The following is a 144,179-nucleotide window of genomic DNA, read 5'->3' on the forward strand; positions in this document are numbered from 1 at the left end:
GGGAACTAATTCAAAAGGGGAACTTTCCACTAATGTTTTCTATTGCTTGCTGAATGAGTATGTTGATACAATGGATGCAAGAAATTGTTATGTGTGCACAAAGATTCCTTCATCAGTACAAGAAGGGGTTACTTATCATAGTTTGCCTTTAACCTACAGGATAAGCTGTAGTTTGCTACTAACAAGATTCCATGACCAAGAACATGTGCAATATTTTTATTCAAATCTAGACGTAGTATTTTCTTTTGTGCCTGTGATTGAGTTTCTGAACAAGTTAGCTAAGGAGCATAGTATAAAATTAGTTAGAGGTTTCTTTGAGCCGACACTAACCTTTGGCACAGCTTATGCGCATCGCAATAATTTGACCTGCCTACTAACACCTGTAGAGAAGAGCTTCTTAGACCACACTGATGATAGACGCAAAGCACTGAAAGAAAGACTAGAAAAGAGGTTAGAAAAACACACATATTCAAATGATTATGCTTACACCGCAATAAAGACCCAAGGCAAATTAGCTATAGATGCATCCATGTAGGAGGTTTTGTATATATATGCTGAAATCTGATCATGACACTTTGTTTGTGGGAACGAGTGAATGCAGGCATGTGTTTTTGTTTCGGAGTAGGTGGACATTCATGTTAAATGGACAGGATCCAGCGATCCCTGGGATCTATTACATATGTGGACTTAATGCTTATTACCGTCTCCCAAAAGGATGGTATGGGACATGTTATTTAGGAATAGTTTTTCCAAAGATTTACCAGATTGATGACTTAAAACAAATACCTAAAATGTCTGAATTACAACATGCTAGACAAAAGAGAGAGACAGCGGCTGCTGTAGTTGGTGACATATTTGGAGCCATATTTCCTTCAGTAGGGGTTATCTTAAACGCCATAAAGATTCGGAAGTTGTCTACTATTGTGGATAACATGCTGACAAATTTTACAGGGGCTATACTCCTGATGGATACTAAACTTGCTGCGGAAAGAGCTATGACTCTTCAAAATCGGCTTGCTTTAGACATTCTTTTAGCAAAGAGCGTCGGAGTCTGTAAGATGCTTAACGAGCATCATTGCTGCTCATTCATTCCTGATAATAGTAAAAAGATTAGAGGTATGCTTACTAACCTAACTAGAGATAGTGCAGATTTGAAGGAGCTGAAGGAACCTGGAGTTTGGGAGAAAGTTGGAAAGGGAATTGCCAGAGTAGGGAGCTGGTTTAGTAATATTTGGAATGGGGTACTTGCAAAAATATTAGGGGGTCTATTAATTGTCCTGATTTGTTTATTGGGTTAATGGGGAGCATGCAAAATTAATGAAAGAATCAGAAGAAATTGGACAAAACGAAGCAAAAGAAATGAAGAAAATGATAGGGAGAAAATGTTTAATGAAATTTGGGAGAGCTCACACAAAGGGCAAGATGTTGAAATGCGCATTATGCGCAAAGTGAACAAATTGAAAGTGAAAGGTCAAAGGGAAAGATTTGTGTGATGACTAGGGTCATCAGAGGAGGGACTGAGAGAGCGTGGTTATATTACCATGAAATGTTTATGAACTAATGTAAAATGATGCTGCATAGAAACTGTATTAACATGTTTTTCTAAACGTGCACTTGAAATGTGACCACGGGGAGTGGCCGCCAATGTATACGGGGACTAATGAAACTGACTTATAATGGTGAAATGTTTCAATTGTGATTTTACATTAATGTTGAAAGGCTAAATTTATTAGATACTTGCTAATAAAATAGTAGGCCTTAGTTAGCATGAGTCAAGACCTAGCTGCCTGACTCTCATATTAAATGTATTTTTCCACCGTGCAGTGTGCTGACTTGCTAAAGGACATGAACTCTTATTTTTCCAAAAGCTAGAAGCTGAATGTAACTGTAGTGGATCTGTTCTCATGAAATTCACCCTGCCTATAGTAACAGTTTTAGCTAAATGCAACAGTGTAGATTAACAAGGTCGCCTAAACCGGTACGGACAATGGAGCCACTGACCGAAGATGTGCAAAGGACCACAAGATGATTAAATCATACTGGACACACCACCCGCTAAAGACGTCAATCATAAGCACCAATAAAATACGTGGGAAATGTTGTGGGGTGACAAATTTGATAACTTAATGTGATTTTAATTGGTTATAGATAGTGGGGGTGCAACCCATTGACCAATTAGATTTTAGGGGAATGTGCAAGGAAAAAGGGATAAAACCCCTTGACACACGGAAATGAGTTAGTTAGTTAGGGAGATGCTGCTGTGATTTGATATGACCCAGAGACTTTGTCACTTTGCCTAGTGACTTTGCCGATTTTACTTAGAACCATCCTTGTCCTTAGATTACCCATTTACACTTTACCTCCTTATGAGGGAAGGTCCACTTTTCCTGTGAGCTGAGTTCCTGACTGATGGCGAATCAACTGATGTCCTGAAGACGAAGACAGAACCTGAGTGCTGACCCAAACTTGGAGGGTAACTTTATGACAATGAAATTGTAATTGTCTGTTTGCTTTCCTTTCTAGGTATCAACTGCTTCCTTTTGACAGGAGCCATAGTTAGATGTTTTCCAAATTGGTGTTACGAAATTGTTTTGCATGAAGCCCAACATGCCAATGCTAATTAGAGGTTAGGTGAGGGGTTCACTAAAACTGACACACACGAACAAATGACTGAATCTATGCTTTGTTGAACAATATGCTGATGTACTCTGCTAAGGATAGCTTATGTTCACGCCATGCTATATTCTAATGTTTGTGATTCTTGCCTCGATTAAATCTTATCAGAGTTGCCATATTGTGACTATGCTATAATGTTTCTTGGTTTTGAGACTAATAAATTTGCTAGTAGTATTGTAACCAATAGGGAATAAATATCACTAAATTCATACTAAACTGGTGTGGTTATTCATGACTGCAAGGTCATGGTGGTGTCTTGAGTTTGATTAATGTTTATGACAAAAGTTAAATGCATTATTGTGATAAACATTGATTACATTATTGACGTATAAATTGACATGTTGATTAGCTATCTCGTCCTAAGGTGTCTCTCAACAGGGTCAAAAGATTAATTGGCCTAAAACGAGTCCCAGTGTGTAATAATTTGTCATAAAGGGACGCGTTAGCACCACCATAGAGTGTCCGGAGTGTCTGTGACCCAAACCCATTTGCCTGACACCCCTCCTTTCATATATAAACTGCTGTGTTGGCAGAACGCTCAAAGCTATGTTTTCATGACCAGCAATTGTCAATGTGACCACTATGGAGGGCATAACATCTCTGTTGTACACTTCTCACCTTTGAACTTTATTGATCATTGGGCTGCAGTATGGGTTAACTAATGGTATTTCTCATGAGAAAATGTCTGCAGACTGTCCGCTCCTATTTGTGACACTCTTAATTTGCGCGCCCTAGCCATCTGTAATCAAAACGTCTCCCTTTCAGTCCGATAGTGTTTTGAGATCGTATATCTCTTTAACGGGCGCCACTATATTGGGCGCTGACAACAGCCTATCCATTAGTGCGTGACATGCGCATTCGTGCATTGGCAGCTCGCCTGCCCCCTCACAGTGACAAGACACCACAGCACCCTGCGCCTGGATAGAGATGCTCTACCCCATGCTGCCGTCTTCCCTTGCTCGAGCATGTCATAGTTGTAGCCAATGAGAGCAAGCTTTATGTGAACCAATGAGAAACGCGCCTGCCTCGACGGCACAACTGAAGGCAAAAAAAGGGTAACTCTTCGGCACTCTGTGGCCATTTTGTATCCCCTTTTTATTTTACTATTCATAGAAATAAGAATGCATCTGGAACTTAAAATGTAGGCCACCTTTTTACGTGTGCTAATGAACGCCTTTAACACCCATTTTTATTGGATACATTTTTTTAATTTTTATTGGTAATAGAAAATCTGTGTGTGTTTATAAAATTCTAAAAACAAGTACCTTTACAATTAAAAAAGAAACCTAGTAGCACATTAGTTGGAAATGTGTTTTTTTCATCTTCTTCAAGAATAAGGAAAAGTGTACTCTTTAAAGATGGCAGCTCCTTGCAGTGTGTTCAGCGACGCTGTTCCGTGCGAGCGCCACTAGCCGGGGGTTGTGAATACAACTAGAAGCTCTGGTCATGGCGGACCGGTTGACACAGCTGCAGGATGCAGTCAACTCGGTGAGTGGCTTCCTGTGTGAGTTGATGGTAGTCCGTATGGCGTATTAGTTATCTGGGTTATCCGTGTTGTGGAGTGCCTCGGTTTCATGCAAAGGGGAGCGTAGAACGAGATTACTTGTGTCTCTTACCTAAAGTGGAAAGGACAATGTTTCTCAGATCCTAGAAAGCAGCAGCTCGCCCCTCGTCTTACGAGAACACACGACTGACCACTCTTCATCACAGCACACAATTATATGATGTATATTTATATTAAACACATCGTTGATTAAATGTGTAGGTTGTAACGTGTTGAGCTGTGTGTTACGTTATCAAGCACTGGGCGTGTATTACTGAGACTAAAACAATTTGTTTCGTTTTTATTATCCCAGTGCAGACCTGCTCCTTAGGTGTCAGCGTTCAACTCGACCTTCCTTGCAGACTTAAAGCCTGCCTGTATGTTGTAATGAGATACTTTGGCATAAGCTTCGGTGGGGGGTTTGGGTCTTGTATCATAACAGCAAGGCACACCACTGTTATTGCTGCTCTTTCAGGACCTCCCCCCCCCCACGCAAGCATTTTAGCCTTTTATTTATCTTCTTACCCTTTTTTTAGTAGGTGCTGCATATTTAGTCTTGTAATGCTTGATGTGGTCTCGGATTTGTCTCCTGCGTACTTTTGAATCCAGTTTCTTGTCAAAGAGTTTTCGGTGACTTGTCCATCGGCAAAAAGTCCTACTTCCGTTGGGGCACCCCCTTGCCTCGTAGGGTCGGCCGTCTTTCATCTTACTGTTGTGAGGCACTGCAGGTTGTAGTATTGGGGCTCTGCTTAATTCACTGTAGAACGTTATGGTAGAATGTAGGAATGCAGATGGTTGGCTTTAAAAAACGGGCGATCATTGGTCGCTGGAGTAGAGAATTCAGATTTTCCTAGCTTTAGTGAAGGAAAGTCTAGATTTTATTAAAGACACGGAGGCGAGTATTATGCTTCCTTTTCTTGCTTTAATATCAACAGCAGCCAAGAAAAAAAGAACACTACAATACGAACTACATATCCCATGAATCAACAAAATAATATGTCACACGTGAAGTCACAAAGGAATGACCAATGGCATGCTCACAACCTCAATACTGTCTTAACTGCAAGCAACAAGCCCTCTTTTCTTGTGAGAACATGTCAAGGGAAGCGAAACAATGGAATAATAATCAATATAATGGAAAAAGCCATCAATAAAGTAAAAAAGTATTTCGCAAAGTCCAGAGCTGAAGTGGAAACCAAATTCTGCCAGGCCACAAAACGACAGGAAGAGAGAGGCCGATCTTCATGAAGAGTGACAGAAGCAGGGACTTCTTGGGGATCAAACTTGATGGAAGGACGAACATCTTTATGAAGTAGCGAGTGGAGCAGGGGACGCCGGCACTGAAATAGAAATGGGAGGGCTAAGAAAAAGCGGTGGGATAATACTCACCTCCGTGTCTTTAATAAAATCTAGACTTTCCTTCACTAAAGCTAGGAAAATCTGAATTTTAATACAAGACCGGAGGCTCCTATTATTATGCTTGTTTTAAAGCATGTTAATAACAGAATCGGCAACAGTAGAAATTGGTTTACAATAAAATGTTCTAAAAGTGGAAACATTAGACCAGTCTGCCGATCTAAGAATGTCCTCCAAACGAGCCATGGGCCTTAGAAGCCATAGCACCTCTGGCGGAATGAGCCTCAAAGGAAGCCTCAACACCCGTGAGGGTCACAACCCACTTAACCCAACGAGCAAGGGTAGGAGAAGAGACAGGTTTGTAAGGTTTTAAAAAGGAAATCAGCAACTGGGGAGAGGAGGACGTTCTTAAATCTTCAGTTTTTGCTATATAAACGTTTAAACAGTTACCAACACAAAGTTTAGGATGTGAAGGAAAGTTCGGATAATGAACCAAATTTGTTTTTGTTCTCCTATGAATTCTGAAAGACACACTAGAGGGAGAGAATTGGACCGAGGACACATCTTAAGCTCTGACATTGGAAACATGTTTCAAAGAAACCAAACATAGCAACATAGTCAGTTTTGCAGAAAGGCATTTCAGAGAAAGACATTTGTTATTGTGCCAGGAATTAAACAAATTCAAAACCAAATTTACATCCCATAAATGATTATATCTAGAAACGGGAGGATTGGAAAATCTTACTCCCTTCAAGAGACGACACACCAAAGGATGTTCACCGACCGGTTTTCCATCTACTTGATCATGTTGCAGAAATAGCAGATCTATAGGTATTCACTGTTCTATACGCTCTACCCTGGGAGGCTAGAGAGGCCAAAAAATGAATGACTAAAGTCACATCGGCTGAAAAGGGATTTTAATTCCTGTCCAAGCACCAGCCACTCCAGACCAACCAGGCGGACTTGTAGGTTTTAGCCATTCCTGGAGCCCAAGAGTGGCGGATAAACTGAACAGCCTTTTCCGAAATTCCGGGGGTTCTCCAGGCTGTCCCTAAATGTTCCATGCCACCAGAGTTAACGTATGATCGAGAATCATATAGTGAGGACGACCCTCCGGAACTAGGAGGAGTTAGGGAAAGGTTGAAATTAGAACCGGAAATTCAATTGACAACTCTAGAACCAAAGGGAACCAGGGTTGGGTTTGCCAAAAGGGAGTTACTAGCACCAGAGAAGCCTGTTGAAGGCGAACCTGGGCCAAGACCCTGGCTATCATCATGAAAGGAGGAAAGGCGTAATTGAGATGGGGAGACCAATCCTGGAGAAAAGCGTCTGTACCAAGAGCTTGAGGATCCGGTCTCCAACTGTAAAACTTGGGAAGGTGAGAATTTAAGCGAGGAGCGAACAGATCCACTGTCATGACGCCGAATTTCGAAGAAAGTTTGTTGAATACGAAAGGGTGAAGACGCCAATCACTGTAATCTTTTAGATGCCGAGAACACCATTACGCAATGGTGTTTAGTTTGCCTGGCAGATATTGCGCTCTGACCGACAATTTCCGAAGAAGGCAAAACTCTCAAAAACTCTTGGCTAGATCCGCAAGGGGTTTTGATTTTGTTCCTCCAAGATGATTGATGTATTTTACTGCGGAAATATTGTCCATCTTTAAAAGAATAGAGCAACTTACCTTTTTCCTTTGCGAAGGTCTTCAATGCAAAGGAGCCTGCAAGCATCTCTAAACAATTGATGTGCAGTGCCGACTCCTTCTCTGACCATACGCCTCCAGTCGAGATGTTGCCACACCTTGCGCCCCAACCTGTCCGACTTGCATCAAATTCTAATACTAGATCTGGGGCTGAAGATAAAATTGCTCTTCTGTTCCATGCTTCCAAATGATCGAGCCACTACTGTAACTCTGCTCGAGAGTCCAGGTCCAGCTGAATCATATCTGAATAACGAAGCCCTTTGCAGAGATGTTGAATCTTCAACCTCTGAAGGGCTCTGTAGTGTAATGGACTTGGAAATATGGCTTGAATAGAAGAGGCCAAGAGGCCTACGATTCTTGCCAGAGAACGGAAAGATTGAGGACTTGCCGAAGCTCGTGTTTTATACGATTCACCTTTTGTTGGGGAAGAGACAGGGATGTTGTTTTGGAATCTATAAGAAACCCTAGGAACATTACTTGAGTTGAGGAAACGAGAGAAGACTTTTCCATATTGACCAGAAAACCCAGGGATTGCAGAAGGCGAAGGCAAATGTTCAAATGACTTAATAGAATGTCCTTGTTCTGAGCCATAATGAGAAAATCCGTCTAGATCATGGATACTCACAAACAATTTCCCAGAGGCTAAAAAGTTTGGTCTTTGATGTGCCTGGGGGCCGCATTGATGCCAGGGCAGTGGCGCTTGGGTGGGGGTGACTAGGGGGATTGGTGGCAAGGAAGGTGTAGGGAAAGTAAAGGATATACATCTAGTGGCTGAAATAAACAATGGGAAACCAGAAGACCTGGAATTAATCCCGGCTTACCCACTTTTCAAATTTGGTGATCATAGGCAATTTTTTTAATGTCACTTTCCCTCCTTTTTCTGCATTATCACATTTAAGATAACCTTGAAATACATGATTCATGGTGTGCTCTGCACAAAACCTGCCTCTGTTTGATTTAATAAACTATAATGCTGTTTATGTATGATAGGAGCCCAGGCCACCCACAAAGTGCACATACCAAGTTACTTGCCTCTTTAATTTACTATTGGTGGTGTTCTCAGGGTAAGGGAAATAATTAATGCTTCCAAATTTATGTTTGAAAATGCACTGATAAAATAAATAGTACTAAGGCGAAAAGGTTCTGTATGTTAACTAAATAGACTTAATTAATTTTGAAGAGTCTGTCTTAGTTTTACACTTATGCTGCAAGATGTCTTTAAAAATGAAGGTGTTTCTTAAGTGCAGGAGTCCCTAGTTACTTGCTTTCTTTAACACCAATTTAGTTTGAAATAAATGATTGTGTGTGTATTTAATATTTTTGTTAGTGCGGAGTCGAGCAAACAGCTGCCCAGTGCTCCTGTTGCCCCAGGGGCCGCATGTAAAGGTCAGAAGGGCCGCATGAGGCCACCGGGCCGTACTTTGAGTATCCCTGGTCTAGATAAATGATCAGTCTTATTCCCTGAGCTCTTAGATGAGCTACCACAGTTTTCATCACTTTTGTGAAACACCAAGGAGCGGAAGCGAGCCTGAAAGGAAGAGCCGTGAACTGGAAGATTGAGCCTTCCCACTGGAATTGCAGGAAGTTTCTGTAAAATGGATGGACACAGGTATTGCAAAGTAAGCGTCCTGGAGATCTCGGCGAACACACCAATCGCCTTCCATCAAAATGTCTCTGAGATGGAGAGTAGTCTCCATTTTGAAATGATTGAAATTGTTCAACAATTATGTAGTTTACAGATTTATTACCGGACAGAACTTTTTGTTTTTCTTCTGGACCAGAAAAATGGTACTGAGAAACCCTGAGGGGTGAAAACGTGTTTCCTCTATAACGTTTTTTGAAATCAAAGAAAGAATCTCCAGATTGATCAAACAGGTTTGTTCCTGGGAAAACCTTAGAGGAGTAGGTGGACAAAACTGGCGAGGAACTTGATAAAGGTCTATACAATACCCTTGAATGGTTTGAAGATGCCATGGATCCGCAGTAATTTGATACCAGTTTGAAAGAAAATGTGCTAACCGACCTCCCACTGGAAGAGGGCCAAAATTTAAATTCCTTACCTGAGAGCTGTCCTCCTCTTTGACGATAACCTCTGCTCCTGAACCCTCTCCGAGGGTAGAACTGAGGTCTGTATTCAGAGGAGTAGAAAGAGGAGCCTCTGAGGGAACTGCCACCACGCGAGGCGAAGCGGGCGGTAAAGCGGCTCCTCCCTTTACCGGCCCTGCCAAAAACCCTGGAGTTGAAGATTTTCTTCAAGGAGAACTGAGCTTTATTCAACGTTGCGAAGGTAGAAACATATTTACTCAGTTCTTTAATAAAAGAATCCCCAAAAAGAAGGCCATTAGCTTGCTGGGCCCAATTAGATAAGATAGTTGGATCAATTTGTGAGCCTTCCAACCTGGCCTCCTCTGCTAAATCAAGAACTCTGGTCAAAGGACCCACCAGATCTAGAAGCCGGTCCTGGCAAACGGACCAAGCTCTATCGACCCTTTTTTTTAGGGTCCTTACCATATTTGGAGAAAAACAAAACCATATTAGGATCAATATTAGGAGTAGAAGTAATATTATGAGGCAGGGAGGAACGGGGACACTCAGAACGAAGTTTATTTCTTGTGGATTTGTCCAAAGAATGTCTTAATGCAGAGAAATGTAATCTGCCACATGTACAGAGTGGAACCATTCAGTAGAATTCGGATGGTGTATTAAAGAGGGATCAAACATTGGTTCCCCCAATCCATCCAGAACAATATAATCGTTTGTATCCGCTGAAAGGTCTGAGTCAGAAAGATACATTTTCCGCCTTTTCACTGAAGGCCCTTGCCAGAGGTCATAAAGAGCCTGGGAATCATCAACATCCTCGTCCTCATATTCCATGTCATCATCTGTGTCCCTCAGGCGTGTAATATGAAATTGAGAGGGACCCTTTTCCACTGTATGAACTTCCTTACGGAGGAAGGACCAGCAAATTGGGAAGAATCTTCAGTGCCAGCAACCAACTGTACTCTGGAAAGAGTACGCGTCTTCCCTTTATTTGCCCCAGAAACGTTAGGATTTTGAAAGGCCACTTTTTAAAAAGATGTTTCTAATTTTTTTTTACATCTGCAGCATAGACGCTGACACAGCCTGTTGTACCGAATCTTGAATAGAAGTATTCAGATTGGCGCAAAAATCCTGGAAATCATCATTATTAGAAATTTCAGTATTATTTTTGGACATCCTTAAATGTTCAAACTTAATTACCAGAGAGAAAAGCTCACAAATTGAAAGAAAAAAGCTTCTATGAAAAGATAAATGATATATTAAATTCAACCCAGAAAAGAATGGGTTAAATTATGTACTGGGCAATGGGCGTGAGCAAGGGGAGTGGAAAAGAGGATGGAAGACACACCCCGACTGCTAAGGCGGCCAACCAAGGAGGGACACACCCACAGGCTCCGCCCGAAGAAAATATTGTGTCCAGAGCCGATCGTGAAGGACGCGGTGAAACTGCTCCAAACCGAACTAAAACCAACAACAAGGAAGAAGAAAGGCAACGAGGAGGCGCGCTGCCAAGCGTGATGCGAAGCTGTTAACGGTAGGCATTTTTCTGAGGCACGCACCTCAGAACTGACAGAAAAAATGAGAGACAAACGTTCTGGAAGAACATTCGGCTCTCAGAAATGATGAGTGAACAAGACGCTCGTAAGGGGCAAAACATGAGGAATGTAGCAAGAAACATCAAGCATGCACAACACCAATTAGAAAGCAATAGTAATAATAAAATTCAGTTAATATAATAAAACGAAGGAATAAATGAATAACTTATCTTGACTGCGAGCAGCAAGAAAAGAGGGCTTGTTGCTCGCAGTTAAGACACTTATTGAGGTTGTGAGCATGCCACTGGTCATTCCTTTGTGACTTCACGTGTGACATATTATTTTGTTGATTCATGTGATATATTTAGTTCGTATTGTAGAGTTCTTTTTTTCTTGGCTGCTGTTGATATTAAAGCAAGAAAAGGAAGCATAATAGGAGCATCCGGTCTTGTAATAAAATCAGTTAGGTGGATGGCAAGCTGCTGTTCAAGGGAACCAGATACATTTTATTTAATCCAGCATTGTGTGTCTGTCTCCACAAAATCTGGTGAGTAGCAGGAGTGAAGCGCAGCGCTCATCTGTTTTCCCTGTGGTCCACTTGTGATGGACTAAACTCCGAGTGCAGAAAACAAGTTAATAAGCACCTGGATCTCTGACAAATCTAATTTGTCTTTTACGTCTGTGATGTTGCTTGCGCATTTTTCGTCCTTCCTAGGAAACTAATAGCAATGATGTCGGCAGACCTTTGGACCCAGAAAGATGTGTGGTGAGCCATCAAGAAAAATGCCAACACCTCCCCAATAATTTACACCATGACCAATGTGGCCACGGAATGAAAACTCCGATCAGGAATAATGTTAAAAGACATATTACAAACACAAGCTCAGAGTATTACAGACAATGCACAAAACCAAATTATAAAGATACACAATCACCAAGCATTACCCAAGGCAACAAAATAGATTCAGGCATACTAACATCCATAAAAATAACCATTCAAGAAGAATAATACATAAAGTCAATAGAAATATCTATGACACGGAAATTACGCAATGCTCAGGTATTACAATCACTAGTCAGTTCAAATTTACCAGAGTCAGTAATCTTTGGCTGGGCACAGGCCAACCCTACAGCAAATCAAATTTGGGAAATGTGTGGGGAGGAACACATTCGGGCAAAATGTAAATTGGACAAAAATAATTTGGAACAAGAAGAACTTGATACATAGGTCACTAACAATAAAATAAGTGTAAGCATAATGGACTTTCTAAACTAAAAGGGCATTGGCAAATGGCAGAGAGGAAGATATCCCTACTAGGGATACAGCATTCCTGGAATCTTCATCAGCAAAGCATCTGGTCAGCAAGGCATATGCACGTATCAGGAACGCGATACCTGCACAAACAGAAATCTCTGGAATGCGCTTCTTAGTCCGAAGAAGACATTTATTATTTCACGTCGAAAGGTTTGTAAAAGAAGATTAGCTTGCTCAAAGTACACGTTTAAAAATGGTCACAGCAAAGAAATGAAAACGTGTACAAATGATTTTCCACTTCAATATACACAGCAAATATATGTACCTATATTATAATACAAATCAAAAAATGAATTAAAAAAATATGCGTCACCATGAGGATAGGGCACAACTGCTTAATCTCCTTCCTATTCAGCATCAGATCGCCAGATCCCAGACTCGACAGAGGAGAGCGAGATCAATTATCCTCATGGGAAGGATGACACACCCCAGTGTCCTGGGTATGCCTGATATCTGAAAACACTCACAGTCCCCGGTCCATCTGGTCTTGGCCTCTTATACTTTGAACAAATTAGAGGAAAATTCTAGAACCTCCCTCTCACTGCAGAAGTTGATTTACAAAAAAAAAAAAAAAATGCTGATTGCTTTAGGCCAGCTTTGAAAATAACACGTCAGGACTTGGCCACAATCCCAAGGTGCCACTTCAAAACAAGACCGTTCCCTGCCGTCTTAGTACATTCTTATCAGCCTAAGCTTTTGGTAGGAAAGAACATGAAAAATAAAAACATAAGCACAGTGTACAATGTGGAAAACTACTTGCAGCTTTTAACATGGCGGTGGCTAATACTAAAATAAAGTCATTAGACAAAAAGAAGTTGGTGGTCGCTATTGTGACGGTGTGCTGCTAGGCTAAGTGCAACATGAAGTCAGTGATCAAAACTCACATATCATTACATGGGCAGATTTGGAATTTGAGGGTAGAAGAACAAAAGGCAAAGTACATATTCCTGCCAAAGGCGAAGCCATCTTAGACTGCCCTCATCAACAGTAAATGGGGATGAAATTGGATCCCACTGCCTCCCCACCTGTGTATGTGGTTACATCTGATGAAGACATGATGGAGTATGTGTCAGGCATATGTACTGCATTTCCCAGTTTGTTCCAAGAAAGGTTGGGAAAATATGTGGATTTCAAGCATAAGATTATTATTGACTGAGAGGACAATACCGATGAGGTTCAAGATAAAAAAAAATGTGTCCTTAGCTTACTGGGACAAACTCAAAGACATACTGAATGATTGTTCAAGAAGAACATTATTGAACCCATAGAGTCTTTAGAATCTTACCCTTGGGTGTCCCCTGTGGTTCTGTCTCTTAAGGGGTATTTCATCTGTGTGTAGACCTGCGTAACCTTATAGGGAAATCTAGGTTTATATACTCCCTCTTCCAAACATCCGTGGAAAAAGTCTCAATGCTATCTGGTGCAAATGTTTTTTCCACTGTGGATTTAGCAAGTGCATATCACCAGGTGGAATTGCATGACAACTTCAGACATCTTACAGCATTTGTAACCAATAAAGGGATGTTTCGGTGCTTGCGTATACCATTTGGCTTAGCAAGCGCAGCGACTGTGTTTCAGCTTAAGATGAAAAACATGTTGGAAGGTGTCGTGGGGGTTGTTGCCGTCCAGGATGAAATATTAGTGTTTGGAAAAACCTCTGAGGAGCATGACACAGTTTTGCATAATGTGTTGGAATGGTGGCAAGAAAAAGGACTAACACTTGCATTTTCAAAATGCAAGTTCAGACAGGACAGGATGGAGTACTTGAGGCATGAGATTAAAAAAAAATGGTATTAAAATTGGAAAGAATTTTAGATGCCCCTGCACTTATAACCGAAGTCCAGCTACTAACTTTTATAGGGTTAGTTCAGGATTCTGCTACCAAAGAACACACCCCTAAGGCTATTGTTAAAGGAAAATGCCAAGTATGAACGGAACAGTAGACAACAGGAGGCTTTCAATTTACTTAAGAAATAAATTGTTTCTTGAAATTGTATGTAGTGAGAGAGTGCATACTGGCTGTTGCTACTAATAGTGTGGGATTGGGTGCGGTGTTGATGTAAAGGGACAAACATGAAGAATGGGTGGTATCATAAGCCTTTTAGTTCATTGAGGGATTCTGAGTATAACAACGCTACTATTGTAAAGGAGCTTTTAGCATGCACAGGGCTGTTCAGCATTTTCATCACTTTTTGTGGGGGACTAAGTTTGTGCTAAGAATTGACTGTAAACCTTTGGTCAATATGTTATCTGCTGGAGGTAGAAGACTATTAACCGCTTGCTTAGCAAGTTTGACGGCCAAGCTATAGGACTACCAATATGTGGTGGAGTATGTTTCAGGTGACGTAAATGTGCATGCAGATCGTATGTCATGGTTTCCTGCAATGATTGAGGGGTTGTTTGAGAAATAAGTGTAATGTGATGTGATATATATACTCTTGATGCTGCTAAGATGTGGTGCACAGACGATAGAGTGGTAAAGACCATTTCAGAGGAAAATTGGAGTGAGTCAATGCTCATTGACAGTTTGTTATGTGGCGTTAAAGACTATTTGAATAAAGGTTGGCCAGAGGAAAGGAAGTTGAGAGGTGAGAGAGCATTGTTTTTCAAGGTAGGGCAGGATCCCATGGTTAATGATGATATAGTTGAGAGAGATGATAAGACTGTTCCTCCGCAGAACTTGAGTAAAACTGTCTTCATGTTAGCTCACAAAGGTCACATGGGAATGTCCAATACTAAAAGGAGAATACGTGAATCTTATTGGTGGTCTGGAATTGATTGGTGTGGTTGATAATTAATTGGGTGAGAGAATTCAAAGCATGTGCAAAGTCAGCTTAAGCGTTTGTGGTGGATGTGAGTTCTATTGAGCACGCTTAAATACCCAGGCGGAAGTTAGGAATTGATGTATTGGGTTCATTTGGGATGTTATCCAAGAAGGAAATATATGCTATTGTGGTAATTGATTATTTTACAAAATGGGCAGAATTGAAGATGGCGGAGAAGGTCACGGCCAATCATGTTATCAAATTATTTGATGGAATCTTTTTTTGACACGGGATACCAGAGGATCTGGTACCTGATAATGAACTCCAGTTTGTGAGTAATGAATTGGACAGTTTTTTTGTTAAGGTGTGGTGTACATAAAAGTATTGAATTATCATTCTCAGGTTAATAGTCAAGTGGACCAAATCAATAGGGTTGTAAAAGAATCTCTGAAGTTGACTTTGAAATGTGGATTGCTTGGAGGATGGAGCATGCTACTTTATTGACATACAGAACATCACCTAATTCGGTCACTAATTTATCCCTGTTTGAATTGTTAATGGGAAGGAAACCAAGTTTGAGGTTGTTGCCGTGGTGGTTGAGCGGGAAGTGTGTTGATGATGTGGAAATTGATTTTTACAGGTTTAGGGAAAGAGTGGAAACTTATTAGAGGGAAAGGAGAGACAGGAATTGTATATCTATAGTTTTAAATTCCAGATTGAAGATTGGTGTCCTTTTAAGGGTGAAAATGGGTGGTGTGTCTAATAGGAACTTGACCAAATGGTCAAATCCTGTGATGCTTGTGTAAGTGTTCAGTAAGGCTGTGAGAGTGGAAGGAGGTAAGATATGGAATCTTTGTTTTAGATGCGATTGTGCTTCCATGCCTACGCATACGTTGATGGATGAATGTGTCGGGGTATGCATTTTGATGTTAGACAGGAAAAAGAGATACATTTGGTGGGTGTGGAGATTTTGGATGGTGCTAAAACGACCAATGATGATGATAGTGAGTCAAGTACAGCATGCAAAGGGTCCACGGAGCCTGATGTAGGAAGGGAAGGTTACTTTTCACTCAAGTGGTATGTTGGCGGACACAGAAATGTCCAATAATGTTCGTAAGAATGTAAGATTAAAGAAATATCCAGTGAATTACAGACATTTTGGACAGTATTAATGGATATTTTGTTTGTTTTTTTATTTTCTGTCTTTTTAGGGTGTGCTTTCTAGTTATTTCTTAATTATACATTTATGGAAAATGTTATTCTTGAATGTTATGCCGATTTCATCTTCATGTTTAGTGTTGTTAGGTTATGATATCTTTTTCTTGCAGAGTAATTTTTTGTTTGTTTTGTGTTAAGAAGGAAGTTTGTAGTATTGGGGTTCTGCCCTTTTAATTCAGTGTAGAACTGTAGGGTGGGCCGTGGACAAAATATCAGCCGTGTCTTAATGAGTTCCAGGCTAGCCCATCTATCATCCTCATTTAACCTTCCTCATCCAGCCGCCGTTTCCTACTAGTTGCTCCTTAGGCTGCCTGCTTGACAGGAGGACGCCACCCGACACACTGTCCGACGTGCACTGTTCCCATTTTGGTGACGTTGGGAGCGAGAGCTGCTGCCCAGCACAGAAGGCCTTGCATTGGGCATTTGACAGTGTGGTGCCACTGCTGCATGAGGACTGCCTCACTGTGGTGTGAGCAACGGAATAGGTATAGGTGAGGACGTCCGGTCCTCAACAGCCCATTGGGCATTCCTGGGAGTGTGGCACCTTTCCTCTGTGCATGAGATCCCCATACCTTGCCTGAACCTATGCCTACACGAGTATTTGATGTGATGTGTGGTTGCCCCCTCCTACTTGGATTGACTGCTGACGCTGGGGTCTCGGGGGGCATCCCGTTTTGTGAATGACTTAGAGGAGCTGGATATCTAGGAGTGGTGGGGGTGTTGGATCCTTATTAACCTGCCAGTTTTCACCCTTTGTATGTGGGCTTCCCGTTTGCCTGACTCTGAGCTCTGTGAAGGCCCGGTGTGTGACGTGGCACAGCAGACTTTACCAGGGGCTGAGAAGTAAAGGGCTTGTGTACTGATCACTGACGGCAAGGACGGGCTTCCTGTTTTTTGCTGCGGGAGTCTGTGGATGCCACTGTGTGCAGTGGGGTGCTGCGGAGCCTGCTGCCTACATTTTTCTCAGTGAAGAGAGCTCATTGGATACCTGACAGACGGACCCCTCTGGGAATTCCACCGCAACCCATTATAGCTCTCCTTTATTTGCGGGACCATGATTTGGTGTGCAAGCAGTTTTGGGGGAAGGGCCTCAAAGTATGAGAATGCTATGATCACAGCGTATCATAACACCACAGCAGGAGTGTAAGGTCTGAGAGAATCTTATGTCAAGGTAAAGCAACGTCTCTGGGAATTGAACTTTAAATATGCTCTTTTGTTTCCAGTGAAACTGCAAGTGGTTGATGGCAAGACAACGCACATCTTCCCACTCCGGAGTAAATGTGGACCTGGCTACGCGCCAAGGGTCTAGCTCATACTCCTTTCAGGGACTCAACTGCCAGTGAATGGTTGACGTACCGATCCCTTTGATGGAAGAGTAAATCCATCAGGGCCGACCCGCTCGGGGTCAAGTGGTGGAGGAGCAGGCAAGAGCGGTGAGAGAGGCATTGCAGCACTGCGCAAACACCTTTGCTCTGTTACAGGTGGAGCAGCTCTTGGAGTCTGGCTCTGACATGGGTGGGTCTGGATCCCTGACAAGTGATGTCCACCGGGTCCCAAGAGTCACTTTGCGATATGCAGATGACTTGTAGTACTCGGTACCAGGGGTGCACATTTGCAGACTTGTGTTGCAGGCGCTGCTGATCATTGTTAAGGTAAGCTACTGTGATTTGCACAAGGTGGATGATGAGATCTCCAAATCAGGCTCATGCCACAGACACAATAAGTTTTTGCTTTTTCCATGGGCACGGTTCATAGAGACTCCAAGTGGACATGTTTTGGAGGCTGAAAATTTTTCTGAGTTCCTACTTCTTTTTTGAAGGCATATGGCCAGGGGCTCAAATGTCACCTGATCTTTGGGTGGAGGTACTAATGTTTTTCTGTTTATTTTTTGTTTGTTTTCATGGAGCCTTTGCATGCAGTTGTGTATATTAGGGGTGCACATAGAGGGTGGAGTGAGTTCCACTGCGATGGGGTGTAGAGTCTAGGACATGAGGCATACACTACAGTTGGGCACTGATCCTTTGCTTTGGATACTCATTACAGTTGCATGACATTGCCACTCGTACAGTCTCATACCACAGTATAATGTGATAACATGGACCATGTGTAGTATGGCTACTCCTGCTAAATGGTACCACGTTTATGCCTACCTCAAACGCCGCCTCATGCACATCATCATATTGCAAGAAAAGCGCCTTACTGCTGCAGAACTCCACAAGGTCAGCACAAAGTGATTGGGTCATGTTTATGGCACATCCTCGTCTGCATATTCTCAGGGAGTACTTACATGGATTGCTCCTGGGGTTACCCATGTGGTGGATAACCACAGCGCTGACAATGGGGATCGATACGTTAAAACAGAGGGAAGCTTAGACGGGGCCCAGCTCCTAACTCCAACCAGTCTGATTTCTTTGACACACTTGCTCCTGTTTTTTTTCAAGGATCCCCATGCACCCAGCCTATGGGGTGGAGGGACTTCAATTGTATGTCGAATGTGGACTTGGATCATTCTCTACCTCCTCAGTGCAATGTGAAATGTCTTAGAACAACCCAGTACTTCTGCAGTTGGCTGACCCAAGGCGATCACATGATGTGTGATGCATGGGTCATCCGGTAGACCAAGTATATTCGTTTTACTTCCCACTTCACAAAATCCACACCAGATTAGATTTGATCCTCCTCACTGACTGACTATGGTTGCAAATTCTCCAATCAGAATATTTGGCCTGCACTTTATCCAATTACTTCCCACTGCAAGTAGTGCTTCAATGGGGCAGACCACGCCAGAGAATTCCCGCCTGGCACTTACAGGTTAAAGCACTGCTTGAGCCCCCATTTCAGGTTGATCTATTGAAATACGTCATTCCAGGTCCACCACATCCAGGGCTCTGGAATGGGATGCCCACAAAGTAGTTGTCCAGAGTCACTGTATGGCTGCCACATGGGGAGTCTACTGCAGAATGAATTGATGGCATTTTAGTGGCAGCTGCACCCTCTGGAGAGGAAGGTGGCTTGCCGCACAATGGAGGTTGAGGATCTTCGGTAACTCTGTCAATAATATAGGGAGGCTGAAACATGCTTGGGTCGGACCGATTATAAGAGTTGTCTGACCATGTTACATGTGAAGGATGATCGGCCGGACAGACTGTTGGTGTGGCTGGTCAGGGAGGACCAGAATTGTGCTCCCATTGGGGCCATTTGCTGCAACAATGGCTCATTGATAACTATGCAGGCTGGTAACAATGATGTATTCTGGGACTTTTTTCACCACCTGTATGTGTCTGAGGGGTACCCCTGCTCCTGCACTGGCATACAGGTTTATTTCCTGCTTCAGGGGGCCGATCTGGATGAACAACTCCAAATGGACGAGATCAGAACAGCTATAGACCAAATTTCCTGTAACAAAAACTCCGGGCACAAATGGCTTACCCATCGAGTACTATGCCACTTTTTTTAGCTCTGATCTACCAGCACCGACTGGATGTGTTGAATGAAGCTAAGTCCACCGGGCCAACTCCCCGATTCACTGCGCAAAGCGCTGATTGTAGTCCTCCCCAAACCTGGACGTGACCCCCTTAGACATGTTAGTACCACCCGCTATCTCTCCTCAATCTTGACTGTAAAGTACTAGGAAAGGTGCTTGCAAATAGGCTGCTCCATGTGGTCAATACCTTAGTGCATGCTGGTCAATCGGGTTCCTTAATTTCTGGCACCAGATGTGACTCGTTCACAGTACACCAACAGAGGCACATGGCACAGTTGCGGTGACCCTAGATATAAAAAAAGCTTTCGATACCCTGAGCTGGGAATTCTTATTGGCAACTTTAAGGATCATGGGCTTTGGGCCACAGTTTGTGGACTGGATCCACATGCTGTATTCGAACCCAATGGCTAGAGTCAGGACTGGCCAGTTGATTTTAGGTAGCTTCCCCATCCAATGAGGCACTAGACAGGGTTGCCCATTGTCAGCATTGCTTATTGCGATGGCCATGGAGCCACTAGCCTGCCGCCTGTGTATGTGAGCGCAGTATTGGGGGATCCTAGAATTAGATATCCACCACATTGTTATTATATGCAGACGATACCCTGATATTCTTACTTGAGGCAGGAACTTCCCATCTTAGTTTGATGCAATTATTGGACGACATTGGCATTGTATCTGGTATTAAGGTCACTTAGTCCAAATCCTGCCTGTTCCCTCTTACTAATTCTTCTCTGTGCTCTACAGGGGTGACTCCTCAGTGCACTGACTTAAGTGGTCCATTATACCTTTAAATATCCAGGCATCCAAATACAGGCCTCGAAAATCATAATGTTACTAGACCTGCAGGTCAAGTAACTTAAATAATCTACTCAACCTAATGTCAAATTGTGTGATACTAGGCAAATAGTTTACAGTCGCCTTTTTCTTCACTCACATATGATAAAAAAATTATTTTATTAGTTAATAAAAACATTAAAAAAACACATCTGAAGGATACAGGTACGTATATATATTGACCTAAAACGTACAAACAATAAAACATAAACAGGAAATAAAAAATGGAACATACCCCTTTTAAATAAAACCCAGAGAGCCCAGTTGCAATATTAGAACCTAAAAACCTATTGTTTTAAAAAGGCGGACGAGATGAACAAAAACTAACACTAGGCAAGGCGTCCTGTTATCTAAAGGATGCATTTGTGGTAGACAAGGCCCCTATGTCACCGATAACTGATGTCTGTGGGGTGAATTCTGGTATTATGGGACTGGACAGTTATCTTCTTTATTTAAGGGGTTCTAAATGAATTTGCAGGGGCCACCAGGGCTGTGAAGGTTCTCAGGCACTGAATTTATCTGGTGTTCAACTTTGCATTACTTGAGTCAGGGCTGTTATGACAGCCAACCTACAGGACCAGACTCCTAGGATGTTAAATTCATTTCTCAGTAGTTTCCTTCTCTGGCGTCCCAAAACTAGGCAAATGCAAAGCACATGGATTAGGGTCTCCCTAGTCTGATGACATAATCTACAAACCTGTGGTTGCCATCCTGCCTCTCTTTTCCATTTCGGGAGGAAATCCAGAGTTGGTAAGTCTCCCAACCTCATCTGTAGGAGGGCTAACTTAGTTTTTCATGCTAGTGGGGCGGATATTATACGAGGTTCCTTATCCCGCACATGTGAATTTAAGACTAGCCATCCATGAGATCGGTTCGATAGAACCTCCATGTCTTCTAGCCGGTTTAAAATCTTAGCCACTTTGTTGACTCCTTTTTTGAACACTGGTAATGTGCTGCCCCACATATCACCCAATTTAAGCCGGGCTATGCTTTTTTCCCCAGTAATCCTTGAAATTGTTGTTACCCCTCTCAAGATTAATTTCATGCCAGACTAGGTTTGCTAAGGTCCCCATGGGAGCTGAATAAAGTTTGTAGCAGTCATTAACAAAAGCTGCTGACCTTGCCAATGATTGCTTTGTTAGGGAAAACTCTAGTCTGGCTTGGGCCGGGGACGCTGATCTAGGTAGCTGGAAAACTCGTTTATAGGATATATCTAATAGCTTACCAGGCATAGCTACCTCTGCCCCCCTCATTATTACTGTCCCATATGCAAGGGTTGGCAGTAATTTCGCTCTTGTGATCATGGTCATTGGGTTTAGGGGCCGCCCAAGAATGGATTTTGCCAAGTACCGAATGCCCGGTTTAAAGCTTGTGCCTTCTCCCTTATTGCTTCTTTGTGAGCTGCAAATGTGCCCTTACAGTCAATCCTGGCCCCTAGATATGTGTCGATAAGAACCACTTGCGGCGTAAGGTCGGTTTACGATTAAAGGGGATTATTTTAGATTTCCCATAGTTAATTTCTAAATCGTTGGCTAGCGCATGTTCTCCTAGGTAGTTCAAAAGTTTCTGTAAATCTACCCTGGAGTTGCTGAGCAGTAGCAGGTCATCTGCATAAAGTAGGCTGGATACTTGGCGACCCCCTAAACTGGTGGAGGGGCTGACTGCTCATCCAGTGCTGTGGATGGGTCTGATATATACAGATTGAAGAGAAGTGGGTTTGATAGGCCTGGATAGAAAAGAGCTGTCTTCCAGTTTGATTTTAACCCATGTATTAGAGTAGAGCATAATAGCATTTAATAAATTCACCGGCAACCCCCACTGCTGTAGTTTTGTCTATAATTTATCTCTAGGGACATAATAAAATGCAGCCTTAAAATCCACAAAGCACATGTAAAGGGGTGTCCCTGTGGCCTTTGCTCTATTCATTACCAGGCTTAATGCCATGAGGTTTGTTAGCGTACCCTGTTTTTGTAAAACCTGTTTGGTTGATAGGGAGCCTCCCTTTGTCCATGGCCCACCGTTCTAAATGCTGCAAGATTCCTGTTGAAAAATATTTAACTCTGCATCTAAAAGGGTGATTAGTCGGTAGTTGGAAGGTAAAGAGGCCTTCCCTCCCTTGTAAATGGGGTGAATTATCGAGCCCTTCCAACTGTCTGGAGCAGAACCTGTTATTAGAATATGATTGAACATTGTCAGCCCCCTCTACTTTGGTTTTTACCTCTGCGGGGGTGGGCCTTAACTTAACCTGGATGGGTGCTTGGGGCCACAATGCGATGGTTGCTTCTAGGTCCTGGAGGCCAGGCCTTACCCAACAGCTCTGGCCCTTCCACTACCAGGTCCTGGGGCAAAGGCCCTCTTGGTCTGATGTACGAGGCTGCGCTGTCGGCAGAGGGTTTATCGTCCCCATATCCTCCTCCTGCACTAAGTGAGGTACGGGTTCCGTGTCAGCTCCGGACACCATCTGAATGTTCTTTCTGCCCTTCCTTGCCCACTTCCTCTCTCTTTTAGTCTGTCAGTGGCCGGACTGCCTTTCCGTAGCTCTAGTCTCTGTTATTTGGAGAGAATGGTCCAGAGCACTTCCTTGAGTGTCTGCAACTATTTTCCTAGTTGCATTCCTCTCCGGGTTGAATGGCCTTGAAGCTAGGCGGTCTTGCAGGCTATTCTGATTGTCCTCTGAGGGTGTTGAGGGGTTGGGGCCAATCCAAGTGGCAGAATGGACGCCATGTCTTTGCTCTCTTCTTTACTTGAGCGGTGAATCTCCTTCAAGATGTCTTTGAAGATTACTGCCAGTTGACCCATCCCATCTACTACCTCCTTACAAGAGCAAATGGTGAAGTCCTTAAGTTGTTTTTTTTGTATTCTTGTTATTAATGAGTTTAGTTCTTGTAGTTTGTCATCGAGTCCTGTGATGAAAACTGCTAGAGTGTTTAACAGATCTACCTGAATGTCCATTTTGTGAAACTGGAACTGTAGGGATGTTACTGTTGTCTGCATCGAATTCAAGATTGCCGGCTCATATGTCTGTTACGGGCGCCAGGGGGCGTGTTTGAGTCACTTCTTTGGGATGCACTAGAGGCTTGGGTAATCTGGGTGTATCGCCATATATCCCCAACTTCTTCCGATGTCCTTAACGCTGTAGCCTCTTGATCTGCGTTTTTTGGGCTGATAACGGGGAAATGAAAATATTTGGGTCTAGAGCTCATTGGGGGTGACTGTCGCCCCTCTCTCTTCTCCCCACCGGGCATTGTCCTCCTCATCTGTAAAATTATTTGGTGAGGCAGGATGCTGTTTGTTCAGGTTTCCCCCCCACCAGCAGATGTAGTACTGATTCCTGGCCACTTGTGATGGTCCGTGACCCTCCTGGTGTAGGAGAACTGCCTTTAAGAGTTTTAATGTCTTTTGGGTTCATGGAGCTAGCCCTTATAGCTCTACCCTCCAGGATGCTGATAATCGGGTAAAGTGGTGCGAGCGGGGTTGTTACTTTTATCCTTTGGGACCCTTTTCTGATTGAAGGCCTAATCCTGGGCCAGTGAGGTGGAGAGGAATGGTTGATGCTTAGTAGTCCTGCTTGTTACCCCAAAGTAGTCTGTTATCTTGCGTGTTTTAGCTGGTGCCAATGCTGGGGAGGCTATACCCCCTGGCCTGAAGGTTAATAACCTCATTATGTAAATTGGCTATAGCCTCTTCGATTGCAAGGTCCTGAAATGATGAGGGCTCCATAGGTGAAGTGGAGGGGCTCTGAGGGCTTGTACAGGGGCAATGGGTGATCTCGCAAGATAGACTCTGCTGTCTACTCCTGCTCTTCTTTTTGTTTGAGTTCCTGCGGGCAATGATTCCTCCTTTCTTTCTCTTTCTCTTGCTTGTAAGTGAAGACCTGCCTCGTATTTTGTCTGATCTCATCTCTGCTGTCCGCGGTTAGGGCAGATATGGGCAGTATGGCAGAGTTGCTAGATGGCTAGGCAGCTGGTATGACCTATCAGGACCTAGACTGGGCTTGGCTATACTTATATACTTATGCTTGCTTGCGTACTTGCTTGCTCTATAATGTCAGTCCAACTGAGGGGGTGGGATGGGGATGAACAGGGGCGAGCGGGACCCTCCAACCAACCCCACGAACCGCACCCAACCTCGCCGGGCCGCTTCCACAGGGAGGCGGGGCCTACACTCTGCAGTAGTGCTAGACCCACTGCGCTCGCTACAGTCTCACAGCTCCCTACTCCCTCACCGTACACTCCTGAGCTCCAGGTCCGATTGTTGTCTGTAGTCCTTATCGGGGTCCTGGGCCAGGGGGCCAGGGTCCAGGTTCCAGCGTCCGGCAGCTCCTTCCCTCCTATGAGTCTCAGCTGCGTGCTCTGTACCCCTCAAGCTGGTCCAGGCAACAGGTTTTAGGCAGGTAGGTCAGGATGGGGGTCGGTGTGGGAGACCACACCAAGCCCTCTGCCCCTCACTGTACACGCTGTCTTGTCGTTGTCTTCTGGCATCTCGCACCACACTGGGGCTCGCGGGGGCAAGGTTGGTGGCAGAGCACCCGGCAGATGGCGGATGATGGCAGATGCGGGCCTCATAGAAACTATGCCGGTCGGATGGGCCGACCTTCAGCAGCTGTGGCCGGAGACGCCGGGTCAATGGCTGGATTGGAGCTGAGGAGAAGCTTTGTTCGGGGCTCGGTTCAGGGGGCTCCGAACTCTAGGAACGGGGGGAGAGAAGCTGGCAGCTCTCCACCCCTCCCTCCCCCAGTAGCACCAAATGCCCGCAGCTCCCAACGAGCGGCAACCAGCAACACAGCTCGGCAAGGCCTGGCTCCCGCTGCTCCTCTACGCTTGGCTACGCCTCTCCGCGCCTCTCACTCTCACATATGATTGCATCTTCAAATATGTGACCTCAGCATTTCTGCTGTACAAAAAAAACCTCTTTTGTTTAATTAAGTAGACTAAAGTTTGCTGCATGTATCACAAGAATCTAGCCCACATATAGGAGACACAGAACCCATGACTTGCTTTTAGTTTACTAACAGCATTGCCATCAGGGCAAAAGTGTTTCTCAGTTTATGTTTAAACACTCATTTTAATAAATATATTACTAAACCATGATGTCATCTACACACAGTAAAGTTCCAAGAAATGTCCAAAAACCTTTCCACTAACTTGCAGCTTCGCTGATGAAACTATATAGTGTATTAACAATCTGTGAAAAATGGGTTTCAGGAAACATATCCTTTGCACATCAACACATGATTTGTTTTCATCCTAATAAAATATAATTTTGCCATCACACAGAAATACAAAAAATTGGCTTTCACAACTACTGAAATATATTTTGAAACCGTTGACTTTGTCATTTCAATGTTGTGTTAGGAGAAACCGGACACCCTATATCCTTTTATTTTACACTCTAAACAGCAGGTCATACAGTTTACCTTAAAAAGTCTTGGAACTCTACATTCAGAAGGAAAATTAATTGTAAGACAAACTGACTTTTGACTGCTGTCTGTGAACAGAGCAAATATGACATAAGAACAAGATTTAAAGTCGTCTTTTATTGCCCCTCCACTTTCTGACTGAACAGAACACATGTTCTTTGACAACTTGCTAGAAGGGGCCAGTAAGTCTTAAAAATAGCTCGACCTGATCAATTATGACTCGCCATAGCAGGTTGAGTACATTTTTCGAACCCTGAAATATATTAGGAGAGCAATGTAGCTAGAGCACAATGATCGATTTTTGGGGATCCCTCCCCATCTGGTGTTCGCTGCCCCTCTTCCTATTGGGGCGAGTGGTGATTACTAAAATGCTAGTGCTGCTGTATTTTTTGCGGCACTCGTAGTGGTGTTCCCCACATGTTTTTTACTTTTATGGGGGGGATTAAATTGCCTGCTACTGGACCTGATCTGGGGAGTCGGTTGTCGTCTGGTGACCCTTGCTGTTGCACTAAGACCCTTACTAGAGGGAGGACTTGGCGCACCAAACTTTGAATTGTATTACGTGGCAGCACAGCTGCAGTGGCTAGACACAACTCCCTCCATTACTTAGCTCTCAATCGTGACTTTCTTTTGGCTACGCCTTGGGGCACCAGCTCTACTGCCCTCTTTTGTAAATTTTAAGGTATCACAGTGCGTCGTCCTTCCAGGAGAAACCATCCATCTGTGATGCACACCCCTACACCCCCTCACTCTCCACAGTTGCATGAGCATTCGTTTTTTTATCAGGATTCCATGATTGAGACTCCTGCAGGAAGCCCTTCCAGTTGTGTATTGCGTTGCCTTCATGCTTTTCTGTATACAGACATCTTTCTAAGGAGCAGCAGTGCATTCTTCTAGAGTTATGGCTTTGGGGCACGCTCCCTGTGCGAACATAGTTTACAGTGTCATTGCTTAGTGAGGCCGTCTCAGGTCTAGATGATTGGAGGGTGTCTTGATAAGTAGTTCTTGGGGTGCTAAGCCCTGGCCTGTAGAGAGTTGTGAAGGTCTATGACCACAGCTGAACCCCTGACCACTAAATTCTCACTGGGGAGTGCTGAGATGTGTTTGCAAACAGATGTACAAGTGGATTGTGGTCTCTTATGACACAGAACCCGTGCAAATAATGGTACAGGTCAAAATGATGACACTCCTTGTTAGCCAGACCTTCTCGCTCAGTTTGGGCTACTTTTGTTTTTGGTTTTCTTTTTTTTTGTTCGGGTGCTTCATTCCCAAGTGGGGTGACCTTTTATTGGCTCTCTCAGGGGATCTGACAAGGTGGCCAAGTTGGGCACAAGCCTGCAGCAGTAATTGGTCATACCTAGGAAGCTCCAAACTTCCTTTGTGCTCTGTGGGGCAGGAGTGTTTTAAATTGCTTCTGACTTGTGGGGTTCTACCTTGAGGCCTTCTTTTGAAAAGACATATCCAAAGAACTCAGTTTGTTTTTCAAAGAAGGAGAACATGTCTTTGTTTAGGTCAGAACCAGGCCAATCCGGCAATGATGATCTTAGAGAATCATGGACTAAATAAGGATATCCTGACTAATGTTGGTAAGGCCTCCAGGCCTGACTGCATCTCATGGATAGCGTTTTTGAAAACCTCAGCTGCCGAGGATATTGTGAAGTAGAGATGCTTGTACCTCCTTAGCCCCAGATGTGCTAAAAAAGTTTTTTTGTTCATGCTGTACGGGTCTGGTGAAAACCGACATTAAGGTCAGTCTTTGAAAACCATTGCGTCCCAGTGAGGTCTGCAAAATAATCATCCATTTTGGGCATGATGTCTCTCGCGTTGTATGGCTTTGTTGGATAGTTGCATTTGAATTACTAGGCGAATAGTCCCCGGCGGCTTTGACTCAGTGAAGATGACCATGAGAGACACCCATGGCATGGTGCCTTACTCCTTCTCAATTTATGATTTTCTATCTGCTCCAGTTCTTTTTCTATCAGTGGGTGTAGATAAAATGGTATTTGAGTCTTAGGGCTGTCCATCTTATGGTCTTATCAAAATGCACTTCTACAACGTTGTCTTTAAGGCACCCTCCCCTTGAAAGAGGCTCAGTAAGTTCTTGATGATGATGCTTACATTTGTGTACTTGTCAGGGGAAAAATAGGAGGCGTAGATCTTCCACCGTTTGACAGCCCAACAGTGTTTCCCCTGGGTGGTGTCATGAAAGTGAGCTCGGTTCTTGATGACTCGGTTACCGACTACTTCGATGGTACATGCCAGCACCAGAGGCAGCTGTCCACCATAGATGTAGATCCCAGTATGTGTTTGGGTTAGTGGGTGGTCAGGGTTCAGAACTTGGTATTGCTTTATGTTCATGAATTTGACTGGCCTGCCTGTGCCAATCAGCGACTTTGCTGGCGTGCTTGTGATGGTCACCTCATAACTTAGTTGGGGCCGTCGTCTGTTCTGCCCTTGTCTGGTGTAAGCTTTCAAAAAGTTGGTTGGGATTTATCCTCCAGCCTGAGTGGTGCAGACATCTTGGTTTGTTTTTCCTCTCTCTTCGCCTCTGTACTATTGATTAAAAATGCATTTTCCATGTCCCCTTATTTAGAGCACGTCTTCCTCTGGGCAGGGTACTTGGTTTATGCTTGTGCTTCCTCCCCGAAGTTTCTGTACTGTGTCATGTCACGTTGTGCCCCTGCCGGTCATCAGGGTGCTGTTCTTCCCCCTTATTACTTCTTTCCCGGTGCGTACTATGCTGGTGTGGTTTGGGTGCCCTAGTTCCCTCGCTCAAAGAGCTTGTGTGAGCTCGCCAGTATTAGTATGCCTTTCAGCCTTACCCCGGGCTGGCGCAGTATTAAGTGCCATAGCACTGAGGGTCTGCCTCTCTGGATGATCTGTTCCCTGATTTAGTCATTGGTACAGGTACTCTCAAGCATGCGTAGAACAGTCTGTTATTTTCTCTTCCATCTGTCTGGCCTGTTGCATTTTGAAGCACACTCTCAGTGCTGAGCTGCAGGTCAATTTCCACCAATGGTTTTCATGTGGAAGGGCACTATTCGATGTCTTGGGGCTTCCTGTTTGATAGTTGGTTCAGCTTTATGATTTAAGACAGCGAATCCTTTAGATACGTGTGAAGTTTCTTGTGAATTGTTGTCAGTGCTACATTCATTATCAGTGTGGACACCAAAGATTATCTCTTTCTTCGGCCACAGTACAGTATAAAAGGTGCAAGACTTTTTCTCTGTAATGGAGATCATCAAATCAAATCAAACCATTAACATTTATAAAGCGCGCTACTCACCCGTGCGGGTCTCAAGGCGCTAGGGGAAAGGGGGTGTTACTGCTGCTCGAAAAGCCAGGTTTTTAGGAGTCTCCGGAATGCGGAGTGGTCCTGGGTGGTCCTGAGGCTGGTGGGGAGGGAGTTCCAGGTCTTGGCTGCCAGGAAGGAGAAAGACCTCCCACCCGCCGTGGAGCGGCAGATGCGAGGGACGGCAGCGAGCGCGAGGCCAGAGGTTGTTGCTTCAGTCTTGCAGTGCAGGCGCTTGATGCTTGTCAAGAATATTCTGGCTAAAGACAATAGGACTTCTCTTCCATAGATGAAGATTCACATTGTATTAAGGGTAAGTTTTGGTCTGGGTTTCATCTGTGCGAATTTATCTTGTACTTGATGTTTACAGATGCACTAGATAAGGACCACCACTGAAAGAACTTTGATTTGGATACATTATTTGGGTTGTGGTCTCCTCCCATTTGCTGGTCTGTTTACAAAGGAGATGAGGAACACCTCTCCATCTTCCGCTAGGTCATAGTGTGTTGTAGACGTGGCTAATGCACCTTGCTAGGCATCTTGGTGTTGAAATTTGGTATGGAAGGTAATGGTAGTTGATTGTCATCACATGTGGCCATTCTCTTGGCGACCTCCTGGTTTCCCACAGTCTTCTCATGCATAGAACACATAAGTAGCAGGTGCGGGTCAGTGCCATAGTACCTGCACTGGGACTTTCCTTGCTCAATTTGATTATTCTGTTGCTTCTTTGCAGTTGCTACATACTCCTTACCACATTGACCAAACCTGTCTTGATGTGGCTTTGCACAGTCTGTTCTAAATCTGGTTTTATTGGATAATGCCATCACCATTTGTTCATACAGTTATTTGCATGGGGTCTTGCCAGAATAAGCATTGTATTCAGACTCATCCCTGGTTGATGGATTATTAGTCTTCAGAGGACCATCCATGGATTATCTGGGCCCTAACTTAATTGGCAGACTCTTCATTGGTGCACATGTTGGCTAGTCCATGAGCGGAAGCATTCAGTCATTTCACCATCCCTTTTTGTGGCCTGATGTAAGTTAAAGGGCCTTTATGGACTGAGATGTGGGTTGAAGTGCACACCAAGAGCAGCTTTCGCCCGGTTGTAATCTTTTTCATTTCCTTGGTTGGGAAGGTTCAGAAATGGCTTAAACAGTTCTCCGCCTGCAAAGTACAAGAATAGTGAGAAGGACTGGCGCCACTTCACAGCCTGTTCCTCTGAGGCCGCCGGCATGCAACACTTTACTTCTCTTCAAGAAGCAGATGCCGGAGAGAGACCAGGCTGACTGTTGAAGAGTGGCCTGCTTGGCAGTGCTGGACAAGTGCAGAAGATTGGTCATAAGTGTGCTGCCAAGTTGGCAGGCCTTGTCAACAGTGTTGCACTTGCAGTACACTGACAATGTGTTGGACGGGCAGCACAGGTAGAAGGTGGCCAGTATGTGCAGGGACAGGTCCAACGTTCAATTGTTGCCATTGTGATGAGGTGCCTCAGGGTAAGGATCCTCTTGCAGCCTGACAATAAGGAACACTACTCATTCTGGTTACATCAGGACTGCTCCCAAGTTGGCATGCCATTTTTTATTAATCTCCTTGGGCATGCTCGATCTAGGGATGGGGGGGGTGTAGGTTGCCATAGTGACAGTCCATGTAAATGCTTGGACACGCAATACGCACATGTCTGGGAAAGGGCAGGCCTCAAGAAATCTGCCCGCTATGGCGAGTCTGATTTTATCAGGGTGAGCTATTTTTCGGACCTACTGGCCCAGTTTGTCAAGAAAGCTCAGGCTGGCAAAGATAATAAGTGAATGAGCAATGCCGATGCCATTAATTTATTTTTATCTTGTCACGTGTGCTGCTCGTTTAAAGACGGAGGTCAGATGTCCAAGTTATGTAATCTTATCAATTGCTGCTTATTTTATACTGAGGATTGGTGTTTAAGGTTCTTTCTCTGACTAAAAGTTTAAAGGATTTTGTAAAGTGAACTGTCTGGCAATGATGCAGGGCACACAACATTTAACTAGCTTGTATATGAACTGTACAAATATTTCAAAATGTTTTTCAGTAGTTAGGAAAGCACCTTTTTGTAATTCTTAAGTGAGATGGAAACAAAGATTCTAATAGGTTATAAACAACTCAGAATACTTTACCTAGTGATAAATATTTGTTGATTGTACGCTATATATGGTATATAGTTTTATCAGTAAAACTGCATATCAGTGGGAATGTTTGTGGCCATTTAAATAAAAAATGTCTGTCTGTAAATGACAGTGCACTATCACATCCTGCTTCAGTAATATATTTATTAAAAGTGAAATTTTTTAAAGTGAGAACTGAGAAACATTCTTGTCCCCGTCCTCCTGACAATGTTATTAGTGAAGTAAAAGGCAAGTCAGGAATCATGTGTACCCTATATGTGGGATAGATCTTTATTATACACTGAACAAACGTTTTGTCTATAAAAATCAAACAGAGTATTTTTGTACAGCAGACATGTTGACTTGCATATTTAAGGGTGTTCTCATATGTCATAATGAAGTAAAAGGGAACTTTGTGAAATAAAAGATTTCCCTTAGATCACATAGTTCAAGAGAGGTTTATGGGTCTATTGCATAACAGTTAGGTCAAGTAGACTATTCAGGTCACTGAGCCTGCAGATCAGGTAACATTTTTCAGATTTTTCAAGACCTGACAGGACAACTTTGGTTGACCAAATGGTTGCACAGTGTAGTCTAGCTGCACACAACCAGACCACTGTATAATGTACTTCCAGGGCATTTGCCCAGAAGGATTGTGGGATGGAAATAAAGTGCTGTGGTTAGACAGAGTGCAAATAGTGGCCAAGCCAGATGGATGCATCTCAGACAGTCTGTAAATAGTTAATAAGCATCCTATAATGCATCTTGTATGAGTGTCTCTTTTTGACCAAGACAATACCCAGACGTGCAACGTGTGTGGCTTTTTTCAGATCTGTGGTGTAAGACTGTCTCTCACATGCTTCATCATGTCCGCCCTTGATGATTTAGTGGTTGTGGCTGATTCCAGAGTGGAACCTGTACTAAGCCATTAAAGTGAGACCTTGTGATACTGTGGTCCTCATTCTGTGAAAACGATGGTGATGAGCGCCGGGGCCCCTGCAGTTTGACTTGCATAAATCTTGGAAAATGGCTCCACTATAGAGGATTCGAATTTTTTGCTTTTGTCTGCTAACCTCAGTGTCTGTAATGATGACAAGTGCTTTCCTTCTGCACTGTGCGTGTCTTGATTTGCAAAATGTAGTATTTGACCTTTGCAAATCTGACTGTGACACCTATGAGGGAATTGAAGATAATGCTTTAACTGCTGATGCTGTTTTTGATGTTGATGCTCATGCTTAAGTCTTCCTAGTTTATAATCCACAAAATATAAGAAAACCACATTTCCCTCCTTTTTCCACATATTAAAGCTTCTAAAGCTACCCAGGATTTGTGAATTCTCTTGAAGGGAACCAAGAAAACAGCCAAAATGTAGCAATTTATTTTGTCTGCAAGAACGTGTATGCTTTTTTATAAAAACAAAATAGAAGGTTTATTGCACGAAGATCGCCCTCTTTTTTTTTAGTTTTCAAGAACTGAGAACGTTGTAAAAGCAATACATTTTTCTACCAGTTTTTCCAATGTTCTAAGTGGTAGTCTACTTTCCTGTTTTGTGGTTTCTTGCTATTCGCAGTGTGGGGTGGAAACAGTTGAGAATCCCATTGGTGAACCAAGAAAGCTATACATTTCTGAGAAGTAGATAAAATCTGGAATTCAGCAATTTTTTTGTTTGTTTTGATCACTGGATGCCCCTGCCCACCTCCCCAAGAAACTAAGGGTTGAAATAATTAAATGAAAATAGGAACAAATAGAAGAGAATGATTTCCTCTGTAGTTTTTTACCTTGATGCCGATTTACGAAACTGTATATGGGTAGGCGCAACTGATCACAGAGATATGGTGTGTTTGTACTTGTCTAAAACAAAAAATAGCCAAAGCCATCAACTGAGCTACAGCTTATAATCTTTCATTGTGTACTGACCTTGCATAAATTCATATGGTAAAACTGAAGGATGTTGGTCGTCTTGTTGGGAAATTTCAGATTTGCCTGTACTGAGTTCATTATGAAACCCAGGAACGTTGTCTGTTGAGACTGTTCAGTTGAGATTTGTCCCAGTTGATTAGGAAGCCTGTATAAGGGAAATAATCATCCCCACTGCCTCCTCTGAGTTGTCCATGACCAGGATTTTGTCCCTTTGCCCTGACTGTTTCATTACAGGCTGCAGGAACTTCAGAAGGCACCAGCATGCTGATGGTAGCCCAAAGGCTAGAGCATCAAATCCAAACACCTGGTGCCTCCAAATAAACTGGAGGAATTTGTGATGGGGCAAACTTAGGGACAGCAAATGGAGGTGTACATGAGGTCTAGCCTTGTCATCCATTGCTGAGGGAGAAGCACGTTGCTGAGGAAGTGGATCCCATTCCTTTTGAAGTGACAGTAGATCAACCATTCATTGAACTCCTTGGGGTTGATAGTCAGTGGCCTTTTCTTTGTCACATGAAAAATGTTGCTGAGGAACGTTTGTGGGTGCAGTTGAGACAGACCAATAACCCCTTTGGTGAGTAAGGCACTTATCTCTTGAAATGAAAATGAAATAAAAAATAATTTGTAAAGTGCACTAAACCCAAAGGTTTCAAAGGCTAAGCCATTCTGAAAATATACATCCGTAGAAGGAAGGAGGGAGGACCTCTTGAACTTAGAGTTTGCAGTCTCTGGCTGAAAAGTGCTTTGGTTTCTGCCATTGCCGGGGCAATCCGTAAACTTCTATGTGGAAAACTGCAATTGCCTGGAGGGTCCAGGTGTTGTTGGATATCTCCCTCCATTTATGACTGAACTTGGCAAAATAACACCCTGACCCCCATCTGTACTTCTGTTAGATATTATGCTCATCTGAGAAATCTGTTGCTGCAGTGTTGTTGGATTTCCTGAAAGATCTCAGTTTAGTACATCCCTTGTTGGGAGGTGAAGAGGCCTAAAAAATGACTGTGGATTTGGCACTGACCTTGTCAGTAGCCCTGGCTTGTATAGGACCTTGGTTGTAGAAGCTGACAGAAGAGCGTCCTGTGCCTCTCCTGCTCCACCAAAACCGCTTTCCTGAATATCTTCTTAATCGAAGCTCACGCTTTGTCCATGTAGCCAAAACCTGATGCGTATTTTCTCAGTTCATTCAAGAATGGATCCCCAATCTTCCCCCCTGTGTCTCTGATTCTGCCTTGGGGAGGCTAGGTCGCCTAGCTTAGGGTCCAATTTCATGAGGTGGGAACGCCTTCATTCTGTGAAAATCACATATTTTACATTTCCAAGAAAATACATAGCCCATTGGGCTCAGCCCATCAAGCATTGGGGTAAAAGAGGAAACCTGACTTCCTGGGATTTTCAGCCATGTTGAGAATCCTTGTAAGGGGAACTGCGGTATTGAGTATCTTATCCTAACTGACTGACCAGGATCTGTGTGTCCCATTTTTGAGTCCTTGACTAACTTTCCTAGGAAAGTGGCCTTCTATCAATTTTCGGCATTGCCGCCACCTTACCCTCCAAGGATGGTTGTTCTCTTTACCCACCTGCATTTGTTTTGCAGTTTCACTTGTGTGCTACTCCCTGCCTCAGCCTCCATGTTGCTCTTTTGTCCATGTGTCCCTTTGCCCCGTGTTCTCTTCATGTTTCTTCTTCACCCACCCATTGTATTACTCTACACTCACTCTCTCCCCGCAAAACTGTTTTAATTTTGTTTAAAAGCATATTGGCGTATCATTTAAAAAAAGTGTTTTCGCACTACTTTAAGAAAAAAAATATTCATCAATTAGTCATGATGGTGTAGCATGACTATAAGTAAGATCTATTGATTATGCCAAAGCTTGTTCTCTCTTGCTGTGGGTCCATATCTGATGATGATAAAATAAGTATTGGTCTCCAAAAAGGAGTACTGGTGAAGATCACATGTGACTGCGTGCACAAATGAAGTACTGCCGACAGTGATTGAATTCCGAGTTTCCAGTGAATCTCCCAGGTGGAACCTCCATACAGCAATGTAACATTTATTAAGCATTAGCAACACCAAACAGGTCTCACCTTTGTTCTGACATGTTGACTTTGCCACTGCTAGTTTTCATTGCTCATGCTGGTGCATCACAGTTCGTGTCATTCCAAGATGGCAGCTGTGTGCACACATGCATGGGCCATTTAAAGCACTGGTCAGAAGGATGGAAAAGAAGTTATGCGCCAGGCGAGAGACAAACACAAGAGGAAGGAAATCAAATAAGAAGCAAGCAAATGAATGATGAGAAAGCAAACCAGTGATCATCAAAGGTCTGACCGAAAGCCCACTGTTAGTATTGGTATTGTACACAGCAGGTCTTTCAACAACGGACAGCTAAAACTGTTTGTAGTCACAGCGCAGCCTGTTAAGACTTCTCATTTGGCACTCAGAAATAAAGGACGTTGAAAACTAAGACTGCATGGAACAGTGACAGATGGGAGACGGCTGATAGAAAACAGATGAGGAAGAGGTGGTATAGGGAGTAGGGATTGAAACACAAACAGGCCGCGGGGACCCTCCCGATAAAAAGCCAAAAAATAAAACCAAGGCATTAATGCCAAGGTATATGTGACTACCTTTTAAGTAGTTCATTTCTACTAAATGCTGTGGACTAAAAGTATTGCTGACGGACAAATATTTCAGCCTATGCCTAAAGCTATCCAACCCATAGTTGCCAATAATTATAAGGGGCTGTTCAAAAGCCCCTTTCTCTCTCTCTCTATGGATGTTTTTATATTCTGTGCTTCTATAAACTCTCACTAGGCAGCTAAAGCTGCCTGTCGCAAGACATGAGACACACCAAATAATTTGCTAATGTTTATTTTGTATTCTACTCTGTTGCCCCAAGTGACACTTCTTTTAGAACTTACAGGTATTTAAAGCACAATTTTAATGAAAGTCTCCACTTCTGCACGTTTTTGTTCTGTCAATTAATCTAGATCTGAAATGCTATTTTATAGTGAAAATGTCTCATTGACTTAACAAAGCACCTGTCTAATGCATGTTTTCTTTTGCTGTTTTCATATTTCTGTAGCTTGCAGATCAGTTTTGTAATGCAATTGGAGTGCTGCAGCAATGCGCCCCACCTGCTTCATTCACCAACATCCAGACAGCGATTAATAAAGACCAACCCCCTAATCCAACAGAAGGTAAGCAGGCCAGTTTGATATTCTGTAGAACTGTGTGGCCGAGGTAATTCTACTTCAGAGAGCAGTTAACTTAGTTAATGTCACCGACTGGTTGCTGGTATCAAGATGTCATCTCCTAACATAAAGATTTGCAGTGTTATTGTTAATTTGTAGCTCTAAGACCAAAGGATGGAATATGGATTGCAAAGTATTGAGAGCAAATGTGTGTAAAGGAGAAATATTTCTCTTTTGTGAATTTATTTCTGTACTTGAATATTTAACGTGTGAAATTTAGTATGGTACACAAAGTCTTAGAATTTGGTGAAGATAAGGTGGCTTATGTTGTCCAATCCTTACCACGGATATCTTGTTTGGGTCTTTTCCAACAGATTTCCAGTATTTGAGTCCCGCTGTGTGATAACCTCTTTCAGTTAACTTACTTTTTCCTTTTTACAATTTGAAATGAAAATCTTCATTGCAGTGGTGAAGAGGGTATTTTGGGATAGGTTATAGATATTTGTTGATGACGTATCAACCTTTATCTTTTACTAAATTTTGATAACAAAATTATTTCTGAAATCTTTGCGACTTGGCTGGCACTCTTACTGAAAACCATTATTTCACCCCTTGAATCAGATTTTTTCCTTCACTGCTCCACCTCCCTCAACTTATGCACATTGTTTTCGGTTCTGCAGAGTTTCCCTGAGGTCTCCGCTGTAGCAGCATTACTAGATGCAGAAAAGGCCTTTGAGTCGCTGGAGTGGCTTTTTTTGCTTGCCATCTCCAAAACTGAGGCCTGCCAAAGCGATTCACCTATCTTATTAAGTTACTATACCCCCACCTAGTGGCACGGATACGCGCTAACAGCTTCCTCACTACTCCTTTCAATATTGGCAGAGGGACAAGGCAGGGTTGCCCACTGTCACTGCTACTCTTGTGACCCTCTGGTCCGCCATCTACAAGAGAAACATCTCCACTGTGGCTTTCAATTGAGGCCAGGTCCCCTGCTAATTTCCCTGACATTCTACTATTCGTACATCACCCTGCTGACAATTTGGCCCCAGTAGTGCGCAAGATTGTGCGCTTCGGTCAATACTCAGACATACATAGTGAGAAGGAACAAATCATCTGATTGAATTACGGGCTTGCCATTGTAACCCTGTCGGCACAGATCAAGCGGTGGATCCGGTTACCACTTTCCACTGCTGGCCTGGTCACCCTTGTTAAGATGGTAGTTCACACCCCACCCTCTCACACTTTTTATGTTTTTTTAAACATATCCATTCCCCTCCCTAACTAATTTTTTGCAAGGTTAGGCCCGCCCAGATCTCTGCTACTCCACTTGATCTGGGCGGGCCATAGACCCTGAGTCGGCTGGGATACATCAGTCCTGCCAACAGAAGAAGAGGTTTTGGTGTACCGCATATTCAACTGTACTTTTTTTTGGTGGCGCAATACCAATTTGTATAAAACCGGTATCGCAAAGCTGTGGGCTACCATATGACAAACCCGAGTGGGATCAGGCAGAAAAAGTGCTGCTACATACCATTGTGATGCAGGGACTGCCCTTACAACCTACCAATATCCAGACTCTCTTCACAACTAGCTGAGCCTGGCGCAAACGCCATCTGCTTCTCGGCAGAGAAGTGCTATACTTCCCATCTCCACCCCCCACCGACCCTCCCATCCCCCCTGCCCATTACGGATAAGCCATGGTTACCACCTGCTAGCAAAACACTGATCAAGCAAATGCTATCCCGCCACGCATTGCACACATGCAAAGACATTTTCCCTGATGAACGCATGATGGTGCATGCGGGTGACACTTGGTTTGCCGTTGCCACCCTGCTGGACCACTTTGTGTTGCGCCGTCTGCAGAGATCTTTGCGTGTCCAGGTTCCCATGTGTCCCCTTCCTCCTGAGGAATTCCCACCACTAATGGCATTGATAACTGACCCAGATGTAGGCATCTGGTATCGAAGCTTTATCACGTGTTTCTGACACTACTACCGACACGGGATGGGAAACTCGAAGACATGGGAACGAAACTACAGCGCTTGCTTAGGGACAAAACTTGGTATTATTGTTGCAAGCAAACCAAGATCATCTCACTGAATCACAGACATAAACGTATACACTTCAAATTTTTATGGCATGCATACATGACACCAAATGCATTGGCTAGAATTGACCCCTCCAGAGCCTCGCAATGCACTAAATTCCGCATTGAGGACGCTGATTTTACACATCTGACTTCGTCATGCACCCATGTTGGGGAAGAATGTTTTTATTCTTTGCTCTCTCTCCCATGATAGATATCCAGCTTTAGTCTGAGCATCTCACCGCCCTCTTGGGGTATGTGCGGGATGCACGTCAGGGGTCCGTAGATTAACTGCAACGGCGCCATTGCTGGCAAAGCAAGAGATTGCCCTCCACTAGGGCAGCCGTTTTGCTCCTTCCACCCCAGAATGGCTTAAAAGCATGACCCTCTGTGACACCAATAGCAAAATATTTACCAAAATGTTACCGCCCACGTCCAGACCCAAAGATATCTAGGAGTCACTCTGAGACTGCCTGATGGGCTGGAATCCCAGTATGGTGACTAAATTACAAATGCTATGCCACACACTCACCTCATCCCTCTGCCCCTCCCCTGCTAGATGAAAAGATACGTGGTAGTGTACCTGTTTTTTGCACTGTCTAATTTCCAGGTGTTTTCTGTGGTCTAGTGTACAGTGGTAACATACCTTCTTAAACTAAAAAGTAACGTTTAAAAAAAAGATATTTGTTGAAGACATATAGCTGCTTCTTCATTAGGCTTGCCCCCTTTGTTATGGGTCTCAGCTTTTGTGAATGATGTCTGTTCCTGGATAAGCAGTAACGGGCTGAAACGAAATCCTTTTATGGCTGTTGTCTTAATGAGATCCTGGATGTGAATAGGGCAGAGGGTGCATTTAGAGTAAACACTGTCTCACTTCAGAGACGGGAATTGTTCATTACCTGTCAAGCAAGGCTCCAAGGTCATTGAACTATTTTTCTGTGCATCCGGCAGTTCATAAAGAAGAGGTCCAGTGAAACTATTCTATTTTACTTGAAAATGAGCAAAAGAAACCAGCTGTTCCCATGTACCTCTAATCTCCAACTGTGGCACAGTACAGAAGGATTGAACAAATGAGAAGAAAAATAATATGCTGTTTCAAACAACTGCAACCATATTAAACCTCATGAGACTACAAAACTGGCTGGATGAGGTGTGACACGAATTCTGGCTGTACTTTCACTGGACACAGAAAAAGTGTTTGATTTTTGTTTGACTTGACTGGGTTTATCTCTGCTAGACACTTAGGCCCTCATTACTACCCAGGCGGTAAATTCTGCTTACCGCCGTGCCGACAGCCGCCAACATACCGTGACCGTGGCGGTATTCTGCTACGGGTATTATGAACCACACTGAGAAATCCACCACAATACAGACACCCACACAAGTCCGCCACACCAAAGGTCAGTGATAAACTGGCGATAGCAAAACCCACACCGTCACGCCAACAGGAATACGTCCACAGTATCACGACCCACGAATCACCGCAGCGGTCTTTCAACTGCGGTAAACCACTGGCGGTACACACTGCTGCGCTCTAAATACACACACACTCTTACAAAACACAACCACATTGGATAATTCAAAATACACACACCTGACACACATACACACACCACACCCTCACCACTATAAAACACACACCCACATTACCCACAACCCTTTCAAGAAACAAATTAGAACAAGCAGAGAGAGAAAAGCAAAGACCACACCATCACCCAGAGGCACAGAACACCATCACACATATACCATCCACGCACATCACATAATACATCACAACACAGCACCCCACACATCACCTCACACATCACCCACACCACATCATGGCACCTCAAAGACACCCGAGGTTTTCTGAGGAGGAGCTAAGGGTCATGTGGAGGAAATCATCCGGGTAGAGCTACAGCTATTCGGGTCACATTGCATTGCAAGGAAGATGGATCTATGGTGGAGAATCGTTGACAGGGTCAACGCCGTGGCACAGCATCCAAGAACCAGGGATGACATCAGGAAGAGATGGAACGACCTACGGGGGAAGATGGGTTCCGTGGTATCAAGACACCAAATTGCTGTACAGAGGACTGGCGGTGGACCCCCACCTCCTCCCACACAACTAACAACATGGGAGGAGCAAGTCTTGGCGATCATGCATCCTGAGGGCCTCGCAGGAGTAGCAGAAGGACTGCACTCTGGTAAGGCAAATCTTTACTACTAAATCCCCCCCCCCACCTGCATGCCATCACAAACTCCTACCCCTACCCTCACACCCATCACTCCAACACCTCACATATACCCCACTATCACAACCCACCCATCACAATACCAAGCCCTGCATGCAACAACAATGCATTGACACCCATCACAGACCTGCATGGACACCCATCCCCATAGCATGCTCACTAGATTGACTCATCCAGCCCACCTAATTGGCAATCACACAAGGCCAAGGTGACAGTGCAAGCACATTTATACAGGGAAACACACCCATTGCACACACAGATACAATAACAATGAATTTACATCCCAACAGGACCCCTACCCAACGTCACCGGACAGGAGGTGCCAGCTATATCCAGTTTCCCCACAGAAGAGGCCCACAGTGATGACAGCAGCTTTGCATGCCTGGATCAGGATGACCAGCCTGGCCCATCTGGGACCTCTGGACAGTCGGTTCCCCTGCCACAGTCCCAAACCACCACAGACCCTCCTCCCTCAGGAAACACCAGCACAGCACCCACCCAGAGGGCCCATGCCATTGTCCCCAGGACACGTCAACCAGCAGTGTGTCCACCATTACAGGGACCCCAGGTAACCCCACAAACCCAGGACGATCAGGGACCTGGGGTCAGTGGCTGTGGGCACACGGTTCAGGGGACAGAGGCACAGGACAACAGGGAAGCTGGGAGGACTGCTGTGCATCAGGGGGGAGGACAGGCCAAGGGAACCCAATCTCCACGAGGCACTCTCCAACATCATGGGAGCATACCACCATTCCCAGGAGACCATGGGCACGGTACTGGCCAAGTTTCAGGAGACCCAGCGGCTGCAGGAGGGACACTACATGGGGATCAGGGATGACCTCACCAAAATATACACCATCCTGGTCACCATAGCAGGGGTGCTGGCTGATATGGGCAAGACCATGAGGGAGGCAGTGGCTCAACAAAGGGCCCCTGACACTAGCCAAACCGAGGAACAGCCTTCCACCTCCACGGGTGCTAGTGGACAGGAGGCCCCGCCACAGGACCAACAGGCCACCAGCACCCCACCCCCTGCAGAAGGAGAACCACCCGCTAACGGTCCCTGTGATCCAGGCAGAAGACAGAGAACATTGCCAAGACCCCCGCCAGGAATAGGACTCACCTGATTTTCACCCTTCTGTCCCACTCTGTTACCCTGTCCACCTTGAACTGTCATTGCTCCCCTTCCAATGCCACTTGGACAATGCACCTGTGATACCAAGAGACTGGACTCTACCATGGACCTCCCCCATCACCCCAGCCCCTTGCACATACCCCTATACCCATTAGCACTTAAATAAACACCCTTTAATCAAAAAACAATCTGGAGTCAGTCTGATCTTTCTCAAATGTATTATCACAACATTAGCAGCAAATTGTAATGTGAATGTTAATTTACACATACCAATGTATGACAGTTGTTGGGCAGCGGTACACATAGCAGATGGCAGAATGGGGTGCACAGATCTGAAAAAATGAAATCCAAAGGGAACAGTCAGTGTCCATAGACAAAGGTTACGAGGCTGCCATGTACAATGTCCTAAAATATACTGAAATGTGAAGCGAAGTTACAGTCTCTTACCTGTGTGTCACTGGAAGTACTACAGGATAATGTTTGTTCTGTTGTCAATATCTTCTTCTTCTGCGTCCTCTTCTTCACTGTCCACAGGCACCACCGCTGCCACAAGACCATCACCAGGCTCATCCTCCAGCAGAAAAGGCACCTGGCGTCTCAATGCCAGGTTGTGCAACATACAGCATGCCACGATAATCTGGCACACCTTCTTTGGTGAGTAGTACAGGGAGCCACCTGTAAGATGGAGGTACCGGAATCTGGCCTTCAGGAGGCCGAACGTCCTTTCAATAATACGCCTAGTTCGCCCATGTGTCTCATTGTTGCGTTCCTCTGCCCTTATCCTGGGATTCCTCACTGGGATCAGTAGCCATGACAGGTTGGGGTAGCCAGAGTCACCTGCAAATTTCGAGGGATACCTATTAGACACACACACACCCTTTAGGGACTACCCCATACCTGGACACCTACTCATACTGTGTGGGGACCTTGGGCTCACCTATTAGCCACACCCGGTGCCTCTGGAGTTGGCCCATCACAAAAGGGATACTGCTATTCCTCAAGATATAGGCATCATGCACAGAACCAGGATACTTGGCATTCACATGGGAGATGTACTGGTCCGTCAAACACACCATTTGCACATTCATTGAATGGTAGCGTTTTCTATTTCTGTACACTTGTTCATTTCTGTGGGAGGGGAACAAATGCCATATGTGTACCATCAATGGTACCAGTGATGTTTGGGATATGTCCCAGAGCATAAAAGTCAGCTTTCACTGAGGCCAAATCATCCACCTGGGGAAACGCGATCTAGCTGTGCATGTGTTTCAGCAGGGCAGACAACACCCTGCTCAATACGTTAGAAAACATTGGCTGCGACATCCCAGATGTCATGGCCACTGTAGTTTGGAAGGAGCCACTTGCCAGGAAATGGAGCACTGACAGGACCTGCGCTAGAGGGAGGATACCTGTGGGTTGGCGGATAGCTGACATCAGGTCTGGCTCCAATTGGGCACACAGATCTTGGATTGTGGCACGATCAAGCCTGTATGTGATTATAATGTGTCTGTCCTCCATTGTCGACCGGTCCACCAGGGGTCTGTACACTGGAGGATGCTGCCATCTCATCATCTGCCCCAGCGGTTGTAGCCTGTGGAGGAGAACAGTGACCAGAGGGTCATTTACCACATAGGTAGCACAACTGTGTCAGAAGTCATGTTAGAGAATCCGTGTGTGAAATCGTGAGTTCATATAAGTGCCAATATGTGCTGTGATGCAGTTAGGTGCCATGCCATGCCATGTGCACCCCTGAAATGGCGGCTGCCTGACTTGTGAGGAGGGACAAGGGGAAATTAGGTAACTGCGCTGGCGTTGTGCAGCGTCGCGGTAGGCGGTCAAAGACCGACGCGCAACTCCGCATTGATTCTCATTGGGCCCTATGGGTTCCAGGAGCCAATGGCGAGGTGTGGTGGCGGTGACGGTACGCACCGCCGCGAACGTGACCGCCATTTTCTATCTGTTCACTCACTTGATACCTGACCATCAATAGGAGAAGACCTACACTACAAGTGCTGCTGTGACCTGAGTTTGGAAGAGACAATGGCTACAGTGCCTGGGGAAAGGGCCCCTGCCTTCACTGCGGAGGAGTTGGACAAACTGGTGGATTGGGTCCTCCCCAGTACACGCTACTCTACGGTCCCCCAGACAAACAGGTGAGTACACTGTGAGCATGATGCGTGGGCAATGCCTGTTTGGAGTGGTGTGGATGGAAGCCACATGTTGGGGGTTGGCCTGAGTGCTGCATGTGAGGATGGTTAGTGTATGTGCGTCAGGGCATAGGTGGGAACTGGTGGGCAATGAGTATGACGGTCCGTACGGGTGAGTAATTTCCTTTCCTCCTGTACCTTTCCTCTAGGTCATCGCCCACCAGAAGAAGGGTATTTGGCGTGCCATCGCCAAGGAAGTGCAGACCCTGAGGGTCTATCACAGACTGAGCACCCACTGCTGCAAGAGATGGGAGGACCTGCGCCGCTGGAGCAAGAAGAAGGTGAAGGCCCAGCTGGGGCTGGCCTCCCAACGTGGAAGGGGTGCCCGTCGCACCATGACCCCCCCTGATGTTCCGCATCCTGGCGGTGGCCTATCCGGAGTTGGATGGGCGCTTGAGGGCATCACAGCAGCCACAAGGGGGTGAGTACAGTGTCATAAAGCCGACTCTGCGCGGTTTAGGAAGTATCTGGGTGGGGGGTGGGGGCTGTGGGTGCCCCTAGGCCAGGGCGGTCATGCCAGGGTATTTTGCCAGCTTGTTTGCAGGCTCAGAAGCACCCCTACCCCAATGGTATATTTGGGCAGCTAGTAGTGTGCAGGGTCCTGTGGGTGTCAGGTGTGCATGTGCTGGCGTTCGGCATTGTACCCCATGGGCTGGTGACTACCATAGTGAGTGGTTGGGCAAGGCCAAGTGCAAAGGGCATCAGTGTGTGTTGTGTCCGCCAACAGTAGTGGTGTTGCTGGCATTGACCATGTGTGTCCTCTGTCTCTCCCCCCCCACCCCCCCCTTCTTGTTTTGTCACCCTGTCCTTGTGTGTATTAGCATCATCTGGCGGAGGAGCGGAGGAGCAGAGGCACCGGCGATGGAGGGAGATGCATCCCACATGGCCCATGAGGATGAATCCACGGAGGGTGAAGGCACCAGTGGGACGGAGGGCGAGGGGAGCTCCACGACGGGGACAGGAGGGGATACCAGCGACAGCGGCGACTCCTCTGATGGAAGCTCCCTGGCGGTGGCGGATACCTCTGTGCCCACCCCAACAAGAGGTATAGGCGCCACCCACCCCCCTACTAGCACCGCCCTCCCAGCAGCCCCTCAGCATGTTTCCCGTGCCCGCTCACCCAGGAGGGTGGGCATGTCCTTCGCCCCAGGCACTTCAGGCCCTGCCCCAGTCAGCCCTGCCCCCCAGTGAGGAGGCTATTGACCTCCTGAGATCCCTCACTGTTTGGCAGTCAACCATTCTGAATGCCATCCATGGTGTCGAGAGGCATTTGCAGCAAACAAATGCATACCTGGAGGGCATTCATTCTGGCGTACCGGCCCAACAGAGCATTTCAGGCTCTGGCCTCAGCACTGATGGCTGCCATTGTCCCTGTGTCCACCTTCACCCAAACTCAGCAGACGTACACCTCCTACAACCACTACCTCTTCCTCCACTCCCACACCCCCTCCATCTTCCCTTCCCAGTGTATCTAAAAAACTTTACCTAGCTAACTTTAACCGCATACACAGCCCTCGCCCATCCCCTAGGTCCAGGATGTCTAGATCTCAGCACCTCAGCCACCACATCTGCGTCTGCTGTGATTCGTGCAACTCTGGGTGGATCGAAGGGGCACCCGTCAGAGCTGCCAGTGTGCCACCTACAGATGGGAAGGACCTCCCGATTCCGCCACCAGCCAAGGCCAAAAGGGGGCCGGCTTCCAGCAGGGGAAAGTTGCACCACCCACCCTTCAAGGCCACAGCCAAGCACAGAGAGGACAGTACCAAGGTCCCAGCAGCGACTGCCAAGGTGGGGAAAGGACACAAGACAAAGGGCAAGTCACTTCAGGGCACGATGCCTCCTGGTGAGGTGCTGGTGACCACCATTTCCTCAGGGATGCCAGTGACCTGTGCCACAGTCACTGCTGCAACGACCGCCACCTGCACCTCCGCTGCCACAATGTCAGTCTGCAGCATCCTCCCTGAGGATCAGCCATCCGAGGCTGCCGGAGACGGTCTGGTGTCTCCCTCCACCACAACAGACACCTGCACCATGGCCAGCACCGGCAGCATCTCCGCCGCAGCCACCGCCGCACCGCCACCTGCACCACCATCTACACCGCCACGTGCCCATCCGGTACCACTATATCGGAAGTCAGCAGCATCACCAGTGGGTAGCCGTCCGAGGCTGCAGGTGACGTCCTGGACCCTGGACACGCCACTTGAGGCACCACCACCAGCACTGGCATGAGCAGCAGTTGGCAGCCTAAGTCGCCACAGGCTGGAGTGTGGCTCTGCCTCCATGGAGTATCATGCTGCCTGTTCAATGTACATCAAGTGGATCAGACACCCCGGTGACAGGAGGGTAACTGCCACACCCCAGGTGCAGCATCACTGGGCACAATGCCCCCTCCAGAACCAGTGGATAGATGCATCCACTCCCACAATCCTTGGCAGGATCAAGCACTCTGGGTACAATGCCCCCTCCAGAACCAGTGGATAGATGCATCCACTCCCACAATCCTTGGCAGGATCAAACACTCTGGGCACAATGCCCCCTCCAGAACCAGTGGATAGATGCATCCACTCCCACAATCCTTGGCAGGATCAAGCACTCTGGGCTCAATTCCCCCTCCAGAACCTGTCGGACATGTCACTGACTTTAGTGACTGTGGCCTTGCACTCCCCAGGACCAAGTAGTGGGCAAACCACCCACTTGAGAGACTGTGACTTTGCACTCCCCAGGAACAAGCAGTGGGCATGGAGGCCCCTCCAGGAGCAGTGGCATCATACCATCTTCCGGCTGAGGTGCCTGTGCATTTTTCAACCTGATGCCCCTGCAGTGTTCTCTCCGTTTTGAGGCAGGTGTCTTGTGTGGGCTTCGCCCATGCTTTTCTGGGTCACTGGACATTTACAAGGGACAGTGTAGGACCTTGTGTATATCATGTAAATATTGTATATATTGTTTATTTAAATTCTACTGCTATATCTGCAATATAACACTGGTTAGACTCATTTCCTTTTGTCCTTGCGTTCTTCCAGGGGGTGACTGTGTGTATCAGTAATGTTGTTGGGTGTGTTTGTGTGTGTATGTTGTTGTGGTTGTGGTTGAGGGTGGGGGTGTTGCGTGTGTGTGTTACTCTATTTCCCTCCTCCCCCCCACTGTGTGCTAGGTGCAGTACTCACCATCGTCGCCGCTGCCGCTCTCTTTCTACTTTGTTGAAGATACACCAGCATACGTAGGATCTGCAATTTGGGCTCCATGGCGTCCTGGTTCTTCGTTGAGTGTCGAAAGGTTAGTGGTTCCCCTTTGATGTACTGTTTCTGCCGTGCTTTTGATGGCATTGGTACCGCCCCAGAAATGCTGGCGGATTGGCCTCTCATAATAGTGCTGGCGGTACATTGTCTTCCGCCGGTCTGTTGGCAGTGACCACCGCGTTTTGTTGCTACCGCCGTGGCAGTCTGAGTGTTAAAGTGGCTGTCTATGTTGGCGGTTTCCACCGTGGTCGTGATTCAATTTTTGAAAAAATAATTTTTTACCGCTGGCCTGTTGGCAGTGTTACCGCCGCTTTAACACCGACCGCCAGGTTTGTAATGAGGGCCTTAATGCGTTTGGATCTAATCCCAACTTTTGTAAATGGGTGGCGTTTTTGTACAAGGCACCAAAGGCTTCAGGAAAGGTCAGCAGAGTCAAGTCGGAGCCATTTTCTCTGGGTTGGGGTTGCTCACTCCTATGCTCTTCGTGCTTTGCATAAAGCTTGTGACATGTAAGTCATACTACAGGCAAATATAACAAGATTCCCTGATATCATGGGGCAATCGGAAACAGTCTCACTCTGTGGATTAATTTCTGCTGTATCTTACAAACTCAGCAGTAACCATTGCTGCAGCTTTAACTGTACTCTGTTGTTAGAAAAATAATTGGGATACAAAATAAATTGTAATAAATCAGTATTATATGTACTGGACATTTACGAACAGCTGAGCAACACTTATTACAACCTAAAAGGTACAAGGGACGGATACCGATATTGAGGGATTCAGATAATACCCAACATACTGAAATTCTTAGAAAGTAACTTAGCGGTGGTCCTTCGAGAATATCCGGTGGATGCAGAGAGGTGGAGAAGGTGCCCATTGTCCCTTATGGGGGACAGCAGCAGTATTTAAAATGGTCACACACTCAAAACTGCTATATTTATTACAAAACATTCAATTAATAATGTTGTATCATTACTTTGACAGGATGACCTGTACCCTTTTATCGGATGGGGCAGGCCCCAAGCTGCACCACAATCCTTTCAGAGGTCAGTAAACAGTAGGGCATAGCAGTCCCGAATGTCGGGGCGTACTAGTGGGCTTCTCTGCTACAAACTGTTAATGAATGGTGTTTTCTGCAAGAGAGGAACCAGCAGTGATCTTCGAAAGAATGAGACTGAAAAAACACACATGCATTCATTATCTCTGTGGTAAGCACAATAAGAGATGCCTGCTTGGGCCCACTCAAGTGACCTTAGATTCATGAGGCAAAGCCACAAATATCTGGTTTGACATGAAAAGGTGACCAAGCTAATACCTTTGTGGAAGGGACACACATTGAAATAATACAGAAAACTCTCTGGGTTTTGCCAGTCGGATGATGAAGACATATCCACAAGGGGGGAAGTGGTGTTCTCAGAGGGAATCAAATCCTTTGAGACCCAACCACCAAAATATGAACTGAAACCCGCTCAGAAATATAAGTAGATAAAGTTTCAACATGCACTATGAGCCGTGAAGTTTGACTGGGAAGAGGTTCTGGATTGCAGTTCTCACATAAGTAGATTGCTTGAAAACCTATCAAGTAGTCTCACAAATATATCTCAGTCAGTAACAATAAGCCTGAATCACTCAAAAAAACTCAGAGCGTGGGAAAGAGATATTAGCCCCTTTGAAGACTTTGACCCTAGAGAGGTAGCAGTCAAGTCCAGACTGGGTGTCAGTCTGTGAAAACTCCTGCATAGAATTACTACAGCAGAAGCAGCATGGTCAAAGCAGCCAAGATGGAGGATGTGTTCTACAAACACTCGGACCTCATCCGTTATTCATCTCCATCCTCCCGCTGCTGCTGGATGCCCAGTTCCATACCCTCACTTCTGTGCCCTGGGAGTCTGTGGGACTGCAGTGGTGTCTTCGGAAGCTGCCAGATAACTGCTGTGGGCAAGATCCCAGAAGTGACCAATGGCTCATCCTGCTGCGTGGCACCTGTTCGATGTTCATGGTGAGGCGTCCCTGCAGCACTGTGGGCTGCACCACTGTACCCGGACATCTCTGCCCATTCGTCGGGTAAGTGACTCACTGGGGGCTATTGGAGAGGCATAAGATTCACAAGTCATCCATAGTCATCTGTGCAATATCCCCCCTCCCCCAACCCCTCCAAACCCCACCCTCTCTGTATTTTCGGGCACTCCAGCACGGCAATGAGTTCCTCTCCCCCTGGCCTTTATCCTGCTGGTTTACCCCTGAGGCACACCGGGTGGACGTGCTGTGGGTGCCGCCGGTGCTCTGCGGGCCCCACCTGAGACCTCTTCTGGCCTGAGTGGTGCTGCAACTTAGCCCCCTCTGCCTCACCAGGGCCTGCTCCTGGTGTGCCTTCATTATTGGCCCCCACTAGACACCTCTCCCTGCCCCGGCTGCTCGAGCTGGTGGCAACCCCTAAAGCCATGCTGGGGGACAGCCAGGACAGGGGCAGCAACCCTCTGCTTGAAGCCTGAAAGGAGGGGTCCTCCCACCTGAAGATGCTGGCTTTGTGAGATTTTTCTGATGATAAACATTCCCTTTTAATCTGCCCAAAACATTAGTAGCTTTCCAGGAAACACTGTAACTGAGGCATTCACTGGGTGGGGGGGGGGAGGCACTTGTTACCTACCTCATCCCCTGCAACACCATTCTTCTGGCACAGACCTCTGGCTGTTCGTAGTGGTTCTGAGGCCCCTTGAGGTAATCAGGCCAGATGCCAATTTCCACTGTCTTCTTCAGACTTCCAGAGCTAGAGGTTTGTGTGCCCTAGCACCGAGTAGAACCCTCTGTGCTACACTGCCTGGTGTCGCCACTGGGAAGGATAGGCCCCAACACTGCATACCCAACCGCAAATATACCTATTCTCCCAGCTCCACTGAAAACACTAAACGCCAACCTACCTGCTCCTCAACTGCTGTACCCCTGGCTGCCACTGAGGTGACCCAAATCCTGCAGGCTATTCAGACTTCTCACGAAGTGCTCTAGACCAGATTTGCAAATTTGGAATAGATGTTCACACAATGTGGCTGGAAGAATCACCAAAGCCAAAATGGGACAGGGCTGATGGCTGCTGAAAGCTGAGAACTCAGATGTCATGATCCCCCTGCTGCAGTTGCTGGGGGGGCAATTTGGTTGGTGATGACTGCCTCTGCTCCACCTTGGCTGTAGTGGTGGCCCAATTCCAGAAGAGGCGCTGTACCACATAAATGCTCGCCTGAATCCTCAGACACTGATTCTGGGGCTCCCAGACTGGGAGGGAGTGATCCCTTCCTCATCTCAACAAACCCTGCAAACCCAGTCACCTTTCATGCAGAGACTTCTGGTGATGGGGGAAGATTCCCCAGTACCACTAAAGTACTGGCCATGGCGGATTACACGGCCAGTCCCTTGCCTGTCAGCCTTGTGGCCAAGGCATCCAGTAGCTGCAACCATGTAATCATGTATTGAGAGGTCCACCTCGAATACCCCAAAATTAATAGTGGTTTTCTTGTTGGGGACTTTGGGGTGACAGATGCTTCAGGGGTTGAAGTGTGGGGAAGGGGGGTTGTTCATGCTGGGGGGGAGGGGAAGGTTGTTTTATGTTTCTACTTGTTCCTTTTTGTTACACCACATTACATCCATACTCGCCCACCACCCCCATACACAACTTTGTACATCTGACCTGCCAATTGCAACTAAAATCCCCCAGGGTTCTCTATGCCTAACGTCCTCTTCCTTTCTTGGAATTAAAGTGACCTTCTAGATCACATCAAACTAACAGCATTTCTCTGCTTTATTAAGCACTACTCACCGGGCAATGTCTTATTACAGGAGACCCACATATTCGGCTCCAGCTGCCCCTTCCTGCACAGATTCAGCTCTGACCGGGTTTTTCACTCAGGTTTGAGCAGAGAGGCTCAAGGGGAGTGTGTATATTGCTCCACAAGCACTTACCTCAGTCAGTTTCACAGTCTATTAATGACTCTCAGAGCCATTATATTGGGGTGGCAGGAACACTTGAAGGGAAACCTTACAACATCTTCAGCATCTAAGTACCCCCACAACAGCTAAAACCGACCCTTGGTGAGCTTATAGGAGTGCTTGCCAATCTACCACCTGGGATGATGATCCTTCGGGGCGATGTATGACACCCACACAAGACACTAACAAGAGACGTCCGGAGCATTTGCCTCTTGGATAGACTACCTCGGACTTTGTGATGCTTGGGGGCCGTAGCACCCGACTCAGCAGTCTTACACACACACACACACTCACTCTCTCACTCTCACTCACTCTTTTCGGGCCACTCTGCACTCCTGCTCTGCTGAGGAACCTCGTATTCCCCAAGCGCTCACTCTGGCGCCTCAATGCCTGGTTCTTACTGATGTTCACTTTGAAGACCATCGAGGCACAGAGTTTCAATCTTACTTTGTGATCAATGATGGGCAGTTGAAAGAGTGGGTATCACGTGGACAGCCGGAAAAGCCACTATTTGGGGAGTGGCCAAAACATATCTTAAGTATGCTGATCAAGACAGAGTTGCCCGTGTGACAGAGGTTGAATCTCACATAATGCATCTTGAGACTAAAACCGCTACATACAAATCCCTACTCTAGCAATTCAAGCTCAACAGAGTATCACAACGACAGTGTGCTTTCCATGAAGCTGTCCAGCGTTGGAGCGAATCTCTCTGGCATGTGTAAGAACACAACTACAAAAGCAGTATTGTTCTTTACTGGTTTGCCACTGGGGACTATAGCTCTAGACTAATTCCCTACATTACTGACTCCTCAGGAGTCCTTCTACGTTCAATAATCGCGACCACTAGCACAACTGCAGATATTTTTTGTTTTAACATTTATTTATTTTTATGAACATCTCTGCGCCCACTGACCATGAGCTGCTAGACAGATAATTCACCCTCTGCTTGCCGACAACCCACATTTCCCCCACCTCCCCCCAATTGGAGTCTTCGCTCAGAGACGGCGAGAAACAAGTGGCTCTACACACACTAACCCCCGGGAAAACTCCTGGCCCAGATGGGTTCCCTCTCAAATGTTGCCATAAATTGAGACATCCTTGTGCCCCACTTGTCCAAACTCTACAGTGAAGCGGTGCCACTCGGTGATTCCCCCTCTCTTGCCTCCCTACCCCCAAAGCTCCCCTTGACTCCACCCCGCAGACTTTGTTATGGTCACCATAGTGGTCCTTTCTAAGCTGGGCCATCCACCGAGATGCTGTGCATCATATCATTCCATTTCCTTGATAAACAGATATGTAAATCTTGGCCAAAATTCTGGAAAGCAGACACCACCATGTCCTGGGCTTCTTACTACACCCAGATCAATGCAGCTTCATGCCCAGTCACAGCACTCTGCACTACAGCAGATGTATCCATTTTGCACTGTGCTACGTTCACGAAATAACGGACTATGGCACCACCCCTCGTAGACTTTGAAAAAGCTTTCGACACGGTCAACTGGGCCTATCTGGACCTAGTCCTCCAAAATATGAACTGAAGTCCCAACTTCTAGAAACATGTCAAACTCCTCTATAACACGCTAGCAGGGCAGGTCCTTATCGATGGGGCACTATCACACACCTTCTCTATTAGACCTGGCACTAGACAGGGATGCCCTCTCTCCCCACTCCTCTGCACAGGCCGTTGAGCCTCCGGTCAGGATCATTCAGTGAGATGCCCAGGTGCAGAAACGAGGCTAGATTGGGACACTTGAGGACACAATTGCAATGTACTTGGACAACGTCTACTCTTTGTCGCAGACCCTCACACATCTGGTCCCAGGCTCCCTAGACATTCTTAGGGTGTTTGAGGAGGCCTCAGGCCTACGTATGAACTGCAACAAATCACTCCCAGTCCCCATACGCTGTAACCACGTTATACTATCATGGCAATCAAACATCCCAGCCCGCCATCTAAGCTTTAAATATTTGGGTATCCACAATGCAATGTTACCAGAACTTACACGCAGCCTTTTCTATCCCCCACTAGGACCAGCCTACACACCTGAAACAAATTGCCCCTAAATCTGCTGGGACGAATTGCATTCATTAAAATTATGATACTCCTGAGATTCTTTCATGAGCTGCAAAACTTTCCACTCCACATTCCTCTCTCCTGCTTTACTCAGATCATGGCACTGCTTCGCTCCATTATCTAGGGGGGCTGGCCTCCCGCATTACCTTTACTGAATGCTGCGGGTCAGTGCATGATGGGAGGGTTAGGGGCGGTGGATATCCGACTATATTATTGGGTAGCCGAACTCCTTGTTATCAGTGACTGGCTGACTGGGGGCTGGAGTAACCTGGCGTATCGATTGGAGATGGCTCATCTATGCATAGACAACATTATGCATATCCTGTATGGCCGACCCATCCCTTCCCTTACTGTGGAAATAACTAAGGCACTTTTTCTTGTTTGACAGGCAGATAACAGATTTATGGGCTGGAACAAACAAACAACCGACCAGACTCTCCTCTGGAGGGGCTGCTGGCTCACTCACCTGGCACAACTAGAGGGTTTCAGATTATGGGACTTGATTGGGGTAATTATTCTAGAAGTATTCTGGACCTCGTCTCATATGCTCTCTTTCCAAGACCTACAGGCTAATTTCCAGCTATCACATACTCAGTTCCATAACCTGCAACTTAGATACACGTTTGCGATGCACCGTGCAGTGCTCACAGACTCACTCGTATTTTGTCCAATGGAGGCATAACTAATGCTGGGACGTCTGGGCCGTCGGGTCATCGCTCAGATCTACTGCTTCCTGGTCTGCAATGCCCCAGAGGCACTCAACACACTTCCCTTCGGGAAGGCAGCCTTGGTATATGGGGTGGTGGGTGATGAGTGTACAGGCACTCATATCAAAGTGTGGTCCTAACATGCTAGATGCGATAATTGACATATGGATCAACAGTATTATGTAGATGACATCTATAGCAAAATTGAGGCATTGGGGCGTATTGCCCGTAGATTGTGCAAGACCACTAGGGCCCGCCGACTGGGATATCTGATGCAGAAGGATGAATGCGTCCCCCATTTGTCTGAGCATGTTATTGCCCTGCTCCCCACGGGGGTAGTCACCTGCATCTGTACGATGCGTCTGTGGTGAGTTTTCTGTAGAGCCACTAGGGGTCTTGGCGGTGGAACTCTGCCACTTCTGCAATGCCAACAACACTGCAGTACCCACTGATTCGGAAATGGCCAAATCAATCATCGCAGCCAGCTCTGGGTCCATATTCACGCCCTCCTGAGCCTCCTCCCGGTGTAAATAAACATGATCCTCAGTCATGTCTGAATAATATTTGAAAAACACCCAAATGTGAACTCCCTAACTATGCCTCTTATCACGAGGCACCAAAACCCTACTAACCTAGAACCTAAATGCGCTCCATGTTGGAGATTATCCTCAAATTAATCTTACAGAGGAACCTATTTTCCCCTCCAGTATCCAATTTGCACATCCAGTGACCTGCCTTTAACCATGTCTCCTTGGATGGGGGGGTATGGGATTAAGCCAGTTCTTACAGATTTCCTTTCTAGCCAGGAGCAACACCTAGAACAGGAGAGACCGATGTGCGACATGCAGGGAATTGTGTGTTGTGATATGTACCACAAATAAAACCAGTATGGGATTGACAACGGTATTGAGTTCTTGCTCACACTGTCCCAAAAGTTTGAAAGCGAAAAGCAGGAGAACATATGTTCATCGTCTGCCTCTAGACAGCCACATCTTCTACACCTCGGGACCCATTTATTAGCAAATCTTGCAATCTTTCTGTGAGTCCATAAAATCAAATTGAGCGTGAACAAGTGATTCCTTTTTAAATTAGCCTGTCTAGCAACTTTTTATAAGACCTTGAGGGAAACTTGCCACAAATGTTGCAGGTCTGTCCGTGGCATCTTGCGTTCCCAGATCGAAAACAGGGCCTGCAGTTTACTTTTCCTCAGCATCTACCAGCACCATATGGATATATATATTTTATTTTAAATTGCGCGTGTGCCCTGTAACCTCGTCTCAATCTCCCACGGGCCACCAATTTCTTGCCTATTGCTGGTATGCCATGAAAGCAAGTGTACTTATTTAAATCTTGAAAGATGTCCTGTGGTCTTGCTCATCAATGTCTCCCAAAGTAGCAGATCTTCAATAGTAAGGTGATCTCCCCACACTGTTATACCTCCATCCCTCAAGGGAAAACTCAAGCTATCTACAAGGCATTTCAGAATGTCTGGCGAGTCCCAAATAGGGGAAAAATCAGAATAATATTTAATACCCATGGCCTTCCTGATTTTATTTTGTAGCCTAATAGCAGTTTTTAAGACCTTCAATCTAACTTGTTTTAAAATATTTTGAGCCGCTTAACTTAGGCAACAATCCATGGGTTCCCAAATCCTTAGCCATAGCCATCAACAGACAACAACCCCCACGTTGAATCATCATTCCATAATTCTTAAACTGAAAGGTATCTCAATACTTCCTCAAGTCAGGTAATGCCAGGCCTCTGTTCTCCAATCTATGCCTCAGTTTCTTCCATGCCAGTCTAACTGCCCCAGAGGACCCTGTAAAAGCTATTATTTTCCCCTTGATCTTGGCAATTAATGTTTCGTGGGAAGGTAAGCGGGATACAGTTGAAAAGGTATGTCAACTTAAGTAAAATACTCCTTTCAATCAAATTTACCTGCCTGTATATGATTAGTGGAAGTTTCTTCCACTTAATGAGCAACACATCAATTTCTCTAGCGACCATCCTCAAGTAATGAGCCAGGATTGCCTCCAGAAAATGGACAATAGATATGCTCAAATTTTTAAATTATGGCTTAGGACCCCCCCTGCAGGCCTAATATATTCCACCACATATTATCTGACTTGCTTTGTTTATGAAATATCCGGCGAAAGACCCAGACTCTTCTGCTAATTCCTCCACTCTAGGAATAGCCCTGTCTGGTTCTGCCATGTAGCTAATCAAGTCATCAACGTATAGGGCTGTCAATGTCTCCATATAGATATCAAAGAGGAGAGGGAGGGCAACCCTGCCTGGTACCTCTGTAGATGCAAAAACTCCTGGTCAATGCCCCATTGAGTAGAATTCAGGCCGATGGAGCACCATATAACCTTTGAAGTGTGGAGATTTAGAATTGGGCTAAAATTCAGCATCTTCAGGACCTCCCATAGTTAGTCCCAGCAGATTCTATCAAAGGCTTTGTCTGCATCCAATGTAAAAAAAAACAAAGGAGCAGAGTGGGCAACTGCAAGATGGACAGTGCTTATGAGCTGTTGTGTAAGCTCATAGATCAGCCGTTTAGGGACAAAACCTTTCTAGTCTGGATTGATTAATTGGAGCGCCAGAAAAACCAGCCTACTTGCAAGAATACTAGTAAACACCTTGTAATCTGTGTTTAATGCAATTGGCCTATTTGAATCAGCCTTCTTAGGATCCTTAGCCAGTTTCAATATTAGCACCAGAGTAGCATACTTCCAGGAAACAGAAATCTCCCCCCACCACCACCAACGGTGAATAGAATTGAATAGCTCTTCCCATATGGGTATGATCACTTCTTTTAATATTTTATAAAGCTCAGAGGGAATGTCATCTGGGCCCGCTGTCTTCCCATTTTCTGGGTGCTTCAGTTGTTCCCAGTTTGCCTCTGTAATCCTAGCCACCAAGTTGTTCTGCCAATGGTCTGTAAGCCCAGGCAGTTCTGCCTTTCATCCATCCCCTAATCTTTACTAAGTCTGGCTTTTCCTCCTCTTATAAAGAGATAAAAATAATGTGAGTAGGTGCTCTTCCATTGTCTCTACCCTCTCAGTGACTTCTCCCTGAGGATTGACTACTAATTCTTTTATGCTATTCCTGACTCTCTCAGCTCTCACTTTCCATGCCAGTAGTGTCCCACTCCTCTCCCTGTACTCCAAGTGCTTTGCACAATTCACCTGCCATTTTTCTCTACACTTCAAGCTTGATTTTATAGCTTATCTATGCTGCTTCCAGTCTCATGAAGGCTTGCTTCAGTCTACCCTTGGATTCTGCACTTGTAGTAGAGCCTCCAGTTAACCTATTTCTTGCTCGAGAGCCTAGCTCTTCTCTCACCAGCTTGTTCTTATAGGATCCCTGATTCCTATGGGCCCCCATATGAAAGATTCATGTGTGTCCCTGACCACACTGAGGGGAGCAGACCCTTTATTATCCATAGAGAAAGCCTGACTGACCTCCTCCAGAGTCTGCCCAATTCCTTTGTCAGAAAGAAGACCCTGATTGATGGTACACCTGGAATTTTCCCACTGGACAGAAAGTTCCACAATTGCACTCACAGCTAGATGATCGGAAAGGTTGCCTGGCAGATGTTTAATCTCCCCAACTTCTTCCACCACAGTATTATCTACAAAAAATAGTCTAGCCTAGAAAACTGGCCATCCGGTCCCTTTTCTTGCGATGATTGCAAACCCCTTGGAGTATTCGGTTTTGTTTCAGACAGCATACTGTCCATCCATTTTTGCTTTAGAAATGGAGCCCGGCTCTGTCGCCGTCAGGTGGGTCTCTTGGCGAATCATTATATGGGCTGTGCTATCTTCCATATATTTTAGCACCGTGTTCTGCTTCCTCCTACACCTAAACCCATTGACATTCCATGTGAGGAATCTTAAATCTTTACCCATCGCATCTAGCCTGTGGCCCCACCCTTACACACAGAGCACCTATTACACTAGTTGTACGCCCTGTTACCATTGGATCAGCATATAAACGCTGATCATGAGGACTGACAACATTTTTGGGGATTTTCTCACACGAATCCCCACCCAGTGCCCCATCCCAACCCCTCCCTGAGAAACCTTCCCATTATTTCCTGACCTTATAGAATGCCATATGAACACTGCACTGAAGGCAAAAAGAAAAACAAATAACCCTTTAGTGTATTCTCCGCCCGCTTCCCGATTGTCCCAGCCACACTATGGCCACTCTGTAGCAATCTATATTCCCATATTCCAAAATCTTGCTCAGCGGGCAGATTTTTTTAAAATAGTCGCAATCAGCATGTCTACATCCTCCAAGCTATGATAATTATACATTTGATTGTTCCACATTATGCGGAGCATGGCTGGGAATTTTAGTTGGGCCATGGCACCCAGCTTATTGCGTTCCTCCATCCTTCTGCCCAGCTCCCACTGATGTTGTTCCGTGGCTTTGTATACATCCGACCTGATAATAAAGGTATACTCGTAACTAATGAAAGGGCCGTTTTCAAGTGCACTTCCTATTATAAGCTCTTCCTGGGTTTTGCCGATTGGAAGTCCTCCTAAATGATGCCCTATGCACTGTCTGGATCTCCTGCTCAAGGTTCACTTCAGGTCTGTCATTAAGGGCTGTATCCCTGAGGAGTGATGTAATGAAGCTCTTTATATCCTCCTTTCCTCTGCCTCCAGGATGATAAGAATTTGAATATTAGTTCTTTGCGTGTGATTCTGTACCCTCTCTAGGTCATCCCTCAACAGTTTTATTTTGCTATGTCAGCATTTCAATGCATGTTATATTCTTTTGGATAATGTGTTTGGCATGAGTGACTGCTTCCTCCAAAACTCTGGTGCTTTCAGCTACTTCATCTAATTTCTGAGTCAAAGCTAGTCCGCCCCACCTCCTGGTGAGGAGGCAGGATTCCCCTACCGCTCACTACCTTGACAAGACTCTGCTGCCTCCTCAGTCTCCATGGCAAAGCCAGAGCCTAAACCCTATTGCTGAGAGGGATCAGAGGTTCAATCTGAGTAGTGCCTCCTGCTTCCGAATTACTTTGTACACTGACAACAGTGGTTGATTGGTCTCCTTTATTAATGCTCAGTAGGCCTGATGATGTATTTTTCTTTATCCTGAAAGCAGAGTTCCCAGTGCCTTTCCCCAAACAAAAGCTCTTCTTCGACCCACTATGTAGGCCTACCTGTCCATGGCCAGTGCTAAGCTGGGGATCTGGTCTCACCCTGAAACAGCACCCGGAGGGGGGCCTCACTTGCAGGATGTATATCATGAACCAGGAGCCCAGACTTGGGCCTTTCTCTTCCATAGAATTAATTATTCCTGATTTCTCTTCTCCCTTTGCCCCCGTAAAACAGCAACTGCAGCCAGGACTTCCTCTTCTCCACAGAAACACACCACCATTGTTCTGCAGAAAACTGAGGAATGTGGTCCAGCTTTTTCATCTCCACTTTCACTTCCTGCCTGCCCCTTCAAGCTCAGTGTTGCTACCGCATGGCTTTCGAAAGAGCACCCTCCTGCTGCGCCACAGCTCCCCTGTGGTGCTTTCCTAGCAGGGAGTCCCAGCAAAGCCAGAGGTTGCATTGCATGCACCCAGGAAATGGCACCAGCCTCTTGCGTCTTCCAGGCAGGTACCTGGGAGGCAAAAGACTCCTGGCTGGGGAGGTAGCTTTATCAATAAGATTAAGGAGGGTGTAAGCTTCAAATTTCCTCAACAATCACACTGGCATATAATGGTAAACTACATAATAGAACAAGCAGAGTGCATGAGAGGGGGCTTAAGGGGCAGAGGAAAGGGAGAGGAATATAGATTGGTAGTAGCACTAAGTGAGAGGAACTACAATATTTCATAAAATAACCAACATTTTTGACGTCTTTCAAAAGGGAGAGGGAAAGTATGTATGTGCGTTTTTGTCTGTGTATGTAAAAATTCTTCATGAAATTCGGCAGAAACCTCACCATACCCGACTGAAACAAGCTGCACCCAACTATGTACCAGAAAATACATTTATTCGGGGGTTGTGTAACACCTCAAACCAAGAGGCTAGCTCCTGCTCCCCGCCCTTGAACATCCTCGGCCCAAGGCCTATATCAGGTAGGAAACTAGCGGGCAAGTACCGGGGGAGTGGAAAAGCGCACACCAAGCACCAGGATTCACATTGCCTTCATCAGTGCCCGTGACCTGCTAGGGTTCGGCGGCCATGTTCCCCTGTCTGTTTCCAAGAACATTGGGATGTGCCCCCCGAAAGAAAGGGGTTTACATACATTTTTAACAGCTTTCATCAGTGTTGGGAGCAAGAATACTGGTCAATAATTAAGAGGGACTGCTGAGTTTGCTGTAGGTTTCGTTAAGATGAGGATAATAATCTTCTTCCAGTTCAGAAGTTAATGAGCTATTCCAAAGTTTCATCTCAATTGGTCAAATGATAAGTACCACCTAAATGTAAACGTTGTGCAGGGCAGGGGTCCTCAGGCGCTCTGGACGTCACCAAAATCAATAAATCCTTCACCATATTCAACTCGAGTGGCTCAAAATCAACATCTTACTCATCAGTCTGATTAGATCTTGTATCGGGGTCTAAGTTCAATTTGACTTTTGTGCCTTGGATGAAAGAACATTGCAGGCTTATCACACCTCTATTGTGCACTGTGGATGCTTAAACTTACACAACTAGGCTCATTAAGGAAGTTAATAATTTTAAATAACTCTTTAGTTGAATTGGGAGAAACCACAATATGGCCCATATTATATACTTCTTTGCCAGTCCAAATCATATTTTGTCTGCAAAGAGCCACTATATTAGAATCCTTTCTCTGATGCATAGTACCACGCTCCATTCTTTCCAATTTCTTACAGTTCTGCTTAGTTCCTCTAAAAGCATAAGTAATGATAATCTGATTTGTAACATCCTGACTCTCTACTGGGAGAACATTGTTGTGGTGATCCTCTGATTCACAGAATTATTTGACACTTCCGCATAACCTTCCTCAAAATCAAACTGTTTGGCTGTTTCTTCCAAGGCAGCCACACAGGCATCTGCAGAGAGTTCGTGCTAAGCACATTTTTCTACAGTTCTCAGTGGCCTGTACAACTGAACCCCAGAAGAGGATAATTCATTTGTGATCTGTACAAGGTAGAGCAATACACGTGGTCTTTCTTACATTCTGCTTGGCAGAGAATATCAAATCTAAGGGGTAGCCCTTAAAATGAGGAGAGTCAGAAATAAATTGTTTTAAGTCCCAGGGCTGAGCATTCTTCTAAAAACTGACCGGCACCTCCATGGGAGGGTCACTCTACCCACTAAATAGTATCACCTAAAAGCAGTAGATTAGATGAATTAAAAAAATGAGAGATACAGGTTCAGTGAATTGACTGGTAAAATTGCTGTTTACTCCAAGTGATGTATTTCCTCTAACAATTGTGCATGTGAAAGACCGTGATAGAATAACTTTGATGCCCAGAAATCCAGCTGATATAAAGGTTTTAAGAGGATCTGTTATTACTAAATAAAATCCCTAAAACGAATCGCAAGGCAAACCCAACTTCACCCCTCCAACCCCCCCCCCCCCCCCCCCACCCCCTTCCTTTACAAAAATCCTGTCTGATTAAATTAGACTCAGGAGGTATTGTCAAAGCCAGAATAGGGTAGGACCACTCCTGGAGTCAGATTACTTTAAAAAGGATATCTAATTCTGAGTTAACCATAAGGTATCAGACCTTTTTTTTTTTTTAAAGCATATGATTTTTGAGTAACTTTATTTGAAAATTGAGCTTTGAAAGGCACTTGACTCAGCTTTAAAAAAAAAAAAAAATTTTGGGGAGAGTGTGGAAGGAGAAGCCTCCCCACCTTCTCCTTTCACCCCTACGAAGATGAATGAATGAAGCAAGAAGTCAGGCTTGCTTCCTTCTTCACTGGCAGGAATTCGTAGCAAGTATTATGTTTTACCTCTTTCAGAGTACTCGAGTTGCCACTGACAGTCACACACCTCTATCGTTGCTTTAGTTTATAAGCTTTGCACAGTATACTTGTGACTTTCTTTTAAGCTGAAAGATAGTCTTAAAAAACCCGTCATTGGTTCTCAACCCTTTACATGAAGGGTTTGCATAGCAGGTGCAAAAATGTAACTGAACTTTTCATGTTACTCCATGTACACAGTTACTTTTTCCTTTATCTTCACATCTTTAACCAAGTAGTATCTTCTAAAGTTTATAGTTTGAATCCTTCGGGGGACTCTCACCTAGCCTGGCAAAAAGATGAAGCAAGCTTTTGTGTATGGCCTCTAATACATCGCTGTTGTAGAAGAAAATGGATCAAGACAACCCCTTTTCCTTGGAGAACGTCCATATGGAATGCTATAAATGTTCTTTCCTGATCGCAGCACAGTCACTATACTCACTGTGCAACACTTAAACTCTCTCCCTGCTTCCCACAGACCAGGGACCTCAGAACACCTTGCTGCACTTTTAAGACCGATAACTCCCTTTTTCATGGTCCTACAGGGAGTGCAGAATTATTAGGCAAGTTGTATTTTTGAGGATTAATTTTATTATTGAACAACAACCATGTTCTCAATGAACCCAAAAAACTCATTAATATCAAAACTGAATATTTTTGGAAGTAGTTTTTAGTTTGTTTTTAGTTTTAGCTATGTTAGGGGGATATCTGTGTGTGCAGGTGACTATCACTGTGCATAATTATTAGGCAACTTAACAAAAAAAAATATATACCCATTTCAATTATTTTTCATTACCAGTGAAACCAATATAACATCTCAACATTCACAAATATAAATTTCTGACATTCAAAAACAAAACAAAAACAAATCAGTGACCAATATAGCCACCTTTCTTTGCAAGGACACTCAAAAGCCTGCCATCCATGGATTCTGTCAGTGTTTTGATCTGTTCACCATCAACATTGCGTGCAGCAGCAACCACAGCCTCCCAGACACTGTTCAGAGAGGTGTACTGTTTTCCCTCCTTGTAAATCTCACATTTGATGATGGACCACAGGTTCTCAATGGGGTTCAGATCAGGTGAACAAGGAGGCCATGTCATTAGATTTCCTTCTTTTATACCCTTTCTTGCCAGCCACGCTGTGGAGTACTTGGACGCGTGTGATGGAGCATTGTCCTGCATGAAAATCATGTTTTTCTTGAAGGATGCAGACTTCTTCCTGTACCACTGCTTGAAGAAGGTGTCTTCCAGGAACTGGCAGTAGGACTGGGAGTTGAGCTTGACTCCATCCTCAACCCGAAAAGGCCCCACAAGCTCATCTTTGATGATACCAGCCCAAACCAGTACTCCACCTCCACCTTGCTGGCGTCTGAGTCGGACTGGAGCTCTCTGCCCTTTACCAATCCAGCCACGGGCCCATCCATCTGGCCCATCAAGACTCACTCTCATTTCATCAGTCCATAAAACCTTAGAAAAATCAGTCTTGAGATATTTCTTGGCCCAGTCTTGACGTTTCAGCTTGTGTGTCTTGTTCAGTGGTGGTCGTCTTTCAGCCTTTCTTACCTTGGCCATGTCTCTGAGTATTGCACACCTTGTGCTTTTGGGCACGCCAGTGATGTTGCAGCTCTGAAATATGGCCAAACTGGTGGCAAGTGGCATCGTGGCAGCTGCACGCTTGACTTTTCTCAGTTCATGGGCAGTTATTTTGCGCCTTGGTTTTTCCACACGCTTCTTGCGACCCTGTTGACTATTTTGAATGAAACGCTTGATTGTTCGATGATCACGCTTCAGAAACTTTGCAATTTTAAGAGTGCTGCATCCCTCTGCAAGATATCTCACTATTTTTGACTTTTCTGAGCCTGTCAAGTCCTTCTTTTGACCCATTTTGCCAAAGGAAAGGAAGTTGCCTAATAATTATGCACACCTGATATAGGGTGTTGATGTCATTAGACCACACCCCTTCTCATTACAGAGATGCACATCACCTAATATGCTTAATTGGTAGTAGGCTTTCGAGCCTATACAGCTTGGAGTAAGACAACATGCATAAAGAGGATGATGTGGTCAAAATACTCATTTGCCTAATAATTCTGCACTCCCTGTATATTGAACTTGTGGATTATTGGCATTTTACTTAGGCTGTTATTTAATAAACGTGATAAATAAACTAAAAAAGGAAATATAAAGCACAGGTTGTGTTTTATGTTGGTGTTTTATATATTTGTCTCAGATGGACATAAATGTTATTTTACTCATCCAAATGGTGTAAGGAAGAAGGAATATCCAGGAGTAAAATTACCATTACTGATTACTAGGATCGCCACTGACTAAATGATTTTCATTTAAATAAAGTGGATGCAAATTAACATCCTGCAAATGTAATCTGGTATTATTTGACAATTCTACAGCACACAACAGGTTATTAGAAACTGCCCCCCTGGAGTTAGGTTAGACAATCCTGGTTTTATGTTTTACTTGAAATGGTAGGGCTCACATTTTCTGTTTAACTACTGCACTAAAGCATTGCTTAAATATCTTTCCTGAATACCTATGTTGGCATGGGCAAAACAGTGTTGTTGATAGATTAATGGGTTTCTCTAGAATGCTTACCATCTTAAATGGAAATACACACACCATTCCACTTTCTGCTTACCAGAATTTAAGCATTATTTTGAGGGATTTGGTGTTACCCTATTTTTTTTATTCTCTTACCTATCAAAGTTGGAGTCACGATCAACAAAATTGGATAGAAAGTAACCTGTCTGCTGAGTGTCAGCAATGGACATATCTAATCATGCTGCTGTTCTTAGATATCTGCTAATTATAGCTTTAGCTCTATTGGCAGGCCTATTGTCTCCAATACATTACATATACTTAGCTTGGGCTTTGATTCAAGACCTCGCTCACGTTTGACTTGCTTAGTCATTCTATGTTTTCTCCTTTTGATTCAATGCTTTCCTTCTTTTTTTGTGTTTGACCCACCCAGGATATTTTCGGTCTCGCATTGTACTGATTGGATGTGTTTTGCCCTTAGACTGCTCACTTGAGTGGACTCTACATTTCTTTTGTATTCAGCACTCAATAAGAGATAATGCATGTCCTTTCTCTCGCATGCTATTTTGTCCACAATGTCTGCTCGATCGTTTACCTTCCCTCCTCGCTGCTTCCCCAGCAGTAGTGAATGAAGCTACCGACTGATGGAATTTGGCGTCACTGTTATTAACTCATTGTAAAGGGGCGCATCCTTCACACCCCTCGTCACATAGCATTCTGACACCGAGCTTACCGTCCACACATCGCAGTTTAGCTGTTGTGCTCATCTTTAAATGTGATAACCACGCCACCATGTGGCAGACTGTCATCGGTGCCAGTCTTGACAGTTAAATGCCGGTGCAGAGCACCGGAAACCACAGGCTCGAATTAGGCGCTGCATGGCGGCTATCTTTATTTCCAAATTGTACCATGAGATATGTAAACTGACATGAGTCAAATTGCAAAATGTTTAATCATAAGTGTAGATCCGAATATATGTGGATTCTTTGTTCCTGCCTTCATAAGTTGTACACTGCGCAGAACAAAATTACACATTTGATAGAAATACTTATATATTTATTACCTAGTGAGCAAGATTCGATTTATTGTGTTTGATAAGTAAGGAGAATGAAGCACTTTTCTGTCTATCTTCGATGGGTGATTGATTAGTAAAGGACGTTTTTGGCTTCACTTTATAGTAAATACCTATGAGAAAGCTCTTATCATTTATGTTTGTCAGGCACTTTACCTGCCTAAGGATTAGTTATCAGCACTACAGGTTTACAGACACGAAGCAAAATAGTGCCCAATGTTTGAGAAGCATGAACTATAAACTTTGCATTAATAAGACATTGATTGAATCTGTCTCTGTTGCAGAATATGCACAGCTTTTCGCAGCACTGATTGCCCGAACAGCCAAGGATATTGATGTTTTGATTGATTCTCTGCCTAGTGAAGAATCAACAGCTGCTTTGCAGGTATGTTTACTACTGAAGAAGTATTACCTATAGATTTAACTAATACATCTAACAAAATGCAAGCAAAATGATTTTGGACCCATAACTACTGATGTGTGCCTTTTGAATCTGCATATGACATTTTTAGTGACTTAACTTAAAATCTGACGTATGTATTGATGATGTTATCAGGCATTTATGAATTCTGCAAGCAGACTTTTATTTAGTTTAGGTGCCCCAAACGCAGGGTTGATGAATCAAAATTAAAGCATATGGATTTTAGGTAAAGTTATTCATTGATATTGTAGGAAAACAAATTGTTAATCTAGGCAAGTGTGAGAGAAGTCAGTCTTGAGCTGAACTGTGATTGCACTCCAGAGAGCACTAAATCTGGCTCCTATTGGGTAAACTAGACTGGCCTTACCAGAAATTGTCAGAAAAATGCATGAAGCATGTGTGTGAAAACTGACCAAGCCAACAATAAAGTTAAGAAAATGAGAAACTTAAAAGGTCCAGGTGACGTTTGTTAAAAAAATTAAATTATAGTAAACAAAATGCAGGCCTAGAAAAAAATCATAAAAATATTACCAGTCCTACAGGTCGAGTAGCTTGAATAATCTACTCAACCTGACTGTAATGTACTTGACCCGGAAACGGGTCTCAAATTGTGTGATCCCTGGCAAATATTGTATTTTACAGTCACCTTTTTCCTCATTCTCATATATGAGTGCACCTTCAAATATGTGAGTTCCTCATTTCTGCTGGAAAAAAAATCCTCTTTTGTTTGATTAAATACACTAAACACTTGCTCCATGTATAATAAATCTAGCCCACCATGCATGACTTGCCTCTTAATTTAATAATAGTTTTGCCATCAGGGCAGGAGTTTTTCTCAGTTTATGTTTAAACACTCACTTTTAATAAATATATTACTAAAGCATGATGTGGTAGCGCACTGTCATTTACAGACCGTAAATTTCCAAGAAATGTCCAAAAACCTTCCCACTAACTTGCAGCTTTACTGATAAAACTATATTGTGTATTAACAATAATCTGTGAAAATTGGGTTTCAGATAACATTTATCATTTGCACATCACCAATCAAAGTGTGCTGACTTATTTCCATTCTTTAAAAATATCTTTTTCATTACACAGAAGTAGAAAAATGGTCTTTCACAGCTCCTGAAATATATTTTGAAATATTTGTAAAGTTGAGTTAGTTATATAAATGTTGTGTGTTAGGAAAAACCTGATACCAAAAGCCTTTCATTTCACATAGGTCAGACAGTTCATCTTACAAAATCCTGGAACTCTGCAGTCACAAGGAAAAGTATTTGCACTGCAAGAAGACAAACTGACTTTTGCCCTCTGTGTCTGAACACAGAGCAAATGTGACAAGAATAAGATTTAAAGTCATCTTAATTGGTAATTTAATTTCTTACTGAACAGAACACCTGATGGAATCTAAAAATAGCTCGACCTCATAAAATAAAACTCACTAATGGGAGTGTAGATTTTTCAAGCCCTGAAAATGCCTAAAAAAATGAATGGTGTCTTATGTAGTGATTTGAATGCTTATGAAAAAAGTCAGGTTTAGAAAGTAATTTCTGCAAAGAAATATGCTGCATGTGGTTCTCAAACTGGTTAAAAGGCGACATCAGTTTAATTGTTTTTGGCTCTAAAAGAAAGCAATGCCTACAGGGAATTGGTTTAAGCGAGAATAGTTATTAGAAATTTTGTTTCCTTTTACAGTTGTTTTGTTTGCTTGTAAAAATGACCATCCATTCACGGCTTGTTCGATACACAACTCCAGGCCATCATCCGAACAGAGCAGAAGTGCCATGTGAAGCAGCCAGCTTGGGTTTTTAGGTCTCGTCTGGCATGCGCGGTCTCAAACATATGTGTTGTGTTTAATCTGTGGGCTTCAGCCTGCCCATAGGCTTAACATTTGCTCGCTCCATCATCTGTCTCATATCCTCTGACCCCATTTGTCCATGCCATGCATGCGTCAAGCCTACTCTTGTGTTTAGCCCTCCCCCAGACCATGGATCAAGTACTTGTTTCGATCCACTGCTCCAATACCTTTTTCTTTGTGTTTGAGCACTCCACTCGACTGCTCATGTTTTTACACCTCCCACCAGGGATTAATTTCGAACTGCTCCTATTTTCTGTGTAATCTTTCTTAACCAATAGCTGGATTTCACTATAGCCAACAAAAGTAAAAGGATCATCCCTATTTTCACAATATCGTTCTGTTTCACAAACACAATACATGCATAAAGTGCTATTAAGCATTTCAATTCAAGCTTTGTTTCATAGTGTAGTGGGTCCCTCTACTGTCTGAAAACGGAATATCCCACACAGTATCCTGTCACATTATATTTGCATAATTGCACAGGCTGGGTTATAGCCTTTTTTTACACGACTCGAGCCATGCTGAACAGCAGTCGTGCTTCTATTCAGCATGGCTAAAAGACATGGACGGCACCAATCGCTCTTGGATTGCCGAGGCCTGTTTGCTTTACCAATGTGTGTCTTACTGGCATTCACAGCTTCCTCAGTGTCCAGGACCTCCCTGCTCTCCTGCTCCGGGGGAGAAGGTCCATGGGTTATGCAGATTTTCTGTCTGGGCCTGAATCTATTTGACCTCATGGGTCAGAAACAGGTTATCTTCGTAAGCCACTGAAGTAGCTGTTCAGTCCCAGAAATTCCAGTTAGAGCTGCAGCTCATATTCCCCCCCACCCCCCCCCCCCACCCCCCCAGTGCTCACTCAGACTGCTGGCAATTAACACAGTGGCAAGCCGCCTCCCTACTGCATCTTTTCCAGGCAGCTCTCACTCCGGGAGTGTTTATGAAACAGGATTTAAAATGCAAACCGCTGTGTCTGATTGGTAACAACCGCCGAGTAAATTAATCGAAAACCTTGCATTGTCCTTAGCAAATATTACTAGCTATGTGATTCATTTCTTATTTCAAACATATGCTTCACTAGTTCGGTTGTCCCAGATTCCTTTGTTCCAAAATAACAAAAAATAGAAGCTGTGCTGCTCCCCCACACCTTCCTCTCCACCCCTTCCTACGTCTTGTCCTAAGCAAGCCCGCACCTGACTCCTGTATGAAACAAAGACCCCACCCCTCCAGGTCCTTGCTGCCTGTCAGTCCCTTCTGTGAAGTGCTCCACCCTTTTGGGAGGTCCATTCTACACACAGACCAAGTGTCGTTATCCCTTTTGACAGGGAGACCTGACCTAGTTGGGGAAATGTTCCTCCTACAGCTGATTGTACTTGAAGACCTTGAAACCAGGCAGTCGGCCACTGTGGTTCCAGGAAAGATTAGATATGAAGCAGGGCAGTTGGGTATGAGCCACTGGGCGTTTTGTGATGGAACTTCTATTATCTCTTTGGCTATCCATAATTACATTCTAACAGCAATGTGACAAATATTGAAACATAGGCAAGGAGTGTGGAAAATCAAAACCCAATGTTTGGTCTGATTTTCACTTACTAATTTATGTTCTTACTGCAAAATACAAGCTTGAATTATCACTCCCCCCCCCCCCCCCCCCCACCACCCCAAAAAATAGAAAAACAGCATTAAGGCCAATTTGTTACACTTTAAGATATAGGCTTCTGCAGCCTGTGCAAAAACATGGACTTCTACGCATGTTCAAGAATTCAAGCATGCAACAATAAATTAGTTTTGCTTGTAGAAGAGTTTCATTTATTTCAAACACCAGCTTGCAAGTCATTCTTTTTAGGTCTCTTCTACCAAACAGCACAAGCTCTCTTTGTGAAAAGACCTGTTGTCAGGTTACAGCCTACTGCACTAATTTACTCTTCAAGAGAGTGAAATTTTCTAGCTGTCTCCCTTATACACTTTTCTTCCCCTCTGCTTAGCTCTGATGCCGATGAACTTCTCTCTCGTGGTGTGTTCAGCCTTATTCTTCCACTGTTGATTTCTCGTCAGTGCTTTTCCTCAGTCCTAACTCCACGGTACACTCTCTCTCGCCTGTTTGATTTTCTGTCTGACCAAAACTCTCCCTTCGCACTCCACGCTGTTTTCTCTCTGTTTCGCCTGTGGCCTGACTTCCTGAGGTTTTGGGATACCATCATGTCTTCAAATTCAGGAAGTCCCTTTTAAGCCTAAAATCCAACACCTAGAAACTTCTCAAAATCATGGTTGTAGTGGTAGTTCATCTAAGTAATCCGGCATTTTAATCTATCTTTATTTGTCTGAACGTTTTGTAAGAGCAGACATTTTTGAAAGATCAAGACCGCTTCTCCAGTTTACCTTAATGGGCAAAATAAAGTATCAGATTAGGGATTGGTGGCAGGGGAAGAAGGGAAAAATGGGAGAGGAGCTGATAGAGGGGAGATAAGGGGCAGACAGAAACTTGGTAATGAAGGTTGAAGATTTTGAATGGTGGGAGGAGGAAGGGGAGTTGCAAAGGGAGGATAGAGCGGAAAAGGACAAGTATAGTAAGACATGGAAAACACAGTGGTTGGAGAGCTGGACCTGAGCACGCTCCAAACCTGGGAGAGGAGAAGTATATACAGTCATAGTAAGGTTGGAGCTTAATTGCCCAAGACAAAATCGGGGCCTGATCCACCAAGATAGATCTATAACGGGGTGGATCTTTAAAGCTTTTCGAAAAGCCAGGTTGTTCTGGGCTAGTCATAACTGTAGATGGAGAAATTTCGAAGAGATTGCAGAAGAACCAAAAACAGATTTCTTTAGAGTTAGGTATGTAGTTTGGTTGTCTCTAACCAAAGTGAGTTTTTGATCCTGAAAAGTCTGAAGCCTCCAGAGATGGTCAAACGGTCAGCTAAATATATTGATCCGCCAGTGTGAAGTGCTTTGAGTCAGTGGATTTTGAACTTTGTACATGCTTTTGAAGAAAGTCATTGCAAGTTTCTCAGAATAGGGATGATGTGTTTAGACTTATTGTGTTCTATAATTAAATGACCTGTGGAGAGAAGGATAACCTGGCGGGGGAAAAGAGGGCTGGCAGAAAAGCCTGAAAGAATGGTGTTATAGGCATTAAACCTAGAGATGGGTAATCGGGGCAAGGGCTGCAAACCTCAGCTGGCCATTGGAGAAGAGAATTTTATCCTCTTTCATATGTGAAGGTAATAGTTAGCAGATTAGACTAGCCAAATATAGTGTGGAATTTATCATGATTCCAAGCGATTTGACTGAATCCGAAGGTGAGGACACAGAGCCAAGACCAGAAATTAATTCTTTTGCTGATTAAATTTCAGGAAGTCAGCTGTAATCCACTCTGGTATGCTATACAGATTTGCAGCGCACACTATCACCCAGAAGAATTTCCTACTACTATCTACTACTCTTGTGGTTTCATCATGCTGCTCTTAACTGTATGCACATTCTGGATTGATGTACAGTTAAATGTTTAAGTGTTGTCTGTACGCTGATGGAGCTTTAATGCCGGAGTCTTCCAGAAGTAGACTGAGTGGGTAGACCTCCAGATTGGATAGTACAGAAGAGTGATTAGAGCTGCTGCAAGCTACTTGGGCAGAACTAGACGTACTGTTCCACAATTAGACTCATTATGGACAATGTAGGCCGAACAATTTGAACCAATTTATTAGTTTGTCTCTGAAGTCCATACTGATGTCCAACTGATTTTAGTAGAGTATCATGTACTATGTCAGAGGACCAGAAGGCAAGACTCTCCTTCGTGTAGTATGCAGTTAATATGGTCTAACATTTTTAATGTTGCAGTTTCAGTGCTGTGACCCTCTCTGAATCCAGATTAACAGGGTGACAAGGTATTAACATTAAGGTAATTTAATCATCTGAATGACAAAGTATTTCTCAATGGCATTGCCAGGATAGGTTAGATTAGAGCAGTAGTTGATTATGGAACCAGGGTCTCCTTAATGCTTTTTGAGGATGGGTGAGATTTGGCCTAGTTTCAGGCCACCGGGGACAATTCTTTGAAACAATGAGGCCTGCCAGTCGGGTGCAAATAGATGGAAATTGGCCTTCATTATGGCAGCTAGGAGAAGTAGGTTTAATGTTAGAGGCATTTTTCATTTGGAGTTCTAAGAAGTTGATCCCAATGTTGTTTCCTTTAGCGTTGTAGGACATAGGTAGAGATAATTATGCAGAAAGGGTTGCTTTTATTTGTGTGATTTTTCTTACAAAGGGGGCTAAGAATTATATATTTTGCTTGGGAGAATGTGATAGACTCTGACTTAGGCCAAATTGTATTTAAATTAATGTGGCTGAAAAGAGCTCATGTAGGATTATGTGAACCTTTTTGTTCATGAATGAGGGGTTATGTAGCCTTTTGAATTTTTTAATTTGGTGTTGGCAAGCTTTTCTAGGTTTGTTTTGGACCTGGTAAATTTGTCTTTTTTTTCCACTTCTTTTCCAAGTTTCTGATTTTCCTTTTGAATTTTGCAATCTTTCATTGAACCAGGGTTTGCTGGGGGGTCGTCTGGGAGTTTTCAGTTTTTCATTTTCCTTAAAGTTATAAATGGATTTAGCATAGAGCTCAAGCATTCAGTCAATATGAGCATTTGGATCCAGTGTATTGGGTCTGAGTATCAGTAGATGGTTGATGGATTCTTCAGACATGTTTAGAATGATGCACCCAGCTTTTATTTATGGGAAAGATTTCTTACTTTTCTGTGTCTGAAGGGAATGTAGGAAGAGAACTGGGATTAATCAGACCAATCAGCTTCTTCTTTTGGTGAATTAGGAGAAGCCTGCTCTTATTTCTAGCATGGCAATTAGTTTTCTAGGAGTAGTGTACAACATAGAAGCTGGAAAATATTTTTTGAGGAAGAGATTTTGCACTTTTCTCCAGAAATGCCCTTTATTCCATGAGAATCAGTTTGATTTAAAATGGTGCAGTCAGTGTTGGCATCCCAACTTCCCCCCTCTTTCATGAGTCTCTTCTGGACGGTCCTTCAATTGTACCTCATGTGGCCAGTGAGAAACAGGAACGGACAAGATTTTCATCACTCAGAGGGAGGAGGAATCCTTGCAGTGGTGTTTAACAGAGATAATGCGATGGACAAATCCCCTTTCCAATATTCTAAACCAGAATTGACAGTCCTTCCTGATGTGTCCATGCAAGGATGGAGAGCTCATTTGAGGACAAAATTATTTTTCCTTGCTATAAAAAAACACTGCATAATGTTATAATTCTGAGCAATCCGCCTCACCCTAAAACCTTTAAATCCTTGACCAACAACAGATCTAGCGACTACAAAATAGCATTGTTTTACATCAAGAAGCAAGGTTGAGCAGGTTTGAAACCTTGGTTTAGAGCAGCGCAAACTGTGACATGGTGTCGTGAAACGTGCCTTACCTAAAGTGCAGTACACACCCGGGAAATAAACATTAATGGCCGTTATGTGAGGACAATGGATGAGGTTTAAATCAATAGTATTATTTATCCAGAGCAAATGCAGCATTCCAGAAATAGTTGGAGTTTAGTGGTTGAATGCTGAAGATGTCCACTTTTGCATCCATGTTCTGCAGACTTAAGCTACTGAAGAATGTGCCACTGGTATTGATACTTGAAATTCTTTACATTTGTTTCTGCGTTGCACGTGTCTAGAGAGAGCTCTAATCTCCAAGGGTGTGCTTTAACAATCAGTGTTGGCTCCCAGTAGGGGGAATAAAAAAAAATCCTCTGCGCCGGGCACCAGGTGGGTGCGCCATACAGGAGCTGGCCTTTATTACGTACCAGCGAAGTACCTCTTTCATCATTCCCCCATCTGCTGCTTTGAGCTCAGGTTGCAAATCCATGCCCTCTAGTACTCTGGAAAAAAAGACCTAAACTTTTTAGACCAGCTTTTCACACTGCAAACGAAGGTCAATACTTGCTGGATATGCTGAACTCTGGACACAGATCCATTCTGTCAAGCTGGACACTTCTGCCATGCCCTAACATGAGACTCCTGATAAACCAACACCAAAACATACTGGGAAGCGTCCAAACACACAGCAAGTCAAAGTAAAACTGCCGCTAGCTAATAAAGTGGGTAATGGGATGATCTGGTTCACACTCTGGCTGTTCTACAGCTGCTTCCAGTGTGCTCTGTGAAATAAGGTAAAAGAGGGCGCCATGATCGAAGAGAGTCAGGCAGAAGACCAAGATCCAAAGTACCACCAGCAGTGGCTACCCTGGTGTGTCCAGGTGCTAGTTGTGGTGCTGGTTGTGTTGGTAGCTTTGAGCACTATATTGGTAAAAGTTTTAAAGAGACCTGTCAAAACAGCAGTCTGCAAGGGGGGTACTTGGGGACAAGTCTGGCAAAACTCAATGTCGGGTATGACTTGTGGAGGCTCTTAGACCAAGAGGACACAGGCAGAAGTTGTGTACCTGGGCTGGGGGCTTGGATGCGGTGATGCTGGGTGGCCGGCAAGAGTTGGAGGCTCCCTCGGTTCTCGGTCAACCTTTAGAAAGGAAAAAAAACAAAATAGCTGGGTCACTGTGGATGTGGAGCTCATCTGTCTTGAAGTCCCTCAATGTACAGGTACGCTTTGGTGGTGGTGGTGTCCAGAATAGACACAAACAAGACTTGGTGGGTGCTAATACCCCATTGGTCAGGGTGCTGGTGCAGGGGGGGCTCCTTGAGGGTCTGACGTCTCGGAATTCGCCAGAGAAATGGGGTTGACCTCCTGTCGTGCTGCTCCCTCTGTGTGCCCAATGGGTAGATGTGGTCGGTGCCTGCAGATGCAGGGGGATGGCTCCTCCACCCCAAGGGAGATGCTGCCTATTTTTTTAAGACAGTCCTCCACAGATTTGGGAGGATGCATAGCTTTTGGACATGTCGGGTAGGTGCAACGGTTGAGGTTCCAGCAGCAGGGCAGGGTTTGGCACCACGTAGTAGTCCTCTGTTCTCACGGTGACTGTTCTTTTGTCTATCTTCAGTTCCCAGTAGACAAATCTGAAGTCTTGGTATCAGTGGTGCCCCTAAATAATGAATTTAGGGGTGTTCAGGGGAATGTAGGGTAGTAGCCAATGGGCTACTTACCCATGTGATGACTACAGCCCGTATATGAGCACTTCCTGTGTCGAGTGGGCATATTCCAGACCCAGAGTTCCTAGTTTCCCCAAAAACAAGATGGTGGAACCCTTCTTTGAGTTTCCACTTCAAGGGGTGTGACTTGCCTAGAAATGAAACACCCCCTGTATAACTAATTTCCGGTCTGCTATGGTGCCACATGGGCCTCTGGGCAGGGGGTGGCTTACCCCAGGACTGGAAGAAGCCAGGGCGCAAATCAAAGGAGCCAAGGGCTTTGAACTCTCTGGCTCTGATATGCTAGGCATTGTTTCTGGCCTCAGAGAGTGCAGGCAATCATCTGCGGGGGTCAGAACTTTTTCTGGTGGCAGGCTGGTCGGGACCAGTAAGCCAGCACACTAAAAGACTGTTTTTAGGGGGCACCGCTAAGGTGCCCTCTCGGTTTATGTCATAAGAAATCTGGTACTGGCATCAGTAGAGATTTAGTATGATGAGGTATTTGATACCAAATACCATTAGTGTCAGTGCAGCCATCATTTAGCTGGGTAACTCGTAATGCCACTACATGTCAAGAAGGCTGCCTGTTCCCTTGCAATATTCAGCAATGAATCTAGATATCATTGGAGCCTGTCTGCTCATGCATATGAGCACTCAAATGAGTATAAATCTCCCTGCCTTAGGGCTTTAAGGCCTGCTGTAGAGGTAACTTACATATAGCACATGCAGTGGTAGAGGGCATTACACACAGGGTGTGTGCAATGTGTTTTTCAAATGGTTTGCACCATTTCACACAACCTGCGATGGCAGCCTGCATGTGTTTGACTGTGGATCTCTTAGGGTGGCATAATACATGCTGCAGCCTTTAGGGACCCTCTTTAGTACCCATACCATGGGTTCCAGCGGTACCATTTACCCGGGACTTACAAGGGTGTTAAAGTCCTTGCCAATTGGCTTACAATTACACATTTGGCACTTTTTGGGTAAGCAACTCTGTTAGTGGAGCCTGGTTAGCAGCAGTGGCATAACAAAGGCCCCCCGCAGTCTTTGCGGTGCATTGGACAAGCTCCAGCGGGGCCCTCAGCAGAGTCCACTGTTCTGACTAGGTCCAGGAGGGAGTTCTCCCCCACCCCAAGTACATTGCAGGGAGTCCCCCTTAAGTTTCATTACACTACTGGTTAGCAGGGTCCCAATGCACTGTTGAAAACTAGCATTCAGCAGTTCAAGAGGGGGGCAAACGTGTGGGGGGGGGGGGCAACTGCAAAGAGCCTCGTTTTCCTACAGGTTACACCAGTACAAGCTACAAAAATACAAGCTAAAAGGGGGCTGTGATGCACACAATACCTCAGTTGAGATAATGTGTCTTAGATTTCTCCCATCAAGAGCTATCAACAGAGGTGACGATGATCTGGTGACCAGTGACTCCTCAGGATAGTGACGCTCTGGTGGATGATGATTTGATTGATTGCAGAGAGTCAATCCATTGATGAGAGGCAGCTTAGTATTGACTCTAATGCAGTTCAATGAAATATTTGCATTAATTCAGGAAATGGAAGTTTCTCAAAATGTTGCCATGCCTTCTGGGTTCAAGGATTGTTGTACAATAAAAAAAAAAAGTCATATGTATACATTTGCTTATTAGTAGTTTCTTTGTTGCTTTGTTCCCAGCTTTGTTTTCCTGGAAAGGGGAGAATGTTATACTATGTATCTTGCATTTATTTGTAAAGTGCTTGTTTTTTTTTTTTTTTTTAATATATATATATTTGTTCCACAGCATGTGTAGCCGCAGATACACATGCTATGCATATCCCTTCCGACATCTAGTGTTGGGCTCAGAGTGTTAAAAGTTGTTTTTCTTCGAAGAACTCTTTTCGAAGTCATGGGATCGAGTGACTCCTCCTCTTGGTTCCATTGCGCATCGACTCCATTGTTAGATTGTTTTCTTTCTGTGGTTGGGTTCGGACGTGTTTCCTCTTGATCCGAGATTTCGATTCGAAAACCTCAGAAAACCTTCTTATTCGTCTGTATTGTTTCGATCTCATTTCCCATCTAGTATCGAACCGGTAGTACCATCAGAACCTTCTTTCTCACCCTTCGGGGCGAGTGCGCCCAACTCGGGCCTATCGCGTGGAAAGCCTGATGGATTGGACTCATTCCGATTCTGCCCTCGGTGCCACGCGAAGTACTCCTATACAGATCAGCACTTGTTTGTAATTTGTGCCTTTCTCCAGACCATCGGGAGGAAGATTGTGAGGAGTGTCGATCATTTTGATCAAAGAAGACCCTCCGAGATCGGAGAGCTAGAAGACTCGAAATGGCGTCAAAAAGCAGTGAACATCTCAACGTCGCTGAAGAAGAGCAGGCGCAGTCAGCAGTCTCCATTCAAGAGACAGATTTTGAACAAGTTTGAAGACGGCAGGCCCATCACAGCTGGACAGTATGTGAGTACATCTACCCTTACACCCCTGCACAAAAGATATTTAAAGGTCTTGGGTACACCACTGCCGGAAGGCCATGGTTCGGCCCGGAAAAAGACTGTTGGCGACCGTCCTTCGGGGTCAGTGCCGAAAAAGGTCACTCCTCTGTCGACTTCAGAGTCGAGTAAATCTATTAAAGGCTCCATTTTGGACTCCAGTAAAAAAGCCCATTCTTTGGAGCCGAAAATTAGTCAATCTGCTTTGGAGTCGAGACCTTCCACTACCTTTTCGCGACCGGGGGAAAAAAAAAAAAACAATTTGGAGCCGAAAAAATCCACATATACAGAGGAACAAGGACTTTAAAAAAAAATTGAGAAAATCCAATAAGATCTCTGAGGAAGAGCCTGACATTGAGCCAATTTTACAAATCATGGATGAGAGACAATCCGGAATACACATCCATAAAGAGACAGGAAGAATTGTCACTGCACCTCCTTTTAAAAACAAAAAGAAAGCTAGCTTTCCAAGAGGAACTGGACTCTGTACAGCCACCAGCAAAGGTGCAAAAACAAAAGCCAATACCTCTTCATACTTCTCCTCCTCATTCTCCACAATTATCTGTCTCACCTCACAACAGCCAACCACCAATGCCTTCCCCAACACATTCGTTATTTTCACAAGGAGATACGGCAGACCCATGGGGTCTTTATGACCCTGATCCCATCCCAGATAATGACCCATATACTTACCCATCAAAACCTTCTCCACCAGAAGATACCACTGCATACAACCAAATCATATCCAGGGCAGCAGCTTATCATGGGGTAACCATGTATTCAGAGCCACTGGAAGAAAATTTCTTGTTTAATACACTATCTTCTACACATTCCAAGTACCAGTGTCTCACAATTTTACCAGGCATGGTTAAACACGCGGACCAAATTTTTAGCGAGCCTGTAAAATCTAGGATATTATACAGCATCTTCCAAAAGGGCACCAGAAGAGGGCACAGCAAGTAGTAGAAGAGGGGCAAGCGATTAGCAATAATCAAATAAGATCTGCCCTTGATGCTGCTGATACAGCTGCAAGGAGCATAAACACTGCCATCACAATCAAAAGACATGCATGACTGCGCTCCTCTGCTTTTAAACCAGAAATTCGACAGGTAGTACTTAATATGCCTTTTGATAAAAAGCACCGCTTTGGCCCAGAAGTGGACACCACTATTAAAAAACTGAGGAAGGACTCAGATACTGCGAAAGCAATGGGCGCTTTGTACACCACCCCATATAGAGGTTCATTTCGCAGGCCACAGTTTCGAGGAGGTTTTAAACCACGATCCTCAGAGGCTTCCACCTCCCAAACAAAGCAACCACAACAAACCCAGTATCAACGAGGTGGGTTTAGAGGATCCTATAGAGGTCAATACTTCAGGAATAGAGGTAAATTCCAAACCTCTAAATAAACAACAACACAACCTAAACAGTGACTTCCTTCCCTCCTTTCCACTCAACACATCTCCTGTGGGGGGAAGACTGCAGCAGTTCCACTCTCATTAGCAAATTATCACCACAGACAACTGGGTATTATCAATTATCTGCAATAGCTATTGCCTAGAATTGATATCCACCCCTCCAAACATTCCACCAAGATACCACAAGTTGTCCCCTGAACATACAGTTCTGTTACAACAAGAGGTACAATCTCTACTGTTCAAACAAGCAATAGAATTAGTTCCACAGTCCCAAAAAGGAACAGGAGTATACTCACTATACTTCCTAATTCCCAAAAAGATGGCACCCTCAGACCCATATTAGACCGCAGGCCCCTCAATCTATACATCTTGTCAGAGCATTTTCACATGGTAACTCTGCAAGATGTTATTCCACTACTGCAAAAACAAGACTTTATGACTGCTCTAGACCTCAAGGATGCGTATTTCCACATACCCATCCACCCAGCACACAGAAAATACCTCAGGTTTGTCATAACAGGAAAACACTACCAGTTCAAAGTGTTGCCATTTGGCATAACAGCTCCAAGGGTGTTCACAAAGTGTCCAGCAGTAGTAGCGGCATACTTAAGAAGACAACACATCCATGTCTTTCCATATCTAGACGATTGGCTAATAAAATCAAGCAATCTTACACAATGCTAAAAACATTCTTGTTATGTGATAGAAACTCTGCACACACTAGGTTTTTCTATAAACTACCAAAAGTCACACCTTCAACCAGCGCAAGTACAACCGTACCTAGGTGCTATCCTAAATTCTCAACTAGCTCTAGCGTATCCAAATATACAAAGGATACAAGCTTTCCAAAATCTAATACCACTCATACAGCTAAATCAACAATACACTGTAAGATTTATCATGAAGATTCTAGGAATGATGGCATCTTGCATAGCAATAGCCCCACTTGCAAGATTAAACATGAGGCCCTTACAACAGTGCCTTGCACAACAAAGGTCACAAGCACACGGTTAACTTCAAGATCTAATGTTGATGGACCGCCAAACACATATGTCCCTTCAATGGTGGAATCGCAGCAATTTAATAAAGGGGCGGTCGTTTCAAGACCCTGTGCCTTAGACCATAATTACAATAGGATGCATCAGTGATTGGTTGGGGAGCTCCCCTAAACAATCAGACCATTCAAGGGCAATGGGATGTCAAACAAACAGCTACACATAAATCACTTAGAATTATTAGCTGTGTTCCTTGCCTTAAAAGCATTCCAACCTCTTCTCAAACAGAAGAATGTTCTCATAAAAACTAACAACATGACAACCATGTATTATCTCAACATACAGGGAGGGACACATTCATCTCAGCTGTCCCTTCTAGCCCAAACAATTTGGAAATAGGCAATTCACAATCAAATTCATCTACTAGCACAATACATTCCAGGAATAGACAATCATTTGGCAGATCTTCTCAGCAGAAATCACCAACAGACACACGAATGGGAGATTCAATCCCAAGTACTTCAAAAGTACTTTCAAAAGTGGGGAACAGCAGACATAGATCTATTTGCAACAATCGAAAAAGCAAAATGCCAAAACTTCGCTTCCAGACACCCACATCCCCTATCCAAGAGCAATGCTCTATGGATCAATTGGTCAGGGATATTTGCTTACGCTTTTCCCCCCTCCCACTCCTTCCATTTCTAGTCAACAAATTACGTCAAACATAATTCAACATGATACTAATAGCACCAAAATGGGCACGCCAGCCTTGGTACACAACACTATAAGACCTATCTGTAGTACCTCACTCCAAACTCCCCAACAGACCAGATTTGTTAACACAAAACAAAGGTCAAATCAGGCATCCAAACCCCAATGGTCTAAATCTAGCAATTTGGCTCCTGAAGTCATAGAATTTGGTTACTTAAATCTTCCAGCAGAATGTATGGAAGTAATTAAACAAGCATGAAAACCTACTACTAGACAGTGCTACGCAAACAAGTGGAAAATATTTGCCTACTATCGTCAATCTAAGACCATAGATCCACTTACAGCATCTATACAAGATATTGTATGCTATTTACTTCATTTACAGAAATCAAATTTGGCTTTTTCATCCATAAAAATACACCTTACTGCAACATCTACAAACTTACAAAATATTCAGCATACTTCTCTATTTAGAGTTCCTGTTATGAAAGCCTTCATGGAAGGATTGAAACACATCATTCCACCCAGAACACCACCTGTTCCATCATGGAAATTAAATATTGTACTTACCAGACTCATGGGACCACCTTTTGAACCCATGCACTCTTGCCAAATTCAATTTTTAACATGGAAGGTTGCCTTCCTTGTAGCTATTACTTCTTTAAGAAGAGTTAGTGAAATACAAGCATTCACTCTTTAAGAACCTTTTTTCCAAGTGCACAAATATAAGGTTGTATTAAGAAGAAATCCAAAATTTCTACCAAAAGTAGTATCTCCTTTTCACATCAAACAGTGGAATTGCCAGTCTTCTTTCCACAGAAAGAGCTCTTCATACCCTAGATCTCAAAAGAGCTCTTATGTACTACATAGACAGAACTAAAGATTTTAGAAAAACAAAATAACTTTTTGTTGCTTTCCAACAACCACATACAGGCAATCCTATATCAAAACAAGGAATAGCAAGATGGATTGTTAGATGTATACAAACATGTTAAATCAAAGCAAAAAGACAACTTTTGATCACTCCTAAAGCACATTCTACAAGAAAGAAGGTTGTAACAATGGCTTTTTTAGGAAGCATACCAATGGTTGACATATGTAAAGCAGCTACATGGTCAACCCCTCATACATTTACAAAACACTACTGTGTTGATATATTCTCACAGCAACAAGCCACTGTAGGCCAAGCTGTCTTAAAGACATTATTCCAAACAACTTCAACTCCTAGAGGCTAGCCACCGCTTTTTGGGAGGACTAACTGCTTTGTAGTCTATGCATAGCATGTGTATCTGCAGCTACACATGCCATTGAAGTGAAAATGTCACTTACCCAGTGTACATCTGTTTGTGGTATGTAGTGCTGCAGATTCACATGCACCCTCCCTCCTCCCCGGAAGCCTGTAGTCGTTTAAGTTGCTAATATTTGTACATATGTATATACATTTACATTTGCATGGACATCTCTTTTATTTTCTATACTCTATCACTCCTTTCTTCACCCTTTGAGGGAAAACAATCTAACAATGGAGTCAAAGCCCACGCGCAGTGGAACCGAGAGAAGGAGTCACTCGATCCCGTGACTCCGAAAAGATGACTTCAAAGAAAAACAACTTGTAACACTCTGAGCCCAACACTCGTTGTAGGAAGGGATATGCATAGTATGTGAGTCTGCAGCACTACATGCCACGAACAGATGTACACTGTTTTCCATATATTCTTTATTGCGTTTAATAGCCGTTAAGGAACAAGACCTCACTTTGTTCCTCTTTAGCGTGTTTATGTTTGAGTTGTGATTCTGGGCCCTGCTGCCTTGGCGAACTTTGAGCTAGACGTGGCTGGGCCATTGATGCAGGAGGCTGTCTAGATGTGGGCTCCTCTACTGATAGTTGCTGGAAGCAACATAAAGCTGTTTACTTACCTTTGCCTGTGCAGCCGCTTTCGTAACACTTTCCCATCGCGCTGGAGATGTTTTCTAGCTGTGCGATTTAGGTTATTGATCGTGTCGTGGGGCTCAGAGGGGAATGAAGACTGTGACCACAGATCTCCGCTGTCTTTATGCCTTCTGCTGCTAGCTAAACTTTAAAGATGTGCAGAACTGTTGCTATACATTGAGCCGCAATTCGTTATTTTCAACGATACATTTGTCCTGTATATCGGTCCAGGTTGAACAAGCAGGGAGTCTCTTGCTGAAATGCCTTTCAACAAATAATTGTTAATGCATTATTTCCATCTGTTATATTTGTCGTAGGCAGCAAGCTTGTACCAGCTCGAGGAAGAGAACCACGAGGCAGCTTCGCGCCTGGAGGAGGTGGTTTATCGCGGTGACATGCTGCTAGAAAAGATACAGAGTGCTCTGGCCGATATCGCACAGTCACAGTTGAAAACACGAAGTGGAATACAGACGCAGCCTGTTCCCGAGTCATAGCAGCAGGGGGCAGCACCGGACTGTAAAACTCAACCTAACGCTAATAATTGTTTACGGATCTAGATTGTAGGTCAAAGAAATGCCCCTACCAACAGCAGGAAGTAATTGTGTCCCAAATCGGCAATTGTTCTTCTTCCAAGCTAATGCGTAAGGTGTGCTGGCATATCCTTGCCTGTGGTCAGTTTTGATCTGTTTTTGGATATTATAATGAACGGGAATTAATACGTCTTTGCTCTTGAGTGTGTTTATTTTTTTCTCTTCGATCTTTCATTTATCCCTTTAAAGTCGGTCTCAACAGGTCATCTTCAATAGACTTTGAAATATTAAAGTGTTCGCTTGCTTAGTGTTCCTTGTAAATTTATAAAGACGGATTTCATTCTAAAAATAAAATTTCAATTGTATAGTTTCACCTTTTGCCTACCCTTTTAACCCCTTAAGCGCTGAGGTAATGAATCTTTCCACACGCGGTGTACTTTTCTTTTGTTTGGGGCAATTCATGCTTAAGCCTTCATAATGTTTTTACCCTCAGAAGTTATCCATGCCACATCTGTGTCCTTTTTTTTTTTTTTTTTTTTTTGTCGAGCACGCAAGCCCTCTGGCCTGTTGTAATCTATCTGTGGGCTTTTAACCACGCCCACCGTACGCCCATCACTATCACTTGTTCATGGGCTTTCCTTTCAAAAACTCTGTTATTATTGCTAAATGCTTTGTTTGTCCCTCCTTGCGTCCGTTTTGTTACCGCCTTGGCCATTGACCCTGTTACATGGATAATTGCACGTCTGACGTTTGACTGTGAGAGAACTTCTTTTTCCTTTTGTATCTCTCCTTAGCGCTCATGTCGGCCGTGGCGCTTTGAATCGGCTTGCTTATGTCAACTGTTTTACTTTTCATTTTCAGTGGCAAAAGTCCAGTGAGGAATATACAACACTAATAGCTCTGACTCGAGCAAATGCGAGACCCATTGCATTGCAAATGCTTGTTTTGTCTGGTTTTAGTCAAGATCATTCGATTGTACCAAAATATATTTTCATAATCATGCGGACTTTCAGCCAGCTCTCTTTCTCTATCAATATGTTCCTCACATTTTTGGTATATCCAAAACAGCGTGGAGCACAGGTGTAGGCCACTTAGCAACTTGCTTACCTCTCTGTGAACAAATTAATTATACCCTTGCACAATGTGCACATACACACAAAATTAGTCCAATTGTACAGTTTCACAAAATACTTTGCTTGTCCTTCAGCACTCTACGGAAATGCCAGGTGCGTTCTTGCTCTCTCCCCAACGTGCTGATTCCTCCTCCCCTTTTCTCCACCCTGCTATTGTGTTGCTTCCCCACCCCCTCGTAACTCACCTGTTGCTTCCCACCCCTTTACTACTTTAAAAAAAAAAAAAATTACCCTCACCAACCCTGCTTCTCCCCTTCTCAATTGCTTCCCATCCCAGATGTTTTTTATTATTATTATTTTTTTCTTGGTTTTGGGCTCCCAGCAGAAATTGTCAGTTCGCATCTTTTACAGAGGAGTTGTTTTTTATACAGAGGCTTCTGGGATATTGCATAGAAAGCAGGATTGAAATCTGTGCTATCCATTTAATATGAAGTAGCCCAAAAGCCAACATAGGATTAACTGAGAGTTTAGTTGCTTTTTCACTGACAAGGTAGTGAGCAACCAGCGCCTTATGCACACTATAGTTTGTCACCCTTGTATGTACTGACATTTAAAGATGGCACCTTCATTTATAAGAATTGAAGTTCTGTAGTTATTCAGACTCTTTTCCAGGTGTATGCTTTCACTACAAAATGGATCATTGAGGTCTTCTGTAAGGAAGTTTTGCTGCAGAACAAAAGAGCAATGGCGAGTAATGTGACCAACACAAACCAGTTCAGACTAGGACTAAAAATAGGGCTGGGGACCAAAATAAAAGTGACCCACATTAGCGATTCAGACCGGGCACAAGTCCTAAAAGAAGAAATGGGGACTAACCAAGTTAGGCAGTAAGCAAGTGACATCATGGCGCATGACATCACTATGTGTTATATCCCATGTGACATCACAAGAATTGACATTAGGTCTTAACACCTCATGTTTATGTTTATTAGTTCAATCATAAATATATTTGAACACATTACAAGATTTAATAAGTGAGATTTTGAATCGAGGTTGTGCCAAAAAAAGAACACAACCCCAATACAAAATCTGTTCTGCTTAAATGGTTGCAAAGTCTGCATTTCAAAGTACTTTATGCTGTTAAGGCACCTGCTACAGAGATATTTGTGTACCCTGTAAAGCTCAGGGAATAATAATAATAATGTTGGTAAGATAACTCTGGAGGTTAACACATTTTCTGGAGAGATCTGTGTTTTGTCTAGTCCAAATTTTGAATCGTAGTCCCAAAGAGGGTTACTGTGCCTCCCTCAAAGTACATCATGTAGCATCGGATGACTGATTTTATTATGTAGATGAGTAAGTTAGTTAACTGCTTTTAACAGAAAGAACCGTTCCTTTTGTTACTTGCTTCTCAAATATTGTAATCTTTCTTGTTAGACCTGGCGTCCTTGGGGTGGTTTCCCCTAACCTTTTCCTTCAGACCTCCATTTTTTGCTGATTTGTTTTGCTGGCCTTAGGATTGTGCATACTCAAACTATGTCTACCTTTGGAGGCACCCTGGTATTGCTGGCTGGAAGAAGCAATCATGATGACGCATTTAACGTTTTGGACTTTCTCTACTTATTATTTGTTCCCCCCTGCTTTTCTTTTTTTAGGTTGGACAATCAATTTTTAACTACTAGACCAGGTATTTTCTTCTAGAGGAATACCTACACTTGAACATTACATTTTAGGTTTGAGGTTGGGCATATTACTTTCTTATTCTTAGGTCCTTAAGAAGTGTTCTGGATCCTTTTTGGGCCTCCATGGCACGAAACATGTCGACCTGACTACATCCACAGATTTGAGGCTACCTGGGCACATTACACCTCTTTAGTAGCCCTAACCCATTTTACGGGTTCTTTTAATCCTGTCAAGAAGACCACCACATTAAAATTGAACTTGGTATCTCATAGACAGTTTTAATTTTCCTTCACTCGTGCATACAGAACTATTCCACCCAACACATTTAAGATACCTTCACACATATACCTCTCATCATACAGCAAGATACAAAAAAATATCTCAGCCAAAGTGAGCCTTCGGGGGGCCTAAAGGGCATTGCAGTGCCATCCCTACGAGGAGCATGCCCAATGATAAAGCATGACATCCCTAGGGATGTGTGTGGGCACCAAGAACGAATCATTGGGATTTCTATCTTGTCTTGTCCACCACTTTGTTCTCTCTTCCTCTCTAACAGGAACAGTACCTTCCTTGTTCACTGTGTTTTCTTACTTTAGCCATTTGGTGCCTGCTGTGTGTATCTGCTTACAAGTTTAGGGTGGGGGTAACAGCCGGGCTTTGGGTATTCCTCCTAGGCAGCCACACAATGGAACCTTAGATGGGACCTGATGGGCCTCAATGGGCCATCCTCAGCAGGATGAGAGGGAGGAACTGGCACAGCCTCACAGGTGAATAGGCTGTCTCCTGTCCATACAGAAAGGGTTCCATAACCCCCTCTTGTGACTCTGGAGCAGAGGAAGGAAGGGCAAGGACTCTCTTCAGAAGTTGCCCCACTTCAAAGGCCCAATTTGGGTATAAGTACTGGACCTTTGAAAACACCACTTCAGTACACCTCTGGACCTGTAGCTACTCTGCTAGGAAGAAAGACAACTGTGCTGCTGTAAGGACTGCCACTCTGTTGGACTTCTATTCTGCTGGACTCCTGCGCTGCCGCCCTCTTGCCTGGGACTGAGAAGGACTGCACCTGCATCCTTCCAACCCAGAACCCAGAGGGACTCCAAGGGCTAATCATCTGGCCTCTTGATCTGAAGTCTGAGGGACATAAAAGACTTCCAAGTGGTGTCACCCCAGTCCTGGACCCTTTGAAGTGGGCCTGAGGTGTTTGCACCAAAAGAACCGATGAATCCTCTGCTCCGGAGCAGAACTAATGCATCGCCACTACTGTGCGGGTTAGAGCTGACGCAACAGACTTGCATTGGTGCTGTCCCCCAAATCCTGGAACCAACGCATTGCCTTCAGATCTGGCATTGTGCAGTGCTTCCAAAGAGCAGGTCCTCGCATCCCTCGGCGGCAGCAGCAGCAGCCTCGATGATGATGCTACAGCTCCACATTGCAGCCTCAGCTCTCATTGGAACAGTCACATTGCGTCTGCTATGCAACACATCCCTGACCCCCTCCTTCGCATTGCAAGCCCCATCAATGGGATCCTTGATGATGACGCAACAGGACCGCGCATTGCAGCCTCTCCCCATCTCGGAACCAATGCATTGCCCCAGCTACGTGATACATCTATGTTTTGGATCCACGCAACACTCCGCAACCAGGATTTAAGGTATTTTGGTTCAGGGGCCCAACTGGGTCCCTGTAGCCAGCCCACTATCCATCACGTTCATGCTTAAGATTTGACTTTGTCCTGGGCTGGAGCCAATCTGGTGCAACCAGATATCCCTGGTTGGTGCTTTTTGCTTCTAAGCACTAGTTAACAATTTATTCTTTATATTATATTATGAAAATGTATGAAGCGCATGGCTACGTGGAGGCCTCCCAGCGCTATGCAGAAATCTTCAAAAACACTGCTTTAGGGACAGAGATTAGAATAACCATGTTTTTAGTAGCCGCTCAAAGGAAAGTTCTTGGCTAGTATGTCGTAGGGCTAACGGTAGGGAATTCCACAAATTTGGCGCCAAGATAGGACATACATCTTCCTCCCCATTTGGCCTTTTTTATTGAGGGAATTACAGCTAAGGCTGCTGAAGATGACCTAAGATATCTGACAGGCTTATGGAAGGAGGCCACAGCTTCCAAAAGCGGCGGGCCTTTGTCGTGGAGCGCTCTGTGAATGTAGCATAATGTTTTGAATTTTATCCGTTGCTCCAAAGGGAGCCAATGCAAAGTCAAGAGAGCTGACTTGGCCCATTCATGCCTGGGTATTTTGAAGAGAAGGCCAGCAGCTGTGTTCTGCACCACCTGCAATTTCTTTGACATATTTTGGAGCACCAAGGAACGGTGTTTCCATAGCCAAGACGTGAGATAACAGGTGCCTGTATGATAAGTCTCTGAGCGATAGGCAGAAGTATTTTGAGCACCTTTCTGAGAAGTCTGAATATCCCAAAACAGGTGGAGGATATTTTCTTCGCCTGATGATCCATGGTCAGCCATGGATCAAGCCATACTCCAAGACTCTTGATGTATTCCTTGGGCAGAGGAAGATCTCCTAGTGAATGTGGAACTGGGGAGATTAGATTTGGTTTAGCATGATGACCCAAGATCATTACCTCTGTCTTGTCTCCATTCAGTTTGAGCTTACAGTCAGACATCCATTGGATACTGCCTGTAAACAAGGGGTGAGTAATGAATCAACTGAGTTCTGATCGGTGGAGAATGATACCACCAGCTGGGTGTCATCTGCATATGATACTAGGGAAAGACTGTATGGTTCCACTACTTTTGCCAGTGGTGACATGTAGATATTGAATAATGTAGGGCTGAGAAAGGAGCCCTGCTGCTCTTGAAACAGCTAGAATAGAAGGAACGATCGAGTACTGGAAATGATCTTGCTTCTAAAAACGGGGTAAACCAACTTAAAGCGTTCCCAGTGATTCCACTTTCCCTCATTCTCTGGAGTACAATGCTATGATCGACAGTATCAAAGACGGCACTGAGGTCAAGAAGCACAATTGCCGATACCAGTCCCTGATCCAGGCGCTTCCTGACTTCCTCCGTAATTCCAATTCATTCCGTGCTGTGAGAGGGCCTAAAGCCCATCTGAGAGGGATTGAGAATGTTATTATTTTCCAGGAAGAAAGAAAGATGAGTGTTCACATGTTTTTCAAGTATCTTACCAAGGGCTGGTAGCAAAGAGATAGGTCTATAGTTGTTAAATGTGGGTGGGTCTAGGTTGGCTTTCTTAAGCAGGGGCTTCACAATCGCGTGTTTCCACTGAGGAGGGATAGTGCTACTTGACAGTGACAGATTCAACAAGTATGTCAAAACAGGGGCTATTACTAATGACCCTTGTCCTAAAATTGATGGGGGGGGGGGATCTGTGTGAACCTCACTGACCCATTAGAGAATTGCTCACCTACAGCTTGGGGACTATGGGTGCCTGTCGGGAAGGCTGAATAAATGCCTGAGATTTTTTTCTGGAAGAATAGGCCTAGGTCATTACTGTGTTTATGAGAGGCTTCTACAGCATCTGTTTGTGCATGGGGGTGGTATTTTCTCTTAGTAAAATAAACATTTCTTTAGGGGAGTTAGGACTATTTTCTATTTTATCCGCATAATAAGCTCTTTGTGCAACTTTAATTTCTGCATGAAACCGTCTGATATCCTTCCTATAATCGTCTTTAACCCCTTCGCTGCCAGGCCTTTTCCCCCTCCTGTGCCGAGCCTTTTTTTGGCTATTTGGAGCAGTTCGCGCTTAGGCCCTCATAACATTTTGTTCACGTAAGCTACCCACGCCAAATTTGCGTCCTTTTTTTCCAACATCCTAGGGATTCTAGAGGTACCCAGACTTTGTGGGTTCCCCAGAAGGAGGCCAAGAAATTAGCCAAAAAACAGTGAAAATTTCGTTTTTTTTTAAAAAATTGGAAAAATGGGCTGCAGAAGAAGGCTTGTGGTTTTTTCCCTGAAAAGGGCATCAACAAAGGGTTTGCGGTGATAAAATCACCAGCTTCCCAGCTTTCAGGAACAGGCAGACTTGAATCAGAAAACCCAATTTTTCAACACAATTTTGGCATTTTACTGGGACATACCCCATTTTTACGATTTTTTGTGCTTTCAGCCTCCTTCCAGTCAGTGACAGAAATGGGCATGAAACCAATGCTGGATCCCAGAAACCGCAACATTTCTGAAAAGTAGACAAAATTCTGAATTCAGCAAGGGGTAATTTGTGTAGATCCTACAAGGGTTTCCTACAGAAAATAACAACTGAAAAGGAAAAATATTGAAATTGAGGTGAAAACAAATCAATTTTTCTCTAAGTTTTACTCTGTAATTTTTTCCTGCAATGTCAGATTTTCGAAAGCAATATACCGTTACGTCTGCTGGACTCTTCTGGTTGCGGGGATATATAGGGCTTGTAGGTTCATCAAGAACTCTAGGTACCCAGAGCCAATACATGACCTGCACCCTGCAGTGGGTTTTCATTCTATGCCGGGTATACAGCAATTCATTTGCTGAAATATAAAGAGTAAAAAATAGCTATCAAGAAAACCTTTGTATTTCCAAAATGGGCACAAGATAAGGTGTTGAGAAGCAGTGGTTATTTGCACATCTCTGAATTCCAGGGTGCCCATACTAGCATGTGAATTACAGGGCATTTCTCAAATAGATGTCTTTTTTACACACTGTCTTACATTTGGAAGGGAAAAATGTAGAGAAAGACAAGGGGCAATAACACTTGTTTTGCTATTCTATGTTCCCCCAAGTCTCCCGATAAAAATGATACCTCACTTGTGTGGGTAGGCCTAGCGCCCGCGACAGGATATGCCCCAAAACACAACGTGGACACATCACAGAAAACAGACCTGTTTTTAGCAAAGTGCCTACCTGTAGATTTTGGCCTGTAGCTCAGCCGCCACCTAGGGAAACCTACCAAACCGGTGCATTTCTGAAAACTAGAGACCTAGGGGAATCCAAGATGGGGTGACTTGTGTGGCTGGGACCAGGTTCTGTTACCCAGAATCCTTTGCAAACCTCAAAATTTGGCTAAAAAAACACATGTTCCTCACATTTCTGTGGCAGAAAGTTCTGGAATCTGAGAGGAGCCACACATTTCCTTCCACCCAGCGTTCCCCCACGTCTCCCGATAAAAATGATACCTCACTTCTGTGGGTAGGCCTAGCGCCCGCGACAGGAAACGCCCCAAAGCGCAACGTGGACACATCACAGAAAACAGACCTGTTTTTAGCAAAGTGCCTACCTGTAGATTTTGGCCTGTAGCTCAGCCGCCACCTAGGGAAACCTACCAAACCTGTGCATTTCTGAAAACTAGAGACCTAGGGGAATCCAAGATGGGGTGACTTGTGTGGCTCGGACCAGGTTCTGTTACCCAGAATCCTTTGCAAACCTCAAAATTTGGCTAAAAAAACACATGTTCCTCACATTTCTGTGGCAGAAAGTTCTAGAATCTAAGAGGAGCCACAAATTTCCTTCCACCCAGCGTTCCCCCACATCTCCCGATAAAAATGATACCTCACTTGTGTGGGTAGGCCTAGCGCCCACGACAGGAAACGCCCCAAAGCGCAACGTGGACACAACCAAATTTTTGAAGGAAAACAGAGGTGTTTTTTGCAAAGTGCCTACCTGTAGATTTTGGCCTGTAGCTCAGCCGCCACCTAGGGAAACCTACCAAACCTGTGCATTTCTGAAAACTAGAGACCTGGGGGAATCCAAGATGGGGTGACTTGTGTGTCTGGGACCAGGTTCTGTTACCCAGAATCCTTTGCAAACCTCAAAATGTGGCTAAAAAAACACATGTTCCTCACATTTCTGTGGCAGAAAGTTCTGGAATCTGAGAGGAGCCACAAATTTCCTTCCACCCAGCGTTCCCCCACGTCTCCCGATAAAAATGATACCTCACTTGTGTGGGTAGGCCTAGCGCCCGCGACAGGAAGCGCCCCAAAGCGCAACGTGGACACATCACAGAAAATAGACCTGTTTTTAGCAAAGTGCCTACCTGTGGATTTTGGCCTGTAGCTCAGCCGCCACCTAGGGAAACCTACCAAACCTGTGCATTTCTGAAATCTAGAGACCTAGGGGAATCCAAGATGGGGTGACTTGTGTGGCTGGGACCAGGTTCTGTTACCCAGAATCCTTTGAAAACCTCAAAATTTGGCTAAAAAAACACATGTTCCTCACATTTCTGTGGCAGAAAGTTCTGGAATCTGAAAGGAGCCACAAATTTCCTTCCACCCAGCGTTCCCCCACGTCTCCCGATACAAATGATACCTCACTTGTGTGGGTAGGCCTAGCGCCCACGACAGGAAACGCCCCAAAGCGCAACGTGGACACAACCAAATTTTTGAAGGAAAACAGAGGTGTTTTTTGCAAAGTGCCTACCTGTAGATTTTGGCCTGTAGCTCAGCCGCCACCTAGGGAAACCTACCAAACCTGTGCATTTCTGAAAACTAGAGACCTAGGGGAATCCACGATGGGGTGACTTGTGTGGCTGGGACCAGGTTCTGTTACCCAGAATCCTTTGCAAACCTCAAAATGTGGCTAAAAAAACACATGTTCCTCACATTTCTGTGGCAGAAAGTTCTGGAATCTGAGAGGAACCACAAATTTCCTTCCACCCAGCGTTCCCCCACGTCTCCCGATAAAAATGATACCTCACTTGTGTGGGTAGGCCTAGCGCCCTCAACAGGAAATGCCCCAAAGCGCAACGTGGACACATCACAGAAAACAGACCTGTTTTTATCAAAGTGCCTACCTGTGGATTTTGGCCTGTAGCTCAGCCGCCACCTAAGGAAACCTACCAAACCTGTGCATTTCTGAAAACTAGAGACCTAGGGGAATCCAAGATGGGGTGACTTGTGTGGCTCGGACCAGGTTCTGTTACCCAGAATCCTTTGCAAACCTCAAAATTTGGCTAAAAAAACACATGTTCCTCACATTTCTGTGGCAGAAAGTTCTACAATCTGAGAGGAGCCACAAATTTCCTTCCACCCAGCGTTCCCCCATGTCTCCCGATAAAAATGATACCTCACTTGTGTGGGTAGGCCTAGCGCCCGCGACAGGAAACGCCCCAAAGCGCAACGTGGACACATCACAGAAAATAGACCTGTTTTTAGCAAAGTGCCTACCTGTAGATTTTGGCCTCTAGCTCAGCCGCCACCTAGGGAAACCTACCAAACCTGTGCATTTCTGAAAACTAGAGACCTAGGGGAATCCAAGATGGGGTGATTTGTGTGGCTCGGACCAGGTTCTGTTACCCAGAATCCTTTGCAAACCTCAAAATTTGGCTAAAAAAAACACATGTTCCTCACATTTCTGTGGCAGAAAGTTCTGGAATCTGAGAGGAGCCACAAATTTCCTTCCACCCAGCGTTCCCCCACGTCTCCCGATAAAAATGATACCTCACTTGTGTGGGTAGGCCTAGCGCTCGCGACAGAAAATGGCCCAAAACACAACGTGGACACATCACATTTTTTCATAGAAAACAGTGCCTACGTGTGGATTTTGGCCTCTAGCTCAGCCGGCACCTGGGGAAACCTAGCAAACCAGCGCATTTGTGAAAACTAGAGACCTAGGGGAATCCAAGATGGGGTGATTTGCGGGGCTCTGACCAGGTTCTGTTACCCAGAATCCTTTGCAAACATCAAAATCTGGCCAAAAAACACTTTTTCCTCTCATTTCGGTGACAGAAAGTTCTGGAATCTGAGAGGAGCCACAAATTTCCTTCCACCCAGCGTTCCCCTAAGTCTCTCCATAAAAATGGTACCTCACTTGTGTGGGTAGGCCTAGCGCCCACAAAAGGAAATGGCCCAAAACACAACGTGGACACAACATATTTTTTCACAGAAAACAGAGGTGTTTTTTGCAAAGTGCCTACATGTGGATTTTGGCCTCTAGCTCAGCCGGCCCCAGGGGGGGGGGGGGGAAATGCCCTAAAATAAATTTGACCCCCCACCCCCCCAAACCCTCCCCTGCCCAGGTGCGACCCTTGCCTACGGGGTCGCTACCCCTGCGTGACATTGGCGCCAAAAAACAAATTCCCGGTGCCTAGTGGTTTCTGCCCCCTTGGGGGCAGATTGACCTAAAATCGACCAATCTGCCCCCAAAGGGGGCAGAAATGCTCTAAATACAGTTTGCCACCCCAGGGAAGCGACCCTTGTCTGATGGGTCGCTCCCCATCTCTAAAAAAAAACAAACAAACAAAAAAAAACATTTGCCCTGGCGCCTAGAGGTTTCTGCCCCCCCTGGGGGCAGATCGGCCTAATAATAGGCCGATCTGCCCCCAGGGGGGGCCAGAAATGGCCTAAAATAAATTTGCCACCCCAAACCCCCCCCCCACCCCCCCACCTCGGAGCGACCCTTGCCTACTGGGTCGCTCCCCCTGCGTGACATTGGCGCCAAAAAACGAATCCCCGGTGCCTAGTGGTTGCAGATTGACCTAAAATCGACCAATCTGCCCCCAAGGGGGGCAGAAATGGTCTAAACACAGTTTGCCCCCCAGGGGAGCGACCCTTGTCTGATGGGTCACTCCCCATCTCTAAAAAAAAAAACAACCAAAAAATAAAAATAAAAAAAAAATAATTGCCCTGGCGCCTACAGGTTTCTGCCCCCCCCTGGGGGCAGATCGGCCTAATAATAGGCCGATCTGCCCCCAGGGGGGGCAGAAATGGCCTAAAATAAATTTGCCCCCGAACACCCACCCTCCCCACCCCCCGGAGCGACCCTTGCCTACGGGGTCGCTCCCCTTGCGTGACATTGGCGCCAAAAAACAAATCCCCGGTGCCTAGTGGTTTCTGCCCCCTTGGGGCAGATTGACCTAAAATCGACCAATCTGCCCCCAAGGGGGGCAGAAATGGTCTAAATACAATTTGCCCCCCAGGGGAGCGACCCTTGCCTGATGGGTCGCTGCCCATCTCTAAAAAAACAAATCCCCGGTGCCTAGTGGTTTCTGCCCCCTTGGGGCAGATTGACCTAAAATCGACCAATCTGCCCCCAAGGGGGGCAGAAATGGTCTAAATACAATTTGCACCCCTGGGGAGCGACCCTTGACTACAAGGTCGCTCCCCTTGTGTGACGTCGCAAAAAAAAGATCCCTGGTGCCTAGTGGTTTCCCTTGTCCAAGGGGGTCGCTCCCCATCTGTAAAACAGAAAAACAAAAAAATCCCTGGTGCCTAGTGGTTTCTGCCCCCCTTGGGGGCAGATCAGCCGAATCAAAATAGGCTGATCTACCCCCCCAAGGGGGGCAGAAATGGCCTAAAATAATCCCCCCCCCCAGGGAGCGACCCTTGCCTAAGGGGTCGCTCCCCTTGCGTGAAATTCACGCAAAAAAAAAACTCCCTGGTGTCTAATGGTTTCTGCCCCCCTTGGGGGCAGATTGGCCTCATCAAAATAGGCCAATCTGCCGCCAAGGGGGGCAGAAATGGCCTAAATATATATTGCCCCGTAGGGGAGCGACCCTTGCCTAAGGGATCGCTCCCCACCTAAAAAAAAAAAAGAAATCATCACAAAAAAAAAAAAAAAAAAGGTCCCTGGTGCCTAGAGGTTTCTGCCCCCCCCCCGGGGGCAGATCGGCCTAATAATAGGCCAATCTGCCCCCAGGGGGGGAAGAAAAGGCCTTCCTAAAAAAATGCCCCCCCCGGGAGCGACCCTTGCCCAAGGGGTCGCTCCCTTTTGCCAATTTCACTGAAAAAAAAAAAAATCCCTGTTGTCTAGTGGGGTTTCAAAAGCCGGATTGCAAGCAATCCGGCTTTTGAAACCTGTGAGAGACTTCAAAGGGAAGGAAATACATTTCCTTCCCTTTGAAGCCTCTCGGGGCCTCCCACATGGGATTGAAAAAGAAATGCAAAAGCATTTCTTTTTCAATCGCGCTGGAAGCTCTGCTTCCAGCGCGATGGGGGAGACCCTGTGACTAATCAGCGTGCGCTCACGCGCTGACGTCACAGGGGGGGTTGGGGGGGTCGGGGGTAGGAGGGGAAGGGCTTCCCCTTCCATCCCTGACTTGGGGGGGGTGGGAGGGGAACCCCACAGAGGGAGCGAGAGCGCTCCCTCTGGGCTCTGGGCTCTGTGCACAGGACGTAATGGTTACGTCCTGGGCACTGCAGCACTGTGCCTCAGGACGTAACCATTACGTCCTGGGCACAGAAGGGGTTAAGTGAAATGTCATAAGATTTTCTCCATTTTCTCTCCAAGCGTCTGCAGTCTTTCTTTAACAGACAAAGATGGATGGAGAACCAAGGGGCACATTTTTTCCTGTGGCCTCCCGGCCTAAGCGTATAAGGAAGAGTAAGATCTAAGCTTTTAGTAATCCAATTATTCAATATTTCTAGGGAACAAGCCATATTCCCCTTCAGGGCAGGTTTTGAACTCTCTAAAATACCAATCCACTTACTAGCCTTAAGCACGTGCCAACACCTATAGGGTTGGGATATGATTTGGGAGGATTTGCCCGGTGCTGAGGTAGGAAGGGGGAGGGAGATCAAAAAATGGTATGACCAAGCCAGGGGGGTGGGAGGCAAGGCAGTTAAATCAGCTATATTACTAAAAACTAGGTCAATATTGTGACCTTTATTATGTGTGTAGCCCCTAATCAATCGTGCGAGGTGTAAGGCCTTCATGTCAGACAAAAGTCTTTTGGCAGCAGCATTGCCTTGATTCTCTGCATGGATATTAAAATTACTGAAAAATGTTAAATATAGCTTGTTGCATATTAATTTAGCCATTTGCTTTTGAAAAACTTGAAGAAAATGTTTGTGCTGAGCCGGGGGGACGATATACTAGGGCCCCAGAGAAGCTATACTGATAGTTTAAAGAGATAAAAAAAAAAAAACATGCTGTCGCAGTCTGGCAGCTGGAGGGGACAGGTGGTAACCTTGACTGAATCCCTAGCAATTCCCCCTCCTTTCCCAGAGGCTATATTAAGCCTTGTTATCAAGTAGTTACTAAGCAGAGCCAAGATAACATCTGGTGCTGAACCCTCATGGAGCCATGTCTCCGTTAAAAACAAAACTGTAGGTCTCTGCTCGCCCAGAAGGAGGTTGATGTCCAAATTATGAGCGGCCAGAGATATACAATTTGCCAGAAGGAACGAGCTTCGTAGTGCTTTCTGAGGTCCAGGTGGGGTCTGTGCTGACGGCTGAGGGCATTCATGACACCCAGTGCAGGGCAGGGTAGCTTGCATAAAATCCATTTGCCCATTACATTAATCTACTGGATCTGGTCTGAGTGAGAGGAGAAACTCCGCGTCATAGGATATTCTATCTGTACTAAAATGGGTGCTGGCGCCTGGGCCTGGTCGGGCACAGACGGGCTTGCCTTGGACGCGCCTGCTGCATTGCTGGCTTTAAGTGTGTCCCAAATTCAGGAGAATTGGGCGGCTAGACCGCTGGCCTCCAAAGATGGCTTTCGTGATTGTGCCTATGTGGAGGCGAAAAAATGACTACCGTCTCTGTGTTCCGAGATGGGCCAAAGCAATATTTCCCCGGGAGGAAAAGGGCCCCACCTGTAAGTCAACTCAAATTAAGGTACTCAAATCAGAGAAAAGGAGGATCAGCCCCCCATTTTAACACCGACAGCTTCTAAACACAGACCGAAGGTGGAATTAAGCTCAGTAAACCCTTCCCCTGGTACATTTGCATATACAATATCAGTAGAAATACTCTTGCTCCAATTGAAACTAGATAAAAAGCTGTCACCTGCGGCTGCAGATGAAAAGATCCTTTAGAATTTCATAACTCAAGTTCTACCTATGGGATTTCTCTTGTTTTGGTCTTGTTTTATTTATTAAATTGAGTTCTGGTTTTCCAACCTGGTGGGGGATTATTTTTGTGTGGTATTTTACAGTTTGAAGTGTTGCACAAATACATTACACATTGTCCTCAACTTAAGTCTGACTGCTCTGTGCGCCAAACTACCAGAGGATAAGCAGAGACTAATTTGGGGTTTGCTTGTGCCCTACCTGACATGAATTGTGGTTGCAGCTTGACCAGGGCTCGAGCCCCAGTCTACCAACAACCCAGTTTCTCACACTTCTGATATAGCACAGTGAGCTACAAAGGATGTGACACTCCTACACCTTGTAACTATCACTGTGTTATGTAATGCATCCTCTACATTGATTTACACACACACGATGTATTGTCAATGTATAATGTTTTTGTGTGATATAAGCGCTCTGACACCCTGCATTGGGATGAGTAGTGCTATAAAAGAAATAAAACAAAATAGTGGTAGTTAAATAAAGGAGCAAACTTACATATCTGATGTTCTTCCATTGCATACATGTCTCTTATATCCAGGGACTGAACAAAGTCAAAAGCATTCCTCTCTGAATACCTGTGAAGTGATAAGCTGTGTGCCTTTGTTACTCCTCTATTGCATTTTGGTGTGAGGCTCCAGATAACTCCCAACCAGGACACTCAAACAAAAGGCGCCCTGTGGCCCCTTAACTTCGGCCTTTGTTTTGGGCCAGCTGGAATTTAAAATATGAAAGCCCCCTCTCCGCCAGCACCTTGCTGCTCAGAAGGAAAGCAGACAACATGCAGGTGCTGCTGAAAGTGTCCTACTGCCGGAAGCCTACACTGGGACAAATTCAACATATTTTAGTGGGCCAACTTCTTGTCAGAATGGACAACGTACACCCTGTGAAAATAGAGGTAGGACATTGTCTACCTGCGTGTATCCTCGACTTGTGCCCTAGAATCTGATAACTTTCAAAGTAGTCCATAGTCTGCCGATTGATGTAGTTTTGAATCTGTAGCATGCTGTGGAAGATGTTTTGCAGGTTATTGGAGACTGCATGCATTTTTTCTTGTTGCAGCCAATTTTGTGTCAATCAGGCACGGCCCGTCCTTTAGGGCGGAGGGGCCACACCCCCCACCTTTTGCCCCTCATGAAGAGTGTCTGTCAGGCTGATCAAAGGTCAGCTTGACAGACACTCTTCATGTTCAGGTCAGGCAGCCAGGAGCAGATGTGCAATTTCTGCAGACTCCTGGCTGCCTGAGCTGAACTTTTCTGGGCTGAAGAGGTCACAGCTCCTATGGGCGTGACCTCCTCGGCTCAGCAAAGGTGCCTCGAGGCCCTCCCTCCCCCCCCCCCCCCCCCCCGGGTGACGAGGAAAGCATCACCCATTGACTTCAACCTGAGCGCTTCAGGTTTAAGCCCTGAAGCGCCCAGGGCGAGTGTCAATCAGTGACACCTTGTCACAGAGTGGGGTGGGGTTAGCAGTCTCACTGACCCCATCCCACTCTGTGATGAGACTGGGCCTGCTGCCTTTCCTCAGTGGCTGACCTAAGGTCAACCACTGAGGGAAGGCAGCAGTCCCAACCCTCCTGGGACCTCTCAGGCCATGGGGGGGGGGGGGTGTGTGTGTGTGTGTGTGTGTGTGTGTGTGTGTGTGTGTGTGTGTGTGTGTGTGTGTGTGTGTGTGTGTGTGTGTGTGTGTGTGTGTGTGTGTGAGAGAGAGAGAGAGAGAGAGAGAGAGAGAGATATATCTTTTTTAATGAATGTTTGGTGTGTGTGTGTATGTTTGAATGTTGATGGTTGTTGGTAATGTGTGTGTGCTTCCCGCCCGCCCCCTCCCTCATAAAACTGCCAGCCGCCACTGGTGTCAATACCGGAGAAATCAACAGTAAAACAGGTCCACAAACACCCAAAATAATGGCCCACGGATTCATCTGTCAGACCAAGCCTTCTGGCACTGCCACATTATCTTATAGGCCAGTCTGAACCTGAGCACAAACACGTTGAGCTTTGGAGTGGCGGTAATTGTGACAGCATTGTCAGGCAGGAGCCTCCGACTCTTCTTGTTTTCGTTGGCCTGGGAGCAGTCATTAAGAAATATCATTGGTATACAAACTGGAAAGCTACAAAGCTACCTGTTCAGTGCTCCAATCTATTTGGTTCTCAAAAATGGACCTAAGAGCTGGATATCACCAAATAATGTTGGCTCCGGAGTCTCGAGCCATCACCACATTCTCCACCCATGTGGGACTAAGACGATACCAACGCCTGAGTTTCGGGATTGCCAGCGCGGCTGAAGTTTTCCAGGACACCATAAGAGGAGTTCTGGCTGGCCTGGAGGGAGTCATCAATGTGAGTGACGATATCTTGGTGCATGCGCCCACAGTTGAGGTACACATACAGCGTTTACGAGCAGTATTTAAACGACTGCACACAAATGGACTACCATTACATCGGGAGAAGTGCGAATTTTTGAGAAAAGACATTGCATTCTTCAGATATCACTTCTCAGAAAAAGGAGTTCGACCTGACCCAGAGAAAGTGGTGGATATAAAGTCAGCACCCCCCCCCACCTCAGTCACCGGCGTACGAAGTTTCCTGGGAATGGTAACTTATTGCAGGAGGTTTATTCCCAACCTAACATCCCTCACGGCCCCACTAAGGGAGTTGACAAAGGCTCACACTCAGTGGGAGTGGAATGTTACGCAAGAAAAGGCATTTCAGGACACGAAGCAGGCACTATCGGCAGAGACAACTTCGGTTTTCTTTGACCCAGCAAAAGAAACAGAGCTATCAGTGGATGCGAGCCCCACAGGGCTCGGAGCCGTGCTGTCCCAAAGAAAAAAAGAAGGCGACTGGGCTCCCGTGGCATATGCCAGCCGAGCTTTGACAGAAACGGAACAAAGATATTCACACATAGAGAAGGAGGCGTTAGCAGTCAACTGGGCCTGTCGACACTATCATCTGTACGTCTATGGTCACCCTTTCATTGTATACACCGACCACAAGCCACTAATACCGTTGTTCAACAAAACATCCACCCAGCCCCCCCGAGGATTGAGAAATGGATTCTCCAACTACAAGGGTATCAATTCTCTGTGGTGTACCGCCCTGGGGCACAAAACCCAGCAGACTATCTGTCTCGACATGCAAGGCCGATTACTGTAATCGAGAAAGAGGAGACTGAGAATACGGAGGAGTATGTGAGGATGATAGTGGAGAGATCTCGGCCACTGCCTATGTCCCTGAAGGAAATACATGATGCCACAAAAGAAGACGAGGTATTGCAATTGGCAATGTCCTGTGTCAGGGATGGGAGATGGCACCTGTTGAAACAGAATCTGACTCTAAGAACCGAGGAGGCCAGTCACAACCTACAAGCATTGTTTTGAGTCAGGCACGAGCTGGCGGTGTCGCCTGAAAACTGTTTGTTGAGAGGGAGTCGGCTGGTCATCCCGGACAGCCTGAGGCAAAGAACAGTAGATTTGGCCCATACCGCTCACCAGGGCATGGTAAAAACAAAAGCCAGGCTGAGAAGCAAAGTGTGGTTCCCAGACCTAGACACCTGGGTGGAGAGGACCATACAGAGGTGTCATGTATGTCAATTGGTGGGGCCGACGGATCCGCCACCCCCCATCATCACAGAGGCCATCCCGTCCACACCCTGGCAGAGAGCAAGTGCGGATCTTGGAAGTCTACCGGATGGAAGACATATGCTGGTTGTGATCGATGATTTCTCAAAATATCCAGAAGTTGAAATTCTAGAATCTACAGTCACGGAGAAAGTAATACCTTGCCTAGAGAAGATAATGGCCACGCATGGGATAATACAAGAACTAAGAACTGACAATGGTCCCCCATTCTCGAGCCATGATTTTGCAGCATATCTGGCATCCCATGGCATCCAACACTGGAAAATCACCCCTCGATGGCCTCAAGCCAATGGAGAGGCTGAACGATTTATGAGGACCCTAAACAAAATACTGAGGATTGCGGTAGCGAGAGAGAAAAACATAGACTGTGCGATTTTTGAGTTTTTGAGAGAGTATCGCCTGACTCCGCACAGTACAACTGGTGTACCCCCTAGCCAGATTTGCATGCAACGACAAGTAAGGGACACAATTCCCCAAGTGGAAACCAGGACAGAGACGCCAGGACAGTTGGCAAATAGGAAGAGACAAGTGGAAACGAGACTGCAACAAAGACAGGTCCACAATGAGCGGATGTCAAGGAAGAGGAGAGCGTGTACCAAACATCTGAATAGAGGTGACGTGGTACTCATGAAGAATCGACATCCGGGAGGCAAGTTCAAAACAACATTTGAGTCCGGTCTGTGGACGGTCACCCGAGTAAAAGGAACGCTAGTGACCGTGACAACAGGAAATGACATTGTGACAAGGAACATCTCATGTTTCAAAATATATCACGGAGACCACACGGATTGTCAAGGGAGCGAAAATGATAGGAGTCAAGAGAGAGAAGACGAAGACTTCAGGAGACCAAGTTCATCTACTGAGAGCAGGCCAAAGAATAGTCCGATAAGTGCCCGGGATGAATCTGGGGACAGAGAAGTTGCACCTACGAGAGTCCCGACCCAGGTTGAGGAGAACCAGCCTTCAGAGGTGCCTGTGGAGGAAAACGGCCCGGAGGTGATTCAAAGAAGAGGGATGGGCAGGTACCACTTGCGATCCCGCATATCACCCCCAGAGAGACTGAAGGACTATGTATGTGAGTAGAGTGGGCATTTCAATGTATGGGGATCACCGTGGGCAAAAGGTCAGTGCAGAAAAATCTTTTTCTTACTTGTTTTGAACACTAGTGAACAAAGCATTGTGATGTCGTGTTAAACGCCTCCCTGTTTAATGTTTAAATTCTTTTATAGTTGAGGAGGAATGTTATGTTTGGGGACCTCCCCAAGTTACCCGGTGGACAGGGGTGTTATTATGAAAAAACAATGTCAGTAATTGTGGGAAATGTTTACCTCCCCTGCCACTGGGGGTAGAAATGGTTGAGACCCGTGACGTAAAGAAAGTAAATAAAGAGGCTGGTCGGCAGGAGGCGGGGAGTTCGAGGCTGGGCAGCCTGACACACCAAATGCGTGTCTCGTGTGCTTTATTGACATCGCGCGCTATGTTTTAAACGCACGCTTTGAGGCTGGAGCTTCGCAGTAACTGCCGACCAGCCTCTTTATTTACTTTCTTTACGTCACGGGTCTCAACCATTTCTACCCCCAGTGGCAGGGGAGGTAAACATTTCCCACAATTACTGACATTGTTTTTTCATAATAACACCCCTGTCCACCGGGTAACTTGGGGAGGTCCCCAAACATAACAATGACCTTGTTTATTTAATCACCTCATCGAGCCATTGCAGGAATGAATAAACAAGGTAACATCTTAGTTTAAGAAATAACGCCTCACAGGTAGTCTGGCTTTAATAGTGCAACAAGGAGCAGGAAGTGTGCTGTTCTAACCATTATCTAGTTCTGGTGCCCCCGGGTAGGTTCAGAAACACAGGCTCCTTGCAAGATTTCCAGGCGAACCTCACCACTTCACGCTTACAAAAAAAAAAAAAAACTGTTAGAAAATCAGGCCCAGTTAATGTCAATTTGGACTTTTGCTGTACACTACAGTCCTCTGCCATACCTACATGCACGCCCTAAGGCGTCCCCTAAAGTACTCTGGTTACTTCTTGAGGATGCTTGGTGGCTTTATTTACAATCAAAATTCAATACGGGCTGTGCTCGGGCGTAGCTTGGTCAGTATGATTAGGGGTGTACTTCTTTGTCACGCTGGGACATCCCGTGAAAACACATCATATGAGAAGAAGGAAATGAGGGGGCTTAAGGTGCAGTGAGAAGAGAGAAGGCTGTAGATTGTTAAGCGTACATAAAACGCAATAGTTCTCAGACTAATCAATATATTTTATGGCCTTTAAAATACTGTGTTTCTGTAAGTGTGGACAGGTCAAAATCCCAGGTGAAATCCAACAAAAACACCACATTACCCAACTTAAAGCATGTGTACCGAACTATTTACTACAGAATACATTTTTAAGGAGGCAGTAAAACACAAACATCCCCCTTTTGCCCGTCCCCCCACTTCACCGGAGCTACGCCCCTGCCTGTGCTAGTCAAGCCTCCAATCACCAAGTGGTTTGTGGTGCACAAGAGCTCACCCAGCGCCACTGGCTCACGCAGCCTTATTCCCGCTTTTAAAGCAGTGCCAAATCACCAGGGGACATGGCTATCGCTTGTGCGCCTACTTCAGGCTGTCTCATAACTACCCAACTGAGAGTCCAGTACGGCTTCAGTACTCGCTAGTAGTTTGGCAAAGATAGATATCGGCACACAGATCACATGTTTGTGTTTCAGGAGTAAACGGTGCCACCTGTGAAACTTTTACTGGATGTGGCAAAGCCAAGGTTGGGATCTTTTTTAGAACAAATGCCATTTGTTCGGCATCCGAGGCGTCATGACAGCAGCTAGTCGATTTGGAGAATATTCAATAAGTGCAATTACGACAGAATACAATCCCTTGCTACCGCCGTGCCAAACAGGCTGCCAGTTCTGTTGCTTTTATGAACGTTGTAGGGCCTAATTCAGAGTTTGCTGGAAAGATTACTCTTGGATGGTAGGTCTTCACGTTAAGAAGGAGTAACCCCTCCACTAAACTCTAAATCAGTCCCACATCTTTACTTTTTCTAAATGGATCAAGTAAGAACGTTAGTGGAGTGCAAAATCTCAATTTTTGCTCACAACTCAGCAAATAATTTGGAGCCCCGAAGGAGGTTGATGTTCAAATTATGAACGGCCAGTAAAAGATAGCAAATAGGTTTTATATCTGAGGGTAGTTTTAAGGGCTTCTTTATCTTATACATTCCACCCCCTATGACTTTATATTTGCTTCTTACCTTTTCTCTCCAAGACAAAGTTGCTTGCTTTGTAAAATTTTAACACCCAATATTTTCAGTACCTTGATTTACCTAGGTACAGCCTTGAGCACTTACACGTCTATCTCTAGTAGGACCATTCCTTTGCACTGTCCGTGTGTCTGTCACCAGCGTGAGTCCTTAGTTCACTGATTATAAGACCTCTTCTTCCACTTGACATCTTTAAGGTAATAAGTTCTTTGCCTTCTTACCTCAGGCTTGGTAGAAGCCTGGAAGATGGTTTCATGTGTTGAACTGTTGCTATATGTACACTGAGATATCTACTGGCCCCTGAAATATGCGGCGATCTCCAGGTCTCAACTTTGATTTCTGGTAAGCCAGACTCTGCCGCAGATTCTTGACATTTCAGTAAATAGAGTCTTTGAATAGCTGTTATTTAAGGGGCTTAGAAACGGAAGTGCACAATGAAGTACTATATAAAAACAACTGGTATTTACTGACATGTGACAGAGCTGTGCCTATTTGTGGCATGCTTTCATTTGATTAATATTAAAGTCCTATAATATTGTCAAAGAATGACAGGGCCACTTTGCAGGATGCATGTGAAAGCTTCTAGTCTCTGTTGATAGGAGATTTGTAGCTGCCTTGCCGCTCTTTAAACAGCTGAAGGCCATGCAGATGTTCTTAATGTGGAAGTGAAAGATGAGGAAATGGTGAAGACTATTTAAAAAAAATATTTATAATGCACCATGAGCTGGTTAGAGTAATTTTATAAGGATTTTGTTTGTATCTCCAAGTTAGGTTTTCGTTTGTTCTGGCATTAGCCAAGCCCTTTTGGTTTTCCAAAAAGTTCTTAGAATATATGTATACATACGTATAGAGACTTTCGATCGTCCCTCTTCATCCATTAGTTTGTTGGAGAGTCATTCACATTTTGCTTTTGATCAGCACAACAAACAGTTTGGCTCAGTGGATCAGCCTATTTCAGCCACTGATTTCCCTCACTGTGAGTTAATCCATTTGGCTTGTGTCTAATATGCCCATGTGCCTCAAAGTAGTTTCCCTTCAGTATCAAGGACTCGTGGACAAATGTTTAACCCTTTTAATTATTTTTATTTTACAAGGCCCCAGTAACTCCTCAAACACTGATGCTGGGCCCTCGCCCACAAAGGATTGAAACTTAAATCAAGTTGTTGTGGTACAAGTATGACCAATGTGTTTTTGTTTACTATCGTCAGTAGACACTGCTCATTTAGGTAGAAAAACAGGTGTTGATTATGGTAATTTTTGGGTGAACACTATTAAAATGATTTTCCAACTTACATGGAACAATTCGAAAGGTTCATAGGCAAGCCAAGTAATGGGCCTTGGAAGGTATGTATCCATGCACAGCCAAACAAAATCACATACTAACTCTTAAACTGAATGCTCCAATTCCATTACTTTCTCATACCTTCACTTCTGTGTGGTGGAAAATGAAGCAAGTTGGAATGCACAAGCCTGGCTGAGATGGACACTGGGAACAGTAATACTGCCCTCCACCTCTTCTTGCCAAGTACAAACTGCATTTGCAATATGGTTTACTCTTCTCTCTTGCAAAAATGAGGTCTGCGAGGTGTCGATCATGCAGCCATGTAACATCATTAGCACCTGATGAAGCAGAGGCCACTTCTTCTACAGCAATGAAACTACAATAATAGCCAACTTAAAGTCAAGGAATGCATGTCAGTCTTCCTGTGGTACTGTGATGATGGAGAACTCATGCATTGTATGTTGACAAATGGATCAGATGGGTAGCCAATTTCGTGTAACATGTTTGAGTTTTACTGGTCACATCATATGGTTGAAGTAGCTGCCAACTGACCCCAAACTGTGACTGGAGAAGTGCTTTATTTATGAATTGTAGTGAAGATGTGTACTTTCCCCTCTATCCGAGGGAATCCTTTGTGATCATTTAAAATTGTAGCACAAACAATAACTGTACAGTTAGCTGAATAGCTGTACTCCTGTATAGATGGTCCACACGTATGTTATAACCATTATGACGGAATGCATGAGCAAGATCCCACACAATCTTTCCACTATTTCCCAAAATGGATGGGCAGTCTTTGGGTTCTATATTGCAGTCTGTCCCTGTATGCACTCTTCGGCTCTATGCATAAACTTGGAACTCCTGCACAGCATGTAAAGCTTGATGCCATAACAAATTCTTTTGCTTGGTATTTTCTTCTTGAACAGCAGCTGTCCTTTGCAATGGAACAATGAATATTCTTTACTGGAGTATAAATCTCAGCTAACTTGAAAGAGAAATGTTCCCAGGTAGGTTGATATTTGAACATTTTGTCATTGTCTGGATTGTACTGTATCAGTACTCTATAGTTATCATTGACATTGGAGAAACAAAAAACGAGCTCTGCTTATGACAGCTGGGAAGAAGGGTGCTGAGAAGACCAGAAAGACTGTACCAATGGTTTGAACAATGTTCCCATGAGCAGTGTAAGGCCCCAACATTTTTCAACTCCCTAAATGAAGTGGGTGACCACAGATGTGCCCTGGAATGAGGTGTTTAGAGTACTCCCACAAACTTATTGGCAAGCAGATTTGTTTTCTGCACAGTTTCCTCAGTGAACACGCCATCCCCCAAAAGGTAAAAGCAGTCAATGGGCTAAAGATTTGTGGAATTGACTTTACATCTCCAGTGAAAGAAGACATTAGAGGCCGAAACCTATTAGGGGTGCCATGTGAACATTCTTCCTGTGTGTGTAACCTGTGCTCTGCCACCAGATTGATTTATGCAGACGCAATGGGTAATCCCATCTTCATCTTCAGAAATATTAGGAGCTGGCTTTTTGGCCCTTAAACACTTGCTGGTAATGGCTCTTCTTAAAAAAAATCACCCTTCATCAGACCCCAACACCTATAGGTGCCTGTCTTGCTTCCCATTGAGGTAGAAAAGAACAAGGAGAATATTCAGAATACCTTGAGCATTGCACATCACACTTCCTGACTTTCTCTATTAGATCTACCCAGCCTAAATTCTCTGTACACTTTACACCTTCTCCCCCAATGATTTTCTATGTATAGAGGAGGGGGAGTGTTAGTGCAGCTTGTCATATCGTTGCTTTGGTACACGCAGCAATATTTCTGCTGCAGAAGCTCACTGAAGTCTGGCAAATGTTACCATTTCACTTTCCTTCCTAGCTTGATTTTTGTGAGGCAGACTGCCTTGCATCTCTAATCATTCCATGTATTACTCCAGCTTTCAGGGAACGGAAACTTTCAGTTATCTGTTTTGTTAGCGCTACTAAAGTCAACTTACTGCTTCGGAAAATAATTTCTAAGCATAATATGGTGATCTTACACGCCCAGTTGTTTTTTTTGTTTTTTTTTTTTAGCAGATTTTACTGAAGTTTGTAACTGTTAGGCATTAGTAGACATCACAATATAGAAAAGGGAAATCACTACATCCTTATCTCCTTCAAATTTCTTGAAACATTTCCCCACCCCTTCCCACCCTAGGCCCCTTGCCGCCGTCCCAGTCTCTGTGAGTGTAAATCTATTGGTGGTGTTGATGTATGCTTCTGTTTTTCGAAAGCTACAGAGGATTCCATGATGTCTGCGTTCTTGCAGGCCAGTCTTCCACCAGCAGTGAGCAGCCTATTTAAATAAGAAGGGAGTGCTAATGGTGGGAGGCTACTGGAGAGGCCCCATGAGAGCTCCCCGGGGATGGCTGGCCCGCGGCCTTCAGGCTATCCACCAGGTACTCCCAGGCCTGGGCCAAATCCTGCGATTCTCTACCGGGTCTGGCCTCACGCATCAGTACCATGCTTTTGAATCCCGTCCAGCATTCCAATCCCTTTTCCAGCAACTAATCTTAGGGCCTCCTGGGTTTTTCCAATTCCTAGTTATCTCCCTCTTAGCCAGGATATAGGCCAGATCCTGGAGTATGCTGGCGGCCCTGTTCTTAGGGGTATGAGGGAACCAGTGGAGGAGGCAGTGCCCGGGGGTACAAGGAATGTCCAGAGAGATAACCTCAGCAATGGAGGCTGTCACCTCTCCCCAATATCCGGTTAGCATTGGGCAGAACCATATCATGTGTAAGAACTCAGCTGCCACCTATTCACATAGTGGACACTTTGCCTCGGCTACGTTGAAGTGCTCGTGAAGGCATCTGGGAATATGTAAAAATTTATCAATTTGAATTAGGCTTTTCTAGAGACTTTTGGTGTTCTTTCCAGGATTAGCTCCCAGTCCCTCTCTGGGATTGGAATCCCTAGGTCGTCTTCCCATCGCACACTCAAAGCCTCCAGGTGTTGTAGTGCATCCATCCGGATTGCCTTATATAAGCAAGTTACTGTTCTGAAATTGTCTGCTGTTAATAGTACATATTTGGTGGCAGCATGGGAACACGGCTGTGTTCGCCCAGCTCACCATTGTTTCTGAATTGAGAGGGTAACAGCACGATGCAGGAGGAAATGTCCACGTGGGAGCTCATAGTCGTGCTTGAACAACTCAAAGGGGAAAAGCTCCCCGTCCTTGTACAGTGCACCCAGCTGGGAGGCCCCTGCATCAGTCCAGGACGTGATGCCACTCCAGTCTCCCCGATGGGGTAGCCAGAGTAACCAAGCCATTGAAATGTTAGGGGAGTAAGGGATGTTCATACCTGTTTTTTGGAGACATCTATTTCAACATTTTTATATGACCCGAACCTCTGAAGTTTCCGTAGTTATGGGGCACGTAAATTTCAGTAGGGTTCCCACTAATTGGGGGAGGTGTGGGACCAGTGGGTTTGCGCAGCCATTCTGTGTCTTACGCCCCGTGATCCATTGCGTAAGCCATTGCAGTTGTGCTGCCAATTAATACGACTCTTAGTCAGGAATCGCTAGTCCCCACTCAGCCCTCGGTCGCTTCATGGTAGCCAGCACTACCTGCCGCTTTTCCGGACCCCATATGAAGGCAGTGATCAAATAGTCCAGTTCCCGAAAGACAGTAGCGGTTGCAGGACCGCAAAATTGTACAGTAGCCTATGAAGGGCACCATTTTGAGCAACGCCACCCAACGCAAAATTCCACCGTTTGTGAATTCAAAATAGCCTTGCACGATTTATGAAAGGCATTTGCAGTGCAATTTTAAGGAATCACTAAAATAGAGATTCCCTAAAATTGCGAATCGGAAATGGCGATTCCCTAAATAGGAAATCGCAAATAGGGAATTCCTATTTGCGATTCCCTATGCACATGTATCAAACATTTCCTAAATGCAAACTGGGCATTTAGGAAATGCAATTACCACCAACTCCAAGTTGGTGGTACCCATGTGCATTTTTTTAAAATGCATTAAAAATAAATTTTTAAAAGTGCCATGTAGCACACACATGCCCTTAGGGCATGTGTGTACTTCACATTTACACAATTTAATTTTGGGGTGACTTAAAGGGGGCCTTAGGCCCTTGGCACCCTTAGTTTTGCATTCCCTAATTTGCGATTCCCTAATAAGGAATCGCAAATTAGGAAATGCAAAAGCATTTGCACCTAGAGTTGCATTTCTCAATAGCGATTCCCTAATAGCGATTGCGACTCTATGGGAATCGCTATTTTCTTACATACTATTTTGTATTTCTTAAATGGTGATTTCTTAAAATTTGCTATTTAAGAAATGCAAAACAGTACTTTGATACATACGGCCCCAGGAGCACTCATGAAGTTCCTTAAGGCTAACAAGGTGAGGCCTGAGAAGGTGCAGGGTCCCCCCCGCCCGAGTCCCCCTACCCGATCTGACTGGTAGTAAAGCAATAGTCCCCCATGGACGATGTGAGGTGTCCTCAAAGGTCTACTCCTTTGCTCAGCTTAAAGTTTCAGATGATGTTGTCTGAGGTCCCTGGCGTCACCAGCGGCAATTCCACGCTAGGAACCGTCAAGGTGCTGGATTTGTTGTCAGACTCTGAGTTTTGTTTGCCCTCACCAGTCACAGTGGACAGAGGACTGGCCTCACCCCCACTTAAGGATGCCGCCGTGACCCTCCGCCTCTCTCTCTGTGCATGGCGCGGCACTGCTGCATTGGGGGGTCCATTGGATCGCGGCCGGTGGTTCCAGGATCGGTCCCTCTGAAGCTTCTGTTTCAGGTCCGCTGGTGGTTGTCGATCTAGCCAGTCACAAACCTCTTGAGGGCTCCGAAAGAAAAGTGCGCCCTCCATCACCATTACCCTCAGCGTGGCCAGGAAGAGCATGGCATAAGGAATGTTCAAGGATCAAAGCTTTTTCTTTGCTTCCAGGAAAGTGGACTGTTTTTAGTTTTTTGTTTTGCACCTCCCGTGAGAAGTCGGGGAAAATACGGAAGGTTCTGTTGTCTACTGTCGGAACTCCCCTCTTCCTGGCTTGGCTAAGGATATGGTCCTGATCCCTTTAGTATAGCAACCTGGCCACCACCGGCTGTAGGGGAGCCCCCGGTAGCGGCGGTTTAGCTGGTATCCTTTGCGCCCTCTCGAAGGTGTAGAAAGGCTTCAGGTACTACCTCGGTGCGGAACAAGTTTTCCAAGAAGGAAGGCATGTCATTATGTTAAAAAAAAAATTCCGGCAGGCCTACGAATCAGATATTGTTGCGGCAGGACCTGTTCTTTGTGCAAACTTCAAGTGTCTTCACCTTTCGTTCCAATGTAGACAGGCGGCTATCAGCGGAGGACATCCCTGGGGGGAATCTCTGCTAAGTCCCTTTCCGTTGATGTGACTCTGGTCTTCTCGTAGTATGACCAAGCCTGATATCAAAGTGTCTGTTTTGGTCTCTGGGGCCTCGAGGGAGGCCCTGATAGCTTGGAGAATGTCCTGGACAGTTGGGCTTTCAGGCGGTCTCTCAATTAATGCCTTGTCCACAGTCCCATGAACAATCTTCCCGCTGTCATCCATTAGGTATGCTTTGCCTGTTCCGGGATCCTTCATTCTATTTGATTTTCCCATTATAACAGTTGGGGTGCAGCCTTCAGGGTTCATTAAGGTGCAGTGCGGGTCAGGAGGTGGCAATGAAGGACACAGCTCCCAGTCCCAGTAGGGCTCGACCATGCTAAATATTCTCCAAATTGATATGCCCCGATGGTGACAGCCTCCACCATCCGCGGTGTGGGAGCAGGAACCCACCAAACGGTGCCGATCAATGCACCTCCAGGGTGGGGAGACACCAGGCACTACCCAGCGCTGCCTGCGGCAGCAGTTGGAGCAGCTCGGCCAATGTCGTCGCAGGTCCCAAACCACAGCTCGTCGGTTCTTCGGCATTTGTGGCCCCCGCAGCTCCCAGCACCTGGCAGGACACATGGTAAAGACGTGCAGCGGGTCTTCTACAACCCAAGGCCCATCTAGGCCCAGTGCAACAGTTTATGGGGTGTTGAAGTCTGAATAGGGGGACCTGCCGCAGTATAGTCACTCACCCCTGGTTGCCAATGACGGCTCACACGTGCAGATGCTGGGGTCCCTCCAGGGGCCTTGCCCACCGGCGGCCCAGGCTAAGCCCTCCTCACGAACATTCTCCTGCCACCGCTCTGGGGCAATGCTCACAGCTCCTCAGGGCAATGGTGGGCTCTCAGTGATGTGGCAAGGAGGAGGACTCGGCCACCGCCGCCCCACACCCTGATGCTCTTACACACCCTGTTAGCATTACCATTCAGAGTATTAGTTTCCTAGGGCCTAAGCCTGGAAAACACACACACCTCTCACTCGCACACACACCACTCACTCACACACACACCTCTCACTCACACACACACACACCTCTCACTCACACACACACACACCTCTCACTCACTCACTGACTCTCTCTCTCACTCTCTTTCTCTCTCTCTCACTCCTGTGCTCTCATGTTGGCATACAAGGAAGCCTGTTTTTTATGTATCATGTATATATTATCAGGAAAGGCTTGCCACCCATGACAGATAAAATTGCAGCCTCACTGAGAAGGCATGAAAGCACTAAAATGTAATGGGCCCGGTAATGGACCTGCCACTAATACCCCTGCTCTGGAAAAGGTGTGGGACAGCTAGAGAGGAGATAGTATACATGCCAATTAATTAGCAAATCAGAAGAGAGGAGCAATCAATAGAGTTGTCGCTCCAGTCAGTAGCTCACTACTCTATTCTTCCCATTAGATATTAGGCCTCCTTACACTTGTGTCTCTTCTCTCAAGATTAGGGTAGCCAGTTAGGAAGAGCATGTATCACAGGCCCGTACATGCTCCTTCACGCAGTCACCTGCTATTGGTGATCCTGTTGGAGTCTTCCGAGGGTTAATTACATGATGAGCTGGGCTTGACAGCAACTATGCCTGTGATTGCTCTTAAATAAAGCATTTTCTTTTTAAACGCAGACTATTTTGCTTAAAGGCATGTGTTTTAATAAAAAAGGAAATGTTACTAACATTTTTTAACATTAGGCATTGATCTCTGGGACTACTATTAACTCCTAAAAAAAAAAAATATATTTTTTTTTAACATTTACAATAGGGAAGGGGTCCCCTTCCCATTTGCAATTGCCTTACCACCACCTGTCAGTAATTGGTAAATCATTAATGTTTTGTGACCGGGTTTGGTTGCAAAATATTCATACATATAAATCTGCCTCAGTATTTGGAAGACACACCATAGACACTATGGGCCTGATTCTAACTTTGGAGGACGGTGTTAAACCGTCCCAAAAGTGGCGGATATACCACCTACCGTATTACGAGTTCCATAGGATATAATGGACTCGTAATACGGTAGGTGGTATATCCGCCACTTTTGGGACGGTTTAACACCGTCCTCCAAAGTTAGAATCAGGCCCTATGTGTTACTGAATCCCAATTTGGGTTTCATACATAATAAAAAGCCTTTTTGAGATCACAAAAAGGCTGAATACATCTGGCCCTATTTCTCCACAATTTAAGATAATCCGCTGCATGGCATAATTACTAAACCAAGGCTATTATCTGGTATTTTTTACTTTTCCTGGATGTGTCTAGTCATCTCAATGTTACTCAAATATTTCAGTTGATAGTGAAGATGAAAAAATAACTGAATGCAATTTTTTTTTTTCACAGCTGGTAAATATATAATCTTTACAATTTAATTTAATAAGTAATTCACTGCTTGCAATAAATGGCTCCAGGATCGTATTATGTATCGGACACACTGTCTATGTTTGTGCCACAACGGATCTTTAAATGGATGCTCTGGGCATAAACATGAACAGTGCCCAGGATTAGAATGAATCCGCTGAACCTCAGGACAGCCATGAACTTGGGGCTGCCCAGAAGCACATTCAGTGAACTACAGAGCGGCTGTTGGCACCTGCCTGCACTTTAGAGCGGGGCTGAGATCCCTTTGCAGGCGGGTTCAGTGAGTAAATGCACCAGACTCCAAGGGGATGTCTGAGGGGTCCATGGGGCCCTCTTTGTCCCCTTGAGAGAGGTGCCCTCAGGGGGAGCATTGACAGCGTACCACCTTTTTGTGGTGCACTGTCATCACCTCCTGACGGCTTATTAGCCTTTGTGCCCATGTCAATAGTATGGCGCAAAGACAGAGATTCCCTCATTAGAATGAGGTCACTCCCCCATGCAAATGAGGGAGTGCCCTCTCGAGATTGTGTTAGCGCTACATGTGCACAAGTGCAATCGGTATTGCAGGAGGGACGGCAGAAACGTCTGTGGCCCCTTTTGTAATACCAAAGTATCATGAGGGTGATAAATGTGGACACACACTGTGCCCCCAGGGTATTTGTGTACACCAAGTTTTTTTTTCTTTATATGGCATATCTGAACCCTTCAGTATTACAAGAATGCACAATGATGTTAGTAAAATTGGCCTTTATTATTTGAAAAGGGAATAAAACAAATTTGACTAACAGAATGCACTAAATTCTGTAGTAAAATGATACACTTTTTCTTATACATAGTCTTGCATAAGACTTATCACTAGCAGACAATAGAAAACAATATAGAAGTTGCTGATTTTGCCCAGATCTACTCTGCTTAGAAAAGCGAGTAAACCATCACACCCTACCTAAAGCCACCAGTGAGTCACCACAGATCAATTGAGAACCTTTCAAGCTAGCAACATTAGAAAAACAATAGTTAGTTGTTCGGTATATCAGTAGAGCATCAGAGTGAAGAGATGGAAGATTTTCCCATCTCATTGAATCATGTGATTTTAAACTGGAGCTCCATTTCATTGGCAAGGTTTCCATCTAGATAAGCTCTTAATCTTTTTTATAGGTCATTAAATTACTTAGAAACTTTGGCTCTGAAACATATAGAAGATGATCAACTAAAGCATAAATCGAATTGAGTTCCTTTTTCTGGGATGCATAACTGAACATACTTTCCTCATGATATAGGTTTATTTAGCATTCGACTACAGAAGGTAGATATTTACACAGTTGCCAATACCATTTGGGATTGCTCTTGAAGCTCTCTGAAGCTGTATAACATACTGGTGTCTTAATACTGTAAGACACATCTATATAAGATTTGTTTAGATATGGTGTAGATGATGAACTATGTGCTTTATCAGTATTAAAAGTTTTTTTAACTTACATTTTATGCGATTAGGCATAAGGGGCCCTAAATGATGGATGCTCCTGTCTCTTTCTACTCTTTCATAAAGGTCAAACACACAGACTTTTCTTTAGCTTGGTCTGTTTTTTTAATTCTGACATTGATTTATTTTGCTGCTTAGCCTTAATTACTGTTGGTCATGTTTCTTCTAAATATATTTTAGTTACTGAGCCACTGTGTATCCCCTTCCCCCACTGATGAGATTTCATTCTAAATTAAGGGCTTGATTCACAAAAGTAAACATACAGTTTTATGTAAGTTTACTTTTATTTTCTATTCACAAAGGTATTTTACGAGTATTAACTTTACGACTGTGGAGTCTAAGCTCTCATGGCGGAGACTCCACACACAAAAGGTGTCTTTCTTTTTATGTGCGGAGTCTCCGTCACCAGTGAGGACACTTAGCAGTCTTAAAGAAATTACTTGTAAAATACCTTTGTGAATTGGAAAACATTGTAATCATACCCAAAGTGTAAGGTTACCTTTGTAAATCAGACCCTTAGTCTTTATTTTCACAGGTAGTTTTATTTCCAGCACATACAATATCAAAATAAATCCATCTAGGACATAGGTTTTGTTGTGGAAAGGGATCGTAGGAAGTGTTTAATTTTTGTTTTTTCTACTAGTAGCTCTATGAGACATTTCGGCGTTCTGGTTGGGTTAGTAATGTTTTTTCACTGAAAGCTTATTAAAATGTAGATCTGTAATGAAATATGGACTTATAGAGGTCTGAAATTGACAGCAGAGTGTTCGTAGTGCTGGAGGTTTGCTTCAGTGTAAACACTGGCATCAGTTTGATAATCATTGCTCCCCACAAAGGATCTGATAATGTTCCACCTAAAACACACTTAGCACAGCTGATATTGACCCTGGTCTTTTTTGCCTATTGATCCATTTGTGCCAGCTTAACATGTAAAAGGTACTGAATGTGTGTGTCCTGACAAGGATACAACAGAATAGCTTTACTTCTGTAAATTTGTCGCAGCAGCAGCTCGGGATCATAGAATTGTAGAGCAGACTTTGGTTACGAAAACCAGTTTAATTCAATGCTATCAAATACCTTAAAATTTAATTGTTGATGTAGTGTATTGCAGCTACTGGATAATGAACATTAATTAGTCAGTCTCTAAGAGTATTAATACAAAATTCGGATTGAATCCAATATTCACACAAAGCTGTGAACTTCCTCTTGCTTGAAGAAGATATGCCATTGGGCAACTTGTCTTACTGCACCTCTCTTAATGAACAAAATGTACAAATATTAGAACTTGTGATCTCCAAATTGTGATTCTTACCGAATCACAATTAGGAAATCTTCAATTCTTAATGTATTGAAGAATATATTTAACAATACAGATTCCTGGTGGGGTTGCCAATCGTCCTACCTCAGGAACATTAGTGAGGTAGATTACAATTTGTGAAACACAAGGATTCGCTGCCATCAGAGGGATGTTGGCCTGCTGGGGACAGCAGACCACCATGTCTTTGACTGTTTTTAAGTAAAGAAGATTTATTTTTTTAAGCGCAGCAGTTTTCCTTAAAAGAAAACCTTAAAGTTAAACAGGATGTGTTTAAAAAAAACAAAAAAAACTTCAAAAGTAAACGTTTTTAAGGTCTTTATCTTTGCTTTTTTTTCACACAGCATTTCTTTTTTTCCACATAAAGTGAAATTATTATATTGGAAAAATGTTTAAACTAAAGTCAGTGCAGGTTAAGTACTTCAACTTCAATAAACACCAACACATTGTACATTTAGAAGCTGCGTATTTTGGTCTAAGCCTACCAAGGCATCTTGGGGACATTCAGAAAGCCTCACTGGGAATGCATTCCTCCCTTTTATTACCATTGCTTTGTGGTTTGTAACTCACATTGTCTGGCTTTCTATTTGCTCGTGTTATTTGTTTTAGGCAGATCAGAGTGAGTTCATCCCTTCCAACGAAGAAAGCTTTTTTCACTCTAATTCTCCTTCTTTTTTTCCACGAGTGCTCCTTTCTGTAAATAAGCCAGTATATCTTGTTCTTATCTTGTTACATTTGCTGTGCATTCAAAGACAGAGGTCATATGTCAGGCTCTGTCTTCTGAGGAAGTTTGGTGTTTTCTTTCTCTGACTCAAAGTGAGATGATTTATGTGACAATCTTGCTGGATACTGGCGGTAGGAAAGGTATTTTTTCTAGCACACAACAACATTTAAATGAACTGTAAAAGTATTTGTAAACTGTATAGTTTTATTAGTAAAACTGTATGTCTGTGCAAATGTAATGGTCATTTCAATTGAAAATATGTTGACTGGAATGGCAGTGTGCTAGCACACCATGCAAACTCCACTCTACCCCACTCCACTCTACTCTACTCTGCACGCACCACTCCATGCCACTGCACTCTACTCTGCACCACTCAACTGCACTCTGCTCCACTCCACTCTGTGCCACTGCACTTTACCCCATTTGTTTTTTAAAGTGCAGCCATTTTCCTTAAAGGAAAACAGGATGTGTTTTAAAAAAAGCCCTTTTTTTCCAGATAAAGTGGTATTATTATATTGGAAAATGTTTAAACTAAAGTGAATGCAGTTTAAGCACTTGAACTTCAATAAACTCGAACACATTAATTGCACATTGTACATTTAGAAAGTGTGTTTTTAGGTCAAAGTCTATCAAGACATCTTAGGGACATTCAGAAAGCCTCCCTAAGAATGCATTCCTCCCATTTATTACCATTGGCTTTGTGGTTTGTAACTCACATTTTCTGGCTTTCTATTTGCTCGTGTTATTTGTTGTAGGCTGTCCAGAGAGAGTTCATCCTTTCCAAGGAGGAAAGTCTTTTCACTCAAATTGTCCTTGTTTTCTTCCATGAGTGCTCATTTGTATGTAAACAGGCCTGTAAATACTGTTCTTATCTTGTCTCATTTGCTGTGCATTCAAAAACAGAGGTTATACGCCAGGCTCTGTTTTCTATGGGAGTTTGGTGTTTTCTTTCACAGACTTCAAAGTGAGAGGATTTATGTGACAATCTTGCTGCATACTGGTGATAGGAAGGGGATTTTTTCAAGCACACAACATCTAAAACTGTGAAAGTATTTGTAAACTGTATAGTTTTATTAGTAAAACAGTATGTCTGTGCAAATGGAATGGTCATTTCATTTGAAAATATGTTGTCTGTAATGGCAGCCTGGTACCATACCATGCGTACTCCACTCTGCGCCGCGCCACTGCACTCTACTCTGCACCACTCCATGCCACTGTACTTTACACCATTTCACTCTACACCATTTTACTCTACGCCTCTCTACTCAACTCTGCATCACACTACTCTATGCCACTGCACTCTACACCACTCCAGTCTAGGCCACTCCACTCTGCTCTGCACAACTCCACTCTTTGTTACTCTGCAACATTGCACTCTGTGCCAATGCACTCTACTCTGTACCACTGAACGCCAATCTGCTGTACACCACTCGAATCTACTCTGCACTACTGCACTTTACACCACATTCCTCTACGCCATTACAGTCTATGGAACTTTACGCCACTGCACTCTACCCTGCACCACTCCATTTTACCCTGAAACAATCTACTCTACACCACACCACACCACTCAACGCCACTCTGCTCCACTCTGCACAACTCCACTCTAAATCACTGCACTGTATGCCACTCTAAACCACTGGACTCTATGCCACTGCACTGTACTCTGCACCACTGTACTCTACATCACTGCTCTCTATGCCACCCCACTCTACACCACTGCACTCTACACTACTCTACGCCACTGCACTCTGCAGCAGTCCACTGTATGCGACTGTACTGTACACCACTGCACTCTATGCCACTCAACTCAACACTACCCCACTCTGCACCACAGTACTCTACATACTGCACTCTATGAACCACTCAAATCTACACTAATGCATTCTGTATCCCACTGCACTCCACTCTGTACCACTCTATTCTACACCACTGCAACCCTCACCATTGCACTCTATGCCACTCTACTCAACACCACTCTACTGTACGCCACTGCACTCTATGCCAATGCACTTATGCAACTCTACACCACTGCACTCTACAAAACTGTACTCTGCAACACTGCACTGTAGCTGAACTGCCACTGTACTCCACACTACTGCATTGTATGCCAATGCACTCTATGCCACTTGCCTCTACACTACTCCACTATATGCCACAGCACTCTGCAGCACTCCACTCTATGCCACTATACTCTACTGCACTATAAACTACTCTGGACTACTCTATGCCACTCTACTCTGCACCACTCTATGCCACTGCATTCTATGCCACTCTACTTTAGTCTACACCATTGCACTCTACTATGCAATCAATGTCACTGCATTCTGGGCCACTGCACTGGATGCCACTGAATTCTATGCCACTGCACTCGATACCACTATCCTCTGCAGTACAGTATGCCAATGCACTCTACACAGTCCTCTTTACCCTCTACCGTGCCACTGTACACCACTGCAGTCTACTCTGTGCCACCCCACTACACTCTACGCCCCTCTACTCAACACCACTCTACTCTACACCACTGCACTCTACGCCAATGTATTCTGCCACTCTAGACCACTACACTCTGACACACTACGCCACTGAACTCTATGGCGCTCTACTCTGCACTACTGCATTCTATGCCAATGCGCTGTACTCTACACCACTCTACTCTACATCACTCCACTGTACGCTGCTGCACAGTGCAGCACTGCACACTATGCCGCTGCACTTTACAGCACTGTATTTTACTCTGCACCACTCTATGCCATGCTACACCACTGTGTCACCGCACTTTATGCCACTTTACTCTGCACCACAGCACTCTATGCCACTGCACTTTACTATGCCACACTCAAATCTACACAACTACATTCTAGAATGCTGCATTCTGTGCTACTGAATTCTAAGTTGCTGCAACTCTGCGTCACTATACTCTGCAACACTCTACGCCAATGCACTCTACACCAGTCCAGTCTACTCCATGCCACTCCACTGTACACCACTCTATGCAACTCCACTCGGTGCCACTCCAATATATGACCCGCTATGCCACTCCACTCTACGACACTCTACTTCACTGTTTGCCATTCCACTCTACAAGACTTCACGCCTCTCTCCTCTGTGTCACTAACTTTATTCCATGCTAAACAGCAGCCACGCTGGTGTACATCATGGCTTAAACACATTGGCAAAGTCAATAGCTCTTACATTTTTGGCTTTGCCAGTGCTTGTTAACATTAGTGTGACAAGTGAAAGCTGCAAAAAATGGTCGTCATTGATAATGAGCGCGGCCCAGATCACAGGGCACGCCACTGTGGTAAGTCAGACAAATCGAAGTACTTCATCTTGCATTGTATGAAAGTCTTTTGTTTAAAAGGTCATTCATTTGCACCTTCTTATTCAAAGGAAAAAGCACACACCTTCTACTTTCATTGTTTACTTTTCTCATAGGAGTGTTTCCTTCTTCAAAAGCGAGGCTCACGCTGACCTTTTTTGATGCTTCAACAATATAGTGTTAGGGATTATACATGTTTGTTTTTGTTTTATTCAGCCCTTTTAAAGGACTTCCCATTATTGGATAGATTTATAGATCAGCTTTATTTGGCGTTAATCTCCTTCAACGGATGAACTCGACTTCAGTCCAACACATTGATTTTAAACTGTAAATAAAGGTACTCCCTATATCGTGGCATCCATTTGTCACCCAACTAAGATGGTGGGTTTAGTTTTAATTTATAAGCTAAACACAGAGGGATGCCTGCCAAGGTCTCCACCATCCCAGGGGCGTGAGAACATCCTACACCGTGCATTCTCAAATCTCCCAGAAACGACACACCAAGATGTTAATTTGCCTGTCACTGCTATCAATTTTAGCCAACATTTAATTGACTGTAATTTAGCTGGTTAGCTAAATCATCCTATATTTTGTGTACAGGCTTGGCCCCAATTTCGTTCACATTGACTGCTCTGCCAGAGTGGTGTTCCTCTCATAATAGGTTTAGGATGTCCCCATGGAGTCCCATGACTGCATATTTCATTAATGTTTTCTGCAAGGAATTGTTTAGTTGTTGTTAGATATGCACCTCGTATGCAGTGGTGGTGAGGGCCAGTTACATCCAGCAGAAGTGAACCACAGTAATTTTCTTCTGGTCCCCTACCTTTCATCCCAGCTGTCGTGAATGCCTGCAAGTGAAATGACTGCATCAGCCCCCACCCCAAAAAATAATACTGTTGCTTTAACACTTTTGCAAGAGTCCCTTTCTAGTACACTTTCTTTGTCCCCTACTTGTATATTAGCAACGATCTGAGAGAGAGAGAGAGAGAGAGAGAGAGAGAGAGAGAGAGTGTGTGTGTGTGTGTGTGTGTGTGTGTGTGTGTGTGTGTGGTGTATTGTATTTGAAGAGTGCAAACCTAGTGAAAAATCAGTGGAGAGTTGTACTTGGTTGGTTTTTGATGTCTCACTTCCCAGTAGAGGTTTTCTTTGCATTCCTATTGGCTAATGTGTGCCATGATGGAAGACATGCTTAAAAAAATACATATATACAGTGTGGTGGTTTCTTCGTGGCAGCTCACCATCAGGTTTGCTGCTGATTGTGGGTTGAATGTCTGTCATTTATTTCCTGCCACTAGTCCTGGTAACTGAGGATGAGATTTCTATCCATGTCAGAGCTAGGTCTAGTGCCAAAGAGATTATCAACGTTGTGACTGGGTGCTACCTGTTGCAGTTATATAAAAAAAATTAGAGACTGGGTGGGGTAACCATTTTGGCATCACTTTTAACAGCACTGCTCTAAAGGTAGCCTCCGTGTTCTGCATTCTTAAATCACTACTTCACTTCAGGAGACAACTACTCCTGCCGCATGCACTTGCTGGTACCTGTTGGTGGGAAGGAGCCCAGTCACAAGACTTGGCGTTCAGCTGTCCTCATGTTGCAGAACACAAATGAAAAGGCTCAGAGTATTTTGTAGTTTGACAGGCTCTCCCCCTTTAATCCTTCTTGAGGGTGAATAGGACTTATGGGAATCCCTTCCCTGTGAGTTTGAGATACTCTTTTGCCAGGGTTCCAATACTTTGGTACCAGTGTTACCAGGTTGGGGGTAGCTGCAATAGCTAACCTGAAAATAATCGCTGGTTTGGATCTCTATGCCATGTCCATCTTTAGATGTTCCCTTTGTATGTTCCTGAGTAGCATGAGACCAGGAGAGAGAGTTGTAAAAAACACATAAAAATGTATACTGCATTTCCCCACTGGCTCCAGTATTGGTATCATATAGGGACTTCTTCCCTGGGAATACTGGCAGCTGGTTTTGTATTCAAACAACAAACTGCAAATGCTGATCATCTGAGAACACTCTTGGTCGGCACGACAGCTTTCATGAGTAGGCACAATATCTCCTATTTAAGCCAAACAGCTGTGAGTTTGTGCAGTGGGTGCATCAATGGCACACTAAACGCAAACCCATCTGCGTTTTTCCGCGCTTGGACAGCCCACAGCGCCAGCTATGCTGCAGATTTTGGTAGCCATCATCTGGATACGATTGAGGGGCTCCCAATAAGGCATTCTTGGGAACCTATACTAAGTTTGACAGAGGCCTGCCAATTTTATACTGGCCCTGGAACCACCACCAAAAACACACATATACCTGCTGACGTTAATATTGAGGAAGGACTGACAAGAAAGGTCTTCCTTGTCTGGAATGTGCGACTATGAAAACTGCAATTTAACAGCAGACAATGCAGGCCAACTTGAGCCACCTAGCCATCTGTAATTTCTTCCATTAATAGCAGGTAACTACACTGTGTTTTAATAAATGCATATTCACTCACAAAGCATGCGGTTGAAATTCATGATCTGCTGTTAGAAGCCAAGCTCGACCTTCTGTTTATAACTGAATTATGGACTACTACTGAATCTAATCCAGATTTAGAAAGGACCTGGACTGTGAGGTTTAGACAGGAGCAGCTTCTTCATTAGGTTGCCCCTCTGCCTAAAATACCCCCAGGCATGAAAAATAAAATGGTAATAAAGTTCATTTTTTACCATTGTATTTTCCATCCAGCCGTCCTGAACCGAGTGACGGGGCGGGGCCACTGCTGCTGAGTGGCAGCAGTGAGCTATGTATAGTTTAAAGTGCGCATGTTTTATTGGCAGGCTGTCCTGTGATGGCCAGCCAGACATGCACATTTTAAACTTCTCTAACCTAGCAGTCTTAAGACAGCTAGGTTAGAGAAAGCACAGGCCTCTAGTGCTCTTGAGAGCACTGAGAGAGGCCACTCTCTCCAATCCTGGCCCTTCTCTCATGCTAGTTATCAGCATGAGAGAAGCACCAGGATTGCTCAAGGGAATTTGCTGGAGCCCAAGGAGACCGGAGCAAGAAGGGTGTAAAACGTTGTGCAGCAAGCAAGATAAGTTATCTAGATACTGCACAATTGAAATTATGTGTAAAAGGTTATGCTTGGATGAAGTTTGTTGTTGCTATGTGCTTTCCAGTATAAATTTACCCTCTCCACTGTGGGGCAAAGCCATTCATTTTCATTGTTCTGTGAGTGTCATTCAGGCGCGTGATGATGAGCAGGCTGTGATGACTAAGAATGTATTTCAGAAGAGATGCACTTAATTATTTTACTCTTCTCTCAGCAGGCTGTGTTGGCAATTTCGTCATGCTATGAATTCCTCTGTTAACTTTTGAATTCCAATTTAGTTAGCCCTTCTTACTGGACCCCTTCTTAACCACTTAGCTGCTGGGCCTTCCCCCCACCCACCCACAATGAGCCCTTTTTTGGCTATTTGGGGTAGTTTGTGCTTAGGCCCCCATAACTTCTTGTCCACATAAGCTGTCCAAGCTAAATTTTTGTCCTTTTTTTCCAACATCCTGGGGATTCTAAAGGTACCCAGAATGTGTGGGTTTCCCAGGGGGAGACTGAGAAATTTGCTAAGTACAGCTAAAATGTGTTTTTTGGGGGGAAAATGGGAAACAAAAGTGCTGTGGAAGAACGCATCTGTTTTTTCCCTGCAAATGGGATCAACGAAGGGTTTGTGGTGCTGAAATCACCATCTTCCCAGCTTTCAGGAACATGCGGACCTCAATCAGAAAACCAAATTTATCAACACAGTTTTGGCATTTTACTGGGACATACCCCATTTTTACTGTTTTTGTGCTTTCAGCCTCTTTCCAGTTAGTGACCGAAATGGGTGTGAAACTAATGGTGGATCCCGGACAACTAAACATTTCTGAGAAGTAGGCAAAATTCTGAATTCAGCAATGGGTCATTTGTGTAGATCCTTCAAGGTTTTCCTATGGAACGTAACAGCTGAAATAAAACATTTTTTTCAATTGAGTTGAAAATAACAGCCATTTCTGTCTACGTTTTCTTCCATAACTTTTGACAGCTATGGTAGATTTATGAAAGCAATACACCGTTACGTCTGCTCGACCCTTCTGGTTTTTGGGGGGATATATAGGGCTTGTAGGTTCATCAAGAATCCAAAGTACCCAGAGCCAATAAATGAGTTGCACCTTGCAATGGATTTTCATTGTGTACTGGGTATTCAGCAATTCATTTGATAAAATATAAAGAGTGAAAAAGAGGTATCAAGGAAACCTATGTATTTCCAAAATGGGCACAAGATATGGAGTTTATAAGCAGTGGTTATTTGCACATCTCTGGATTCAGGAGTACCCATACTAGCATGTGAATTAAAGGGCATTTCTCAAAATGACTTCTTTCTTACACAATGTCTTACATTTGGAAGGCACAAATGTAGAGAAAGAAAATTGGCAATAACACTTGTTCTTCTATTCCATATTCCTCCATGTCTCCCAATAAAAATGGTACCTCACTTCTGTGGATAGGTCTAGTGTCTGCGACAGGAAATTCCCCAAAACAAAACGTGGACACTACATTTTTCCACTGAAAATGGACTCAATTTTGGCAAAGTGCCTAGCTGTGCATTTTGGCCTCTCGCTCTGCGTGCACTTAGGGAAACCTATCAAACCTATATATTTTGTGAAACTAGATACCTAGGGGAATCCAGAATGAGGTGAATTGTGGGGTTCTCACCAGGTTCTTCCATGCGGAATCCTTTGCAAACCTCAAAATTTGTCTAGAATCTGAGGGGAGGCTTAAACTTCCTTCCACTCAGCATTCCCCCAAGTCTCCCAATAAAAATGGTACCTCATTTGTGTGGGTGGGCCTAGTGCCTGCAACAGGGAACGCCCCGAAACACAACATGGACACATCACATTTTTCCAATGAAAACAGATGCGTTTTTTTTTGCAAAGGGCTAGCTGTAGGCTTTGGCCCCTAGCTCAGCCAGCACCTAGGGAAACCTAGCGCACCTATACATTTCTGAAAACTAGATACCTAGGGGACTCCAGAATGGGGTGGCTTGTGGGGCTCTCACCAGGCTCTGTCACCCAGAAACCTTTGCAAACCTCCATCTGCGTCTACAAAACACATTTTCCTCACATTTCAGTGATGCAAAGTTCTGGAATCTGAGGGAAGCCAAAAACTTCCTTCCACGCAGCATTGCCCTAAGTCTCCTGATAACAATGATACCTCACGTGTGTGGTTAGGCCTAGTGCCAGTGACAGGAATGGATCACACAACGGTCAATTGTAGTTGTCACATGAGGGCAACTGTGGACCCTGGGGTGATCCATGCCTGACACAGGCACTAGGCACAGGCACACAAGTGGGGTAGCATTTTTACAGGACAAGTGGGGAAATGCTGGGTGGCAGGAATTTTGTAGATCCCTACATATTCCTGCAGTAGTTTTAATTTAACATTTCACATTTGCATGGTATTCTGGGTAAGAAAAATAGTGGAACCCACACAAGTCACACCTCCGTGGAGTCCTCCGGGTGTCTAGTTTTCAGAAATGTCTGGGTTTGGTAGGTTCAACATCCAAAAAGAGATGGACTTAGTCGACTGGCAAAAAGTTGGCCGTATTGACTTTACAATACTCACCTGCTCTCTGAGTTGGGCTAACCCACTGTTGTCCTGCTGCACAGTGTATGCTTGAGAAGGGACAGCACAACTGTCCTCATTGCCTCCCTCAGAATCACTGGAAGAGGAGCTGTCAGGTGGGACTCCTCTGACTGAAAAATCACTCCTAGAGTCTGCTCCATTGTCTTCTCCCTCAGATGCTGTCTCAGTATCTGCTGTCTTTGATCCTGCATCGGAGCTGTCCTAAATAACCAGAGCTAAGGCTTGAGCAGCAGTCATCCAATGAGATGTTATCTCTGCAACTGGCTAAACTGTCCCTGTTAGAAATGGGGTATTTGGTTGGCAGTCAGGTTACCCCCTGTCCAAGCAAGGACCCTCACTCTAGTCAGGGTAAGTCACAGACAATCCAAATTATCCTGTGCTCACCCTCTGGTAGCTTGGCACTGAGCAGTCAGGCTTAACTTACAAGGCAATCTGTAAAGTATTTGTGCAATAAATCATGCAATAACACTGTATAAACACCACATAAATACACCACACAGGTTAAGTGTAGATTAAGGTCAAAACGATCAAGATTTGCAATAAGTACAAATTGAAATATGAATTTCAAGAGCTGTAAAATAGTCTTTGAATAAGAAACAGGCAATTAATGCTTAGATTTCAAAGTACCTGGTGTGCGTCAAAAATTACACGCATGAGGATCGCTTAGGAGGAGGTTGCGTGGAAAAAGATAGGGTGTGTGTCGGATTTTCTGGTGCCCACAGACGATGCGTTGTTTCTTTTCCTGCAACATGGGACTTGCGTTGTTCGGTCTGGGTTCCTCACAGCGGTGCAGGCATCTTCGTTGCACTCAGGGATGATGCACGAAAATCCTGAGCGTGCGGGGCAAAGTCACAGGCTTGTGTCATTCCAGTAGCACGTTGCGTCAGATTTTGTGTTTCACAGCAGGCGCTGCGTCGAGTCTCCATCCAAGAAGTCGTGCTGCATCGTTCTGGCTCAGCTGTGCGTCAATCCAGTGGGCTGTGTGGCGCAACGCAGGCGCTGCGTCGATCTTCACTCGGGAGGTCGGGCTGTGTCATTCCGGTTCAGCTGTGCGGCGATTTTCTCGTTGCGGTGGAGGGTGTGCGTCGAATTTTCCGCACACAAGGATTTCTTTGCAGAAAGTGAAGTCTTTTTGGCCCTTGGACTTCAGCAACAGGAGACAAGCTCAATCCAAGCTCTTGCAGAGCACTTCTCAACAGAGCCAGGGGTGACTTGTATGTAGAAGAAGGGGAGTTTTAGGCTTGGAAGTACTTTTAAATGGCAAGTCGAAGTGGCAGTGAAACTGCACACACACAGGCCTCGCAGTGGCAGGCCTGACACATGGTTAAGGGCTTCTTATGTGGGTGGCCCAACCAGTGCTGCAGGCCCACTAGTAGTATTTAATTTACAGGCCCTGGGCACATGTAGTGCACTTTGCTAGGGACTTACAAGTAAATTAAATATGCCAATTGGGTATGAACCAATGTCATCATGTTTTAGGGAGAGAGCATCAGTACTTTAGCACTGATTAGAAGTGGTAAAGTACGCAGAGTCCTAAAGCCAGCAAAAATGAGGTCAGAAAAAGAGGAGGAGGAGAAAGGCAAAAAGTTTGGGGGAGACCCTGTAGAAAGGCCATTTACAACAGTCCCTCTAAAACACTAGCCTACGTATACAGTCACAAAATTGCTGGTGTGTGTGTGAGATATGTGCAACAGTAAATGTCAGTCACCTTACCTTAGCTTCTTCCCTCTGTAGTGTGGCCATTTTTTAATGTAGCTTTTGCGCGTTTGCTTAAAGTATTAGGCCTCTGTGCACTTTGTTCTAGATGCATTTTATTTAGCCTCGCACTGTTATTTTACAATAACCAGTTTCACTGTCTTGTTTTATTTTCTTCTATCACACTGTTTAGTTTACTTCAGCACTGGAGTTCTCAAACAATACATTCTTGCTCGCTCTGTGCTTCAGTCAAGGATACAGTCTGGTACATTGCCGATAGCCGTGGTAGAAGTTTAGTCTTTAGGGTTCGTAGAAAGTACACATTCTTACGTAGGGACGTTTCTTAGAACACCGGCGTGTTAGTTATAAAAACACTTCCTAGTCCTGGTACACGTGAGAGGGAGATTCCGACCAGGGAACCACAACTAGAAACTGACTGCCCTGTTGCAGATGCTGATCCCGATCACAGGCCTTTGCTCAGGTATGAGGGTTGATGTCCTCCCGGGGGAACCTGAAAGGCAGGCTTAGAGCTTAACATGCGGTGCTCAAACTAGAACTTAGAAGAGAGAACGTAATCTAGTAGCACTGTGATAGCGTTATTCTTATGTTTCACTCTCCTGTTACTATTTCAATCCTACTGTGTTGTATGGTTCTGGTTATTGCGGCTCACGCCTTGTTATCTAAAATGCAGTCATTTTATTAAACCAATCTTTAAAACTCAAACTGCCTTTGTCATTTATATATGAGACCACACTGTGTATGAGAGAACTGGTTGGGATCTGAGTGACCACGACTTCCCCGGGAAGCCCTAAGATGACATGCACTCGGCTGCCCAATTGTCTCTTCCCTTTGGGAGAGATGAGGCACTGCTAGTTAGCCGGAGCTCAACACGGATTTGGGGTGACAAGGGTCCTTCGCCGAGGGTTAGACTTAGTCCCCCACACTGTGAAAGATCCTGCCACCCAAAAATCCAGTAGTCTCATTAGGATAATGAGAGCCTACGCGACACCTCAATCGCCAGGTTCTCTGAAGACACTGAGAAAAACAAAAAAGACACTATTTACTTCACCTTGCCACATAGCCATCATCACGGTCTTTAGTGGCTGTGGTCACCCAGTCCGACATTCATTTTTGGTGTTCCCACTCCCATGACCTCCTCCGATTCCCTCAATACCACCCAGCAAAGCAAAAGCATCCTTTATCTCTTCATAGGCCCGTTGTACATACATTTCATTTGTTTTAAAGCGCAGGTAATAGCTTGCTTTACTAATCCACTCAGCTATTCACGTAAAATACAGATTTGTTCTTTGCAGCAGGCATATACGCTTCTGCCCTACTTTATAGCATCAAAACGGCCACCAGACAAAAGTCTGATCTCTTTCTCTAGCAGGAACATAATCACAAGAGTTATACTGACATTTTTATTGCTGCCTAAACGCTATTGCTTTGAAGACTTTGAAGATCACTTGTACATGTGTGTGGCTTCCCTGGGGCCGATCGCAGCCCCCAGGAAAGCCACACATGCATTGACAAAAGTGATCTTGCTTCTCGGTATATATATATATATCTATATCTATCACTGTCACCTCCTGCTTTGTGTTTGGGATATATATATATATATATATATATATATACACACACACATATATATATATATATATATATATATATATATATATAAATATAAAATATATACATATATATATTTAAAAGAGAGAGATTTCTATCCCGCTATAGTCTCTCTCTCTCTCTCTCTCTCTCTATATATATATATATATATATATTCTTTTTTTTTTTTTTTTAATAGCTGTATAGTTTCCGGGGGGGCAGGGGGAACGCTCATGGCCCCCAGGGAAACCACACATCTAAAAAAAAAAAAAAATGCCCCCAACTAATTGTATTAAAAAAAGTTCCCCTGGGGGGCGTGCTTCGTGGTGTGCTGACATCACAGAGGGGCAGGTGGTGGGGGGCGGTGGAAACACGGAAGCTCTTCCATGTCTCCAGAGGGTTTTTAAATTTATAAAAATTCTCCGGTGCTGAGTTTTAAAACTCCTCCCTGGCTTCGGTTGTAGCCCACACCAGGGAGAGTGTGCGTGTGTCTGCTATTGACCCACACATGCACTGATAGGGTTGATGTGCTTATTTTGTCCAGAAACAGCACAACATCTGCTGAAATCTCCTAACCTTTGAGGCCGTGATAGTTGTATGCCAAAGCAAGAAAACACATCTTGCCTGACACTCAAGTAAGAATCAGCTTCCAAAATTTCATAGCGATTATGGATCTATATTGCTGCACAAAGAGTCTCCCCTCATGCCGCTAATCCATCATTGAAGTATGCTCTTCAACATACACCCCCCCTCCACTGCTTCACGTTACTATGGGCATACCTGCCCAGTATAAGCAGAGTCACATTGGCCACTCTGGCATTATCATGGCCCGCTGAAGACTAGGGGAATGCTGTTAGTGATGGATGGGTTGCCAAGATCCAACCACAGAGGCCCTCATGCCCCATTCTGGTTGTGGCCTTTCACCGTGTGGGTTACTTTGGACATTTGGCAGGTCCGATGCTGGTTTCCACTGTCGCCCCCTGAGTACATTGTTGAGAGCACAGATGTAAAAAAATGGGGTCTCTAGTTGGCAGTCGTTTTGCACCCTGTCCAAGTAGGGACCCTCACTCTAGTCAGGGTAAGGGAGATGCATAGCTCAGATAACCCCTGCTTATCTCCTTTGTAGCTTGGCACACGCAGTTAGGCTTATATCGGAGGCAATATGTAAAGTACTTGTACAAACACACACAGTAACAGTGAAAACACCACAAAGGACTACAAACCAATTTAGAAAAATAGCCAAATCTGAATCAAACAAGGCCAAAATGACAAAAATCCAACATACACAAGCAAAGATATGAATTTTTAAAGTACAAATAGTCTTAATCTATAGAAATCAATAGATGAGTTGTTTTAACACAAAGTATCTGGTATGCGTCAAAAATAATACTGCACGGGTGAGCGTGCATCGGAATACTAAGCAATGCGTTGATTCTTTACTCGCAAGTAAGGCTGTGCGTCAGTTCTTTCTCAACGGGTAAACAATACATTATTTCTTTCCTTGCCTGGAGGGGATGCATTGATTTCTGGACAAGCAGCCTCAGGTCTGTGCAGTGATGTTGAAGATTTTGATGCCCAGGGTTGATGCATGGAAAATTTCAACGCATTGTGCGAAGCGTCTGTGTTGAGAACAGGTGCTGCGTCAATTTTTCTGACATGCACACAGTGGTGTGTGGATTATCCCTTGCAGGTTACCAGCTTCCAATTTGGCACCTTTTAGTAAGTCAGGACACTCAGCAGAAGAGACCAGGCACTGGCAGGCAACGTCGTGGACGACGTGGGCAACGCCGGGGAAGGTGGAATCACCCACCTATGTTACCCCCCTGCCCACCATACCATAATCAACAATGGGGTTGGCCTTCCCAATATGGACTCCCACCTCAATACCAGGCGCCCTTTTTCCAACACCCTGCACAATGGTCTTTTCCTGAGCCACCGCAGCCTATTTTAGACAGAGGCAACGGGAGGGGAAAAGGAAAAAGGAAAGAGGTACATTGGAGGCCAAGAGAGGACACCCCAGAGAATACTGCACAAAGGGAACCCCTCCCAGGGACAAGCGAAACACTGTAACGAGCCTGACGGATAATCAAACAGATAACATTATCAATCTGAGTAACCGGGTTCTGAGTGAAATTGAAACTAAGGCACTAAACAAGGGCTTAAACTTTGTGCCCACGCCCAAAATTGACTTATTTAAAACCCGAACAGAACTAGCGGGTTTGTTCCGAAAAATACGCTTGAAAACGTTCTTTTTGGGTAAACATTACGAGGCTTCAGAAAAAAACACTGGCCTACGCCCCAAGTCCACTTTCTGCCCAACCACGGGACAGATGCCCCCCGAGGTCCTGGCTTTTGAGAAATCAGTATCCCTAAAGGTCAACGCACTTACTGGGACCACCAAAAAAACATACCATAATATGAGTACGGCCGAGCTTTCAGCTCTGAAAGGCCTAACATCTGACCCCATGATAATCATTAAACCAGCAGACAAAGGGGGAGCAACGGTAATTTCTCCACTTAAAATGTATAGAGATGAGTGCGAACGTCTGTTGGGTAATACCCACCATTATAAACGCTTATCTCGAGACCCCACACCTGATATTCAAGACGAAATTTCCTTTTTCATGATGAAAGGCATGGAGAACGACTGGATTACTCGACATGAGGCAGACTTCCTGATACAGGCTAACCCTAGGATTCCCTATTTTTATATTCTCCCAAAAATGCATAAAGGGAAAATTCCCCCACCAGGGAGACCTATTGTATCCGGGATCGGATCGGTTCTAGAACCCCTGTCTCAATTTGTGGATTTCTTCCTTCAGCCATTGGTCAGAAGAATTCCTACTTACCTAAAAGACACGACGGATGTGTTAGTCTTATTAGACTCTGTGGCTTTTGACACAACTAGAGAACTGTTGATCACCCTGGATGTAGAATCCCTGTACACCAACATTCCCCAGGAGGCCACTCTGCAGGTCATTAGCGACCTTTTGGAAGCCAATAGAGGAGAGTCACGTACACCCCCTGACTTCATACTTGACTTGGCACATTTGGCTCTCACAAGGAACTATTTCAAGTTTGAGGATAACTTTTTCTTGCAAATACAGGGTACATCTATGGGTAGCACTTTCGCACCTAGCTTGGCATGTCTCTATGTTGATCACTTTGAGAGACAGGTAGTCAACCACGATGACAACCCGTTTTTCCAGCAGATTAAACTCTGGAAACGATATATAGATGACATTCTATTGGTCTGGACAGGAACTAGAGATGAGGCGATGAATTTTGTAAATTGGTTAAATACAGCTAACCCTTTCCTGAACTTCACCATGACCATAGGTGAAAATCAACTAGCATTTCTTGACCTATCAATCTATGAAAGCAATGGGGCTCTAGCCACAGAGGTCTATTATAAACCCACAGATCGGAATAACCTGCTCCAATTCCAAAGCTTCCACCCAAGGTCCCTGAGGGAGAATCTCCCTGTTGGTCAATTTTTACGTCTGCGACGGAATTGTTCCACCCTCACAGACTACCGCAAACACGCTGAGAAATTGGTTAGTAAGCTGCAAACCAAGGATTATCCCACACATCTGGTGAAGAGAGCATACAAAAGAGCGGGGAATAATAATAGGGATCAACTACTACAACCACGCACTAGGACGTCTGACACTGAACAAATTGTGTGTGTGACTACCTTTAACCCACTATCCAATAAGATTCAGAAAATCATCAAAGATGAGTGGAAAATCCTTATATCTGGGGGTTTACCTTTTCAGCAGCCACTACATGCGTTTAAAAGAGCCACAAACATACGGGACATGGTTGTCCACACAAGACCCAAAGAAAAAAACAATTCCCTAACGACACAAACCACACTATGGGGCCTCCCACCACCAAGAGGACACTACCCATGTGGTAACTGCAGTGTCTGCTGTTTCACTAAAAAATCAACCACAATAGACCTAGACCTTAAGACTCCATGGGCTCAAAGATCCCTAACCAACTGTAACAGCAAAAACGTGATATATTTGATTAGATGCCCCTGTAACCTTAAATACGTGGGAATGACATCTAGAAAGGTCGCCACAAGAATCTGCGAACATAGGAGTACGATCCGTTGTAAACGAGAGGCTACTAAATTGACTAACCACTTCCTTCTGGAAAAACATTCGGCAGATGACTTAAACTGGACGGTCATTGAGCAACTACCTCCATCGTCCTCCAATATGACACAGAGATTGCTCCAGACCGAACAACGTTGGGTCTGGAGATTACACACGGACACCAATGGTCTTAATGATGAGATCCCCTGGTTCACACTCAATAAATGATTTCTCTTACTAATTTATGAGTCCTCCCTTCCGTCCGCTTCTGCTCTATCTTTTTCTCCCCCCCCCCCTCCCCTTTGTGCTTTCCCCACTCCCTACCCTGATCCTTCACGGGACTTTGCCCTGGGACCACTCTGTTCTTTTACCCCCTACTTTGTTTCTATCCCCCTCACTCCCGTCCCCCCCCCTGTCCGTTTTGTTCCCTCTTCTCCCTCCTCCCTTTCTTTCGTCCCCCCCTTTTACCCCCCCCTCCTTCCTTTTCTTCATCCTTTCCTTCTTTTTTCTTTTTTCTTTCTTGGCCCTTAGGGCCACGGGACCGCTGTGAACTACATTTCCCAGCGGCCACTGGAAACGCGAGGCTTCCGCTGGTGGCGCTCGGGCCGGAATCTTCCAGCTCGGGCTCCACCCTTGCACTCGCCCGCATTCATGCCGGCGCCCCGGCTCAGCTGGGGCACCCGCGGGTGCGGTAAAGCACATCGAGGCCATCAACGTAAAGAGGCCCGCCCTTGCACTCGATCACATTCATGCCGGCGCCCCGGCTTTGCCGGTGCACCCGCCATTACGGCAATCATATCGAGGCTAGCAACGCAACGAGGCCCGCGGCGGTGATTAACTTCAATTGAACTCCAATTAACGCGCTAACAGGGCGCACCTGGAATATCTTACAGCCATAAATAGACCGTTCTCCCTCAGCCACTTGTCTCAAGCGGTCCAAGGAGAGGACGAAATAGGCGCACGGCGAGCGTCCCCTTTGATGTAGTGAGTGGCATACCGGATCACAGGCAGCACAGATAAGCCCTTATTGCTTTTAATCTTACTTTTCATGTTTATTGTCTATAGCCACTTCGGTTTCTCTTAACCAGTATTTTTCTACCAGCAATAGTGGGTTCTTAATGGGAACTTGCTCCCCCCCTAATGCTCCCTCTGTATCTATTCTGCCTACTTCTGTTCCTCTCCTCACTTCGTCTTTATGTTCATCTCTTTGCCTTAGTGTGTGACTATAAGGGGACACTCCCCCTCCTGGATACCAGAGGCTAGCAGCCTCTAAGAAAAGGGTAAGAACTATAATTCCCTGCAGTGATAGGACTGTCCACTTGTGTAGATATACCCACTCAGTCACTCCACACATGTATTTTACCTTTTTGAACATATGTGTTTCGTGCATGAATGCATCCCCTTGACACGTGTGTAATTGGTTGGTTTTGCAGTGCTGTGTGCCACCAGTGTGCTAATTATTGGTTTTTCCCCCATAGGCCGCCTCAAGGTAATTCCTTGGGTAAGGTAGATCATTCATTTTCCATTTTTTCACTCTTTGATTTCCCCATAGAGTATTTTCCTCCAACGTGAGACGTAGGGATCCTAGGCCCTGACGAATGCCCCAAGACCTTCATTGGCTCACTTCTGAGGGCAGAAACATGTTGGCTATTAATTAGTTAGGTGACCCTGTGAGTCCTTGTCCTCACAGAGGTGTCCCAACCCCCCTTTTTAACTACACCAGTCAGACACCACCATTAAATTTGTTGCTCTTCACAGGTGTCTGCTTAGGTGTTTTTAGTTTTTGCAGTAGATTAGCTGGATCCCGATCTTTCCAGAAACAAGTTTATTTACGCACTCCCTCCTGTTCCTTTAACAGTGAGGTTGAGTCCGCCCAGGTGGCACTGTCCTACCTGGGTGGGTCTAGGTGGTCAAATGATGAAGCATGACACTATATAGTGTGTGAGACCACCTAGTCCGTAAAAGGAAATCCCTTTCTTCCCACCCCCGTTGTTCCTCTCCGTATATGCACTCGGCAATTTCCAACTGACATTCCACTGACTTTACCCTTCCAAATAGGAATACATACAACCCAGGGCTACGCTAATATCCGCGACGTCCTCTTTTAGAGAACCCCGTACTTTCGTGTGTACTCCGATAAATATACACAATCATATATATTGGAAGTGAAATAGGGAGAAAGGAAGGCATGTTTTCACAGTCTGAAAGTATCTTTTATTGTTATTTTCATTCACAAAGTAATTAGCTCAAATGTGAAAATAACAGGTTGATTAACCTTGCATCTTCATGCACCAAGCTAATAAAGGTAGGAGGGTAAAAAGGAAGAACGTACACTTTGTGCCCCACACCCATCATGCCCTTTGCCTCATGCCAGTTGGAACCGCACTGGAGATATCAAAAGCGATTAGGTACAACAGTTGTAAACTGTGCTCAGAAACAATAGTTCTAATAGCACGTCTACTCCTGTGTGCGATCTTGGGAAGCTCAGCTCCACATCAGTCATAACTAGAAGCATTTCAACTGAAGAAGCTCTTGGAGTTACAGGCTATATAAAAATGGATTCTTTCATCTCAGTATAAACTGCAGTCACTAATTTCTTTAGAATCGGCTGTTTGTGATGCACCAAGTCACTGCGTATAAAGAAAAAGGCATTACCTGATTATAAAGAAAAGACATCAGAAAATGACTATGATAGGCTTATTACAGTTGAGTTCTGACATTACAGTGCCTTGTGCCAGAGCTAGCAGCCAAGGTGAAAGGCAGATCAGGTCACAGAGCATAATTAATGTAGCTGTTTAAAGCAAAAAATGGAATGTTGCTTTTCTTTCTTCTGCTCTACTTTAATAGCTTGGAATGACAGAATCTATGCTCTAAGGTTTTAAGTGGTTTGTGGGAAAGTTGGTGGTGTGACGATGTATTATATGGAGTAAAATGCCTCCTGCGTACATAAGGATATTACAAGTCACCTTGAAGTTCATACTTTATAAACAAGCATTGGCAAAGCCAATAGGTCTCGCCTATGCAAGTTCTATTGCCTTTGCCAATGTGTTTTAGCCATGCTATACACTAGTAAGACTACTATTCAACACGTCTCGAAGTTAATGGCATAAAGGAGAATGATGTGTCGTCGACTGGTGTGGCGTAGTGTCATGGACTAAGTAGAGTGTTCTAGAATGGAGCAGTAAACTAACTTTAAAGGAACAGGGGTCCCTTGAATAAAATGCAACACCACTCCCATAAACAATGATATTAAAGTCGTATGCAAATGGAATGTTTCATGCTTTTATTCAATCAAAATATAAAAGATCAAATGTAGTGGGAAAACATCAACAGGGAAAATCGAGAAAGACTAGTATTCGGGCACTACCCAAGTTATCTGGATGACCCAAAGTCACCAATTACAAGAAAAATGTGAAAAATAACCTATATAGTACAGTGGTTTGGAGGAGGCTGGCCTGGTTTGTAGTGGGTACCTATGGTACTTACACCTTATACCAGGTCCAGTTATCCCTTATTACTGAAATGTAGGCAGTTTCTAGAAGCCAGGCTCTCTAGGGGTAGCTGTAGCCAAGGCTCATCTAGGAGACATGCAAAGCTCATGCAATACCAGTGTAGTCACACTCACACACATGAAAGAAAATACTCAGTGTTACAAAAATAAAGGTACTTTATTTTAGTGATACAAATGCCAAAAATACCATAGAGACTATACTCCCTTAGGAGGTAATACATCAATTATATACACTAGTAAGCAGAAATAGCTGTACAGTTAGAAAACAGTGCAATTAGTGAAAATCACAATGGTTAGAAATGGGCCTGGGGGAACACAAACCATATACTAAGAAAATGGAATGCGAATGCCGGTTTCCCACCTAGGAAAGTGTGATGTGTAGAGGGGCGCTGGGAGTGTTAGAAAACACCAAAGGTAAGTAATAGAACCCACCTCAGAGCCTAGGAAAGCAGGAGTAAATCACAGTAACGTTCCTAGAACACACAAGAACATGAGAAAGAAGATAATGCAAGAACCAGAAGAGACTTCAAGACACAAAGGGTGGATTCCTGGACCTAAAGACCTGTTGAAGAATGGGACTAAGTCCAAGAAGCCCAGAAGAGTCCAGGGAGGACAGGAGCCCCTGCTAACCCAAATCAAGGTGCAAAAGAAGAACCACTGGTGAAGAACAACAGTCTGTACTGCACCCAAGAAGATGAATGCCGGTTACTGGTTGGTGCAGATGATATCCCACACCGGATGGATGATTGCAGTGTGGTTTGTGTCACTGGATTCCGATAACAAGCCTTGGCACACGCAAAGCTCATGGTTAGCAGAAAATGGCACTGCCCGGGACCAGGAGGAACCTGGTGGACTCTACCCAGGAGGGGAAGTCAGAGGGGGCTCTCAGCAACTCACAGAGCCCACATAAGACCAGGCAGCGCACACAGAAGTCCCCCAGCATGGGAACAAAGGAGTTGCAAAAGGAGGCCCACGCAGCACAAAAAACGCCACCAGAGAACCACTCAGGAAGCTGTGCATCACAGGAAGTAGTGTGGGGACCGGAGCTACATTGTGCACAAAGAATTTCATAGAGGGATGCCAACAAGCTTTGGCAACTGAAAAACACGTGGTGCACAGGGGTACTGTCTTGGATGGGAAGGCAAGCTCTTACCTCCACCAAAGTTGGACAGTGGGACGTCAGGACCATCAGGACCACTTCAGTCCACCACCCGTGATGCAGGATCCATGCAACTCGTCAGGAGAGGGGACCCACGCAGATGGTCGTCATTGCAGAGAGGTGCCTGCTGAAGCAGGGGAGTGACTCCTTCACTCCAAGGGAGATTCCTTCATTCTTCTGGTGCAGGCTGAAGACAGGTTGTCCTCTGAGGATGCACGACTGGGAAACAGTTGCATTTGCTGGCAAGAGCTGAAGATACAATGTTGCAGAAGTCGTCTTTGCTTCTTTGTTGCAGTTTGTGGAGTTTCTGGAGGGTCCAGATGCAATTTCTTCGGTGAGAAGGTGAAGTAAAGAATGAAGAGAATTCCTTCTGGAGTCTTGCAATCCGAATCTGAATAACCTTCCAAAGGAGAGACCCTAAATAGCCCTGAAAGGGGGATTGGTCAGCTAAACAGGTAAACACCTATCAGGGGACGGCTCTGACACCACCTGCTGACACTGGCCACTCAGATGCTCCCAGAGTTCGCTGCCAACTTGGAATCCAAGATGGCAAAACCCAGGGACCCTCTGGAGGAACTCTGAGCACCACACCTGGGGTGGTGATGGACAGGGGAGTGGCCAGTCCCCTTTCCTTTGTCCAGTTTCGTGCCAGAGCAGGGACTTGGGGGTACCTGAACCGGTGTAGACTGGATTATGCGAGGAGGACACCAAATGTGCCCTTCAAAGCATTTCCAGTGGCCAGGGGAAGGAAGCTACCCCTCCCAAGCCTGTAACACTTATTTCCAAAGAGAGAAGGTGTAACACCCCTCTCCCAAAGGAAATCCTTTGTTCTGCCTTCCTGGGCTTGACCTTCTCAAGCAACAGGAGGGCAGAAACCTGTCTGAGAGGTGACAGCAGCTGGGGCTGCCTGGAAAACCTCAGAAGGCTGGAATGGCAATACTATGGGTCCTCTAAGGAGCCCCCAGAGTGCATGAAATCATACAACCAATGCTTGCAAAACCCTTGGGGTATGATTCCAACATGTTTGATACCAAACATACCTATGTTCGGAGTTACCATTATTGTAGCTGGACATAGGTAGTGACCTATTTCCAGTACACGTGTAAAATGGCATCCCCGCACTCACAAAGTCAGGGACAATGGTCCTGGAGGTCATGGGGGCATCTCTGCTAGTGCAGGGGTGCCCTCACACACAGGTGCTCTGCACCCTGCCCCCAGGGCTGGAGGGCCTGCTATAGGGGTGACTTATAAGTGACCTGGTGCAGTGTAACTGGCAGTGAAAGGGTACATGCACCTTTTCACACGGGCTGCAATGGCAGTCCTGCAGAAGCCTTTGCATGGGCTCCCTATGGGTGGCAAAAGAAATGCTGCAGCCCATAGGGATCTCCTGGAACCCCAATGCCCTGGGTACCTAAGCACCATATACTAGGACTTATAAGGGGGCACCAGTATGCCAATTTTGGGTGAAATACTGGGTTACCAGTATGCAACAACCATTATTTCAGGGAGAGAGCATAACTATCGGGGTCCTGATTAGCAGGATCTCAGTAGACACACTCAAACACACTGGCAAACAGGCCAAAAGTGGGGGTAACCAAGCTAGAAAGAGGCTACTTTCCTACAAGGTTAGCATCCACAATAATGATTTACAAGCTTTTATACACCGACTTTTACAAGAATGACTCAAATAGTGAATCAAGAAGTAATTAGCTCAAAGTGCCTATGCTTATGCCAACTTATGTACAATATCACAAATTCAAGTCAAGGTACTTTGGCCGACAATATTTCAATCCCCTAGACAAGTATCAGGATCATCCTAAGCCTTCGTTAAGCTTGAGCTAAAAGGATTACAGAGCGCTTGTAACCAAAATGGCGAAGATAAATCTGACTCACGTCTCATATGAGTGAGAAGGCAATCAATGGAGATCTGAATCTCTAATCAAGCGCCAATGCCATAAAGTAGAGTGGAGTAGTGTCACAGTGTAATAGAGTGTCACAGAGTGGAGTGGCAGAGTGTCGTAGAGTGGAAACGCATAAAGAAGAGTGAACTGGAGTAGAGTGAAGTAAAGTAATATGAAGTGGCAAAGAGAAAGTTGGGTAGAGTGTTACAGTGAGCATAGTACATTGTTGTATAGTGGAGTGGCACAGAGGGTTGTGCAGTGGCGTTGAGTAGAGTATCGTAGATTGAAGTGGCATAGAGTGGTGTGGAGTGGCACAGAGTGGAGTAAAATGGAATGGAGTGGCGTATAGGGAGTTGTGTAGGGAGTTACAGAGTGGAGAAAGTGTTAGAGTTTAATGGAATAGAGTGTCAGAGTCTGGTATCATGGAGTGTAATGTCAGAGTGAAGTGTCATAGAGTGGAGTTGGGTGGTCTAGAGTGAAGTGGCATAGAGTACAGTGGTGTTAAGTAGATTGGTGTAGAGTGTAGTGGTATAGAGTGCATTGGTTTTGAGTAAAGTGGTGTAGAGTGCATTGGCGAAGACTGCACTGGTTTAGCGTACAGTGCAGTAGCGCAGAGTGGTGAAGAGTCGAGGGGCGCAGAGTGGAGTGGCACAGCATGGATTGCAGTGGTTCAGAGTGCTGTGTCAGAGTGATGCGGTGCATGGTAGAGTGGAGTGGTGCAAGGTAGAGTAGACTGGTGTAGAGTGCAGTGGTGGAGTGCAGTGATGTAGAGTAGAGTGCCATAGAGTGTAGTGGCATATAGTACATTGGTGTAGAGTGAAGTAGAGTGGCATATAGTTGAGCGGTACAGAGTAGAGTGCTGTGGTGCAGAGTAGAGAGGAGTATAGTTCAGTGGCAGAGTGCAGTGTTGCAGAGTAGAGTGTCATAAAGGGCAGTGGTGTAGAGTAGGGTGGCATAGAATACACTGGTGTAGAGTGCAGTGATGTAGAGTGATGCAGAGTAGAGAAGAGTGGCTCAGAGTACAATGGTGCAGAGTAGATTAGAGTTGCATAGAGTGCCGTGGCATAGAGTAGATTGCTGCAGAGTACAGTATAGTGGTGAAGAGTAGATTGTTGCAGAGTGTAGCATAGTGATGTAGAGTGCAGTAGCATAGAGCGGTACAGATCAGATTGGAGTGGCGCAGGGTACATTGGAGTGGTAAAGGGTAGATTGGACTGGCATAACATAGAGTGGAGTTGCGTAGATTGCAGTGGCATAGAGGAGATGATTTCAAAGTAGAGTGATGTGCCCTACAGTGGAGTGGTGTAGAGTAGATTAGAGTGCAGTGGTGCATAAAAGAGTACAGTGGCATTGAGTGCAGTGGTGCAGAGTAGAGTGGCGTGGAGTTCAGTGGCAGAGAGTGCAAAGTTGCAGATTAGAGGGTCGCAGAGTACAGTGGTCTATTGTATAGTGGCATAGAGTGCAGTGGCATAGAGTGCATTGGTTTTGAGTAAAGTGGGGAAGAGTGTGCTGGCAGAGTGCAGGGGTGTAGTGTGCAATTGTTAGAGTAGAATAGCAGAGATTGCAGTGGCATAGTGCAGAGTGCTGAAGAGTAGAGTGGTGTAGAGTGGAGTGGTACAGCATAGATTGCAGTGGCGTGGTGTAGAGTGGAGTGGTACAGCATAGATTGCAGTGGCGTAGAGTAGCACAGAGTGGAGAAAAGAGGTATAGGGTGCAGTGGCATAGGGTAGATTGTTTCAGAGTAGAGTGAAGAAAAGATAGAGAAAAGATAATATACTTCAATATGCTTAAGTATGTAACGATAACAACAGCATAAATAATAACGCTAGGCATAATGGCCCAAAATGAAATATGGCTTCTCCCTGTTAGCCACCCTATAATCAAGCCCTGCATTACCTAGATAACAAAACATTAAACATAAATGTTAGAAAAATATACCCTTCTAATAGCTAAATTGTTGTGTGAAAAGGTAAAATCTGGGCTCAATCTCGACTTCACTGTTTCACCAACTGGTGTGATCTTAGTCAAATACAAATATTGTGTTTCACAGAATCTCCTTTCTAGCCTGCAGGCATCAGTGTGAGTGGGACTCTGTTTCCTCTTTAGATCTTCCTCATTGTCTTGCAGCTCCTCTTGAAGGCCTCCTGCAGTGCTCCTCTTCAAGGTGGCAGGTGATGCAGACAGTAATCATCCAAAACTCTTCTCCTCCTCCTGCTCTTTGTTCTTATGAGCACCCTTAATGCCCACAGCTGTGAACAGGACAAACAAAAGGGCAGAGGGCGCAGGGGGCCTCCTGGCTCACCTTCATTCTGTTCCCATCAGATTGGAGGATGGTCGGTACAGGGCTATTATAAGTAGCGCTTTTGTGCGCTAATGGCCCTCTGAATAATAGATGTGAGAGGGGAAATTAGTTTGTCCCCTTGTCCCCCCCACCTTCGTCCCCTGTGTCCCCCACCCTCCAAAATCTGGGGGGGATACATCCCCTGCGTCCCCCACACTTCCTACGCCCATGGGCGGGTAGACTTTGTTTTACTAACGGGAGCATGAACATTACTAGCAACCTTGAGCCACGTCTAACCATGCAATACCTAACCACATGACTGCACACAACCGAGTGACTGAATACTTCACTGACAGTAGTGGTCCAACCACTTCAGAGCTCCAGGGACCTGCAGGATCACCTGACTTTAATCAAGAAGTGTGCAACTCCGTGTACACTGTCAACATCAGTTTTCCACTCTTTCCTGTTTCACCGCCAACTGCACCGCGCTTTGCGCGAGTAAAGCGCGCATTGAGCTCGGGGTGTGGTAGACACACGAGACGTGTTCATTTAATAAAAACCGTAGAAAAGTTGGGCACATACCACGGCGGTGACTAAGTGGCAGTATAAGGCAATTATAATACATCACGCGTGCATGGAACGAGCGTAACTGGCTACCTGAGCTATGATGGAGACACTAGCATAACTACCTGCTTAACAACCGTCTCACCGCATGAGGCGTCTGCTTACTTCCTGTTTCCTGATAACGCAAGCACACTTAAATTCACATTCGGGGGTGAAGTAAGCAGCGATGCTGCAGTCCTTCACGTGCAGTTTTATCACTAATCACGCTTCCCGAAGTCAAACATTCAGGCCTTTCACGCCCTGGAGGTGCAGCTGCGTAGTTTTCGTCACTTGCTGATATGAACATGGAGCGAGGCAAATCATTTCACAAGCTTTTCTTTTAACACAAACACCGGCCAACGCCTAAGCTTTCACGCTTACTTTTATTGGGAGAGTTTTCCTGAGCAGGTCGTTCGTGTGAAAGCTGCCCCCAAAGTGTGTCAATTGTGTGGTGAAAACAAACTCTAAGTCTAAAGTGTTGTTTTACCCTTTCCAACCAGTGGCAGCGGTACATGTCTGCCTAGAAGAAGGGTTTCAAAGGAATGGCCTGCTTCTTTGAGATGTTAATGATATAAGGAAGGGATATTTTTTATACAACGCAGTATGAGAGTTTCTGCTGGCAACAGAATTGAATTCAGTTTTCTATCAGAGTAAGGTTAACAGACAAAAACAGTAAATTAGTGATATGATACCAAAATGATTAGAATGTCAGTACCTATAATATAAATGTAAAACGTTGCCTTGGCGCGTGCTTGGCCGCCCACGTAAACCAACACATGATCGATGGAGTAACCAGGCACGTCACTCAGTGATGCTACTTTTAAATGATCAGACTCATAATGATTATTCCGCCCTTGGTGTGAATACTGAACTTTCTAGTGTCCAGACAAGAAGGGTATTGACATTGTTGTCTATCGTAGAAGCAACTGAGCTATTACGTTTTCTTAATTAATTAATTAATTAATTAAGCAATTAATTAACTACCGCAAACGCAGGAGAAAATAATTATTTGATTTCAGAAATGTGGCTGAAGCGTGTAGGAAACACGTGCATTAGTTCCACAATAAGGGGGCTTAATAAGTGGTTGGCCAAGCACTGCGCCGCTCCATCTACAGTCTTCCCAGAAGGCTGAGGCAGCTTGGTACTGTCTGGAGTTAATTGCACGGTGATGGGCTGGCCATGCCGAGGCTACAGAGCAGGTCGTGGCGGTGCAGACTTCAGAGGCCACGGTATGCCAGGAGGACTTAGCGAACAGGGAAAGA

The 144,179-nt window shown here is 44.8% G+C and overlaps 1 protein-coding gene across 1 annotated transcript; it reads left to right on the forward strand.

Annotated features, from left to right (window-relative positions):
- The first annotated feature begins 4,014 nt into the window (after positions 1–4,014).
- MED21 (mediator complex subunit 21) lies at positions 4,015–83,471 on the forward strand. The gene is made up of 4 exons (XM_069228619.1): positions 4,015–4,164; positions 36,324–36,438; positions 65,959–66,059; positions 82,886–83,471. The coding sequence occupies exons 1-4, from the start codon at positions 4,123–4,125 to the stop codon at positions 83,060–83,062; spliced, it is 435 nt and encodes a 144-aa protein (XP_069084720.1). The 5' UTR covers positions 4,015–4,122; the 3' UTR covers positions 83,063–83,471.
- The last annotated feature ends 60,708 nt before the right edge of the window (positions 83,472–144,179 follow it).

This window comes from Pleurodeles waltl, chromosome 4_1 (assembly GCF_031143425.1).
Source record: "Pleurodeles waltl isolate 20211129_DDA chromosome 4_1, aPleWal1.hap1.20221129, whole genome shotgun sequence".
NCBI classification, from domain to species: domain Eukaryota; kingdom Metazoa; phylum Chordata; class Amphibia; order Caudata; family Salamandridae; genus Pleurodeles; species Pleurodeles waltl.

Excerpts from the sequence above, each read along its gene's own strand:
- MED21 (XM_069228619.1), top strand. The coding sequence starts at position 4,123 with ATGGCGGACCGGTTGACACAGCTGCAGGATGCAGTCAACTCG. Across the intron at positions 4,165-36,323 it reads TGCAGGATGCAGTCAACTCG|CTTGCAGATCAGTTTTGTAA; the intron begins GTGAGTGGCTTC and ends ATATTTCTGTAG. Across the intron at positions 66,060-82,885 it reads AATCAACAGCTGCTTTGCAG|GCAGCAAGCTTGTACCAGCT; the intron begins GTATGTTTACTA and ends TATTTGTCGTAG.